General features: G+C 40.2%; 2 protein-coding genes and 3 long non-coding RNA genes across 8 annotated transcripts; 3 read left to right on the top strand and 2 right to left on the bottom strand.

Annotated features, from left to right (window-relative positions):
• Window positions 1–7672: 7672 nt before the first annotated feature.
• Window positions 7673–76248, bottom strand: LOC116251017 (pentatricopeptide repeat-containing protein At1g76280). Of its 2 annotated transcripts, none has more exons than XM_031625065.2 (13): window positions 75718–76248; window positions 75468–75528; window positions 74521–74708; window positions 60584–60691; window positions 59550–59726; window positions 57202–57846; window positions 51391–51486; window positions 50959–51138; window positions 45984–46211; window positions 44438–44581; window positions 44153–44341; window positions 20275–20391; window positions 7673–8646 (listed from the first exon to the last, which is right to left on the bottom strand). In XM_031625065.2, exons 1-13 carry the CDS (start codon window positions 75781–75783, stop codon window positions 8248–8250), a joined length of 2598 nt encoding a protein of 865 aa, XP_031480925.1. In that variant the 5' UTR covers window positions 75784–76248; the 3' UTR covers window positions 7673–8247. The 2 variants fall into 2 exon arrangements, with proteins under 2 accessions (XP_031480925.1, XP_049932880.1); XM_050076923.1 differs by having other exon boundaries at window positions 75468–75523.
• LOC126409928 (uncharacterized) lies at window positions 32934–35726 on the top strand. Its single transcript, XR_007572871.1, has 3 exons — window positions 32934–33640; window positions 34241–34323; window positions 35491–35726. It is a non-coding gene; the product is annotated as an uncharacterized LOC126409928 (long non-coding RNA).
• LOC126409929 (uncharacterized) lies at window positions 40799–43563 on the top strand. Its single transcript, XR_007572872.1, has 3 exons — window positions 40799–41457; window positions 42058–42140; window positions 43308–43563. It is a non-coding gene; the product is annotated as an uncharacterized LOC126409929 (long non-coding RNA).
• Window positions 76249–78241: 1993 nt separating the features above from the next.
• On the bottom strand, window positions 78242–99898 carry LOC116251018 (uncharacterized). 3 transcript variants are annotated; one of them, XM_031625071.2, is made up of 11 exons: window positions 99490–99898; window positions 96318–96518; window positions 95187–95339; window positions 94861–95076; window positions 93501–93683; window positions 92235–92456; window positions 90935–91051; window positions 90700–90843; window positions 89713–89814; window positions 89513–89581; window positions 78242–78766 (listed from the first exon to the last, which is right to left on the bottom strand). In XM_031625071.2, the coding sequence occupies exons 2-11, from the start codon at window positions 96510–96512 to the stop codon at window positions 78557–78559; spliced, it is 1611 nt and encodes a 536-aa protein (XP_031480931.1). In that variant the 5' UTR covers window positions 96513–96518; window positions 99490–99898; the 3' UTR covers window positions 78242–78556. The 3 variants fall into 3 exon arrangements, with proteins under 3 accessions (XP_031480931.1, XP_031480929.1, XP_031480930.1); XM_031625069.2 differs by lacking the exon at window positions 99490–99898 and adding an exon at window positions 98821–98978; XM_031625070.2 differs by lacking the exon at window positions 99490–99898 and adding an exon at window positions 98821–98978 and having other exon boundaries at window positions 94870–95076.
• A 13938-nt stretch (window positions 99899–113836) lies between these two features.
• On the top strand, window positions 113837–114628 carry LOC126409956 (uncharacterized). Its single transcript, XR_007572948.1, has 2 exons — window positions 113837–114091; window positions 114289–114628. It is a non-coding gene; the product is annotated as an uncharacterized LOC126409956 (long non-coding RNA).
• Window positions 114629–115423: the final 795 nt, after the last annotated feature.

Genomic DNA, 115423 nt, shown 5'->3' with positions numbered 1-115423 from the left:
TATGGTGCAAAGATAACTCTTTTGTACACAACGATATCGGAAATATAGGTTACACTTTTTTTTGAAATCTCTGTTGATACTTTCCTTATACTCTAGACTTCCGTACTAAAAAATGTCAAAAGTTCAATAGATGGCAAAAATATTCATCATTTTTTTCTCCTTTATATATATACTCTCTCTCTTTTTCTTGATATATATATATATATATATATATATATATATATATATATATATATATATATATATATATATATATATATATATATATATATATATATATATATATATATATATAATGTCATGAAGATGTGATCTTCAGGTTTGACTGCCTAGTGTAAAAATAAAAGTGCTCTGAATCATAAAATTCTCTCGCTTAATGGTTTTTGCCTGGGGGAGGAAAATCATGTCCACAAGATGAATTCTGATTATGCATGCTGGTGAGTGTTCTTATTCAATCAAACATGCATGAGTTGACTTAGGTGGGGTCATTAACAATGTAATGAGAAAAGTAGGGCCAAATTGAAAGGCTTGGTGGCAACAGAGATAATTTCTCAGGACAAGAATGTGTCTTTATGGTCTTTTTGCTACAACATTGGTTCTAATTAAACATCACAATCATATTGTTGAAAAATTTTGTGGGTTCTTTTCATTGTTGAACTTTTAGACTTTCAGTATTTTTGCTACAACATTGGTACTATTTCAACATCAGAATCATATTTTTTAAAAAAATTTGTTGGTTCTTTTCATTGTTGAAATTTATGTAGCTAACTTATCCTTGTTACTGAGAAGTTACATTTGACTGGGGCCGTAAACAGTTCAGATCAATAGAATGAAGGTTGATTGTTTCAAATATATTGCAGCCATAAGCTCCATAGCATATGTAAGCAACTGCATTCTTATGTTTGATAGAATTACAGGTGAAAATATGTGTGAAATTCCATATTATTGGTAGCCAATTACTAAAACCATCGGTGTCAAACCAATAGTGATTCACAGGTTTACTCTCAAGAGCCACCGTTTTTCACTAAAGCCCAAGGTTAAGGTACGAAGTCAAGTAATTAGAAATACCGAGATGACCTTTTAGCTTGTCCTAAGGTGACTCTCGTTGGAGCTCCCACTTCATTCATACTTCTCCAGTCTAGGTCTTATTCACATTGTTTTCACTTTTGAATTTTAATTAATAAGAGTAACTATTGGTATTTGAAATTAACAAAATAATATTTGGATATTAATATATCCATAAAAATCTCTCTCTTCAAAAATTAGTAATATAAATAATATTACCAGCAAAAACCAGCTCGGCTACAGAAGGTTGTAAGTTAGACCCCTAAGACCGGGCTATTTATCTATTTTTATGTTTTTGTATTGTTTTATGCTTAATAAGAAAGGCCCAACGCCTGCTGGGTTCTTCCCAAAAAAAAAAAGGGCTATTGTTAGGATCCTGAAACGACAAAAATGCCCTTTATATCAAAATAAAAGACTCCCTAATTAATAAGGGAAAAAGTAAAATTTAATAAATGACATCAATGAAGGAGACGGAAATACCCCTCTGGTAAAACAGGTGGAACATGGGCTACCATGTTAGCCACCTCGCTCGTCTGATGACGGAAATTTCTTTCCTTTTTTTTTTCTTTTTTTTTTGTTGTCCTATCTTTTGCTTATAATTACAATTGAAAGAATTATCTCTTCAAATTTTCCTAATAAAGGTCACACTTTTTTTGACAAAACGCTGCTAGATCAATGAGCGAAGTGCATTTTGTTAACAAGACAAGCAAAAAAATCGTCAGCTAGAACTAGAAGCAATAGGGACGTAATTATCGGAGTGTAGCTTGGAAAAGGTTGCCGCTAATTAGTGTTATTTATTTCTCACGTTGACTAAATTTCACCTTACAATGCCAAACATGCACTCATGTCCCGCACATATTTCTGTTATTTTAAAAAAAAGAGAGATATTCGATCATTTTATATAAAAAAAAAACACCTTTTTTTTTTTGAAAAATAAAAATAAGGGTATTTTGGTCATTTTATGACCTAGCAATATTACTTCTCGGTTTCAATTGATTTTAGAATAATAAAATGTGGTTCCGTTTCTTCAAATATAAGCAAAAGACATGCCCAAAAGATGAAAAATTTTGCCCTTTTTGTCATCTACTTGTGCTGAACTGAAACGTAAGCATTTAGTCAGGTGGAGATGTAAGGCCCACAGTAAGGCTCCAACGTAGGGGGCAGTTGTGAATTCTGATATGGATGAGCCTCCCCCTCATGTGATTGGACGGTTTGGGATATGAAAGCAGGAGCCATGATGCTGACAAAGGGAAGCTCAATGGTGGGTGGATTGAAACCATCCAATTATTTTTTTGCTTAACTGTGATAGGTTTTCTTTTCCTAAACAAAATATCATTCAATTCCATTAATGAGATTCAATCTAGGGCTTTGGGAAGCTGAATCATTTGGATAACTAGATCATAGCATTGTGAATTCTTAGTTTTAGTTCTGGTTGGGACGTTCAGATACTTTAGAGAAAGAGGGAAAATGCAGTGCTTTTGAGTTTGGATTCAGACCAAAGATGGTATATCCGATTAAATCCCATGTCTTTATTGTTCATATATGCATGTTAACTTTCATGTATCGGCAGGAAAATAAACCAAACAGCTAGTGGCTGGCATAATTTTAGGTTTTGTGGCATTTCCTTTTTTTCTTTTGGATGATAAACACCTTAAAGATAGGACCACCTATGGGCCTGCTCCCATATATATATATATAGCCCAAGTCCCATGTGTTTATTGTTCATATATGCTTGTGAACTTTCATATATCGGCAGGAAAGAAACCAAACAGCGAGTGGCTGGCAAAATTTTGGGTTTCTGGCTTTTCCTTTTTCTCTTACACCTTAAAAATAGGACCACCTATGGGCATATATATATATATATATATATAGAGAGAGAGAGAGAGAGAGAAGAATGCCCACATGTGGTATAATTTTAAATTTTTACAATGTTGGGATTTGATTTGGAAGTTCATCTCAATTTTATCAACTCCCTTTTGACTGGTAGGGATGTCAAAAGGTTGAATTTTGAATAAGACAAAAATGATGGTAAGAGCAATTTGGACGATAATAATATTTGTTATTAATGGTTTAGAAATACAGAGAATGAAGAAGGGAAGTCACAGATTTAACGTGGAATTCCCTCAAAAAGAGGGAAAAAACCACGTGAGGAAGAAGAACGATGCCCACTAGCGGCGGGCCTCTTTCTCTAAATTTTTTTATTAAACTCAGAATTAAGGTTAAATACTTTCTTAAGGCACAACAATCACCAACCGCTTGAAATATAGATGGGTTGGGTTTGGACCCATGACCCATCCAGATACATGCACGTTAACACTCCCCCTTAAGCATAAGATTAATCATGCCCAACTTGCTTACATTCTTCTTAAATTGAATAGAAGACAAAACTTTTGTCAACACATCTATAACTTAATCAGACTTCATATATGGCAGGACGAGCACCTTAGTGTTAATTCTCTCATGGATGAAATGTCGCTTAATCTCCACATGCTCAAGCCAATCATGCAACATAGGGTTGTTTGCAAGGTTTATTGCAGATTAATTATCACAGTACATCTTTATAGGTCTAGCAATTTTAATCTCAGTATCAACCATAAAAATAATTCAGAAAGTTTCATAGAAACAACATGGTACTCACTCGAGTGGAAATAAACATCTTTCCTTTTACTTTTTCATACCATCAGGTTGCCTCCCAAATAAATACAATAACTTGTCGTAGACCTCCTTGTATCAATGCAGTCTGCCCAACCAACATCAAAGTATCCCTTAATGTTAAGCTGATCTTGTCTCATGTATAGAGGCCCTTTATCAGGAATCTTTTTCACATAGCACATAGCACAAGATCTTCTTAGCAGCCTTTCAGTTAGCATTAGTAAAAGCATACATGAATTGATATATCACATTCAGGACAAAAGTGATGTTGGGTCTAGTGAGTGTGAGATAAATTAACTTTTCAACTAGACACTCATACTTTCTTTTAACTTCGTCATCAAGCGGTTCCCTTCTTTGATGCTGATCTTACTACTAATGTTTATTGAAGCAGGAGATGGTCTGCGGCCAAATTTCCCAATCTCCTTCAACAGGTGAATAATGCATTTCCTTTAATTTAGGACGAGGCCAATGCTTGACCTAGCAATTTCTATACCAAGAAAATATCTTAACTTTTCAAGGTCCTTGAGATCAATCTATGAAACTAACATCTTTTTTAGCATGTAACCTCTTCTTCATCATCTCTTATAACTACCATGTCATCCTTGTAAACTAAGAGAAGAGCAACCTTGCCATCTCTCTGTTTCACTGAGGTCTCCATTACCTTGATGACATTCATGCTTTTTTATCACAAGTATGAGGCAAACCATGCTCGAGAAAATTGTTTAAGACCATACAAAGTTTTCTTCAGTATGTAGCACTTATTTTCTCATAGCTCGAGGGCATACTCGTATAAACTTCTTCTTCCAAATCACTGTTAAGGAATGCATTCTTGACATCAAGTTGATACATCTACCACTCTTTTGAAACTACTAGAGCAAGAATCACCAAGATAGTCTTCATTTTTGCAATTGAAACAAACGTCTCCAGCCATTATATGCTATACTTTTCACTGAAGCCTTTTTCAACCAGCTGAGCTTTGTATCCCCACAGATCTATCAGGTTTATACTTGATTGCAAAAACTCACTTTGATCCCGCAAGATGATCATCCTCAAAAATATCCACAATCTTCCACGTTCTATTCTTGTCAAGGGCTCACATTTCTTCTTGCATGGCAAGAATCCATTTCGGATCCACCTGAGCCTCAGAAACAGTCCTGAAAATAATAGAAGTAGAAAGAGAGGATATGTAGCATTTTTAATCTCTATTAAGCTTCGAATAAAACACAAAGTTATTAATGGGGTGCATATTACATGACTTAGTCCCTTTCTCAAGACAATAGGAAGTTCTTCAGCATCCAAGTTACTTCTAACATCTTCATCATGTTCCTCACACACTGGACTTGACTCGTTTGGGGTTATCTCAAGATTGAGATTAGTGTCTTGATTTTTTCATCTTCAATGGGGTGCCTCCTGAAGTAAACATGTCCAAATAAATCATCATGCTTTGAGTAGACATCTTCAACCGATCAGCCTCAACTTTAGAGTAGACATCTTCAATGTTAGAAAAGGATCTGACTTTGAATGCCCTCAAATTCAACCTTCAAGCCTCCAAGGAATACAACTTCCCAAAACAGCTTCTGGTGGTAATATGCACATTACCAGTGCTGTTCATGAGCGAGTATGAGCTAGCTCGAACTTGGCTCGAGCTTGAGTCGAGAAAACTCGAACTCGATTCGATTAAGCTTGAGCCAAAGATAGGCATGAGCCAAGCCAAACATTTCATTATTTTTTTTTAAGAAAGAGGCAACATATAGATTTGAACATAGAACCTCCCACATGCCAATCATGTGCATGCCCATTTGAGCAATTTACTTTTTTTTGATAATTTTATGAGACGTATTGTATATATTTTCTTTCTCGATCTTAATCGAGTTTAACCAAGTTGAACCCACTTTACTCAAGTTCGACTCGTTTAGGTTGTTGAGTTCATTTCTTAACTCACACTTGACTAGTTTAATAAACGAGTCCATTTCGAGTCAAGTTTATCAAGCGATTTTGAGTCGAACTCGAGTTAGCTCGACTCGTTGCCCTACACATTCCTACTTATCTTCAGAGTGATAATCCAACTCTTCCCATTTCGACTTTAGAGAAGTATGAAATTCAGCCAATCTTATTTTCCTGCCAAAGAGCATATATATCCTTCATCAATTGCTATACACAAACGTCTTTCTTTTTCTACCCATACATCTGTTTGAGGAGAACCCACATATCGTAGACACTCTTTCTTCAGAGAATCAATGACTGAATATCAATAGAAACAGAGTTGACGATCCAGATTATGACCTGACTGTCTTCAATATACCACATTTCCTATTAGGGATTAGTCTCCATAAGCTATTTCTTCTTCCGGTTAATCCAGCCACGACCAGTGATTCTCATCATAATGGCTGCAGACCAGCAAAGGTAATTGTCATTGGTCAAGCAAATCCTCGTGACTTGAACTCGTAGATGATCTGATCTATGTGACATACAATCCATCTTGTCAATGGAGCTATGTCTCTTCTCCTCAGCAGCCATAGAGACAAACAACAAGAGAAAGCCCAACAGCGTGCAACGCAATAGTAGGAATTCTGTTGATTCACGATTAGCACATGCATGCTAGCGAAGCAATCAAGAGTGTGACGGTCGTAGCGACGGCGCACAGGCAACAACTTTAGGCAACAACACCAAGCAACAGCTTCCTTTCAGGCAACAACTCTAGGCAGTGACTTTCAGGCGACGACGCAGTAGAGAATGACTACACACACAAGCGGAGATGCAAAAACTTCTTCATCGATCCTTGGCTCTGATACCATGTAGAAATATGGCGAACAAGAAAAAAGAGAAGACACACAGATTTAACATAGAAAACCCCTCAAAAAGAAAGTAAGAACCACAATTGAGGAAGAAGAATGGTGCCAACTAGCAGCCGTCCCCTCTCCCTAAAATGTTTCATTAAACTCAACATTAGGATTAAACACTCTCATAAGGGCACGGCAATCACCAGCCACTTAAGAGATGGATGGGTCGGGCCTAGACCCAATGATCCGTCCAAATACATGCTTGTTAACAACTGGCTTTATTTTGTTTGGTATAGTTAATGACGATAGTTCCATGCAAGTTGGTTGCCGAAAATCATGTCCTTTTTGAAACAGATGGACGAACATTTAAATATTTTTTGTCTATGTTTGATGGGAGCAATCAAGTCTCAAGGGTATAAATGCAACAAGAAAAAAGAAAGAAAAAATTACAAGTGCAACATATCAAATTTTATCCACATCAACTAGCATGTGTTTTGTGCTGTTAAGATCAAGCAGGCCAACAGCACTCACTATTATCACTTTATAGATAAGCCAGAGCGGTTGGTCTCTTCATTTTTAACATCTGCCATTTATTTTTATAACAATCTTTCTTACATATATAATTGTATACAACCAATATGAAATTAGAGATTTTAAACGTATTGTAATTAAGTTTTATGTGATTTTAAAACTAACAGTTTGAATTGTTTAGCTTCCTATACTCATCTTACATGCACAAAGGAATGAATTTTTTGAATTTTACATTTTTAACATGTAAATTGCAACTTAGAAAAATAAAATGTTCAAATATGAGATTTGTTAAATGCATTTCTCGCACGCATACACACAAGCATGAACAAGCTCCACAGTTCATTTGGACTCATAGGAAAACCTCCCTGCTATTTGAATATCCAGGTGTAAAAAAAATTCAAAAGCAGGGGCAACCTCTGGGGGCTACTACCAGGTCTTCCCCTCATCCGGAAGCTACTTGGGTCGGATAATCATTTATGCTCCAGTAACAATCTCAATGGGCAGAGTTCGGAAAATGTACGACGAACAGACGATTAGCATTACACACGGTACAGTCATGGATTACTCTGGAGCAAAAAATATCCCAAATCCAAGGCCGGCGCACAAAGAAATTGATTGATCCTAACACTCTCGAGACAACACAATGCCCAAGTTTGTCGCTTGTTTATCATTAGGAACGGTTTATTCCATTCACTAGAATTTCATATGTAAGCATCAAATGTGCGAATAAATTACAGAAGAAAAACATAATCAGACAAATGCGAATGGATACACCTCGGCTCCATCCAAAAAATGGTCAAACTGATACAACAGAGGCAGAATGACACAAGCAACATTATTTTCTCTCTGCATATCTAAGAAAGACCGCACCCCAGCAGACGTCATTTATCTGCATGATTTCTTGATGAGAATATATCTACAGCTTGTGCAGATAGGTGTTGTAAACCACTTCTGAAAAATCCTTAATCCTTTATTTGTGATCAAGGGACCTGAATATTTGTGCAAAGTTGCTTTGGAGCCCCTTGGGATGGGAAATCAGGGAGCGTTAGAGGTCAGAACCTTGAATTCCAACAAATCCACCTGGAGAAGATTCCCCGAGCTTCTGATAGGTTGCCATTGAAAAATGTGGCACGTGCTCTTCACAATTTGGTTGGCTGTGCTAAATTTTAGAGTGGGCACCCTTGAACTAGGTGCTGATTTTAGCTAAACCACCTCAATGTTAATATTCAGTTTTGCCACAGGAACCAGCAAGCCTTCTAGCCCAGGGACTTTCAGCAGGTAGCCATGATAGTGAAACCCCCATAAGTGCACACCATCTCAGGTTTAAGAGTGCAACAGCCAAATATTCCTTGGAGTCCTTGAAAATCTCCACTATCTGGTGCTCAACTTCTGGGTCTTCACTCTGCACAAGATCCTCATACTTCGAACGAAATTCCTGCTGCTTATCTTCATCTTGTGATATCATCCAGATGCTTAGTACTTGCAGTGCTTCCACTGCAGTACTATGAAACCCATGATAGATATAAGCACATAATGCATAACGGCAAGTAGTGGGATCAGGTTGAACTTTCTCCAGGTGCATCCGCTCAATAATGAGCTCAAGTATGTCCAGTCGACGCTGCGTTGAGAACAAACTTAAAAATATTAACAGAAGCCATCAGACGAGAAAAATCAAATCAATAATTGTCCACACAATGCCAATTGCTACTCGATGCCAAACTGGAGATAGCCAGCTTGTCCATCAGGATCAGTAGACTTGTCCAGAGCACTGTCTATCGTGATATTTTTCAAAAATATTGTGATAATGTCACCAAAATAGATCAAAACAAAGGATGGCAGAATATTTTGATACTTAACTGTATCACCACAAAAAGATATTTTTTATGATCTTTTTCCTCAGTTTAAAAATTAAAAAACACTACTAATGTATTTTAGACCATTTCTTAATTTTTCCTAAATATTTTAAAAATTATTTTAAGTCCTTATAAATGTTTTCTATAATGGAAACTAGTAAAAAATAATATTTTTTTCCTATTGTAGTTTCTAGAATTTTTAAGCCTTTTCTAAGATTTTTCTCAAAAAAATACACAAAAAAGAACTTGCTGATAAGAACCCAAATCCCTGATGACAATATTTGTGAAAATTGTTCAGACCATAAGTCTTCGCATTTCAAATTTATAGTCCTGTTACAGCTGGCAGCCTTAGAGAGAGAATCGTTAATCCATTCACTAACCCTAATATCCATAATAAAGAGATTAGGGTTGAAGAGAGATTTACAAAGTAAATCAACAGAAAATAGAGAAATGTTTAAAGAGACCCCATAACTATTAAATATTGCAAAGAACCACCTAGAAACATAAACTCTTCTAATTCAACACTCACCCCTCAAGCTAGAGCATCCATATTAATCATGTTCAGCTTATCACAACATCTAGAGAAATCACCAATAGGAAGAGCTTTAGTGAAGACATCTACAATTTGATCTTCTCATGATACATGAATGGTGGTTATGGTTTTTCTTTGAACGAGATTCCGAATGTAATGACAGTCCACTTCAATATGTTTAGTTCTCTCATGGAAAACTGGATTGTTTGCAATGTATGTGGCTGCTCGATTGTCACAATGCATCTTCATGAGAAGCGGAATCGACACACTTAGGCTAGATAGCATGGATTTAGCCCAAGTCATTTCAGCGGCAGTTTGAGTCATAACTCTGTATTCGGATTCTGCACTAGATCTTGACACCACACCTTGCTTTTTGCTTCTCCAATATATAAGGTTGCCTTCCACAAATACACAGAATCCTGTGGTAGATTTCCTGTCTTCGACTGAGCCAGCATAGTCAGCATCACTATAAGCTTCCACTTCTAGGGTCTTGCCTTTTGTGAACAAAAGTCCTTTGCCAGGAGATGATTTCAAATATTTGACCATCATTAAAACAGTATCTCAATGAACTTTCTTGGGTCTTTTCATAAATTGATTTAGTTTCTCCACTACAAAGCTAATGTCTGGTCTGGTCACAGTAACATAGAGGAGCTTTCTAATAAGAGACTTGTATGATCGAGAATCCACTAATTCTGATTGGTCATTATGAAGATGTATGCGTAGATTCATACGTAGATTGGCCGGTTTAGCTCCTAGCATCCCGGTGTCCTGCAATAAATCAAGAACATACTTTCGTTGAGAGAGAACTACACCTTCCCTGTTACGAGCTACCTCTATTCCCAAAAAATATTGTAGTTGACCAAGATCTTTCGTCACAAAGTGTTTTTGAAGAAGCAACTTTGTATCAGAAATTTCTTGATTGGAGTCACCTGTCAGGATAATATCATCAACATAAACCACTAGAACGGTCATACCCTTGGAATTCTTCTTGATAAACAGAGAATGATCAAGAGGGGATCTCGCAAAGCCACACTTTGAGACTACCTCAAAGAACTTGTGAAACCACGCACGAGGACTCTGCTTGAGTCTATAAATAGCTTTCTTCAGTTTGCACACTTTTCCACACTCCTCCTGTTGTTCAAACCCTGGTGGTTGTTGCATATAGACAGTCTATTGAGATCACTATACAAAAATGCATTTTTGACATCAAGCTGATACATGTGCCAGTCATGGTGTACAACTACAGAGATGATAAGACAAATGGTCCCCAACCGAGCAACAGGAGAGAAAGTCTCGAAAAAATCAACACCGTAAGTCTGCGTGTAGTCCTTAGCGACCAACCGAGCTTTGTATCTTTCTATAGAACATTCAGAATTATATTTCACCGTGAATACCCACTTGGAGCCAACAATGTCACAATTCAATCAGGAGGAGGATCAACAAGTTCCCAAGTGTCTCGTTGAACTAATGCATCTATCTCATCTTGCATAGCCTGTCTCCATTGGGTATCTAATAAAGCCTGTTGGTGACAAGTAGGAACTGCATGGGCCGCCAGAGCTTGAATAAACTGTTGCATACTTTTACCAACACCATCAGTAGAAACAAAATGAGATATAGGATGCAGAGTACATTGTCGCTTGCCTTTGCAAAGAGCAATAGGTAAGTCCTGACAGGGATCAGATGGACTAGGTATAATCACTTCAGATGTACTTACCTCCTGAGAAGCGATTGGGGAAGGATTATGAGAAGGGTTATGTCGACGTGTGTAGACCAGCGGAAGATCGCAAAACTTGGACACTACAGCAGGAGAATCCCCAGAAGAAGACTCGTAAGGGAATGACTCCAAAAGAATAGGAGGAATAGGTAGTGGGTCAGATGACAGTGGCATCTCAGTAGATGTAGGTGATGAACTATAATAAGGATTCAAAGAATGTCACATCCGTACTGATATACTCCTTTTGAGTCAAGGGGTCAAAGCATTTGTAACCTTTATGATTCCTGGAGTAGCAAATAAAGATACACTTAATGGCTTGGGCACCCAATTTATCACGTGTGGGTCCAAGTACGTGAACAAAGCATGTGCAACCAAATAATTTGGGAGCCACTAAAAACAAGGGTCGTTGTGGGTGCACAAGTTTAATGGGAACCTTGTTGTCGATGAAGGATGAGAGTAAACAGTTGGTCAAGTAACAGACAGTGAGGATGACATCTCCCCAAAAATATGCAGGTAGACTAGTATGAAGCATTAGAGAGTGTGCCACATTTAAAAGTTGACGATGTTTCCGCTCAGCTACTCTATTTTGCTGGGAGGTATGGGGACAAGTAAACTGAGAAGAAATGACATTATCAGAGTAAAATTTCATTAAGGTAGATCTCTTGAACTCAAGAGCGTTATCAGTGCGAATGCTTTTAACAAGAATACCAAACTGGGTCTTTACTTCAACAATAAGGTTCTTGAGAGTACATATGACTTCAAAACTTTCTTTGAAAAGAAAAACCCAAGTGATTGAGAATAATCATCAACAATGACAAGGAAATAACGAAATCTAAACCTACTAGCAACTCTGCTAGGACCCCACACATCAACATGAAGAAGATCAAATAATCTACAATTGGACGGACTAAGACTCGATGAATAACTGCTATGGGTGTGCTTGCTAAGTTGACAGACCTCACACTGGAACGACTCTGGTACTGATAGATGAGGAAGTAGGTGACGGAGCTTGGAGACAGATGGATGACAAAGTCTGAGATGTCACTGGAAGGAGGAGGACAATGAGGAACTTGAGACGGCTGCAATACCCACAGAATCAGACAGGAAGTAGATGACCCCTTTCTCATAGCCTCCACCAATCGTCTTCCCAGTTTGCAAGTCCTGAAATGAACATATACTAAAGCCAAATGTAACACGACAATGTAAATCATTAATCAATTGTCTAACTGATAAAAGATTAGTGAGAAACTTAGGAGCATATAACACATTAGGAATTGTCATAGACTGAGAAATCTTAATATCTCCATAACCCATAATAGGAGACCATCTACCATCTGCAAGTCTCACATGACGTCTCTGAGGTAATGAGTGTAGCACGATAAATATAGAAGGTCTACTACAAACTCCTGAATCAATAATCCAAGTAGTATATGTATCATGTGGAGCAGTATCAACGGATATAGCATTGTCTATCATAACTGTGGAGGTCGACGGTTGAGTAGATTTGTGTGCTAAGAACTCCTCATACTCTGACCTGTTGATATTCACAGTCACAGTCTCGGGGTTGGAAGAAGATAAAGACCCCTCTACTACTGATGAAGTTGCCTGGATAGATTCAATAGGAGACTGTAATGAATTCTTGCGCTGCTTCGATGCAACACCTCTTCTTAGGGGTATGGCGAAAGGACAACCATGTTTATCCCAACATTTGTCTTCCAAATGCCCTATTTTCCCACAGAAGGTGCACTGAAATCTCCCACGTCCTCCTCTTGATCCTCGGCATATGCCCCTCCCCATGAAGAAATTACGTCCACGGTCTCCTGAAGCTACCAAAGCAGAGGGAGTAGCATCAGTGGAAGGCGGAGAAAGAGTCACAACAAGACGGCTGAGTCTGTTGTAAGCCTCAGCTAGGTCAGGAATTTCTTCTCCAGTCAACATCTGTGTCTTTGTTGCTGCATACTCGAGAGAGAGGCCCTGTAGAAACTTTGCCACCATAGACTGTTCACCATGAGTCTTCTGGCATGTGGGACATGGAAGACGCAAAGCTTTAAGTCTTTCATAGATTGACTTGATGGAAGCGAAGTACTGAGCAAGACTTTGGTCACCCTATGACAAATTAAGTAATTCCTCCACCACCTGCAAGATCTTGCTAACATTCTTTTCATTTGAGTACGTTTGCTTCAAAAAATCCCACATTTGTTTGGCAGAGGTATAATCTGCAATAATAGAGGTAATCTGTGGTTGGACACTATTCATGATCCATGACATGACAATATTATTATCTTCTTTCCATGAACTATATTTTCCACTATTCATCACAGGCTCATCTTCTTCTATAACATGTTCCTTCCGATGTCTAATCACAAACATCATCACAGGCTCATCTTCTTCTATAACATGTTCCTTCCGATGTCTAATCACAAACATCATAAATACACGGGACCAAATCTCATAGTTAGATCCATCTAACTTTACAGTAGAGCCATAAGAAAAGAGATTGTCTGTGTTTTTATGCTCATACTGCATCTCTGTCTTGCCTTCAGCGGCCATAATGCATGACTTGACAATGTGATCTTAATCTGGTTGCACTATGATACAATCAAGAGTATAGCATGCAACAATCAACTTGAGAAAACTTAGGCAGCAGAATATATATATATTTTTTTCGCACCAAAAGTAGTCCTTAAAAAAAAATTCTATGAACTTGCTGCTCAGTAAATCAGTCTACCAATCACAACTGTAGAAACAAGCAACACAAGAAGAGAACGGAGAAGAAACACACGATATACATGGAAAACCTCAGTAGGAGGTGAAAAACCACGGAGAAGCTCTAACCTAGGGGCAAGACCGCAACACTAGGCGAGAGAATGTTATTTCCACTTAATAAAAAATTACACAATAAGTGGGATTATATAAGAGGGAGGCCCACCTAGGGTACCGAGCCACCCTCGGTACCCGCGCCCATGGGACCGGTCCATATCCAGACCCGGTTCCCTATACAAGATCTTCTAACACTCCTACTCAAGCTTGGCATACATGTCAAACATGCCAAGCTTGCTCACATTTTTCTCGAATTGAGATGTACATAAGGCTTTGGTCAAAACATCGGCAATTTGATCTTCAGACTTCATGTACGGCAGGATCAACTCCTTGGAATCTATGCGTTCCCGTATGAAATGGCGATCAATCTCCACATGTTTAGTTCTGTCATGCAGGACGGGATTGTTTGCAAGGTTAATCGCAGACTTGTTGTCACAGTACATCTTCATCTTTTCTTCCGTTTCAACACCAATATCAGCTAGGAGAATCTTTAACCATAGCATTTCTGTAACTCCCATAGCCACAGCCCTGTATTCAGCCTCAGCACTGGATCTAGAGCAAACTTCTTGCCTTTTACTTCTCCATACAACCAGGTTACCCACCCAGAAAGATGCAGTACCTTGTGGTAGACCTCCTAGTATCAGTGCATCCTACCCAATCTGCGTCAGAGTATCCTTCAATATTAAGTTGGTCTTGCTGAGTATAGAGTAATCCTTTCCCTGGGTCATTCTTTAGGTACCCCAACACTCTTTCTGCACTCTTCCAGTGACAATCAGTAGGAGCATGCATAAACTGACTCAACACATTCACAACATACGTAATATCAGGGCGAGTAAGAGTAAGATAGATGAGCTTACCAACCAACCTCTGATACCGCCCTTTTCCTTCCTCATCTAGGATGTTGCCAGTTTTGATGCTTATTTTTGTACCGGACTCCATTGGAGTTAGAAAGGGTCTACATCCAAGTTTGCCTGTCTCCTTTCAAAGATCCAGAGTGTATTTCCTTTGGCTCATAACAAGCCCTGTCTCTGACCGAGCAATCTCGATCCCCAGAAAGTACCTTAGTTTACCCAGATCTTTAAGATCAAATTCGGCAGCTAACCTTTCCTTCATCTTCCTTTTTTCTTCTTCATCGTCACCTGTGACTATCATATCATCAACATACACAAGAAAAAGACTCACCAGGCCATTTCTCTGCTTAATGAATAAGGTGTGATCACCATTTCCCTGTTTGTATCCATTAGTCTTCATCACTATCCCCAGCCTTTCAAACCATGCTCTAGGAGACTGCTTTAATCCATACAAGGCTTTCTTGAGATGACAACATTTTCCGCTTTGAACATATCCAGGAGGCATGCTCATGTAGACCTCTTCTTGTAGATAGCCGTTCAAGAAGGCATTCTTGACATCAAGCAGATCCATGCTCCACTTCTTTTGCACGGCAAGTGCTAAGATGACCCTCACAGTTTTCAGTTTAGCAACAGGGGCAAAGGTTTCAAAGTAATCAATACCATATTTTTGACTGAACCCCCTTCGCAACAAGACGAGCCTTATACCTCTCCACGGTACCATCCGGTTTGTATTTCACATTGAACACCCACTTGGAACCAACTAAATGAGTCCCCTTGGGAATATCAACTACTTCCCAAGTATCATTCTTCGCCAAGGCCTCCATCTCCTCTGTCATGGCATGTAGCCATTTAGGATCCTCTCTAGCATCTTCCACACACCTAGGAATCACAGACTTAGACAAGGATGTAATAAAGCATTTGTAATCCTTACTAAGTTTCGCATAAGAGACAAATCTCTGAATAGGATGAGAAGTACATGACCTGGTGCCCTTGCGCAAGGCTATAGGAAGCTCTTCATTGATTTGACTTGGGTCATTCGGGGAACTCACAGGATTGGGATTGGTTATATCAACATTCTCAACCACATCTGTCTTCTTCCTGGTGTACACCTGGCCAAACAAGTGATCACGAGCTGTGGACTGATTAACAACAAGGCCCCCGTCCATGTGACTGTCTCTACCATCTCTGACTGTGTCTACCACACTGTGACTAACCTTGTAATCCAAGAAGTCCATAAATAAACTGAATCAATTGATTTGAGGAATACTCTTCACTACTGTTCCCTAGACACTCCCCCTGAAGAGGATTCACAGGAAAGCACGCCTCATGCTCATGAAAAGTAACATCCCGGGAGACATAGACTTTAGAAGTGGTAGGATCAACACATTTGTATCCCTTCTGAGTGGAGGAATACCCCAGGAAGACAGCCTTGATAGACCAAGGGTCAAGTTTCTTGAGGGTGGGACTATGATCATGAACAAACAGACACACCCGAACAACCGAGGAGTAAGAGGCTAGGGATTCTGAGTAGGCCAAAGCATAGAATATGGAGAATGACCCTGCAACACACGGGTAGGCATATGATTAATAAGGTGGGCACTAGTGAGAAGTGCATCACCCCAGTAGCGCTTAGGAACCTGTCGATGGAACATAATAGCCCGAGTGACATCTAATAAATGGCGATTCTTTCGTTCAACCACGCCATTTTGGGGAGGTGTGTAACTACAGGACGTTTCATGAACAATACCCTTGCTCTTCAAGAAATCATTTAGAGATTGAGAGACATACTCTCTAGCATTATCTGTGCGGAAAGCCTGAACAGAGGTCTGAAACTGAGTCTCAACAAAAGCCACAAAATTTTTGACAATGACCGGAACGTCACTACGTTCTTTCAATAGGTACACGAACGTACAACGGGAGTAGTCATCGATAAGAGTCATAAAATAATGAAAACCACGACAAGTGGGTACTCCCGAAGGACCCCAAACATCATAATGAACCAAAGCAAACGGACAGATAGTTTTATTGAAAGAAATAGGGTATGAAGCCCTGACATGCTTAGCCAACTGACACACTTCACATGTGAAGGAGTCAATGGAAACAAAAGTAAAAAACCTAGAAAACAACTTCTTGATCAACTGGAATGGGAGATGTCCAAGACGCTCGTGCCATCGCATAATGATAGACCTGTCTTCCACACCTGACAACTGTCCACTAGTGGCTTAAATCAAGGCAGACGCAACTTGCACGGGCAGTCTGTAGAGTCCATCAATAACCGAACCAATCCCAATCTTCTTCCCCGTCACCAAGTCCTGTAGGAAACAATGGTCAGTAGAAAAAATCAGATTACAATTTAGTTCTTTGGTAATACTGCTGACAGATAACAAGTTCACAGGAATATTGGGAACATGAAGAGCATTATGCAGACAATATTTATTTAACAAGGACAAACTCCCTTTTCCAGCCACAGAGATAGAAGACCCATCAGCCATAGACACGCGTTGCTACCCTGAAGACAATTTGTATTCTTGAAACAGCTTAGGATCCCCTGTCATATGATGTGTAGCCCCACTGTCAACAATCCAATCACCAAGGGAGGGATTACCTTGATCACTTTTGGCCACAAGAGCTTGAGCTAACTTAGCTCCCTCGGTCGTGGAAGTTTCCTCTTGTGTAGTAGAAAGCCGGCTGATCTAAGCTTACAATTCCTTGATTTGCTCAGAGGAAAGCTTTGATTTTTCAACATTTGACGAACTAGCCTGACTAGAGTCAGGCACAGAAGACCCTCGCCGACTAGAAGGAGGACGACCACGAACAAGTCTCTTCTCAGGATGAATATCCCAACAGAAATCCACAGAATGCCCCAACTTGTTACAATGACTACAACGCCGAACAGGACGTTGTCCAGTCCCAAAGGCACGGCTAACAAACGCTGAGGGAGAACTCCCCTGGCTGGAGTCAATATGCATGACTTGGCGACGTTGTTCCTCAGATTCTACCCGGGCATACACCTCCTCAATCCCAGGAATCTCGTCACAGTTAAGAATTTGGCTCCTAATGGATTCAAATTCATCACGTAATCCTCCAAGGAAAATAAAAGTCCGGTCCATCCATTCTTTTTCCCAGTACAAGGCATGATCAGAACCACAATGCCAGTCATCATTCACATGATAGTCTAGTTCCTCCCATTTAGTCTTCAGGGCTGCAAAGAAGGATGCCACAGACAAGTCACCCTGTTTAAGGGAGTAGATGCCACGTTTGATTTGGTACGTGGGCAAGACTCTCTTCTTACGGCCATACATCCGTGTAAGCACAGTTCACATGTCATATGCAGTGGACTTACGCAAGATCAGAGGCTGAATATCAGCGGAAACAGAACTAATGATCCAGACTTTAACTTGGCTATCTTCCAACGCCCAATTCGCCCATTGTGGATCCATTTTAGAAGGTGCAGGTTTCTCCCCAGTGATATAGGGAAGGCGACCGCGACTGGTAATCCCTATTTCAAGTGCAGCAGACCAAGAGAGATAGTTGTCTTTGTTCAACCGAATGGAGGTGACTTGAACACGCAAGTTCTCGCTCTTGGTATTACTGCTTGAGTCAAAGGCAGCATCGATCTTGTAAGTCATCTCTTCGGCCATCACAATCCCCAAAGAAAAACAATACCCAACACCAGGAAACTCGGCACCAGCACAAGAGACAATAGGGCAAGAGGCGGTGAAGGCGAAAGAACCACGGCGGAAGAAGACTTAAGGCCTGACGGCGGCGGCAGAAGTAGCCCTGACGGCGGCGGAAGAACGACGGCGCCGCAGGTCACCAGCGGCGGAGGCAGAACAACGGTCACGGCAACAGGTGTACACGCCAGCGGCGGGCGCAAAGAAAGTCCAAGCGGCGGTGGCGGCGGAAACGTCAGCGGCGGCGGGCGGCGGAAAAACAAGGAACTCCAACGGCGGCGGAAATAGGCGGAAACTCCACGATCACACCAAAAAACCCACACGCGCTGGCTCTGATACCATGTAGAAACAAGCAACACATGAAGAGAACGGAGAAGAAACACACGATATACGTGGAAAACCTCAGTAAGAGGTGAAAAACCACGGAGAAGCTCTAACCTAGGGGCAAGACCGCAACCCTAGGAGAGAGAATGTTATTTCCACTTAATCAACAATTACACAATAAGTGGGATTATATAAGAGGGAGGCCTGCCTAGGGTACCGAGCCACCCTCAGTACCCGCGCCCATGGGACCGGGTCCATATCCAGACCCAGTTCCCTATACAAGATATTCTAACAACAAAAATCAATAAATGAACAAGAATATATGAACTTGCTGTTCAAAACAGTCCACCAGGCTTCTACGTATCCACGTATGCATATAAAAAAAACTTTGTTCAAATTAGTCCACGAGATTATAAAACAGACATTCAATCAGAAAAAAAAAATATACCCAACGTGCAACTACTCCACTTGCAGCCACTTTTCCACAGTTAGCAAAAAGTATGATAAGAATATGGTCCACATGCAGCCCAGATCTGAACAAGAAACCACATGCAACTACTTTTCCACGAGCCTAGATCTGAATAATAATGGAGTCCATGTGTTGCTATTCATCCACAAAGCTAGATCTCACTTACAACTTTCCACTGCAACTCCCACGCAGTTGCTTACTCCACAAAGCTAGATCTGACTTACAACTTTCCACTGCAACTCCCACGCAGTTGCTTACGCTCCACTACATGCACGTTGGGGACCTAATCACACATACCTCTCACATGTGATTAGGTTCCCCTTCCACGCTGCTTCAATATCTTTCGATCAGCAGAGAAAAGAGAGAAAGGAAGGACAGAGGAAGAGAAGAAGTGGGAAGAGATGGGAGAGGAAGAGGAGAAGGGGTCGCCAGAAAATCACGACAGCCGCCGGCAGAGAAGGGTAGAGATCGCCGGCTTTGATACCATGTTACAGCCGGCAGCCTTAGAGAGAGAATCGTTAATCCATTCACTAACCCTAATCTCCATAATAAAGAGATTAGGGTTGAAGAGAGATTTACAAAGTACATCAACAGAAAATAGAGGAATCTTTAAAAAGACCTTCTAACTATTAAATATTGCAAAGAACCACCTAGAAACATAAACCCTTCTAATTCAACAAGTCCCTTTATCTTTCAACCGGTGCAGAACACACAAACATTTTGCATCAGATGGATCATGGCAAGGGAAATAATGTTGAGAAGTACAGGTAAGTTCACTGGCTGAATTAACAAATTGACCACCATGTAATCCAGGCTTGTTCACTTGATTGCAAGTGGAATAAGGAACATGCTTAAGACCTATTAATTGGCATAAATAATTGGATAAATGAGGACCACCACTTCTAGTCAATCTGTTAACTTTTGTAGTATTTGTAAGATAGTCCAAAAAACAATGCACAGAGACAAAAACTAACTGAAGAACTGAATAGGAATTTCATGAAGGGATTACCTTAAAATATGCCTTTTCAAGGATCGCATTGTAAAGTACGACATCAGATTTGATTCCTGCAGAGCTTGCTTGATCCAGAAAGTACAATGCTTCAAGAAAATTTTGACCTGCCACTGTCTGGATTAAGAAAACATCACGAGGTTACAAGAAATAAAGTGAAGAATGCAGTCTCAAATTAGTCACTGATCACTATCAACATTTGCACATTTTGGAGAAATTCTGTTAGCCAAACAGTCTCAGACTAGTCATTAACCACACAATAAATATGCACATTACAGGAAAAATACTGTCAGTTAACTAAAGCACCCTATAAATTTTTTTCATATTCTTTCTCAAGTTGTATAGTGCCAAAAGACAAAATTTTGTGTGTTTCATGATATAAACATATAGAATGGTGCACTGACCAAGTCTATGCGAGAGGCTAAAGATATAAGAAAATGAACCTTTCAAAACATAGTAAAGCCTTGAGAACAGAACTGTAAAGCAAAGGATAAAAAGAAGGAAACAGTCAATGGTTAAAAAACATAATGATGAAGGAAAGTGAGATGCTAAAAGAACTAGTTATTTTGATAAAGCCTATAGCCTTAGACTCCCCTAAGCACAACGTGCACAAAACATGTCTATGTAATGCCAACACTGCAGCAAGGACTCCATGATAAAGAGTATGCTCCACAAATGACAAACAACTCGGTCTTAAAGCTACCATAAGTGATGATTAAGAATGTGCTAGTGATGTAGCGATTAGAGTGTTGACTCTAATCCCTGAGGGAAAGGCACCAAAGAAGAACAAAAGTGAAAGAAGGGTGCACAAAAATTGAAGGAAATCAATTGCAATAGGAAAATAGGGTTATTCTTAATCTCCAATTATCCTACAACAAAAGATAATAGCGCATTTTAAGGGTTCTAAACACTTGATCCGAATTGGATCTCAGATCCCCAAGACAATAGGTTCAAACCCGAAGGAATTAATAACACCATAATAAGACTAAATAAAATCTACCATAAGATCCCAAATGGATCCAAATCTAGATGCCAGTCCATTAAGCTATGCTGTGTCAATCTCCCTAGGCTGAAAACTTTGGCTCCTGACAAAGGCGTAATGCAGGAATCAATGCGCGGTCAGCAATGATGGGAAAGACCGCCCTTGACTCACCTTGAGTATACACGTAGAGGCACCTCTCCTTGTTGGGATGAGGCTGCAATAGAATTAGTAGCCTTGAACACACTGCCTGTTTGTGTATCCCATTGTGGTCCCGATACTCTGAAGAATCGCTTTGCATATGATTGGTCTCAACTAGCTGTCTGTTATCTGAAGATTCATTTGCATCACGGTGGGGGTAAAACTCAGCCACTTAGAAAATTGAAAAAATGTTCCAATCTTTGGGAAGCTCCAAAAGGTAGACATTTTCCCCTAAGCATTGAATGATCCGGTAAGGGCCATACTTACAGGGACTCAGCTTGTAATAGGTACCAAGAAGGAAATGTTTTTGGATGGAAATAGACCTAGACAAGCTGACCCACGTCAAAACTGACGTCCCTCCTACCTGGTCAACATATGCTTCATAAAGCTCATAGATATCCTGCAATATCTGTTCAAGCATGTAAGCTATAGCATCTAGGGCTTGAGAGGTCAACAACGACAGGATATGACACAGGAATTAAATCAATCATGTGGTTAGGAGATTGCTCATACACAATCTAGAAGGGAGACTTGCTAGTAGAACGGTTAACCAAACTGTTATATGCAAATTCGACTTGAGGCAACATCAAATCCCATGTCTTGATATAAACACCAACCAAACAGCGAAGTAAATCACCAAGATTATGATTGACCACTCCAGTCTGACCGTTGGTCTATTAAACTAAACCATACTTTTGAGCAATGTCCACAAAGACTTAGAAATGACTCATGAACCTAGTGTCACAATAAGAACTGATGCTTTGTGGGAGACCATAGAAACATGCAACATCCCGAAAGTAGGATGACACCACTAAAGATGCGTCAGTGGTATGCTTACATAGGATAAATGTTGCCAATCTTGGAGAACTGGTGTACAACTACTATAATGGAATCAAATCCATGCACCATCCTAGGGAGCATGTTAGCATCCACCTGCTAACTTCCACCTGCTACAACAAAATACTCAACCACACACACTGCCCTAACCCAGTTAGAGCGACCCTCACCAGAGGAAAATCCCTATTACATCCATATCCCTACTTGCACCTCCAATTCCCTTATTTATAGCCATTTTCTGGTTCAGTCCACTAGACCCAATTCTACAACCAAAACTTAGACACTAACATTACTCCCCCTTCGGAAAACACCTTGTCCTCAAGGTGTGATTAGCTGAAAGAAATATCTGCTGGATGAGAAGTGTCCTCTCCACATGAGTATTGTTCTATACGTTGTGCAATTATCGAGGCACTCTGTGCAAGTTCAGTGGATAACTGTAGATGCAATAGCCAGGAAAATGTTCTTCACAACAGCCTCTGCAAAGGGATGGTAAACGCTATTGATTTGCTTGCCCATCATTAGCTCTGTTTAAGGTTTGGAAGTAAACCCATATTTGCATGTGTTTGGGATTATCAGCATTAAAAGGCCTTCCTGGGTGTTCCTGCTTCCACTTAATCAAGGGAGCATTTTCCGCAGCCTCTTGCCTGCAAACTAAGTGCCATTCCTTCTCGAGGATTTTTCCTGTTAGCCCTTCTTGCTGCCTTGCAATTGGTTTAGAACCTCAATACTGCATCCTTGCTAAGTGTACTCTGTAGCCCATGCATTCGATAAGATCATGTTCCAAGAGGTTCCCCTCTCACCTACCCTCCTTATTTTAATGTGCCACTCTACTGCATATATATCAACCAATGCATTTCTAATGGGAACATATTGCTCAGGACTACACAGCTCTTCAAGGGCATGAATGGATGAATCCTTCTTTGAAGATTCAGGTACCATGCAGGTACTTAAAATGTGTAAATAACAGAAATAGTCCCAGGCTAACACCATTGGGATTTTCTGCAGCTGGGCTTCCTCCAAGAACGAATAGCCTAGAGAAACTAACATCTTCAGTCCAAGGTTTCCTTCATTGAAAAGTATGCATTGTGTGTAACGGGTCAACCATCTTCTTAGGCAATGGAAAGTAGGTTTCAATGGTCGCAAATGATCCACCTTCAATTCCTTCAACTCTAGTTTCATGCAGCTCCCCTCATTAGGCCCAAGAAGCCATAATATCATTCCCATGGGAACCCCAAGTTGTATACATAGCAGTAAGGAGAGGAAATAGGAATGGTCGATTACCTTAAGGTCATTCCCCAAGTCTCCTAGTAGCAGGTCAACAAAAACATTGCATCCATATCTTCCCCTGGCATGTATGACGATAGAGCCCTGGCTAAACTGTTACATTAATCAGGCAGCAACAATACCTGCTGGCAGCAGAGAAATTTGTGCAACTACTGTGAAACCTGATCTTGGGCATTTCCTGCTTGGAACCCAAACTTGAAGGCATCTTATGTTCTCGGTCTCCACATTTCTTTCAAACATGAACCTAGTGTTAAGTTTTGTGCGTATGGAGGCTCGGGTCTATTCAGACCCGATCCACTTGTTTTCTAATCCACACGCCTAAACATACTAGGCGGTGGCACTTCTGTAAATGTTATATAATTTGTGTACATTTTGTTATAACCTGATTAGGTTAATTCTTTAATATAGATTAAGGATCACACGGCTGTTAATGCTGGTGACTCTCTTCCTCCATTTGTCTTCTCTTCTATTTCTTCTTCTCATTCTACCTGATTTCAGACGAAGAGACGTGAATAAGCAAAGATTCTTACCTGGTATCAGAGCAAGGTTACCTCGTCCTCCAGTGAGTGGTTTCAGTTTGACGTGATTATCCCTAATCTGCCCTAAGTACTCATTTCTGGCGTGGATATCCCTCATTTCGGTTTCTGCCTTGAATCTTGTGTGATTTACTCTCATCGTTTGCCCTAAATTGATTTGCCCTAATTTCGGTTCGTTTTTGCCCTAATTCTGTTGCTGCCCCAATTTGCCCAGTTTTCTGCCTCACGTTGTCTGCCCTAATCATCTTTCTTCAGTCATGGATCAGCCGACGCCCTCTCTTCTATCCTCCAGCTTTCTCTCCCAACTTATCTCCCAAAAACTGAATCATAGTAACTATTTGACTTGGAAACGTCAAATTGTTCCATTTATTAAAAGTCATAGACTCTATGGGCATATCGATGGCACTACTCCAGCACCTCCAAAATATATTTACCGTGAAGTGAAGAAGACCGTAGTGGGAGATCAAGCTACTGGGGCTTCGGCTGGAAGTGAAACTAGCATTGAATATGATACTCTTACGGAAAGTAATCCTGAATATGATGTTTGGCTGGCCCACGGCCAGTCACTTGTCGCATATATTACTTCTACCTTGTCAGAGGAGGTATTAGGAGGCATTGATGATGATTTAACAACTTTAGAATTGTGGTCTACCCTTGCCACAACGTACTCTCAAGTATCGGAAGCACGGTTTCTGCAATTAAGAAGACAATTTCAGGATATCAAGCGTGGGACGCGTACAGTTTTGGAATATCTGAATGAAATCAAAAACGTAAGTGATCAACTTACTGCCATTGGACATCCTGTCAGCGATAAAGACAAAGTGCAACAAGCCTTGAGTGGCCTGGGAACAGAGTTTGATATTTTTTGCACAGCCTTGGAGGTTTTACCTGTCCTTCCATCTTTTGAAGATCTGAAAGCCAAGTTATTTCAACACGAAGCTAGTCGTGTGCAGCGACAGAATTTGATTTCTCCCAACAGCCACAATGTATTGATTACAGGGACACATGCATTGCAAGGGAATCGTACTCGCCATTGGACTCCTCAGGCAGGAATGGGAAGAGGGATTCTCCCGACACCACCAGGCATGAATACTACTGCCGCCACATCTAGAAGGGTTCCGACTTGCTTCTATTGTAATAAGAGGGGACATGTGAAATCAGAATGTTGGCACAATCCTCAGAATAAAAATAATCAAGTCAGGCGTGAAAACAAGGCAGCAGTAGGGTCAGTTTCATCCTCATCTAGCTCAAATCCAACATCAAATGTTTCATCGGAGGTGCAACAACTTCTTATGACAGCCTTATCTAAGCTCCACTTGAAGCAAAATGAGCAAGGAGAGTGGTATGTGGACCTGGAGCAGCAGCCCATGTTACTGGTGACACAGGTACTTTATCTAGTGTTTTCCCTTATTTAGATCAAGGCTCAGTTGTCACAGGAGATGGTTCCCATCACACAATATCGCACATTGGAAATGCACAAATATCTATGGGTTCCTCTTCCATTCCATTAAAGAATGTCCTTGTTGTTCCAAGTGTCAAGAAAAATATTATCTCAGTGTCCAAACTGATTGATGATACTCACTCCTCTGTTGAATTCACACCGTCTTCTGTTTATGTCAAGGATGCTCGAACCAAGAGGACGTTCGCTGAGGGCACTCGCAAAGGCGACATGTATGTTCTTGAAGAAGCTCCAAAGTTGTCAAAATCTCACCCTTCAGATCCATCCTTTTTAATTCATAGTGAAATCAATGTCGCAGAATATAATAAGCCATCCATTTGGCATGGTCGGTTAGCTCATTGTAGCCAGTCTTTTGTTCGAAGTCTTGTTGCAGACGGGCTCTTAGATAAGTTCAGTCTGAGTTCAGTCAGTGAGTCCAGCATGTGCTCGAGTTGTCATATCTGTAAGAGCCATGCCCTTCCTTTTCAATTAATAAATAAAAGAGCTTCAAAGGCTTTTGACACTATACATTCCGATGTTTGGGGGCCTGCTCCAATTCCTTCTTCTTCTGGGAGTAGATATTATGTTATTTTTATTGATTCATATTCCCGATATACTTGGATTCATTTCATGAAACACAAATCAGAAGTCTTCCGCCTGTTCACTCAATTTCATGCTTTGGTTCAGAATAAATATTCCAGCAATATTGTGCATTTTCAATGTGATGGTGGTGGTGAATTTATTTCTAGTGAATTTACTGAGTATCTACTAGATAATGGGATCACTAGACAAACTTCATGCCCCCATACACCTCAGCAAAACGGAATTGCTGAAAGGAAACATAAGCATATTGTTGAAAGTGCCCTTAGCATGATGCATGACACAGACTTACCTATGACATTGTGGACCGAGGCTTTTCATACAGCTGTTCATGCTATAAATCGACTGCCATTGGCTTTGCTTGATGGAAAATCTCCATCAAGTTACAGGACTCCAAGGCAACTTCTCTGACACTCAAGGACAAAAATGAGTTTTATGATACTTGGTTACATGCTGAAATCTTAAGACAAGGGGCGGAAAAGTTGAATGAACACAAGAAGCAAGTTGTTAATGAACCCGAAACACCTATAAGTAGCTCCTTGGACAGCGTGCCTCCATTTCCTCATCCCAATGATCCACCTACATATAATCGGTTCTCAGGCCTGGTGTATTCTAGGCGATCAGTTCCTACGGCAGATCCAACCGCAGTTCCACGCCAGTCACAACGCGTGAGACATCCTATTGATAGATGGGTGAGCTATAATAATTTTTCTTTGGATTTTCAGTTGTTTATGACAGAAGTCAACAAAAAGGTGGAACCAAAATCTTATCACCATGCGAGTAAGGAAAAATGTTGGGTTGAAGCTATGAATGAGGAAATGACAGCCTTGCATGAATGTCAAACTTGGCAGATTGTTCCTCGTCCAAATGATAAGAATGTTGTGGGTTCCAAGTGGGTTTACAAGCTGAAATATAAGCCAGATGGTAGCATTGATCGACATAAGGCGCGTCTTGTGGCACGCGGGTTCACTCAGCAATATGGGGAAGATTATGATGAAACATTCAGTCCAGTCATCAAGATGGGAACAATACGCGTGATTATTTCTCTTGCAGTCTCATATGGATGGCCTCTTTATCAGTTAGATGTTAAAAATGCATTCCTTCATGGGATTCTTAAGGAAGAGGTTTACATGAAGCAACCTCCTGGCTATACTACTCATGATCCTCAACAATGGGTTTGTAAATTACAAAAATCTCTATATGGGTTGAAGCAAGCTTCTAGATCATGGTTCGATCGTTTTTCTCATCATATACAACAAGTTGGTTTTCTCCGAAGCTCTCTCGATCACTCTTTGTTTATCTATCATTCCGGAGAAGCTACCACTTGGTTGCTTATATATGTTGATGATATTGTTATCACTGGGAACTCGGCATCACATATATCCTATGTTAAAGATATGTTGAAGCAAGAATTCAAGATGAAGGATCTCGGCGAATTACGATATTTTTTGGGTGTTGAGCTTGACAGGACAAATGATAGATTGACTCTTACGCAACACAAGTATACCCTTGATGTTTTGGACAAGGCACGCATGACTAATTGCAAACCCATAACTACTCCTAGTGTTCTAAACACTAAGTTGACTTCATCTGATGGAACTGCAGCATACTCCGATCCTACATTCTATCGCAGCATTGTTGGTATGTTACAATACCTCACTTTTACTCGCCCAGACATAGTATATGCTGTAAACCAGATTTCTCAGTTCATGCATGCCCCCACAGAAGGACATATGGATGCCGCTAAGCGGATATTGCGGTATCTCAAAGCTTCTCTTGGAGATGGACTAGTCTACACAAAATGCCCCAATGTTTCTCTTGGACATAGCATATATACATATACTGATGCAGACTGGGCAGGCGATCCCGATGATCGACGATCAGTTTCAGGTTTCTGTCTTTTTCTTGATTCTAATCTCATTTGTTGGAGCAGTAAAAAGCAGCGTGCTGTTGCACGATCCAGCACTGAGGCAGAGTACACAGCAATGGCTGCAGGGACAGTTGAAGCATCATGGTTACGACATTTGCTTGGAGAGCTTAATCTTCCTATTGCCCAGTCATCATTACTATGTGACAATCAAAGTGCAATAAAAATTGCCTTCAATCTCATTCTGCATCATCGTACCAAACACATAGAGATTGATCAACACTTCGTCCGTCAGAAGGTTGAAGAAGCCGAGATTTTGCCTACTTATATATCCACCAGTGAACAGATAGCTGATATCTTTACTAAAGGACTCACAGGGCAGCACTTTTGGGAATTGAAGAACAAGTTATGCATGGTCAAATCTCATGCACAACTTGAGGGGGGCTGTTAAGTTTTGTGCGTATGGAGGCTCGGGTCTATTCAGACCCGATCCACTTGTTTTCTAATCCACACGCCTAAACATACTAGGCGGTGGCACTTCTGTAAATGTTATATAATTTGTGTACATTTTGTTATAACCTGATTAGGTTAATTCTTTAATATAGATTAAGGATCACACGGCTGTTAATGCTGGTGACTCTCTTCCTCCATTTGTCTTCTCTTCTATTTCTTCTTCTCATTCTACCTGATTTCAGACGGAGAGACGTGAATAAGCAAAGATTCTTACACCTAGCTCCTCCCAAATGAAAACAGCATTATTCATGCAAGATGGTTTCCACTCAGGCACTAATTTAGAGATCATGAAATCAATGAACTCAGCGATAAACGTAACGTCCTGGTCTGAGATGTCCAATTGCTCCATCACCTTATTTGGCAACTGAAAGTGCAGTATCGCCAAGAAGGTATAACATGAAATGGACATTCTTCCCTCGGCCACAAGGGCCAGCTATACATAGAAGCAATGATACAGACTTAGCGTCACTTTTCTTCCCCTTTGGCTTGAATTCATGGTTACTGTTAGATCCTTCAACTTCCACGCATGGGGACCTTGGAGAAGCAGTGGTGTTCCACGTATTAGCATCCATGGAGGCCTGATTGCATTCATAATCTATATCCATTGACAAATGGCCAGAATTTGCCTGAGCAACTGAAGTTCCATCCGAGAGAAAAGAGACCGACCAAAACTTGATGTTTTGGATGTAACAATGAGTAAGTGTAATGAACTGCGGGCTTGCTTTCTTAGATCAATGCGAGAAAGAGGTCTTTCAATAGTTCTCTTGCAGGAGGCCTTTCAGATGCAAGAACTAAACATTTCTCAATAAGCATCTTCATAAAAGGATCTTTAACCTAAGGCTGCAGGTTTGATTCCCGAAGAAATTTCCTTATAATTTTGAGTAGGATTCCTGCATGCGCTGTAAGGGCACTCAAAAGTGAGGTCTTCTTTCCCAGCATTTACTAGCCGTTTAATCTCATCCTTCACTGGCTGAGGACTACCCATTCCAATTTTCTCATGGAATTGGTTGGTATTGCTTTGCACACAATAAGGCGTGTCACTGTAATTTTTCAAACCATTACTATGGAAATCCTGAAACTGAAACAGGTCGGTTTCTTCCACGCCGGCTACACCAGCTGCCTTTCCGCTTAAGCCTTTTGTTTCTCCATGTTGCGTATCTCTTTGGTCGCTCCATATGATTACTGCCAGATTCTCCAAGACTGTGGGTTTGGCTGTAAAAAACCCACACCCTTAGGGTGTCCCTGGACTGTAGCCAAGGGGGTTTTCCTGGCTGTACCATGTGCCTTCTCCTCTTTCCTCATTGCAAGGATCCTACAGAAACTTCACGAGACTTAAGCATACCTGGATCCTTAGGTACTATTGACATGAAGATGGTGTAGTCCTTGGATGATCGAACCAACACACCAATGTCGCCAATCTTGCTGACAGTTGCTCTGCTGGTCATGGAGAACAATGGAAGGGCTGAAACACCCACCTGAGAGGCGGCATTGTGGAAGACCTTCTTGCTCGCTCTCTTGACTATAATTTCTTTTGCAAGGTGGGTCAACACTGAGAGCGGCTCAGTGGTAGACATGGAGTCGTTCTCCTCATTATTGGAGATTCCAAGAGTCTGTTGGAACATAGATGTTTTGTCGCCAATAACCTGAACTGTAGTTGGTGGTGGCAAGAGGCTTGACCCTACGGCAGTGAATGAACCGGTCTGGGGGTGGTTGCAGCCCCACCCTGTCATCCTGGTGTTCTTTTGGGCTTTGTTGCTGCCAAGTTGTGAAGACATCTTCAAGAGACAATTGGGTGCTCATCTCGTGAGGCCTTTCTTCAAGCAATACCCTCATCTGCTACTGTCTAAGCAGTATCATCTGCAACTTCTTGTCCACTTGGTCCAACTTCCCATTGATCCTTGCGAAGGTACTCTATATTAGAATTTAAGGATTAGCTCTAACGTAAGTATGCATATATGTTTTTATATGTACTGTCATATATCTTAAACTCCTAGTAGTTTGAGATATGATTTGTATATATAAATATATGTATGTATGCATAGGTCTTTATGTATTTATTTCTTTTTATTTTTCTTGTATTTTCTGTACATCTTTTAATATTTCCTTTTTTTACCAAGGGCACTAGCTGTTGGCTGCTTCCAACAGCTAGAAATCTAGCCATTAGAGCTGCCCAATAGCTAGCTCCTTTTCTCCTTCTTCCTTACTTTCTTCTATAAATAAGGGACTTGGGTCCCTTGGTTTGTAGAGGCTTTAAGGCCTGGTTGTGCACCTTATTTGAGATAAATTAGAACTGTTACACCTCTAGTTTGAGGTTTCTCCCTTGTGTGATTTCTTGGAGTGGCAGGTATCTTTGTGTTTCTATTCTCAAGTTGAAGTCTGGTTTACACTCTCCACTTATTCCAACCGACCAGCCCTAATCTATCGACCTGAGCCCCTTCCATCGAGTTGCTCCACGGTGCCATGGCGTCCCGAATGGTAACTCTCTCTACTGCCATCAATCTCTGATACCTCGTTAGCATCCACCTGCTACAAGAAAATACTTACCCATGCGCACTGCCCTAACACAATTAGAGCGACCCTCACCAGAGGAAAATCCCTACTACATCGATATCCCTAATTCCACCTCCAATTCTCTTTTATAGCCTTTTTTTGTTTCAATCGACTAGACCCGATCCAAAACCAATTCCAGAACCAAAACCTGGACACTAATAGAGCCCCACAATAAAGTTCATCAACCTGAACCTAAGGCTAATATGGGATGGGTAAAGGAGTGTACAACCCACTACTTTAACGCTGACCTTTAGCTTCTGATAGACTCGATCGTTAGTCACATATTCGACCACATTTTCAGCATCTTGGGCCAATAAGAACACTCTTTTAGAGAGGCAAGGGCCTTATTATGACCAAAATGACCCAACATACTGCCCCCATGAATTTTAGAAATCAGTTGTAACCTCGAGCGAGTTCGAGTTGAGCCGGAGTTGACTCGGCTCATTAAGCCACCCTATCTACAATATAACTGTCGCAAGCTTCAAGTATCTTTGTAAGCTCAAAGTCGGCTTGTTTATAAACGAGTCGACCACAAGCCGAGTTTTTGGCTCGGCTCGTTGTGCAGCCCTATCTGCAAAGGAACTATAGCAAGCGTCATCTTCAAAGCCACGGATGTCATGTGCCCTGGCCGTCAAATTCTTGGGTTGGGAATCTTTTCCATTAACTAAAATATAAGACAGGATGCAATTGGTGTAAAGTGGTCGAAGACTTGCTAAAGCATTAAATGATCTCTGTACGATTGTACCTATCAGATTTATAGCTTGTAAGGAAAATGAAGCCTGTAAAAGTCTACGACTAGCTGCACATGGTTGCTGCAACTCGCCGAGCCACTCCTGGAAGAATGTACATTGAGGGCCGAAAGGACTCCTTCCCCAGAGGATCCAGGACAACGTCCTTGGGAATTTGGGGGATGTGATGGTACACTTGCACACGTCCAGACTGAAGGACACGCCGATTCAGCATAGTTCCTCAGCATTCTTGGTAAAGTACCAGTTTGCTGCAAGGCTAAGCCATTCGAAGGCCCTCCACTCAGTGGTCGATTCAGGTTTGGCTGGCATCATGTAAAGTTTTGCCTCTAACATCCAAACAGGGCCTAAAAATTCTCACTAAGTTAGCCATTTATGGCAAATTTCTTGGTGACATAATTAGGATTAGCTAACGTTGGATTTGCTTCATTTAATCTTGTTCAGTCGATTTTTGCTCCGATGATTCAGTTCAAAATAAGAAAACGAAAAGCAATGCAGAATCTGGAATTGCTTTCCCTTGGGACGACATTCTAGATCTGTTAATCCCACCCATATGTCTGAACTTTACCAAAGTTTATATATATATATATATGTATGTGTGTGTGTGTGTGTGTGTGTGTGTGTGTGTGTGTTACCCTAAAAAAGAAAATCATTATGAATGGAGAAAAAAGTGTTTCAAGTGTTTGGGCTGACAATAGGGCTGAGCATTGAGCCGGGTACCCGGCCCGAAAAAACCAGCATGGGTCGGCCAGACAGGGCCCGATATAAATTTTATTGTTAAAAATATATTTTATATTAATTTTTTTTTAATTTTATCGAGGCCGACCCTGGGCTCGAGTTTCAGGTGTCTGGCCGGGCCGATGCCCAGGTCTAGTTGACAATACACTCCTCCCAAGGGTTTTGAAAGTCAGGGTCATTCACATATAGCTTGTTACAACCTTCAAATTTAATAACGTTGATTGACATGGTCATAAGGAGGTTATTTTTTCTGCTAAGAGCATCGACAATTTTGTTAAGAGTTCCTAATTGATGATTAATAGAGAAAGTATACTTTTGCAGGAAACTGACCCATTTAGCATGTCGGCTGTAACGCGCGGCGTTTGGGCGGAGCGGGTCGGGTCAGGGTCCAGACCCGGACCCTAGCCCCACGCGAGAGGAGCCCGACGCTGTCCCTCCTCCCTCGCATTCTCTTCTCCTTCGCTTTCCTCTTACCGTCTCTTCCTTACCCACGACCGGAGCTCAGGGAAGAAGGCGACGGCGACGGCGGCGGCGGCGGCGGCGGCGGCGGCGGCGGCGGCGGCGACGACGGCGGCGTTGAGGTGAACCCTGTCGTCCCCTGCCTCTTCCTCTCTTCTCTTTTCTTCTCCTTCCCGTTTTCTTTCCCTTCTCCCTCTCCCACCGTCTCTCGTCTCCCCTCTCCACCGAACGACCCTCCCTCTCCCACTGTCTCTCGTCTCCCCTCTCCACCGAACGACTCTCCCTCTCCCACTGTCACTCGTCTCACTCTCCACCGTCTCTCTCTCTTCTCTCCCGTCCTCTCCCCTCACTGCCTTCTTTTCCCCTTTTGACCGAACCCTCTCCCCATTTTCTGCTCGTTTTCTATTTTTCTCCAATCAAGTACTTTCTCTCACTGATTTTCACTGTGCTATCACTGTTGGATCCGTTTTCAGCTTGGGGATTTGTCTTCCCCCTCGTAACAGCAATTAGAGAAGGCCTTGGTAGTGGCGGCATTGGAGGATTTTAGCCGTTTGGGGACCACTTGGACGCGTGAGGTGGCTGCCGGGAGGATTACAACAGTTTAGACCTTCAATCGGGGTGAGCAAGGCGAAATTGAACCTATTTTATGATATATTTCTCTTTGGAACGCTCATAATTATTGGTTGAGCATGCTAGAGCTTTGAATTGATTATTTGGAACACATGTTAGTGATTTCGTTTTTGGGGAAAAGCTTGCGATTATGTTGGGAAGCGAAGATTCATATTTTGGATGATCATTTAAGCATGATAGATTAATTTTCGAAGCATTAGGGGAGACATGGTAGAGTTTGTGAGGTTGTGGGGAAGATTTAGGACCGTTTTAGTGAGCCTGTAGCACGCGTTTTTGTGAACGGGTGCATCTTGGAGTTAAATAGGGATAACGTACATAAGTTGGAAGTATCTTTGGGGTAGACGCCTTGATTTAAGAAAAAAGGAATTTTGAGAAAGGCGTTAGTGATAGACGGATTGATGGCTTTGAGTTTTGGCATCTATTGGCACGGCTAGGAGTGGGAAGTGACCCTATTGGAGAACTTGTGGGTCGACACTACCCGTCGACACCCTCTTGAGGCGATGACGCGTGCCTCAATGACCTTGTTTTGTTTTTGTTTGAATTGTTGAGGTTTGTAGTAGGAATCTTATCTTGTGTTTGTGTCTGCAGGTTCACCGGGTACGTCCCGTCGACCTTGAGTTACCGGATTCGAAGCTCGAGGCATTTTGAAGATTCTTGTGAACGCGCCACAGGTATGGCGACATTCCAGGCAAATCCCTGCCTGGGCAAGTGAATGAATGTGTGTTCCTAAGATCATGGGATCCTAGGATTTGTGATATGAATTGATTGAGTGTTCCGTGAATGAATATGTGTATACATGTACATAAATTGGTATATGATATGAATTGTTTTGAAAGGCTTATAGTAATTGTTTTGATAATGTTACGCATTGTATGTGCATGCTAGAATTGATAACTGCATAGGACAGCTACGAGCCCACCACAGATTGAGACTACTCTCTGTGGTTTGGCTAAGTTTTCAAAGATATGATTGTTATGATGATGAATGTGAATGTTATGTTTATTGAATACTCATTGCCGCGGGCAATGATGCAAATGTTTGCACAGTGGGTAGTTGTACCCATATTGTTATGACGGCTAGCCAAAACTGTTGTGGTTATGTGTAACCCTCGTGTGGAGGCAATTGGAGGTGTGGGTTCACTCGTGAAGTGAACCAACCTCAGGAGCTAGCCAGTTAAATGTGTTTGTGCAAGTATAAGTATAAGAATGAAAGAATAAGAGATGAGAGGCCAGTGGGATGTGACTATGTATATGGGAGTTGTCCCACTTTCGCCACTGGTCTCGCCTGTTCGGAGCGCAGGCGGTGCAAGGCCCCAGGGTACTGTTGTGTGATGTGCTTGGAGCGTAGGCTCCCGCCTTCCCAACCTGGGTGTCCTAGGGAAGGCTGAGTATCTCTCCTTGGAATTCACACATCCATGGATGAGTGCTCTACCGCTGCAGCGGATAGATGGATCCATACTGTTCTGGGCCACCACGGGGGTTGTCTCTCGGCTGTGGGCCGCCCGCGGTGTGCACGTGCCTGTGTTTGCACCCACAGGAACTGTAAATTCACTGATAGTAATGAAACTGCAATGTATGTGATTGAAATATATAGGATTGTTGTGCATGTGACTGTTGTGCTTATGAATGCAAGTGACATGTTGATGATGCCTTGCATGTGATTGAAATTATGTTATTGTAGCCATTGAGTGGCGTCTGCATGTCGTGTCTTGACACGACATAATGATAGATTGTTCTGATGTTTGTTTGTGTACTGAGCCCGACCTAAGAGGGCTTGGACTTTTCCTGGCTTGTTGCCATACTGCGAAGGCTAAGCCTTCAGTTGTTTCCTTTTTTCAGGTTTTGGTGTACCCGGGGCAGCAGGCTGAGCAGATGGCTACACTCACGTCCTACTGGGGAGGTTTTGGGTTTTGTTTTGTTCTTGTAGTGCCGGCGCGTCGGGTTTTTGGTTTTACTGATGCCTTGTTTTGATGAGGCATCGATGTTGTGATTTTGGGGCATTTTTGTCAAATGTACAATTGAATTGAAATGCTATATAATGGAAAGCTTGCCCCATTGTTTTGAATTGTATGGCTCATTCCTTTTTGAACTATTGTGTAGTCACACCTCGATGTTGGATGTTAGAAAAAAAAAATGTTTGAGTGTCAAAAAGGTCGGGGTGTGACAGTTTTGGTATCAGAGCCATGGCAAACCCCACTATGGATGTGAGTTAAAGCCTATTTGTGAAGCCGTGTTGCCCAGGTACGCATTCATTTGATTAGATTGTTATTGTGGTTATGCTTTTTCACGTATAAGTACGTAATGTGATCTATGTTTTGAACTTCGTGCTACGTTGTGATTTGATTTGTGAGATTAGTCATAGACTGGATTTGAGATTAAGGTTCTTGTTTGTACAGATGGAATATCATCGTAAGGGTAAGAAGCGAGCTGGGCCGTCCACAGAGGCACAGAGAGAGCCTAGTCCGGCCCATTCTGATGCGCATACCCCACGCGACGACAGTACGTCAGGGCACCAGTATGCCCAATTGGGTGGGGGTGCTCAAACCCCACTGAGGCAGACTCCACCTGTGGATCAACAGTCTATTTTGCTGACCACGTTGCAAACACTGACCTCCCTTGTGCAGTCCATGGTCAGTAACCAGAGGAGTAATGCATCTCCTTCCAGAGACACCACTGCGCCACTTAAGGAGAAGGCATCAGCGGTGTCGTTTCAACAGTTCATGGCGATGCAGCCGCCTATCTTTTCAGGAGGGTGCAGTCACGATAAGGCAAAACAGTGGATTGAGGAAGTTGAACGCATCTTTGTGCTTCTGAAGATGCCTGAGGAAGACAAAGTGAACTATGGCACTTACCTGCTGAAAGGTGATGCCATGGATTGGTGGAGATCAACTCTTGAGATCCGGTATGCAGGCCAACCGTCAATTTCTTGGAAGCAGTTTAGAGATTCCTTCCTCAACACCTACTACCCAGTGCATGCTAGAGACAAGAACATGCAAGAGTTTCTTGATCTACAGCAAAATCAAATGAGCTTGGAGGAATATATTACAAGATATCGACACTTGGAGGCATATTGCCCACACTTCTACACTACAGACGGAGCCAGGGCAGGCAAGTTTGTGCGTGGTCTGCGGGAGGGACTGCGAACCAAAGTTTTGACGAGCAGACCTCGTGACTTGGACGAGGCGGTCACTATGGCAAGATGTATAGAAGAAGACTGGGCGAGGACACAGAAGGATCACCAGAAGAAAGCAAGCCAGCATTCACAAGGTGGACGAACCCAGGTGAAGCGCCACCACTTTGCAGGCAGGACAAGGCCTTATGAGAGGCGGGATGATCGAACTTTCAGACGGAACCAGCCAACCCGTAGTGAGGCCACCCAGGGGTCAGTGGCTACTCCGACTTCTCAGAGGTGCCCTACTTGTTCGCGTGTGCACCCTGGAAAGCCGTGCTATCGAGAGATCGGAGCTTGCTTACACTGTGAAAGGATGGGGCACTTTATCAAGGATTGTCCCTTAAGGAAAGAAAGAGAGTTGAAGAAGCCAGAGGCCGGTCCTTCTAGCGCACGACAGACGACTGGACGTGTCTATGCTACTACCGTGGAGGAGCTTCAGGCACACGACCTTGTTGAAGGTACTTTACTTGTTGGTTCTCATATTGCTAGAGTGTTGTTTGATGCTGGGGCGACCCATTCATTTATATCTAGTCGATTTGCTACTTCACTAGAAGTGCCTGCTAGGAAGATGCCGTATGTTCTGAAAGTTGTTAGCCCTATGCATGCTCAAGAGTCGTGTAGTGAGTATCTATCTGATGTGGACGTGGAGATCCATCAACATCACTTACATGCACAGTTGGTGATCATGAGTTTTAACGAATTTGATGTGATTTTGGGCATGGATTGGTTATATGCACATTATGCTAATATAGATTGCAGGAAGAAGCAGATACAGTTGTTGACTGATGAAATGCAACCTGTGGAGTTCCATGCTCGTAAGGCCAGTCGAACTGATAAGATAATGGTGTCTGCATTGAAAGCTAAACGATTGATAGAATATGGAAGTGTTGCCTTCTTGGTCAATGTGTTGACCAATGAGCCGGAACCGGTGAGGTTACCGGATGTGGCAATTGTGAGTGAGTACCCTGATGTGTTTCCGGAGGAACTGTCAAGTTTGCCTCCAACACGAGAAGTGGAGTTCAAGATAGAGTTGTCACCAGGGACAGCTCCTATTTCTAAGGCACCCTATCGTATGGCACCAGCAGAGTTAGAAGAATTGAAGAAGCAATTGCAGGAGCTCTTAGACAAGGGCTTCATCCGACCTAGTGTGTCACCATGGGGAGCACCAGTGTTGTTTGTGAAGAAGAAAGATGGGACAATGCGTTTGTGTATCGACTACCGCATGTTGAATCAAATCACCATCAAGAATAAGTATCCGCTTCCTAGAATTGAAGACTTGTTTGATCAGCTTAAGGATGCAAAGGTTTTCTCCAAGATCGATCTGAGGACAGGTTATCATCAACTCTTGATACGGGAGGAAGATGTTGCTAAGACTGCATTTCGAACCAGATATGGGCACTATGAATTCAGGGTCATGCCTTTTGGGTTGACCAATGCTCCCGCAGCGTTCTTGGACCTCATGAATCGGGTTTTCCAAGAGTTCTTGGACCGATTTGTTATTGTTTTTGTGGATGATATTTTGGTGTACTCAGAGAGTGTGACGGAGCATAGAGATCACTTGAGAAGTGTATTGGGTCTTTTGCGCAAGCATAAGTTGTATGCCAAGTATTCAAAATGTGAATTTTGGCTAGAGAAGGTAAACTTTCTGGGTCATGTAATCTCTAAGGATGGAGTATCCGTCGATCCGGCTAAGGTGTCAGCTGTGCAGGACTGGAGGACGCCATGCAGTGTAACCGAGGTTAGAAGCTTTTTGGGATTGGCAGGATATTATCGCAGGTTCATACAAGACTTTTCGAAAATAGCTACACCAATGACTAAGCTATTGAGAAAAGGAGTGAAGTTTATTTGGAATGAAGAGTGTGAGAGGAGTTTTCAAACTCTGAAGGACAAGCTTACTGCTGCTCCTATTCTGACACTTCCATCAGGTCATTCGGGTTTTGTACTGTACACAGATGCATCAGGAATCGGTTATGGTTGTGTGCTAATGCAAAATGGCCGTGTGGTGGCTTATGCATCAAGGCAGTTGAAGACACACGAACAACACTATCCCACTCACGATTTGGAGTTGGGAGCAGTTGTGTTTGCACTAAAGATTTGGAGGCATTATCTCTATGGGGCAACATTTGAAGTGTTTACAGATCACAAGTCTTTGAAATATATATTCTCCCAAAGTGATCTTAATTTGAGGCAAAGAAGATGGATTGAATACCTAAAAGATTATGATTTCACGATATCATATCATCCAGGTAAGGCGAATGTGGTGGCTGATGCTTTGAGCAGGCAAGCTAAGGCAACGATGTATAGTATGTTAGCATGTTCTTGGAATTTGTTACAAGATGTGATAGCATGGCAACCTTACCTTTGTGGCGAGAACAAAGCAACGATGAGTGCCGTGATACAACACCCTTTGATGGAAGAGCTTGTATTGAAGCAAAAGGAAGATCCTGATTTTGCTAAGAACGTGGAAGAGTGTAAGAAGGTAGATGCTTTCTGGCATCAAGATGAAGAGGGTTCATTGTGGTTTCGACATAGATTGTGGGTCCCTAGAGATGAAGGGGTGAAGCGACGGTTGCTTGATGAAGCTCATAAATCTAAGTTTTCTATACACCCTGGCAGTACAAAGATGTTTCAGGATATGAAGAGAAATTTTTGGTGGCCTGGAATGAAGCGTGAAATTGCAGAATATGTGGCAAAGTGTTTGGTTTGCCAACAAGTAAAAGCAGAGCATCAACGGCCCGGAGGCTTGTTGCAGAGAATCGATATCCCGGTGTGGAAATGGGAAGACATTACAATGGATTTTGTAGTTGGATTGCCTCACACCCGAAGACAGCATGATGCCATATGGGTGATTGTTGATCGACTGACGAAGTCCGCTCATTTTCTGTCTATTAGAATTAATCAGTCTTTGGAAAGTCTCGCAGAGTTATATATTGGCGAGATAGTGAGATTGCATGGTGTGCCAAGGTCTATCATTTCGGATCGAGATCCACGTTTTACCTCTAGATTTTGGGGGCATTTGCAGAAGGCTTTGGGTACCAAGCTTAAGCTAAGCACAGCGTTCCACCCCCAAACTGATGGGCAATCGGAGAGGACCATTCAGACCTTAGAGGACATGTTGCGTGCTTGTGTCTTAGAGTGGAAAGGAGAATAGGACAAACATGTGAAACTGGCAGAATTTGCATATAATAACAGTTACCACTCTAGTATTGGGATGGCACCTTTTGAGGCTTTGTATGGAAGGCCGTGCAGATCGCCAGCTTGTTGGACCGAATTGGGTGATGGAAAAATCGAAAACCCTTTAGTTTTGCAACACTACACCGACCAAGTGCAATTGATAAGGAAAAAGTTGTTGACTGCTCAGAGTAGACAGAAAAGCTATGCCGACATTCGTCGTAGAGAATTGACTTTTGAGGTGGGTGATCATGTGTTTTTGAAGATTTCCCCTACTAGAGGTGTTTTTCGTTTTGGTGTGAAGGGAAAGTTGAGCCCGAGGTTCGTAGGACCTTTTGAGATATTAGAGAAGATTGGTGAGGTGGCCTATAGATTGGCACTACCACCAGACTGGAGTCATGTTCATGACGTTTTTCATGTTTCCATGCTTCGAAAGTACGTACCAGATCCGACACATGTGATTGATTTTCAAGGTATTCAGGTGCAAGATGATCTGACAATGGAAGAAAAACCTATTAGAATTGTGGATCGAAGAGAGCAAGTGCTTCGCACAAAGAGAATCCCTTTAGTGAAGGTGGAATGGCAGTACCATGGATTGAAGGAGAGCACATGGGAACCTGAGGAGGACGTGCGGAAGAGATATCCGCACTTGTTTTTGCATTGAGGTATGATCTAATTTCGAGGACGAAATTTTTTTGTTAGGAGGGTAGAATGTAACGCGCGGCGTTTGGGCGGAGCGGGTCGGGTCAGGGTCCAGACCCGGACCCTAGCCCCACGCGAGAGGAGCCCGACGCTGTCCCTCCTCCCTCGCATTCTCTTCTCCTTCGCTTTCCTCTTACCGTCTCTTCCTTACCCACGACCGGAGCTCAGGGAAGAAGGCGACGGCGGCGGCGGCGGCGGCTTCGGCGGCGGCGGCGGCGGCGGCGGCGGCGGCGGCGGCGGCGGCGGCGACGACGGCGGCGTTGAGGTGAACCCTGTCGTCCCCTGCCTCTTCCTCTCTTCTCTTTTCTTCTCCTTCCCGTTTTCTTTCCCTTCTCCCTCTCCCACCGTCTCTCGTCTCCCCTCTCCACCGAACGACCCTCCCTCTCCCACTGTCTCTCGTCTCCCCTCTCCACCGAACGACTCTCCCTCTCCCACTGTCACTCGTCTCACTCTCCACCGTCTCTCTCTCTTCTCTCCCGTCCTCTCCCCTCACTGCCTTCTTTTCCCCTTTTGACCGAACCCTCTCCCCATTTTCTGCTCGTTTTCTATTTTTCTCCAATCAAGTACTTTCTCTCACTGATTTTCACTGTGCTATCACTGTTGGATCCGTTTTCAGCTTGGGGATTTGTCTTCCCCCTCGTAACAGCAATTAGAGAAGGCCTTGGTAGTGGCGGCATTGGAGGATTTTAGCCGTTTGGGGACCACTTGGACGCGTGAGGTGGCTGCCGGGAGGATTACAACAGTTTAGACCTTCAATCGGGGTGAGCAAGGCGAAATTGAACCTATTTTATGATATATTTCTCTTTGGAACGCTCATAATTATTGGTTGAGCATGCTAGAGCTTTGAATTGATTATTTGGAACACATGTTAGTGATTTCGTTTTTGGGGAAAAGCTTGCGATTATGTTGGGAAGCGAAGATTCATATTTTGGATGATTATTTAAGCATGATAGATTAATTTTCGAAGCATTAGGGGAGACATGGTAGAGTTTGTGAGGTTGTGGGGAAGATTTAGGACCGTTTTAGTGAGCCTGTAGCACGCGTTTTTGTGAACGGGTGCATCTTGGAGTTAAATAGGGATAACGTACATAAGTTGGAAGTATCTTTGGGGTAGACGCCTTGATTTAAGAAAAAAGGAATTTTGAGAAAGGCGTTAGTGATAGACGGATTGATGGCTTTGAGTTTTGGCATCTATTGGCACGGCTAGGAGTGGGAAGTGACCCTATTGGAGAACTTGTGGGTCGACACTACCCGTCGACACCCTCTTGAGGCGATGACGCGTGCCTCAATGACCTTGTTTTGTTTTTGTTTGAATTGTTGAGGTTTGTAGTAGGAATCTTATCTTGTGTTTGTGTCTGCAGGTTCACCGGGTACGTCCCGTCGACCTTGAGTTACCGGATTCGAAGCTCGAGGCATTTTGAAGATTCTTGTGAACGCGCCACAGGTATGGCGACATTCCAGGCAAATCCCTGCCTGGGCAAGTGAATGAATGTGTGTTCCTAAGATCATGGGATCCTAGGATTTGTGATATGAATTGATTGAGTGTTCCGTGAATGAATATGTGTATACATGTACATAAATTGGTATATGATATGAATTGTTTTGAAAGGCTTATAGTAATTGTTTTGATAATGTTACGCATTGTATGTGCATGCTAGAATTGATAACTGCATAGGACAGCTACGAGCCCACCACAGATTGAGACTACTCTCTGTGGTTTGGCTAAGTTTTCAAAGATATGATTGTTATGATGATGAATGTGAATGTTATGTTTATTGAATACTCATTGCCGCGGGCAATGATGCAAATGTTTGCACAGTGGGTAGTTGTACCCATATTGTTATGACGGCTAGCCAAAACTGTTGTGGTTATGTGTAACCCTCGTGTGGAGGCAATTGGAGGTGTGGGTTCACTCGTGAAGTGAACCAACCTCAGGAGCTAGCCAGTTAAATGTGTTTGTGCAAGTATAAGTATAAGAATGAAAGAATAAGAGATGAGAGGCCAGTGGGATGTGACTATGTATATGGGAGTTGTCCCACTTTCGCCACTGGTCTCGCCTGTTCGGAGCGCAGGCGGTGCAAGGCCCCAGGGTACTGTTGTGTGATGTGCTTGGAGCGTAGGCTCCCGCCTTCCCAACCTGGGTGTCCTAGGGAAGGCTGAGTATCTCTCCTTGGAATTCACACATCCATGGATGAGTGCTCTACCGCTGCAGCGGATAGATGGATCCATACTGTTCTGGGCCACCACGGGGGTTGTCTCTCGGCTGTGGGCCGCCCGCGGTGTGCACGTGCCTGTGTTTGCACCCACAGGAACTGTAAATTCACTGATAGTAATGAAACTGCAATGTATGTGATTGAAATATATAGGATTGTTGTGCATGTGACTGTTGTGCTTATGAATGCAAGTGACATGTTGATGATGCCTTGCATGTGATTGAAATTATGTTATTGTAGCCATTGAGTGGCGTCTGCATGTCGTGTCTTGACACGACATAATGATAGATTGTTCTGATGTTTGTTTGTGTACTGAGCCCGACCTAAGAGGGCTTGGACTTTTCCTGGCTTGTTGCCATACTGCGAAGGCTAAGCCTTCAGTTGTTTCCTTTTTTCAGGTTTTGGTGTACCCGGGGCAGCAGGCTGAGCAGATGGCTACACTCACGTCCTACTGGGGAGGTTTTGGGTTTTGTTTTGTTCTTGTAGTGCCGGCGCGTCGGGTTTTTGGTTTTACTGATGCCTTGTTTTGATGAGGCATCGATGTTGTGATTTTGGGGCATTTTTGTCAAATGTACAATTGAATTGAAATGCTATATAATGGAAAGCTTGCCCCATTGTTTTGAATTGCTTGGCTCATCGTCTTTTTGAATTGTTGGGCAGTCACACCTCGATGCTTTATGTTTAGAAAAAAAAATAGTTTGAGGGTCAAAAAGGTCGGGGTGTGACATCGGCTACCAAACTTCTTTTGACTACTTAAAAATTTTAATGCTTTGCGATATGTGTATAAAACAAACTCCTTAGAAATTAAACAATGACACCATAATCCCCATGGAAAAGGCACCAAAGAAGAACAAAAGTGAAAGAAGGTGCACGAAAATCAAAGGAATTCAACTGCAATATGAAAGTAGAGTTTTCGTTAAGTCTTTACCTCCAATTATTCTAAAACAAAAGATAAGAACCCCTTTCAACGGATCCAAATCCTAGATCCGAATTGGATCTCGGGTCCCCAAAACAACGTCCTAACCCAAAGGAATTAGTAACACCATAATAATATTAAATAAAGCCTAGCCTCAGATCCCAAATGGATTCAAATATGGACTCCAGTTTACTAAGCCATGCTGTGTCAGCTAGCCACACGAAGGATAATTATACCATTATTAACTGCAATTAGAAACCCAGAATGACAATAACCATTTTGTATTACAAGCAACAGGCACAATATTTACCAATGTCGTAATGTTACCTCTATAAGAGAAGTAAAAGTTTGAATAACCGGTTGGAGTCCATCACGCAGCATCATAGCCAGGAGGGAACATGCAGAACGATAACATCTAGTCATACTGCAGCAGTGTATCATAATATTGTATGTCATAGTGGTGCAAGGAATCTTAAATAGCTTCATTTTTCTGAAAATTTCAGCCGCCTTGTAACTCTGCCAAATTAAGTACAATTGAACAATGGCATATAATTAAAAATTCTCCTCTGAACTGTATGAGTTGGAAGTTAAATTTCAATAAATGTGACTTACTTCCTTTGTTTCAACTAGCTCATGAAGTACTGTGTTATACATAGCTGTAAATGCTGATGCATCATTTCCAGTGACATAGTGTTCTGCTACATCAAGGTAATGAATCATCTCTCTGATCAAACCTTCAGCTCCAAGGACTCTCATCTGAGAAAGAACCATGAGCTTTGTCAACATTTGTGTGCTTAAAAATTAGCAACATTGAAGCATTTAAGCATTTCAGTGTATTAACAGTCTGGTAACTTGAATTATTTATAAGGCAGTTGAGCATCTCAGTGCATTAGGACAGTTTGGTAACCTCAACCATTTCTAGGCAATTGAATGTTTCAGCATATAAGGGGCAATTGATATTTCACTGACATCAGGTTATGGACCACACAATCTGGTCTAACAGTGCATTTCTAATGTATCAGTTGTGTGATCTAATTTAAAGAGATGACTCATCAATGTCTTTTAAGAGTTAATGTTACATGAGTTTTGACCAGAGGGAGCATGTCTCTATGTATGTGAGTCATTGTCACAAATATTGTTCTCTTGTTTTTAACGACAAGGTTTTTCTTGAGTATTTTCGGCAAAGTTATTTTTCTCGGGAAAATGTTGAGAAAATCTTGGGACAATAAAAAATGTAAAAATTTGGTAAAAATAAAATAAATGAAAAGCTAATAAAAGACATTAGAAAAACTATATAAATGATAAAAAGAATGTTTTGATGATGATAACAATGATGACAATTAACTTCATTTGATTTTAAAATTGATTCATGATGATATTGATGTAAAAAATGAGAAAAAGGAAAAAGGGGAAAAAATAAAAAATAAAAACGGGATAAAATGTGATAAAAAAACGATTAACATATTTCACTTTTTTTTTTTAAACAAATGCGAACTTTTCAGTTCTTTCTTTTTTGTTTTTCTCGGCTTTCTCATAACTATTGTAATATTTCGAGAATACCATGATGTCTATGACAATGATGTGAGATTGTGAGTACATACACATGCATACATGTGCATGTATCAAGAAGATGTTCCTAAACCAGCCTAAGTTCGGTCAACAGAGGCTGCGTGATCAACGTCAGAATCATCTACTGAAGGTCTTCTATAGGTGACACATAGTTGACAATTTCAAAACACTTGAGTGTGGGACAATGTTGTTTACATGAGATTGCCAATTTTCCTACCAAAAAACACAATGCAGAAACTTCTATCAACACCTAGAACTAAAGATTAGGTCAACATTAATCTAATATTAACAAAGGATTTTGAAAAAGACACATAACTTTAGTAAAAGCTGGCTTATGTTTCTAAATTTCCCAATAAACCACTATTTTGTGAGATATATGCAGCTAAACATAAGATATTCAGACATGACTGGCTTTTGTATTCCTTCAAAATTAAGCATATTTTTGTCAAAATCCACCAGATCAAAAATTGTGATGAACACCAATATCATGTAGATAAAGTTAATTCTCAAAACCATGTCATATTTTTTTCATCAGGACAATTATAGTCAACAGACATGAGAGAGAAGACATACAACAAAATGCAAATACCAGATTCTCCAATGATTTTGCGCTATGTTGAATTTCATTTTTTGCCATATCCATCTCAACAGCTTGTATGCGCTTTGAAACATGAATCTGTGACAGCATATTCCCCTTTGTATATGGTGCATTCACCTTTCCAAGTAGAGAAAACAGCAGCTCATACGTCCTAATATTTGGCTTGATGTTCAAATGTTTTATTTTTTCAAAGACACGAATTGCCCGTTCAGGCTCATCCTGCAATGATAGTTTATACATCCATGACAAGAGTACAGCTAAATACAAGTAAAGAGCAGCAGTACAGAAAAAGGTGTTACCAATTTCTTCATACACATAAAAGGTTTCATTATTTGCTGGTGTTTTCAGACTTTGTTCACATATTAGGGGGGCATTTGTCAGGATGAGAAAGAAAACCAGGAATGATATTTTCCTGTGTACAGCAAGTTAAATAGTTCAGGAGAAAAAGTCGGACCTACTTGCAGGACAAAAGCAACAAGAAAAGCCATCCAGAATGTCTACAAAAGTGAAATTTTTCTGAAAAAAATTGTGTTTGTTAACAGAATGTATGGTGGAAATAAAATGAAAAAATATGGAGAAGACAAATAGCAAATTCAGAGAATGATAATGGAAAGCTCCATACGCAATGCTTGAGGCAAAATAAGTTGATGAATTAGACTCCATACATCTATCTTGCATGGACATTGACATGAGTATCAGTCTTGGACACGTGTATATGAGTGTTGAATGCAACAAAGACCAAAAAGTTAGACACCTGGATCTCACCCTCCTCTCTCTCTCTCACTCTCTTTCCGTGAGTGTGTGTGTTTGTCACATGTATGCTCCTAGAAGGGTGCCATACCCATGTCACCATGGCAGGAAACAAGGGTGTGGGTAGATGACATGGCTTGGACACAACACTCGTGCTTCGTATTGTTCGATATATTTTGTTCAGTAATTTATACGTTATATTACGAGTATAAATAATATGTGTTTGTTTGCCTAAATCTTATTTTTGTGATATATATATATATATATATATATATATATATATATATACAGTCACACACACACACACACAAATACATACATATGTATATATGTGTGTGTGTGTATTGAAAATGTTCTGCACCAATGTCTACATCCACACAGTGTCTGCACTTGTACATGCACTCATGTGGCATATAATTACAAGATAAGGAGTCCGTGTGCCCTACTCTTCCTTCTTCCATTTACCACCTAACCAAAAAAAGGAGCAAAGGAGAGGTAGCACCTTAGTGAAAACGTGACTGATAGCAATCACAATACATAGAAAAAGAACAATAATAGGCACTAAGGCCTGAACACAATAGAAGAAACAAAGGGATAATGGTATTATTGAATAACTAAAAGGTTGTTAAAAACAGCTTACATGAGAGAGTGAATAGTGGCCCATATAGGCCTGGGCATCGGGTCGGCTGGCCCGATGCCCGAAACCCGAGCCCGGCCAGTTTAAAATAAAAAAATATTTTTTTAAATAAAAATAAAAACTTTTGAATATAAATACATCTTTATAATAAAATATACATTATTATTAAATAAAAATAAAAAAAATTAATCAGGCCGACCCGGACTGGGTACCGGGTACCCGATGCCCAGACTTAGGCCCATATATACACAAAGAGGAATTAATAAACAAAGGAAAAGAAAAAAGTTAACAAGAGCTAGCCGCTCCTTAAAGGAGCCATTGGAGCTAGCCAACAACTAGTTCCAACAATGCCGAACAGAAAAATTTTAAAAAAATGAATCTGAAAAATAAAAATAAAAAACCTATATGCAAATATACATATAAAAACATATGTATGTACATATATATGAATTTATAATCAAATATTCTCTACACATATATGCGTATAGATAAACATATATACGTATGCGCATATGTATAATATATATATTGTATTTACAAGGTACTTTCTAACACTCCCTCAAATTTATGGTGCTATCACCAAAAGACTGTTTAAAAGAAAATTAAATCTAGCGAGCACAGTGGTTTAGTGAAAAAAAAAATCAGCCAGTTAGAATTCAGAGAAAACGTATGACAGATCAATATTTTTCTTCAGAAATTCTTCACAATGGCAATCCATTTCTATATGTTTGGTACGTCTATAAAATATATGATTTCTAGCAATATATAAAGAATTTTTATTATCACAACATAGCTTGGTAGGTTCTACTATTCTTGTTTGCATATCAAACAACTATTGGCATAACCAAACAATTTCTATTGTTGTAGATGTCATGGCACGATACTCAGCTTCTGTAGAGGAAAGGGTGACCTTTTGTTGCTTGTTGCACTTCCATGACAACAGAGATTCACTAAAGAAAATGCAAAACCCAGAGGTTGAATGCCTATCATTTGGATCTCCTCTCCAATCAGCATCAAAATAAGCAATCAAATTGAAGGAAGAGGATGATGACAGAAATATTCCCTTATTTATTGTCCCTTTAATATATCTGACAATATGAAAAACTTCTTCTAGATGTACTATGGTTGAAGCATGTGAACATTGACTTATTATGTGAACTGCATGAGCTAGATCAATTATCAAGACAAGTGATGCAAAGATTTAATAATCCCACAAGCTATCTGTAAGAAGTAGGACTTTCAAAAGGAACGCCATCATCAATCTTCATTTTACTCCTTACAACTTCAAGAGTTTCCACTACTTTATCATCTGCAATTGTTGATTTAATAAGCAACGTCAATCCCAAGAAAATATGTTAAATAGCCTAAATCTTTCATTTCAAAGGTCTAATGCAACAACTTCTCAGTTTTTTTAATTCTTTCTTTGCCACTACCTGCAATGATCATGTCATCAACATATAATAGGAAGATAATGATACCTACAAAAGTCTTCTTAACAAACAAGGCAATGTCAGTCAAACATGATTTAAAGCCATCGTAGAGATAACAAAATTGAAACAATCTAATCAGGCTTGAAGAGCATGTTTAGGGTCTTACTAGGAATATCTCAAGGGCATGTTCACTCAAAAAACATAACTCGAAAATATTTATTAACTCAAAATGTACAAAATATCAAGCAAGGAAATAAGTGTGTGAGAGATTATTTTATGAAAATTTCTAGCGTTTGGATTCAATTAGACCAACTCACCCCTAAACTTGGAATGAACAAATGTCATAAAATTAGAAGAGATGAAGTTGATGAATTTAAATTCTTCCAATTTCTTCAAGACCTGAACATGAACAACTAAGGCTGACTTTATTGTCTCTAGTTTCTGCTCTACCTATTCATGAACTTCTTACAAAGCTAAGTAGAGAAGACTAAATGAATTTATCAAAAGAAGTGGATAGTGCTCTGGTCTCTAAACAACAAGAAGATAAAGTTCTAACTTCCTCAAGACCTGGAAACAATATTAGAATTTACAAACCCCCTCCTTTTCAAAATCAAAACAAGAGAGAATACAAAGTTACTTGCCATTTTTGTCATGAACCGGGTCCTATAAGGCCTCAATAACCCAAACTTAAGAGTTGAGGGGAATAGCAATGAAGGGCAGTCACAAAATTATGGAGGAAACTTTCATTGAGGAGGATCATGACAATGCTAGACAATTTGATCAAACAAACAAGAAGGTTGCAAGTGTTCAAAATGACCGGTGTGATCTTGCATCAATCTCTTCAACATTGGATCAAATTATGGCAGCTCTTCAACCCATGATAAAAGAGTCCAATTCGGTTGCACTAGCAACAACGACACCTATTTCTATCTCTCCTGCTATAATCTCTTGGTTTCTTGATTCCAATGCATCATTTCGCCTAACATATCTCTTTTGACTAAGTTTGAATAAGCAAAAAAGACATCAAATATGTTTACCGTTGATGGAACAACTTTGAAAGTTTAAGGTGGAAATTCTGAAAAGGAATTTGGGAAAAAACAAAATTTTATATATCAGATATTAGCTATATTTCCAAACTCAATCTTAATTTACTTTCCGTCTCACAAATTTTGGATCTTCGTTTGATGTAATTTTCTCATCAAATAAATGTTGGGTGCAGGATCACCAAACCAAGTGATTGATCGGAGAACGTTTTAAAAAAGAAGATCTTTATTACATGAACAATTAGGTATTCTCAAAGAAGCATTTTGTTATTTTGTCAAAAGTATTGACATCAATGTTTCTACTGCAAAGACAAGAACACCCTAATATTAGGAAATTATCTGTGATGTCACCTACTAAGAAATTTTGTATCAAGAATTTCAAGTGTAATGATTGCATATAAGGAAAAATAAGATCCTTATCTTTCAGACAAATAAGCTTCTTTACAGCTCTGTCCTTTGAGCTTGTTCATTTGGATGTATGGGGACTATCTCCCATTGTGCCAAAAAGTGGATTATCTTACTATATGATATTCATTGATCATTTCACTAGATATTGTTGTATGTTGTCCAAAGAAAAAGAAACAAAATCACGTGACGACAATATCGCAATAATTTCCCTTTTCTAGAAAAAAAATTATTTGCTTTTATGTACTTAGTGTACATCTCCTTTATTATTACTTTAAAAGTCTAACCGCTTTGATTGCTCATCAGTAATTTATAAGAGAAGTAGTAGAAGATACATAATCTCCAAACTTTTCTATGGTTCTTGATATGTTTTGGTTTTTTCTTGAGGAAAGCAAAATTTTAGAAAATTTCTGAGAAACCTTATCGAAAATTGTGAGTATTCTCCGTAGACAGGCAACATGGAATATTTCCTTCCCATTCATCACAAGAATAAGATAAACTCTACACAAGAGACATAAGATGACGTCTGTGGCACATAACTCAGAGTATCTCATCATAGTAAAGTTATTAACTGGTCATCTCAGCTGAATTTAACAAAATTAATGGCAATGAACCAGTTGGTTACATAAGAAAATCTATAGAATGTGAAACTCCTATATCGATAACTGATAGGATATATCTGCATTAAACTATGTGTTTACCTGAATCTCACAAGCAGCAAGCAAGTAGTTAAATGGGTAGATGTACTTTGGTGAATTGTCGTCCAATTGATTCAGCATGCCTTCAGCTAAATCCAATTCCAAACATTTGCTGTAACCCACAGCAACGATTGAAAGCAGTGCATTGTCAAGAGCCAATTTTTTCATTTTCATTGCTTCAACCTGTAAAAAAAAGTAAGATAAAAATAAATTAGAGTCCCCAAACGAAAAAAAATGTGCCATATTTCCTTCAAATTGTTGTTATGCCAAAACACAATTATCTTGTAAAGCTCCACAAAATTTGTTTCCATCCTCTGTCAGTTTCCATTTTTTTTTTAAAAAAAAAAAGCCAAAATAAGAAATGAAAATTCATGGCTATTATGCTAACATATTCTGAAACTTTCAGAGTGCACTTATTTTTAGTTGCAATCTTACCACTTGCATGCCCCAGGTAATGCCTTTAACAGAGACAACAGCTCTAAGCAGACCCCTGTAAGTGTTTTTCGATGGTTTTAATCCAAGGTCTGTCATCTGGCCAATAAATAAAATCTTCAACCGTTAGAAAAGCTTGAATTAAACAATTTCCTCAGCAACTCTGCAATTACATGAGGATGATGCAGTCATTTCTGCGGTCATATCTCATGAAACGGCATTTTAAAAGAAAAATGCATGCCAAAAGAAGATAAACTAATAATTTCAGTCCCATGACTGTAGTAGTGAGATGCAAATTTTGCTAAAAGAAACACAAAATAAACAGTTTCAGTTCAAAAAGGAACAGAAAAATGAAAATAATAACCAAGTATTGTATAAAAAACTGCACCAAGGCAATCTTAAATGGATCAAGCAACTTGTCTGATATATTCAGGAATAGGCATTAGCAAATTAGAACAAAATTTTTGAAAGGAAGAATGCATAAGCCACAGATATGCAGATGTGTGCACCCACATAACTTCAAATTCATTTAAGCCAGGTATGTACCACACAGATTTTCAAGCGGTTAGCAAACGTATGACCAAGTTCTTAGTTTGCCACTCATCCTTGCTGATGCTGGCCTAGTATGACTATTAAACTTCAGCCAGCTAATTAGTCACCAACAAACTGAACGCATATAGAACATTTGCTCAAATAACATGTCTGGTTAAGTGATGGTTAAGATTAGGGTAATCTATTCCCTTAAGTTGGAATTGATTGTAATGTGCTTTTGATAGATGATATAATTTTGCCCATTATCACAACATAATTTTTTATTTTCTAATATGTTCTTAAATCTTTTTGGTTTTTTGTGAATCTTTTGGGATTGACTTTTGTAGGAACAGACACAGTCACTATGCTATGATAACTTCTGACATGTTAAATTTATTTTATGCTTTGCCAATACGAGCTAGATGATATGCATTTCATAATGGTCCTCTCTTCCAAGTATTTAACCTAAAAGGCTAAAATGTGAATATGAGTTGAGGGGCGTCTCTGTTTACCAACAAGGGTATCTCAGTATCACTGGCATATTACATCATATATGGGTGCAGATGCACGGCACCTCTGTTTAACAATAAGGGTATCTCAGTATCACTGCCATGTTATGTCACATGGGTGCAGGTGCAGCTACAGACATAGTGCTGATATATATATATATAGGAGCTGAAATCCTCCAGCCATCCGGAGCTCCATCCATACATCATGGACTGCCAGATGCAATGTAAAGTTATTCTGTTTTTGGGCAGGTCGGGTCGGATCGGGACCCAGACCCGGACCTGAAATCCATGGCGTGAAGGGCCCGACGCGAGAGCCCTTCTCCCTCGCCTTTCCCTCTTCTCCCCCGTCTTTCTCCTGGATGCCTCTCGTGACAGTGCAGAGAAGAAGAAGAAGACGGTGGTGGTGCAGGGTGGCGACGAGGACGGCGGCGGTGGTGCAGGTAAGCCTCTCTATCTCTCTGTGTGACGCTCGTTTTATTTATTAGGACGGGTCGAATCGGGTCCAGATCCAGACCCGAGCTCCACTCGTGGAAAGAAGCCCGACGCGAGGCCCCTTCTCCCTCACCTTTCCCTTTTTCTCCTTCGTCGTTCTCCTGGTGGTCTCCCGTGAAAGCACAGAGAAGAAGAAGTGGCGGTCGGTGTGGTGGTGGCTGGAGCGGCGACGGAGGTGGCAGCGGCGACTGCGACGGCGGCGCTTTGGTAAACCCTCTCCCTCTCTTTTGTGCGATTTACCCTTCTCTGCCTCTCTCTTGCTCCTGCCCTCTCTGCCGCACGTCCTCTCTTCCTCTCCCTCACCACTCTCCTTCCCCTGTCTACTAGCTCTCTCCCACACGATCCCTCTCTTCACTCGCCCTCACTCCCCCACCTGCTTTCTCCCTCTTCTCTCACGCATTTACCCTCATCGCCGTCTTCCCTTTTTCTGCCGAACCCTCTTTCCTTCACCCTCTTTTCTGTCAGTCTCCCTTGGTCAGCGCCGTTCCCCTGTCCTCACGTTCCCTACATGAGCCCTTTTCTCTCCATTTTGCTAATTGTTTTCCCCTTTTCCCCAACTTAGCTCTCGTCTGATTTGATTTTATCTTTGTTGATTGGATTCCAGTTTAGGGGACGTGTTCTTCCCCGCATAACAGTGATTAGAAGGCCTTGGGGTGACGGCATTGAAGGATTTTAGTTGCTTGGGGACCATTTGAACTTGGGCGGGTGGCTGCCGGAAGGATTGCCGCAGCCTAGATTCTTGAGTTGGGGTGAGCAAGGCGTATTTGAACTCATTTTATTGAATATTACCTATTAGAGCATGTATAATTATTGTTTAAGCATGCTACAATTTCGAATTGATGAATTAGGACGCATGTTAGCGATTTTGTTTTTGGGGGAAAGTTTATGATTATGTTGAAAAGCATTGATTAATGCCTATAATGATCATTTAAGCATGATGAGTTGATTTTCGATGCAATAGGGAAGCATGGTAGAGTTAGAGACGTTGGGGAGAAACGTAGGACCGCCTTTGGGGAATGCTTGGAGCACCCTTGATGTCGTGGGTGGTATGTGTAGTACGAAGAGGGCGTGCATGTTGGGAAGACGCTTCAACTAAAGGAAAGTTTATGAGAAATGCGTTAAGGATGGATTGATCGAAGCATTGGGGTTTTGATGTTGGGTGGAAACGGCAAAAAGTTGCACAGTAGCCTATTAGAGGGCTTGTAGGTCGACACTACCCGTCGACACCCTCTTGAGGCGATGACATATGCCTCAATGATTTTGTTTTGTATTTATTTGGAATGTTAAGATAACTAGTAGAAGTCTTACCTTTTGTTTATGTCTGCAGGTGCACCGGGCACGTCCCGTCGACCTTGAGTTCGAAGCTCGAGGAATTTTAAAGAGTTTTGTGAGCGCGCCACAGGTATGGCGACATTCCAGGCAAATCCATGCCTGGGCAAATGTGTGATTGTGTGCTCCTAGGATCATGGGATCCTAGGATTGTGATGTGACTTGATTGATTGTCTTGTGAATGAGTATATGTATGTTTGTCCATGCTTTGATATACGATATGAATTGTTTGAAAGGTTATTAGTAGTTATTTTGAAAAGGTTACGCATTTGCATGTGCATGCTAGAATTGATATCTGTTTAGGACAAATGAGGTGGGGTATCGAGTTGAGTGTCTCCTCGACCCCAATTATGCATTAGAAAGTATCATAGAATGATAACTGCATAGGACAGCTACGAGTCAATCGCAGATCGAGACTACTCTCTATGGTTTGGCTACGTTTTTCAAAGATATGATTGATGTGATAAGTGATATGAATGTTGTATTTTGTTGCATATTCATTGCTGTGGGCAATAATGCAAATGAATGGATTGGAGGGTAACTGTACCCATATTATATGACGGCTAGCTATGACTGTTAGTGTTATGGATAAACCTCGTGTGGAGGCAATTGGAAGTGTGGGTGCACTCGTGAAGTGTACCAACCTCATGAGCTAGCCAGCCAGTTTCTAAATGCATTTTTCTAATGATAATAACAAATGATTAAGAGATGAGAGGCCAGTGGGATGTGGCTATGTGTTTGGGAGACGTCCCGTTTTCGCCACTGGTCTCGCCTGTTCGGAGCGCAGGCGGTGCAAGGCCCCAGGGTAAGTGCTTGGAGCGTGGGCTCCCGCCTTCCCAACCTGGGTGTCCTAGGGAAGGCTAAGTATCTCTCCTTGGAATTCACACATCCAGGGTTGAGTGCTCTATCGCTGCAGCGGATGAAATGGATCCATACTGTATGGGCCACCACGGGGGTTGTCTCTCGGCTGTAAGCCGCCCATGGTGTGCACGTGCCTGTGTTGCACCCACAGGAACTGTTAATTCACTAAAGTTAATGAAAATGTAATGTATATGATTGAATGTATATGACTGATGTGCATCTGAATGATATGAATGCAAGTGTTATGTTTAAGCTGGCCTTGCATGAGATTGAAATTGTGTTAGTGCGGCCATTTAAGTGGCCTTTACGTGTCACACTCTGACCCGACATGATGATAGATGATTTTGATATTTGTTCTCTTATTTGAGCCCTACATGGATGGGTTTGGTATTTTCCTGGCTTGTTGCCATACTGCGAAGGCTGAGCCTTCAGTTGTTTTCTTTTTCAGGTTTTGGCAGACCCTGAGCAGCAGGTTGAGCAGATGGCTTCACTCACGTCCTACTGGGAGGTTTTGGGTTTTGTTTGTATAGTGTCGGCGAGTCTTGCTTCGTTTGTATTGATGTCTTATTTTGTTAGGCATCAATGTTAGGATTTTGGGGCATTTTTGTCATGTATAGGGATGTGATTTTGTATGAAATGACGTTGTTCTATAAATGAAAGTTCGCCCCATTGTTTTGAATTGCTTGGCTCATTTCTTTTGAATTGTTGTGTAGTCACACCTCGATGTTTGATGTTTAGAAAAAAAAAAATGGTTGTGTCAAAAGGTCGGGGTGTGACACTCCGCCTCTTCCTCCTTCCTCGCCCTTCTTCTCTTCCTCCCCCTTGCGTAGACTTTTCCCCTCACCGTCAGCACCCTCTCTCTGGCCGTCTCCCTCTTTTCTCTCGTGCTCCTCACTTGCACCTCCCTCTACGGTCTCTCTTACTCCCTCTGTTCGTTTCTCCCCAACTGTCTGAACCCTCTCTACTTGCCCTCTCTTCTCTCACTGCACTTCCTCTCCATACCGCCAGCCTCCTCCCACTCACAGCTCTCGTGCTCTCTCTCTCAGTCCCAACTTCCCCCTCCCTCGTTGTTCCCTGCCTCCCCCAACAGAATCAATCCCTTAGCCGAACTCCTCCTCTTAAGCATAGTTCTACTTTTCTCACTAGTTGTGGTTGTTGGATTGGAATTGCAGTTTGGGGTTGCCTCTTTCTCTTCATAGCAGCAAATAGAAGGCGTTGTGGTGGCGACATTGCATGATTTTAGCCGTTTGAGGACCTCTCTAACTCGTGAGGTGGCTGCCGGGAGGACTACATCAGTTCGAACTCTTTAATTGGGGTGAGCAAGGCTTAATCGAGTCTATAGTGCTGTAAATTTTCTGTTAGAGCATGTATAATTATTGTTTGAGCATGCTAGAAGTTAGAATTTGATGTTTAGGGAGGCATGTTAGCGACTTGGCTTTTTGGGGAAGGTTTAGGATTATGTTGGAGAAGCGATGATTCATGTATATATTGATCTTTAAGCTTGAGGTGTTGATTTTCAAAGCAATAGGGAAGCATGGTAGAGATTTGATGTGGGTGAGAAGATTTAGAATCGTTTTGATGAGCATGTGGCACAAGCTTTTGTCAACGGGCGTATTGCGGTGTTAGTTGGAGAAGAACATGTAAATTGGGAGTATTTGTGGGGAAGACGCTTTAACTATAGACAAAACAATAGGAGTTTGTCATATCCTGCACCTACACCCATGTCCAGCCCAGCTGACACAGGCATTGTGCCCTTTCAGGTACTGTTTGTGCAACATAGCTTAGATGCAATAACCATAAAGTCAAGCAAAGGTGCAAAGACACACTGGATTAGTGAAGGTGAAGAACAAGCATCGTGGAACCAACTAAAAGTATCTAAATAATGTCGAAAGAATCAAACTCAATCACTAATTCTAGCCAATCTTCATGTACCAGAAACATGTACAAAAAGGCTAACTTAGGCTATTCAATGGATTTTCAGGTTAAGCAGCATACAGTTTATGTATCCCAAATATCATTGTAAGATTAGAGTTAAGTAGCAAGTGCCTAGAGCATCAAGACAGGAAAAAGAAAAAAGTACGTCAAGCAATACCTGTTGCAGTAAGCTCTCAGCCATTTCACAGTCCTCAGACTGTCCACATGCTTGAATTACATTGTTAAAAGACAGTACCAACAACTTCTTAAGCCGCTCTGAGAGCCCCCATTGCACAGGAGATACATTTGTACTTCCACATATGACTGGGTTCATTGAGCCATACTGAACTTCACTGCTAGAATTAAGCACAACATTTTCTCTGCAAAATTGGTTCTCCTGAAGGGATACTTCCTGTGGCATGGTAGGAAAGACACAATCATTTTCACCAAATTTACCATCACAGTTACTCAAAATTGTGTCTGCTTTCAACTCTGCATCAGATACACTACTCCTAGGCACAGACTCAACAGAATCATCACCGGCTACTCCAGAGCCCAATGAAATTGAATGCTGATTGATGGATGGTATTGGAATATCAAGTCTTGATGCATAACGTCGCTGCTTCCATGGCACTTTAACTGCAGCAGCTGGACATGTCGCTTTGATCATATATTGCAAGGTATCATATGCAGATCTTGAGTCCCCTAGTTTTGAAAAAGCACATATAAATTTGTGGATGCAGACAAGTCGTGGTGTGTAGTATTTTCTGTATTCCTCCCAAATTTCATTAACTGCAACGAGATTATGCTGCTGAACAGCGAGCTGCACAATTTTTTAACTTCAGCAACCAATTATCACATATGACCTCATAAAAAATATCCAAAATTTACATAAATCAAAATTGATAGAATAAGGGCTTGTTCATAGCATTTCAAGTGTGGGATTGACTAGGGAAGAGTCTTGCATCTAAGTTTTTGAGAAAGGTTGATACTTACGTACCTAAGTCCCTTACTACCTCGGTTTTTGGTTCATAACTCTTTTTGGATGCAAATAGAAGATAGTTATCAAGTAGGCTATAAACTTCCATATGGGCATTAGGGTCCACACAGGAGCAAGTCATTACATTGTCATATCAATTCTGTAAATGGATGCACTCAAATATATGTTGCTGGCACTGCAGCTTATTAGACCAGGTTACTAAGAATTCAAGTGGCCAAATTGGTGACCCATGGGATTGATGTTCAAAGGTTGATTTTCTGGTCATCCTTAATACAACAGCATACAAGTCAGTACTTCAATCATTTTCTTTTGAAAGTTTTGCAGAACATCACCTAACCATTATTGTCTAGTTTCATTTTCTGATATCCTCTACCATCTCGTTTGGCATATTGCTGGGGCACAGCATATTTAAAGGACATAAATCTGTGTGACCTGGAGGCCCATTTGTTCTCTTTCAAAACAGGATAGGTATCAAAGTTCACAAAATTTCGGGCCAAATGAATTTTGGACACTACTAAAGTCCACTATCTTTGTCGACAAAACTTCATACCTATTGCCACAGAAGAAAGAAACAAAATCTTATATATTTCCAAAATGTAAACATAGGAGAAACACACAGTGCCTTCTTGTGGGAAAAGGGGAAACAGAGAAAACAATTTAAGGTTTCAACAAACTTGTAAGGCTAACACAAATGATTCCTAAATTCTAAAAACAAAAAATCTAAGTCACACGGGTGCGCCAAATATGGTGGCGCACCCACGTCGCCTCGGATGCGGATGCGGCCCAACACGGCACCCGACTCAGTCAAACCGAATCAGGTGTTGTTGACCGCACCCATTCTTCTTTTCTGTTGTTTCTTTTTCATTTTTTTCCTTCTCCAATCTTTCCCTCTTCTTTTTTTCCATCTTCTCTCTCTCCTCCCCTATTTTATTTATTAAAACTTTGAATTTTGTAAATTTTGTATGAGATTAAGGTAACCTTGATAAAAAAAAGTTTAAAAAATATAGCAAATAAAATTACTTATATAATAGATAACATATATATATAATATATACATATATATATATACATATATATATATATGCTCTCGCTGCACCTGCACCCAATTTTTTTGAACTTCCCGCACCCTGCACTGGCACCAGCACCTGCGCCCCGCACCCATGTTACATAGCAAGAAACTTAATTCAAAGATTTTGTGTAACTTTCCACTCACTCTTCAATTAGGCACTGCCTTGCTTTATTGTCAATGTCCATACACTTTTCAATTTCTCCTTCACTGCCAACAAATTCTGAATTAATATATAATTCTTTCTATGCAGTTGGAATAGTGAGGACACGCATAATCTTAGCACAAGAACGCATAAAAGTCCAGGCCTAGGAACTCATATAGAATGAGAGGACTCCCTAATAACTAAAATTAATAAACTTATGTTAAGGAAAAATGTATTTGAAAAGATTTACAACTTAAGACACAAGTTCTAAGATAAAAGTGCATAGTTCAATGAAAGATTCACAGGATAAAAGACCTTAAGAAGCTCTCCATAGGTTTCCTCAGACCTGCCAATAAATTGTTCATCCATCAGTTGCAAACACTCATTTGCAAGGTCTGAATTTTGGTTGCAACTACGCAAGAAGGCATTAAAAATGGACAGATGAGGCTTTGTTTGATGACTCTTCCCAAGCAGCTTCAACCAATTAAGTGCCTGAAAAAGATTAACAAATCATACATCTCCTTCAAAGTATTGACAGAGCAGAGAAAAAAATTAAAGAAATTAAATCCTTACAATCAAGACATGAGAACTTTAAGATAATATGCTATACCACCAATGTGCTAAAAAGAATGCAAAAATTACATATAAGGCACTCATAAGTTGAAATAACTAAACACGAAAGACTAACAGCAATAACAGATAAGCTACTATCCTGGAATTACAATCGGTTCCAAATAAAATTGAACAAATTGCAATTGCTTTTTCTTCAGTCAATTTTTTTCCTCTAAGCTTCTGCTTGTTGACCTTCATACCTTATGAGTTTAGCAACGAAAAGAGAAAATTTTTTGTTAACGACCTGATAAGAATGAGATTCCACTTTGAGGTCAAGTTGAATCTTCAGTAAGAAATATTTGTACACAAATTCAATACGAACACACGCCTTACCATTTACTCACAAAAGACTCGGTCAATTTAACATTACACAATTGGTTACTCAGCCAACTTCTGATGGCCCACATAAAAAAGTTAAGAATCGGCTCATCAAAGGGGCTTTGACATTAACCAAAACCTAGAACATGGACAAGAAAGAATATGTTCAGGTATCCAAACAACAACTGTTTTCATGATTCAGCCAATTTACAAACTATTTGGCACTTCATCATAAAGCTAACACTTAGAATGCCAAGTTCATGTTCAGATAAAGCAGCAGTCACTACCAGTAAACTTGAAAGAGCACAGTTTGAAATAAAGATGCACAGCTAAAGTAGGTTATGCTACTTTATTTTGGAAGCAACAAGTATTATGGGCGGAAAATAGTAAAAACAAAACCAGTAGGGAGTTGAGCATACCTGATCTAGATAGCCACTTTTAATCAAAGAGAGAAGCATAAGCGTTGAGCAATTTTGGTTGACTTTAATGTTTTTTTCATCCATGAATTTCCATACCTCCATCGCAAACTGGATGAAAAGTTCAAATTATTGTAGCAATATATTTGCTCATAGAAACATTTAAGGAAATTTATGCCATGAAATTTCAAGACAATGGAACAATGGAATGGAAAAAGAAAGAAAAACATGCTGATATCCATAGCCAACAGAATCAACAGCAACAAAAGAGAACAGTTAAAGATTGAACCGCCTAGCACATTATACTTCTACAGGCATATATATCCCCGTTGTTCGATGATCATGAGTGGAAAATCCTGTTCGCGCCAGAGCCATAGAGAATCAGATGTTTGACTGTAAACCATCAGCAAGAGCAATTATCCAACCACAGATGAAATGAGATAGGTTCCAGGTGGAAAAGGTCCAGGCAAGGGAGCACCCTTTCCCATAAAGTGAGTCCTGCAACAGGGGGAGAGAGAGAGAGGAAGAGAGAGAGAAAGAGAGCTGACAGGTTGCCAGAGCAGCAGGGCGACTGGAGGAGAGCATATAGCAGAGCTGGGGCCATTCAGCAAAGGCCAGACTAGAACAGGAGGTGCTGCAAAGGAGCTTTGATGGAGGCTGCGAAATGAAAATAAGGACCCACAAGAGCAGAAAAAGAGTTTAGGGATGGCCCTTAAATTTCAGAAAGTATTCTGGAGCTTGATGTGCCTCTTCCATTTTTTGAAAAAAAAAATAGAAAACTTTTCCCAAACCATGTTGTTTCCTGGTGCATCAATGTGCCCTGTAAGCAACAGAGATTAGCTGACAAAACTATCTCTTTCTTGTCTCTGATCTCTCCTTTTCATATTTTTCCCTTCTAGCATTTCACATCTTACTCTCGTGTCAAGCAACACCTTTATTGTCTTCATCTATTTTGCTCATCCTTGCACACAGTAACAATCGATTTATGATTTTTCTGTGGCTCTCAGAACTGTCATTTTAAGTTTCAAGTTGGTTCATTCCTTTCTTCTTTCTCTTGTGAAATTTTGATAGACTTATGTATGTGTGTCCACTTGATTGGTACTTGGTACTTGGTAGATTACAGTGGTATTGTTTCTTTGTGATTATATCTGAACTATTTAAGATGGTCCATTTGCATATGATATTCTTCTCATTGTTGTTGCTTCTGCTCCATTGACGAGGTTGAGTCCTTTGTTGCTTTGTGATTGGATTAGCCACATTTATGGACTTCTTTATAAGATTGTTTCTTTCTAATTTGCATGATATGATTAGACAATAGATAATATCACAGTATTAATACAACATCGTACAATATATGTGAGTTGAATGCAACAAGCAATTAGGACATTCAAGTTTCCAACTCGTGCAGTGGTTTTGTTCATGTTAAGTACTTAGCTTGAAAAGTGAAGCCCGTACTATGAGTATTAAATTTTTTTCGAATTCGTACTACAAATAGGACCATGTTGTTCAGTTCCCTGTAAATGTTATCGGCAGACCTTTTTTTCTGGACTGATGATATACATGTTAATTATTTGCCACATAGATGAATATTTATGGAGAGAAGAATCTAGTATAACTAACAAACCCTCCTGCAAACATGCTATCTACTTTATTAGCTTTCTTTATACCATGCAAATGTCGGTATCCTCAAAACATTTGCTTGGAACTTGTGATAAAACTGTAAAGGCATAACCGTCTTTTCCACCTTTAACTGGAGCAGCCCAACCGTAACATTTTTTAACCCAGGAAACATTTCCCGTTTTCCTTGTTTGATACTTTTGAATTCCTGCTTAGCCATGGGTGTTTTTCTTTATAGTGGTTCGTAAAAGATTTTCTTCTTGTGATATTTTACATGAGATAGATTAGGTAGCAATAACTGATGTTGCTTCAGAGACTTAGATTCTCTTGTTGCTATCATTTCCAAGAAAAAATGAACACAGGTGAATCCTGATGCATTGAGTTTCAAGGGTGATTGTGATTTTTGTTGAAAGTAAAAAGTTTGGCTTTAAGTGTAGTGTGGTAGTTATTTGAATATTTAAAAGTTAGGGTTCTCTTTTGTCCTTTTTAATAATTTAGTTGTCCTTCTTTTGTAAATGATACAGCCGTGCCCTAATCTCTCCTTTAGTAGAGATTAGAGCACGATATTGAAGTGATCTTTTTTACCGCCTCTCTCTCTCTCTCTCTTTCTCTCTCTCGTTCTCCCCTTCCTCATTACGGAACATGGTATCAGAGCCACGACTCAAGCTGCTGGTGTAATTTTTATCGTCTCAAGCTGCTGGCGTCATCGTCTCAAGCTGCTGGCGTGATCCTTTATCGTCTCAAACTGCTGGCATCATCGTTTCTTGCCCATCTTTCTTACGAGAGCATCTCAGGCTGGTGCTGGTGTAATCTCTAACTTATCTCATACTTCTTGCTGCGTGGAGGAGGATCTGATCTCGCCTATGTGGAAGGCGTGACCAGATCCTCACGTGGAGTGTGTGGAATTTTTTTTTATGTGCTGTTCATGGCTGTTTAAAGCGTTGAAGAGAAGTTAATATGCTGCTTGTAGTTGTGGTTTAAGGGATGATCAGAAATTCTGGTGAAGTAGAATAGGTGCACAATTTGTCTACGCAAGATGTGGAATGTTAGTAGCAGCGGCAGACTTCCTTTATAAGGATTTTTCAGCACGTTCATTCCTTGTCTTCTCTTGTGTGCTTTCAGCAGTTTTTTTTTCCAGCAAGGTGTCCCTTTTTTTCTTGTTTTTATCGTGCTGTTTGGGGTTGTTGAAAGAAGCTTGTGCACGTCTCTTTGTTTTGTTCATGAAGTCTGCGTGAAGTCCTTTGTTTTGTTGCTGAAGTTTGCTTGAAGCTGCTGCATATATATATTTTATCTTGGTCTTCTCATTCTTGCTGTGATTTATTATGGCTGAGAACCAAAGATCGGAGGGTGGTAATGATCATAAAGGAGTTGGAAATCCCTTCTCCTATGGATCTACAGTTAAATTAGATGGACACAACTATGAACTATGGTCTAGATCCTTTATGTTGTCAGTAAAAGGACATCGAAAGAGACACATAATTGAAGAGGATGAGCCTATTAACAAGACAGGGAAGTACATAACCTGGGAAGAGGATGACAGCATGGTTATGTCTTGGATTATGAATAGTGTTCAACCTCAAATTGCTTCTACTATTACTTACTATACTACTGCGAAGGAGATGTGGGACTTCCTTAGACAGACATATTCTCAAGATAAGAATGTGAGTAAAATTCTTCAAGTTGAAGAAGAGTTGCACAACCTCCGACAGGGAAATCAAGATTTATCCCAATACTTTGCGACAGTGAAAGCTACTTATTGATAGAAATGTAGCACCAATATCTGTAACCCGAAAACAGCACTCACGCAGGAAGATAGAGAGAGAGAGAGAGAGAGAGAGAGAGAATGAAAACAAGAAGAAACTGAGGAGAAGAAGCCGTAGCCAAAATGGTTTGCACGGCCTCTATTTATAATCTCATTTTCAGAATTCTAAGAGTCTCCAATCGTAGAATCCTAGGAGATTTCACAAGCTCCAAGGACATTAATTACATCATAGAAACCTAAGAGACTTCACATATTACAAGGATATTAACTACAACATAGAATCCTAGGAGACTTCCCATATAACAAGGATATTAACTATAACATAGAATCCTAGAAGACTCTTCACATGTTACAAGGACATTAAATATTTTAACACATTCTACAAGGAGGTGGAATCCTAAGAGACTCCTCTTCAACGTGCTGGTGAAGGATTTATATTTTAACACCCTCCCTCAAGTTGTGCATGGTTTTGCACCATGTACAACTTGCCTTTTAGAAACCAAAATCGTTCCTTTGTTAATCCTTTTGTAAATAAGTCTGCAACTTGTTCATCTGTACGAACATAAATAGGCTGAATTTCCTTGTCTTCCACCTTTTGTCTAACAAAGTGTTGATCAATCTCAATGTGCTTTGTTCGACCATGTTGTACGGGATTAAAGGTAATGTTAATAGCGCTTTGATTATCGCACATTAACATTGATGTTTTAATCTTTTCTCCAATGTCTTCTAGCAAATGTCTAACCCATGTAACTTCAGCAGTACCTGCAGCCATGCATCTGTATTCAGCTTCAGTGCTGGATCTTGCTACTGCCTTTTGCTTTCGACAACTCCAAGACACAAGATTACGTCCAATGAAAATACAAAAACCAGAAATGGACTTTCTTTGATCGGGATCTCCAGCCCAATCTGCATCTGTGAATGTCATAAGTTGATGTCCAGTAGTTATATTTTCACTCTTACCATAAACTAAGCCATCTCCTGCTGTCCCTTTAAGATATCTTAATATTCTTTTGACAGCATCCATGTGAGTATCTCTAGGTGCATGCATAAATTGGGATACTTGATTCACAGCATATATAATATCTGGTCTAGTAAATGTAAGATATTGAAGTGCCCCAACAATACTTCGATATTGCGTAGGATCTTCATATAACTCCCCATCTTGAGCACTTAGTCTTTGATTTAGAACACTAGGAGTTCCAACAGGCTTACAATCAGACATACCTGACTTTTTCAACAAATCCAACGTGTATTTCTGTTGTGTCAATGTGAGGCGATTATTGTGCCTATCAATCTCCACTCCAAGAAAGAATCGTAAATCACCAAGCTCTTTCATTTTGAAGTTTTGCATCATCAAAACTTTAGCTTCTTCTATGTGTTTTTCTGAATTGCCTGTGATAACAATATCATCAACATATATAAGAAGTAAAGTAAATATGTTTTCCTTTCGATAAATGAAAAGAGAGTGATCTAGAGGACATCTCCGAAAACCACATTCTTGAACCTTGCAAGAGAAACTGTCAAACCACGAACGTGAGGCCTGTTTAAGTCCATAAATAGATTTTCTTAGTTTGCAAACCCATGCATGAGAGTCTCCTTTCGTGTATCCTGGAGGTTGTTCCATATATACTTCCTCCCTTAAATCACCATGAAGAAAAGCATTCTTCACGTCCATTTGATGTAGTCTCCATCCATATTCAACTGCCAATGATATAATCACGCGAATTGTTCCCATTTTGATCACAGGGCTGAATGTCTCATCATAATCTTCTCCATATTGTTGTGTAAACCCTTTTGCTACTAACCTTGCTTTGTGTCTTTCTATGCTGCCGTCAGGTTTGTATTTAATTTTGTATACCCATTTGGAGCCCACTACCTTCTTTTCGTGTGGCCTCGGAACGATCTCCCATGTTCCACATTCATGCAAGGCATCCATTTCTTCTTTCATAGCCTTTCTCCAATGATGTGATTTTGATGCTTCATCAAATGAAGTAGGTTCTTCCTCCTTGCCAACTTTTGCCATGAATAACTGAAAATCAAGTGATAAAGAATCATAGCTAACCCACCTGTGAATGGGATGACGAATGCGTTGGGATCTTCTAAGGTGGGGCATGTTGTCTTCTTCACTGTGAGCATCTCTGTCCCTTAGTCGTCGACTGTAGATAAGACCCGAATACCGATGTGCATCGTTGCTCTGTTCATTATTGTTTTCGTGATGACTTAATGACTGTGTTGGATCTTCTTGATTTTCACTTTGAGCCATATCCGACGGTTGTATTGCTCTCTCTGAATCTTCACTTTGAGGCACATCATTTTCTATAACAGGATCTGCATTGAATAACTGTGTACTGGTCCAGGGATCATAAGATTCAATGGTCATAGGCATTTCATTTGTATTATCAAAATTATGTTCATCAAAAATGACATTTCTTGAAGTTTTGATACGTTTAGTTGTTGGATCATAGCATCGAAAACCTTTATATTCATCAGCATATCCAACGAATCTACATTGAATAGCTTTGTCTTGAAACTTGTTCCTCAAGGCAGCATCAACGTGAACATAGCATACACAACCAAAAACCTTCAAGTTCTTGTAATCAGGTTGTTTGCCTAAGAGTGTAAAATATGGCGATTTAGACATCAAGAGTGTCATAGGCAAACAATTTATTATGTATACAGCAGTATGGAAGGCTTCAGTCCACAAAGAAATGGGTACATTAGTATCATGCATCATGCTCATGGCGCTTTCAACTATATGTCGATGTTTCCGCTCAACTACACCATTTTGTTGTGGTGTGTAAGGGCAGGAAATTTGTCTAGTTATCCCTTTTTCACGTAGAAATTCAATAAAATCAAGCGAGGAATATTCTCCCCCTCCATCACATTGAAAATGCACCACATTGGATGAAAATTTAGTTTGAATCATGGCATAGAAGTTTCGAAATATGTGAGGTACTTCTGATTTGTGTTTCATGAAGTAAATCCAGGTGAAACGTGAGTAAGAGTCAATGAATAAAACATAATATCTTGACCCAGACATGGAATCAATAGGGGCTGGCCCCCATACATCAGAAAAAATAGTTTCAAAAGGTTTGGAAGCCCTTTGATTTATATTATGGAAAGGTAAAACATGACTCTTACAAAGTCCACAACTTGAACATTTTTTGACACTTGAAGTAAGAGGTAAACTTGATCTTGGAATGAGACTATCTGTGACAAGTTTTTCAATGAAATGTCGACCACAGTGTCCTAGCCGACTATGCCACAAATCAGACTCCAAAAATTGGTTAGGGCCCCTTACTTTTGATTGAAAATGGCAAGAACTTGGCACTGATGACGCATTATGAGAAAGAGAAAATGTCTTCAATCCTATATCAAAAATGGATGAATCCTTAGGTAGACATTCCTTGAGGACGTACATATTCCCTTGACGCTCCCCTCTAGCGAACATTTTCTTCGTTTGGAGGTCCTTGACATAGACAGAAGAAGGTGTGAATTCAACAGAAGAGCTTGTATCATCAATGAGTTTAGAAATGGATATGATGTTCTTTTTGATATTGGGAGCAAGAACAACATTAGACAGTGATAGAGACGAGGATGACAATGGAATATGTGCATTTCCAATATGTGTAATAGGATGAGATTTTCCATCACCTGTTATAATGCAACTTCTACCGTAATGAGGGGATAAGTTAGTCAATTTACCTGCATTTCCTGTCACATGGGTAGCTGCACCTGAATCCAAGAACCATTCTCCCTGCTCATTTTGCTTTATAGTCATCTTTGAGAATGCGGCCATCAATAGCTGTTGCATATCTTCAGCGGTGGATTTAGAACTTTGTCCTCCTTGTTTATAATCATGTCTTACCTCTTTGTTTTTATTTTGAGGATTAAACCAACATTGTGCCTTCATGTGTCCTTTCTTGTTGCACTGAAAACAAATTGGTATTTTTCTTGAAGTATCCAAAGGAGACATACCTTGGTTATGTGGTGTTGGTAGAATGCCACGACCACCATGGTTGGAGTTCCCATGGCTCTTACCAAACTTTACATTCATAGCCAACACATTTTGGGAGTTCCCTTGATCAGTCCTTTCAATGACTCTTTTCATATTCATTTCATGTTGGAGAAGTTTACCTTGTAGTTCGTTGAAGGAAGGCAGAACAGGAAGGACCTCAAGAGCTGTAATAAAAGCATGATAATCATGCCCAAGTCCATTCAAGGTTTGCTGCACCTTTTCCTTATCAGAAATGTTATTCCCTGAGGCAGCAAGTTGGTCTGCGACGGCCTTAATACGCCCCAAATAATCCATGATAGACGTTGAACCTTTGCTCAAATTCTGAAATTCTTTCTTTAAGTACATAATTCGAGCTTCTGATATTTGGGAAAAGGTATCAGCAAGGGTTTCCCATAATTCTTCTGCAGTACAATCATCAGAAACTGAAAGTAACACTTGTTGAGATAAAGTGGACAAAATATACGCAACCAGACTTTGATCACGTCTCATCCACATAGCATGTTCAGGATTGTTGTCTTCATGAACAGCAATAACTTCTCCTGCCTCATTTTTTATTTCCTGTAAGACGGATATTGGTGGAGCCTTTGTTGAACCATCGAGATGTCCAAAGAGGCCTTGACTTCTTATGAAAGGCATGATTTGCCTTTTCCAGATCAGATAATTCTCATGGTTGAGTTTTTCGGTAATAAGGTGAGGAAGAAAACTTGAGGACATGCCAGAATGCGAAAGGTTTTCCATGACAGCAGAAAGGAATGGTATATAGGTAGAAGATGAGAGGGAAAGAATACATGATATAACAAGATGTGTCCTTGGTAAGCAAGAAGAAAAAGGAACAAGAATTGCGCAAGAGAAAAGTAAATTCAGGATAGAGACAAGATGAGAAAAGAGTTCTAACCAGATCAGACCTGTTTGGGCATTTCGTTTGGTAGAGATAACGTAACCTGGCGCTCTGATACCATGATAGAAATGTAGCACCAATATCTGTAACCCGAAAACAGCACTCACGCAGGAAGATAGAGAGAGAGAGAGAGAGAGAGAGAGAGAGAGAGAGAGAGAGAGAGAGAGAGAGAGAATGAAAACAAGAAGAAACTGAGGAGAAGAAGCCGTAGCCAAAATGGTTTGCACGGCCTCTATTTATAATCTCATTTTCAGAATTCTAAGAGTCTCCAATCGTAGAATCCTAGGAGATTTCACAAGCTCCAAGGACATTAATTACATCATAGAAACCTAAGAGACTTCACATATTACAAGGATATTAACTACAACATAGAATCCTAGGAGACTTCCCATATAACAAGGATATTAACTATAACATAGAATCCTAGGAGACTCTTCACATGTTACAAGGACATTAAATATTTTAACACATTCTACAAGGAGGTGGAATCCTAAGAGACTCCTCTTCAACGTGCTGGTGAAGGATTTATATTTTAACACTTATGAACGTCTAAAATTTTTGCGGCCTCCGTGCAAATCGTGTTATAAGTCTCACTTTGAACCTACTATGGTTGCAAAGTTTCTTGCTGGTCTCTCACTTGAGTATGCTGCTGCTAAGGATCAGATGCTCACTGGAAGTGAAATTCCTGAACTCTCTGATGCATACAACAGACTTAGCCGTCTTGCTATTAGCTTGTCTCAACCAACTGGTGTGACGTCTGCCTCTGCTCTTGCTGTGGGGGGTGGTCGTGGTCATGGCTCCACCTATAGTGCCAGAGGAAGAGGTATAGGTCGTGGAACAGGGGGCCGTGGGAGGTTCCAATGCACCTACTGTGGAAAGATTGGACACTTAGAGGATCGGTGTTGGGATAAACATGGCCGCCCATCCTCTTTGTCGCAGGGAAGAAATACGGTCACCAAACAGGGCAAGAGCCCTACTCACTCATCTATGGGCTCTGCACAGATTGCCACTCCTACAGTGGAGGACGCTTCGTCTAGTACAGTGCCAGAGACAGTTACAGTTAGCATTGATAGAGTTGAGTATGAGCAATTTTTAACACACAAAGCCTCACATGCTTCAGCTTCTACAGCGTTGACCGATCGAGCCTTCTCAGCGGGTCCTTCCACGTCTGACTCAGGTACTTTGTGGATTATTGATTCAGGAGCATCGAGACATTTCTGCAGTAGCCCTGGTTTGTTCACTACATTGCATAGATTCTCTCAGCCACGTCATGTCAAAATTGCAGACGGTAGAATGTCACCTATATTGGGTTATGGAGATGTGAAACTTTCTCAGTCTATGACTATTCCACGTTTTATATGCTCCTGACTTTCCATCTCATTTACTCTCGGTTAAACAGTTGACTGCTGATTTACACTGTCGTGTTGTTTTTGACCCTGGTTCATGCTCATTTCAGGACTTGCAAACTGAGAAGATGATTGGTAGCGGCTATGAGAAAGGGGGCGTCTACATCTTGTCGGCTCCAATGGGTCTTGCTGCTACCTCTTCTACATCAGAGCCTACAGCAGTCTTTCAATGGCATCTCCAGCTTGGTCACCCTTTAGCACCCAAGCTTCGTTCTCTCCTACCTAATCTTTCAGTTCCAGAGTCCTTTCAGTGTGAGGCTTGTCAACTTGGCAAGCACACACGTAGTAGTTTTCCTTCGAGTCTTAGTCCTTCAAGGGTTATTTGATCTTCTTCATGTTGATGTGTGGGGGCCTAGCAGGGTTGCTAGCCGAGATAAGTTTAGGTACTTTCTTGTCGTTGTTGATGATTATTCTCGAGTCAGTTGGGTATTCCTGTTGAAGGAAAGGTCTGAAGTAATTTGTATTCTCAAAAACTTGATTATTGAAATAAAAACTCAATTTAGTTCTGTGGTTAAGTGTATTCGCACTGATAATGCTCTTGAGTTCAAATCATCTATCTTAATGACCTTTTATGCTGAAAATGGTATTTCTCCCCAATTTACATGTCCTTATACCTCACAACAGAATGGAGTCGCCGAACGAAAACATCGGCAAATTCTAACTGTTGCTCGTACCCTAATGCTTCATAATCATGAACCTGCATACATATGGGGTGATGCCATTCTCATGGCTTGTTACCTGACCAATCGTTTGCCATCATCCTCCATTGACAACAAAGTGCCTATCAAACTTGTTTATCCCAATCGAAGCTTGTTTTCTGTTGCACCAAAAGTTTTTTGTTATACCTGTTTTGTTCATATTCTTGGGCCTAAACGTGATAAACTTGCTGCTCAAGCCATTAAGTGTGTGTTCATTGGCCACCCTCGAAACCAAAAAGGGTACAAGTGCTTTGATCCAGTAACTCACAAAGAGTATATCAGTGCGGATGTCACTTTTTTTTTGAGTCTAGGTCTTACTTTAATCCTACCTTTGCATCATCTGAAATGTCATGTCCTATCCCTTTACCTATCCCTCCTATCCCGTTGCAATCATTTCCATCTCCTACTCTGACTATGGATAGGTTTCAAGATCCTCCATTGGTCTACACTCGGCGACAGGACCCCCCCTCTCATGGTCGACCATCAGACTCTTCTCAAGATGTGAGCTCCACTGAAGTAAGTATACGTGATGTTATTCCTTCATATGACTTGCCTATAGCTCTGCGCAAAGGCAAGAGACAGTGTACCATGCATCCTATCTCTCACTTTGTTTCCACTGCCCATCTTGATGATAACTTACAACAGTTTCTTAAGGCTATGGCAGTTCATACTGTCCCAACTTGCCATCAACAGGCCTTACTAGATGGTAAATGGCGAACAGCTATGCAAGATGAGATGGATGCTCTCGTACAGCGTGATACCTGGGAGTTGGTCGATCCACCTGAAGATTGTGACATTGTTGGCTCCAAATGGGTATTTACAGTCAAATATCATTCAGATGGGTCAATAGAGCGATACAAGGCTCGATTAGTGGCTAAAGGTTACACTCAGACATACGGGGTTGACTTCTTTGAGACGTTCTCTCCAGTGGCAAGATTGGGTATTATTCGTCTTATTATTTCAGTTGTGGTACACTCTGATTGGCCTATGTATCAGCTTGATGTGAAGAATGCATTTCTGTATGGTGATCTTGAGGAGATCGTGTATATGCAACAACCTCCAGGGTTCGAGAAACAGGAGGAGTGTAGTAAAGTGTGTCGGTTGAAGAAGGCTATCTATGGACTTAAACAAAGTCCCAGGGCATGGTTCCACAAATTATCAGAGGTAGTTTCACAATGTGGATTTGAACGATCTCCTATAGATCATTCTCTATTTATCAAGAAGACCTCCACAGGTATAGTTGTCATGATAGTATATGTTGAAGACCTCCACAGGTATAGTTGTCATGACCTCAAGCCGGAGCATTATCTCAAAGGAAGTATGTTCTTGATCTACTACAGGACACAGGGATGCTAGGGACCAAGCCGGCTAATCTCCCGATGAATCCTCGGATTCATCTTCATGATGATCAATCAGAACCAGTAGATTCCCGATCTTACAGGTCTCTTATTGGAAAACTACTTTATGTTACTGTAACAAGACCTGACATTAGCTTTGTTGTTGGAAAATTAAGTCAGTTTATGGAAAAGCCTAGAAAAGTTCACTGGGATGCGGCGTTGATGGTGTTGAAATGTCTAAAATCATCCTCAGGCAGAGGTCTCTTCTTTAAGAAAGGTGAATCTCTAGATGTGGTTGCTTACAGTGATGCTGACTATGCAGGGTCTGTTGATGATAGAAGGTCCACAACTGGATTTTGTGTCTTTGTTGGGGGTAATCTCATATCATGGAGAAGCAAGAAACAAAATGTGGTCTCTAGATCTAGTGCAGAATCTGAATATAGAGCAATGGCTCAAACAGCGACTGAGATGACGTGGGTTAAATCTATGCTAACGAATATGAGTATTAATGTTCCTCTCCTTATGAGAATGTACTGTGATAACAAGGTTGCTACTTATATTGCAAACAATCCAGTATTTCATGAAAGAACTAAGCATATTGAGGTGGATTGTCATTATATTCGCGATCTTATAAAAGAAGGTGTGGTGTCTACAGTTCATGTAGCTTCTGAAGACCAAGCAGCAGATATGTTTACGAAAGCACTTCCGATTGGTGATTTCTCTAGATGTTGTAATAAGCTGAGTATGGTTGATATCTATGCTCCAGCTTGAGGGGGAGTGTTGAAAGTAAAAAGTTTGCTTTAAGTGTAGTGTGGTAGTTATTTGAATATTTAAAAGTTAGGGTTCTCTTTTGTCCTTTTTAATAATTTAGTTGTCCTTCTTTTGTAAATGATACAGCCGTGCCCTAATCTCTCCTTTAGTAGAGATTAGAGCACGATATTGAAGTGATCTTTTTACCGCCTCTCTCTCTCTCTCTCTTTCTCTCTCTCGTTCTCCCCTTCCTCATTACGGAACAATTTTATTATGAAAAAACTGCTTCGACATGCTTAATTATACTAGTCACAAAGAGCAGAGAAACAACAAACAGTAAAAAAAAAATTGTGAAACTCTATAGATACAATAGTAAGCAAATAGTCCATGATGTTTGTTAATGGCTGAGAATAATGGTCTTTTGGAAGTAGTATTTAATTATGTTGTGAACCTTAAAGATTTGAAGAGAAGTATAAGAAACGTGAAGGAAAGTGAATAAATTGTAGGGCTGTAGGCCCTTGCAGTTGGAAAAGATCGTCTATTATTATTGTCAAACATGTGATTTTACCTTTTGCAAAATACAGTGAGTTTGATTTTTTAAAGGAACCAACTTGGTATATTGAGAGTTGAGACTCAAGCCTCTAGGTGAGACAAGTTTCATATTTGCAACATCCTTTGATCCTCAAGGCAAAGGCTACCACCATGATAGATAGTTTGCTTCTCGTTTTGATGGTGTTACTATAAAAGCTGTCCAGCATGTCCACTGGGTTTTAAATGAAAGATAGCAGCAAAATAGTCTTGCCTCATGACGTTGTGACCTTCTTTGTGCATGCTTGTGAATTAGACTTCGCATCCGGAAGGAAGATCTGCCTAAATACGAAGAGCATTTGTAATCTAAAACAGCTAAAAGAACAATTGGAGGAGCTGAAGAAGGAAGATCAGTAATTGGAAACTCAGAAGAAAAGGTATATATTTCTTTGTGGCTTGGGACATCCGAACTCCCCCTAACAACATAAAATATATTTAACACCACCTAGTTTATATTAGTGCTAACAGGATATATTAGTCATTAAATTGAAAAATACTGGTGTGAAAAATTAAGCCCAAGGTTTGTGCTTTATTTCTTTACTTAAGTTTGTAAACCTTGTTATTTTGACAGAAATGTAAGATAACACACAGCAGCCCAACAGTAACATTTTAATCCATAATGTTTTTCCTGTTTTATCAAATAGCAAAAACAAAATTCCAGGCCGCAAAACACACAAAAGTTTTTCACCTAAATTATTTTTCTACCCACTTTGAAACCGGAACAATTTTTCTGGAAAAAGATCAATAGAAGGTGGATGTGTGATAAATTTGTGAATGGTAATGAGAAGAATTATATAAAGCTTTAGTCAATATCAGGAAAAATCTTTAGTAATAAGGGGCAAGAATCAGAGAAGTTAATAACCTACCAGTGGCTTAGGGGCCGTTGAACAGTACCCAAGAATGGGGAGAAGATCCTCAGCAGATAACTGTTTGCAATCACTATTCCAAAGCAAACAAGAAGCCTTCCCCTCATCCCCAAAGCGTAATGCATCCACAATCTGAACATTCATCTGCCTTGTTCTTGACTGTTCCAGAAGTGCTAAATGCCCGTAACCTGCATGAAATAAGAAATTCAAGACCTATACTTGCTTGCAAGTATGAAACATAGACATTTAGAGTGTCCAGGTATTCTTGCGCGTAACACACTCATATGAAGTATCACTTTTCAGAGTATTAATTTGTTAAAAAACTATCCAAATAATTATGAAAATCATTGCTTTATTCCTTCAGATTACCTAGCAAAAAAATTAAAATTAGAAAGAAGTTTCTCTTCATCATTCATGTATCGAGATGCACTTTTGGATCAACCAACATTTCGGTTTATGAATCATCTATCATCAGCCAGGACACAGCCCATAGCTTCGCACCTCGGTAAAATATACATTATACATGAGGCTCATATAAAATCTGGTAGCAACTACACGAACTATTCTTAATGGCTCCTATCGCCAAATACAATTTTTTCAAGCCAGGCAATGGAAAAGACCTCGTTCAAAATTCAGGAGTTGATGGAAAAATGTTGCCCCCAGTAATTGAACGGAAAACAACTACCAACCCAGAAAAACATGAAGTCTTCGAGGCATTCGGTGAATAAACTACAGTTCCAACTAACCCTGATTCTTCAAAATTTGTCCAGATTCCACAAAAGTGTGATAATTACGAAATCCTCATGTTGACTGTCCTACTATTCGATGGAGAATCGAGTGGAACAGAAAAAAAAAAATACTGTCACAGCAGAAACGAACTACAACATTACAAAGACAAATAAATGCAATGGAATTGGCCTGAGAATTTGAAAAGAACATCGAAGTACCTCTTAGGTAGGAAGAACGCCATTGTTCAGATTCCACCAACGTGACATTGCTCCTACTTAACTAAAAAAAACAACGGACGAAACAACGAAATATCAGCAAATGCAGCATGGAGAGCCAGATAGTTGAGTAGGGGTAAATTCGCAAAGACCAAAACAAAAACAAAAATAGCCGTTGCGATCTCTTCCCACGAAAAGGATAGTCGCAAGAAACTACGATCAGCAATGAAAAACGAAGGAAAATGGAAATTACGTTGCGAGAGAGGCCCCGGCACGAGCCGGAAAGAAGCCGGAGAGGAAGCCTCAGCAACTTGAACATGAATGAACGACGAGCTGAACGAGCAAAATCGATCGATCAATGAAGAGTGTCAAAATGCCAGTGGAGATGAAGGAGCAAAGGGACTATCGACAAACTCCTTGCGTCGACCTCAGGCTTCATATTGAGGAAAGGAGAGAAAGAAAGAGAGCTCGGCCCGGGCCACTTGCGGGCGGGAGGCGCCGCTCTCAAGGCGGCCGAGGAGGAGGAATACTATGACCGGATTTTATCGAAACATCGGCCCAATTCAGTACCGCTGCTAAGAAACTGGCTCTCTGTTTTCAAATTCGCTTCTCGTCGAAACTGGCCCTCTGTTTTCAAATTCGCTTCTCATCGCTCCGCCCTGCTTCCCGGAATCTCCTTTTATTTCACTTCTAGACTTTCGAGGGGGTACTTTCCAGTGAGGAAGGTTTCCCACCGCCCGGAATGTTTTTCAACTTCACTTTCAGTAGGCAGGGTTTTTTACGTTTCGGTAGAAGGTCGAAGCGATGAGAACCATTGCGCCAACCCTTTTAATTTCTTCTTTTTTTTTTTTTACTTCACTTCACTTTCCATTCTAATAGCAATTTCTTCTTCTTTTTTTTTTTTTACTTCACTTCACGTTCCATTCTAATAGCACACTTCTAAAAGTTTCTATTATCCGGCCTTCTTTACACTTGTAATTTTGAAGAAAAAAAATGACACCCCGTTATCTTTTTATTAAACCCATGCTTTTTTATAAAAGAAACTGTCAAATAGGAGTTCTAAACGAACTCACATTATCTTCAAAAACAAAAAACACTAAGTGCTATTTTTTTACAGTATTACTCTCTATCGCCTGATTATATTCATGCCCTTTTCCTTAGTAAGTTTTGTTTATTTAAGTTAACCGAAACCTGCTTTAATAAGTGTTAACATTATCATTTTTATTGAAATTGAATGTTATTAGAAATGCATTTTCCTTTTCGGTTTTCTATTCATTAAAAATTTTCGCCCTTTTTCGCTTATCGGCAACTGTGATCAGTTGTAGGAAATCCAAAACTGTGATCAAATTTTGTAATGGACACTCCATTTTCGCAATCTATGCGTTGCCCAAGAAGGAACCAATTTAAGAGATGGGCATCTCTTGGCTTCTACTTACATGAATATTGATCATTTGCTTTAATTATTCACAACGTAAAAATGGGAATTGAAGCGAATATCCTGATTCAGTGATTCAGCTGAATCGAATATGAGTCAGCAAAAATATTCTTACATTTATTTTTAAAAATATATATATAGATAAACAATCAAAATACAAACAAAACTTTGAATATATTTAAGAAACAGTAAAAATGAAATGGTTTGTGATAGATAGAGCCCCCAGTAGTAGCCGATGGATCAAACTGATTTGTCATCATTTTTTGCGATGATCGTTTATTCAAAAAAAGAAAAAGATATTTAGCTTGTATCGTGCATCTTGTCATACTAAACTCGATTATGTTTCTATTGGAGAAAAGGAAACTCACGAGAGAGGGAGAGAGAGAGTGTGTGGGGTCACACAAAATCATGAAGTATAATATTATATCGAGTGGCATTTTATACATATAACGCTATTGAGACATTAACAGCATATCATAAAAAAATTGCGGTTTTCCCACAGCAGACTCCGCTTGCCGCTTGTCTCTACAAGCCGAGCTCAAGTTCGACTAGTCTCAAAATGGCTGCAAGGCAAACACCTGGTGCCAAGTCCAAACATCGGTTTCTTCCGCTCGTCTACCAGCCCAGGCTGCAGAGCAAATCCACTTCCTTGTTCGTCACAAAATCAATTTAAGTCTTTAAACAAGCCCAGATTGAGTCAGCGCCTATGTACAGTTTGATGCCTTCTATATACATATATATATATATATAACTTACAAAATCAAAAGAAAAAGAAAATCAATTGTTCAAGCCTAAACATTAGGACATGACATTTTAAACTTTTTTTGCATGCATCCAAAGCAATGCCAGTGAGTTTATTATACGCCAGAAGACCAAACAATTTCAAAGTTTAAAAGGTTTCTGCTCATCGAGATGAGCTTGTTACACCAACAAAACACTGTTAATATCGTCCATACATCGTGGGATCAATACCCCAAGCGCATATTATGCTCCAACTTGACCTCACTTCGCCAATCAAAACAAAACGAACAAAAACAAGTTTCTCACAAGTCATGTATGAATTCCTCATCGAACAAACCAGTATGGCACAGTGGAGTATATATCTACTCATTGCAGTGAATCGTATCTCAGCCATCAACTCAGGATAATATGCTTCAAGGCCCCTGATTAGCAATATCAATAGCTCCCGTGCATCTTTAACAACCATATCAGATGCCAAATGAGATGAATTCGCAACGTAGTAAGACATTGTGTTTCACAAATATGTTAAAGTAAATCATGAAAGAAATAAAATTTCCTACAGTTTGCTTGGGTGATTTTCTATTATATACTGGAGCTCACATGAAGATTTTAAAATCTTCTTTCCAAATATCTTTCAATTATTCAACAATAAATTATGAAGCATTTGGCCCAAATAAGCACGATGTACACAGGGAGAGCTCCTCCACTATGTGCTCATCAATATATGAAACATATGAAAAAAAGTGGCCGCACTAAGGGACAAAACTTCGCCCTTTAAAATTGAGATGGTAGATTTCCCACTAAGTGGAGTTGCACGAGCCGCATTATCATTGATGCATGGATCTGATCGGTTCAACGTAAGAGTAGAGTTTCAAATAGATGGCAACTGTGAACTATCACACCCCAGAATTATTGCTCAATCCATGGCAGTACGAACAGATTTTGCCAACTCCTCTGCTGCACCGATATAAGAGAGAGGAGAAAGATTCAGAAGAATAGACTTGGGTTCATCTGGCAACTCCAGTCCCTTAACAAACTCTTGCATGCTCTCCTGTGTAACAGTCCTCCCTCTTGTCATTTCCTTCAACTTTTCATAAGGCTCAGGAATATTATACCTCCTCATCACCTGAAAACCAGACAACACAATCGAACCTTAGACAGCAACTGTATATGTTTTGCATATTTACAAATAATAATAGAAAAGTCATCAGAATATGTCCGGAACAACATAACAAGTTGATCTGGAACAAAAGCAGTTAAGTTAGATTGGAAAACTTTTGGAAAAATCATAAAAAGCTTGCTTAATAAACAACTCAGGCAGGTCCTTCATGGAGGTTAATTGTTGGAAACATTAGAATGGAGTTGCAAACACTGAGTTACAATTTGTTAGTCGTAGGCAATATTGCAGCTAGACAGGGGGGTTGTTAGAATAGGTTCCGTAATAATGGGTGGGATCACCCATGGACCCAAATCCCATACTTATATATATATATATATATATATATATACACACACACACCTACAATCTTACCCAAAGATTAGGGTTAGGCAAAGTTTAATGACATTAACCTCTTGGTGAGAGGCTTACTGGCCTAACAAGCATTAGGAGGGTGCGTGTGCTTTGCCGTGTGTTTAGACTTCTATTGCAAGAACCAGAAGTAGCTAACATCTGGTACCAAAACCACCATGACGAGCAATGAAGCTATCGCGGCACTGAAGAATATGAGAAAACAAGCGGACGTCGATTGGAAGATGATAATGGGACGTCTGGACGGGGTCGAGAAAAATTACAGCGACCTGGGGCAGAGACTAATGGACATGGATGAGAGGATGCAGATGATGATGGCAGAGATGTCTGGTATGTTGCGTGAGGTTCTCCACAACTTTGATACCAGCAGCTCGCATCAAAACACTCCTGTTCCTCCCCACGAACCAGGCATGAACCCACATGCCCAACCTTCGTATGAATCTTCTCGACGCAGTGGGGAGAACATAGGACTACCCAGACCGCCAAAAATGAACTTCTCTAAATTTTCAGGTGAGGATCCCCTCAGCTGGATTTTCAAGGCAGAACAATACTTTGATTGCCAAGGAATTGCCATGGAGCAGCGCGTTGGGCATGTTGTGGCCCAGCCATACGCTGGTACCATTGGATCACCACTTAGCAAGGAAAACCTAACTGGAACCAATTCGTGGAAGCCATTACCGTCAGATTTGGACCTTTTGTGTATCTTGATTTTAATGTGGAACTCTCGAAAAATTAAACAACGAGGGACCGTGGTGGAATATCAAACAGAATTTGAGGAACTGAGTAATATGGTCAGGGGATGGCCAGTGCAGGCGCTGGTTGGCACATTCATAGGCAGATTGAAAGACCATCTTGGGATATAAGTCCAAGCAGCACGCCTGCAGTCATTACTGAATGTGTTAGAAATGGCTAGAACCGCAGAAGAGAAATATCGCAAGATGAGCTTGTCAATAAGAGAATTGTAGAAACATGCAACACACGAAAGAAGAAGAGAGGAACACACGATATACGTGGAAAAACCTCAGAAAGAGGAAAAAAACCACGGGAAGCTCTGACCTAGGTGCACACCGCAACCCTAGGAGAGAGAAAATTATATTCACTTAATCACACAATTACACTTAAGTGAAGATTATATAGGAGGGAGAGAAGAATGCCGCCTAGGGTACCGAGCCGGCCTCGGTACCCGTGCCCCATGGGACCGGGTCCAGAAATGGACCCGGTTCCCCATTACATCTATTTTAACACTCCCCCTCAAGCTTGGCATACATGTCAAACATGCCAAGCTTGCTAACATTTTTCTCAAATTGAGATGTACATAAAGACTTAGTTAAAACATCAGCAACTTGATCTTCAGACTTCATGTAGGGCAGGATCAACTCCTTAGAATCTATGCGTTCCCGTATGAAATGGCGATCGATCTCCACATGTTTGGTTCTGTCGTGCAAGACTGGATTGTTTGCCAAGTTAATAGCCGACTTGTTGTCACAATACATCCTCATCTTCTCTTCCATTTTCACCCCAATATCTGCTAACAGAATTTTTAGCCATAACATTTCTGTAACCCCCATGGCAACCGCCCTGTATTCAGCCTCAGCACTGGACCTGAAACAAACTTCTTGTCTTTTACTTCTCCATACCACCAGGTTACCTCCAAGAAAGATGCAGTATCCTGTGGTAGACCTTCTAATATCTGTGCAACCTGCCCAGTCGGCGTCAGAGTATCCTTCAATACTGAGTTGACTTTGTCGAGTATAGAGCAGTCCTTTCCCTGGGTCATTCTTTAAGTATCCCAATACTCTTTCAGCACTTTTCCAATGACAATCAGTAGGGGCATGCATAAACTGACTTAACACACCCACAACATACGTAATATCCGGGCGAGTAAGGGTGAGATAAATGAGTTTACCAACCAGCCGCTGATACCTCCCTTTTCCTTCCTCATCCAAGATCGTCCCAGTTTTGATACTTATCCTTGTGCCAGACTCCATTGGAGTAAGAAAGGGCCTGCATCCCAATTTACCTGTCTCTTTTAGAAGGTCCAAAGTGTATTTCCTTTGGCTCATAACAAGACCAGTCTCAGATCTAGCAATCTCAATTCCCAAAAAATACCTCAGTTTACCCAAATCTTTGAGGTCAAATTCAGCAGCTAACGTTTCTTTCATCTTCCTTTTTTCTTCTTCGTCATCACCTGTGACAATCATATCATCAACATATACTAGTAGGAGGCTCACCAGACCATTTCTCTGCTTGATGAAGAGGGTGTGATCACCATTTCCCTGTTTATATCCATTAGTCTTCATCACAACCCTTAGTCTTTCAAACCACGCTCTAGGGGACTGCTTGAGGCCATACAATGCTTTCTTGAGATAACAACACTTTCCTTTCTGCGCTATAGACTTCTTCCTCAAGGTGCCCATTCAAGAAGGCGTTCTTGACATCAAGTTGGTCCATGCTCCACTTCTTTTGTACTGCCAGAGCTAAGATGACCCTTACTGTCTTCAGTTTAGCAACGGGAGCGAACGTCTCAAGATAGTCAATCCCATATTTCTGGCTAAACCCCTTTGCAACAAGACGAGCTTTATAGCGTTCTACAGTGCCATCAGGTTTGTACTTCACAGTAAACACCCACTTGGAACCAACTAAGTGAGTTCCATTAGGAATATCAACAACCTCCCACGTATTGTTCTTTGCCAGGGCGTCCATCTCCTCTGTCATGGCCTGTAGCCATTTGGGATCCTCCCTGGCATCCTCCACTGACCTGGGAATAACAGCCCTAGATAAAGAGGTAATAAAGCACTTGTAGTCTTTACTGAGTTTAGCATACGAGACAAATCTCTGAATAGGGTGAGAAGTACATGACCTGGTGCCTTTGCGTAGGGCTATGGGAAGATCTTCATTCATTGGACTTGGATCATCCGGGGAGCTCACAAGATCGGGATTGGTAACATCAACAACCTCCATCACATCATTCTTCTTCCTGGTGTATACCTGACCAAACAAATGATCACGGGACTGTTCTTCCACAGGGCCCCCTTCCATCTGACTGTCTCTGTCCAAACAACGGGACTGTTCTTCCACAGGGCCCCCTTCCATCTGACTGTCTCTGTCCTCACTGACTGTGTCATCCACACTCACACTCGGAGAACTAGCCGTGTAATCCAAGAAATCTGTGAACTGAATCAACTGATGCGAAGAATACTCGTCCACTCTCTCACCTAAACACTCCCCCTGAAGAGGATTCGCAGGAAAGTAGGCCTCGTGTTCATGAAAGGTAACATCCCTGGAGACATAGACTCTAAAAGTGCTAGGGTCAACACACTTGTATCCCTTCTGAGTGGAGGAATACCCCAAAAAGACCGCTTTGATGGACCGAGGATCAAGTTTCTTGAGAGTGGGATTATGATCATGGACAAAGCAAACACACCCAAACACCCGAGGGGTCAAAGGCCAGGGACTCTGATTAGGCCACAAAACAGAATAAGGGGAATGACCATTCAACACACGAGTAGGCATACGGTTAATGAGATGAGCACTAGTGAGAAGTGCATCACCCCAATACCGCTTAGGGACATGACGTTGAAACATAAGGGCCCGGGTGACATTTAACAAATGACGGTTCTTCCTTTCAGCCACGCCATTCTGAGGAGGTGTGTGGCTACAGGATGTTTCATGTATAATACCTTTGCTTCGCAAGAAGTCATCAAGGGATAAGGAGACATACTCTCGAGCATTGTCAGTACGAAGGGTCTGAAATTGAGTTTCAACAAATGCAACAAAGTTTTTGACAATGCCGGGAACCTCACTACGTTCTTTCAACAAGTACACGAACGTACAACGAGAGTAGTCATCGATAAGAGTCATGAAATAACGAAAACCACGACCGGTGGGCACTCCCGAAGGACCCCAAACATCAGAGTGAACCAAAGCAAAAGGACGGCTGGTTTTATTGAACGAAATAGGGTACGAGGCCCTAACATGCTTAGACAACTGACACACTTCACAGGCGAAGGTGTCCAAAGAAACAGACCGAAACATCTTAGGAAACAATTGTTTAATCAACTGAAAAGGAAGATGACCAAGTCTCTCGTGCCAGCGCATAATAGCGGATCTGTCCTCCACGTCAGATAACTGTCCACTGGTGGCTGAAATCAATGCAGAGGCAACCTGTACTGGCATTCTGTAGAGACCATCAATAGCCGAACCAATCCCAATCTTCTGCCCCGTCCCCAAGTCCTGCAGTAAACAACGATCAGCAGAGAATATTAGATTACAGTTTAGCTCTTTGGTAATACTGCTGACAGATAACAAATTCACGGGAATATTAGGAACATGCAGGGCATTATGAAGACAATATTTGTTCAGTAATGAGAAACTCCCTTTTCCAGCCACAGAAATAGAAGAACCATCAGCCATAGAAACATGCTGCTGCCCAGAAGTCAACTTGTATTCTTGAAACATCTTAGGGTCCCCGGTCATATGATGAGTAGCCCCACTGTCAACAATCCAATCACCAGGAGAGGAATTACCTTGATCACTTGTAGCAACAAGAGCCTGAGCTAATTTAGCTCCATCAGACGTAGATGTGTCCTCTGACGTAGTAGAAAGGCGACTGATGTAAGCTTGTAGTTCCTTGATTTGATCAGGGGAAAGCCTCGATTTTTCACCACTTGAAGAACCACTCTGAGTTGAGTCCTGCACAAGAGGACCTCGCCGACTAGACGGAGGGCGACCACGAACAAGTCTCTTCTCAGGGTGAAGATCCCAACAAAAGTCAACAGAATGTCCTGATTTGTGACAATGTGTACATCGCCTAACAGGGCGTGGTCCAGACACAGAAGAACGGCTAACAAAGGCCGAGGGACCAGTCCCGTGACTGGGGTCAATTTGCATCACTTGACGCCTTTGTTCCTCTGATTCCACTCTGGCATAAACATCTTCTATTCCAGGAATCTCATCACAGTTGAGAATTTGACTCCGAATGGATTCAAACTCATCACGCAAGCCTCCAAGGAAGAGGAACGTCCGGTCCATCCATTCCTTTTCCCAGTACCGAGCATGATCAGAACCACAGTCCCAGTTATCATTCACATGATAATCAAGTTCCTCCCACTTAGTTTTCAGGGCTGCATAGAAGGAGGCAACAGACAGGTCACCCTGTTTCAGAGAATAAATACTGCGTTTAATCTGATACGTACGCAGAACCCTTTTCTTGCGACCATACATCCTTGCAAGCACAGTCCACATATCAAACGAAGTCGGCTTTCGCAGAATAAGAGGCTGAATATCAGCAGACACAGAGCTGATGATCCATACCTTAACCTGACTGTCTTCCAACACCCACGTCGCCCATTGAGGATCAGTTTTGCTGGGCGCCGGTTTGTCGCCTGTGATATAGGAAAGACGACCACGACTCGTTATCCCAATCTCGAGAGCAGCAGACCAAGAAAGATAATTGTCTTTAGTCAGACGAATGGGCGTGACCTGAACCGACAAGATCTCGCTCTTGGGAGCGCTGCCCGCGTCAAAGGCCATATCACTTTTAGGTGCAAGCTCTTCCGTCATCACAAGCAGTCAAGGCAGACACAACCCCAGGCAGCAACAAGACAGCACGGCGGCGGCTGAAACACCAGCACCACACGGAACCTTAGGTGTCGGCGACGGTGCTGGATCGCCCGACGGCGGCGACGCAGAGGCGTGACGGCGCTGGACACCCACGGCAGCGGAAAGATGGGATGGCGCTGGATCGACCGACGGCGGAAAAGGAGACACCCACGGCAGCGGAAGTCACAAGCGGCAACAGGCGGCGGCGCTGGATCGTCTGACGGCGGCGGCGCAGAAGATCCCAATGGTGGCGGCGCGGGAAACCCTAACGGCACAGGCGGCTGCGGTGCAAGGGCGACTACGAAAATACGAGACGAAGCCGAACGATCTCACGGCTCTGATACCATGTAGAAACATGCAACACACGAAAGAAGAAGAGAGGAACACACGATATACGTGGAAAAACCTCAGAAAGAGGAAAAAAACCACGGGAAGCTCTGACCTAGGTGCACACCGCAACCCTAGGAGAGAGAAAATTATATTCACTTAATCACACAATTACACTTAAGTGAAGATTATATAGGAGGGAGAAAAGAATGCCGCCTAGGGTACCGAGCCGGCCTCGGTACCCGTGCCCCATGGGACCGGGTCCAGAAATGGACCCGGTTCCCCATTACATCTATTTTAACAAGAATCATAAGGACCCAAGCAGGCAGCATGGAAGATTGCGTCAGCCGAGGGTGGGACACAGTCATCTCCCTCCCCAAAAAAGCTGGAAGGTAAATCGGTTCTGGTGAAGAGGCTAAGCCCAAACCAGATCAAGGAAAGACGTCGAAGAGGGCTATGTTTTCAATGTGAGGAGAGATGGTCACCAGGCATCTGTGCAAAAAGCTGCACATATATCTGGTAGACGAAACAAATGCAAAGGAGGAAGAGGTGCTGCAGGAAGAAAGAAAATACAGAACAAGGTGAGGAGGACCCTGGTCCTGAAATATCGCACTGGCGAGGGACAACGTACCGTAGGTGATGAGAGTGTAGAGATGGCTAAAGGTACAAAGAGTTAATATCTTAGTGGACACGGGATCCACTCACAATTTCATTTGTGAGAAAACTGTCCGATCTTGTGGCTGTCACATTGAAGAGTAACCTGAATTCAAGGTTTTAGCCAGAGATGGAAATTTCTTTAGATATGGGAGGCGCCTATCTCATATTAGGTATCCAATGGCCGAGGCAGTTGGGGAAGGTTGAATGGGATTTCAAAGAGATGAAGATGACCTTCCAAGGGAGAGAAGGGGAACTTAGCATCCTAACAGGCCTAAGTGATAGTGAGCCCAGAGCTTAAATCAGGGAAGATGAAATGCCAAGAGAGAGACAGGGTAATTTGCACTTCTTGTTTTTATCTCATGTGAAATCAAATCCAGAATCAGACTTCGTGCAACGACAACCAGAGTATCTACAAGCAGTCCTTAGAGAACACAGGCAGGCAGGTTTTCAACAAACCAGCTGATCTACCTCCTGCCTGAAACTCTGACCATCAGATTGAGTTCAAGCCCAATACCTGACCAGTCAATCTGCGACCTTGTCGGTACAACCACAATCATAAAAATAAGATTGAAAAGCTTGTTAAGGAGATGCTAAGGGAGGGACCCATACAAGCCGGTCACAGTCCCCACTCATCCCCAACACTCTTAGTTAAAAAAAGGATGGGTCATGGAGATTTTGTGTGGATTATAGGGCCTTAAATGTTGGTACAATCAAGAATTGCCACCCTATTCCCATGATTGAGGAGCTGCTTCATGAACTCTATGGAGCTAGAGTATTATCGAAGTTGGATTTACAAGCGGGATATCACCAAATCAGGATGGCACAACATGACATCCATAAAACAGCTTTTCAAACTCATAAGGGCCACTATAAATTTATGGTTATGCCTTCCGGCCCAATGCGCCAGCCACCTTCCAAGCTGTTATGAACGAGATTTTCAAGACTTATCTAAGAAGGTTTGTTCTCGTTTTTTTTTTGACATTTTATATACAACTATGATCAAACGCAACATGTGGAACATCTAATGATGGCACTCAGAATGCTAGCATCACATCAGCTATATGCCAAGGCTTCAAAATTGTTCTGTAGTACCCAAGCGACCTATTTACGGCACACGATTTATGAGCAAGGGATGCAAATGAAGAAGGACAAAGTGTCAGCTATAGAAGAATTGGAGCTACCGACAACTGAAAAGGGGCTAAGAGAACTCTTGGGGTTGGCTGGATATTACCGCCACTTTGTAAGGAGTTTTGGCAGCCTTCTTAACAGCCATGCTCAAGAAGGGACGATTCAATTGGGAAGAAGAAGGGACAACAGCCTTCTTACAGCCCCCATATTATCCTTGCCAGATTTCTCCCACCCATTTTCAGTAGAAATAGATGCTTCAGAGGTGGGAATAGGAGTTGTTCTCAGCCAAAAACATCACCCCATTGCCTACTTCAGTAAAGGCTATGGGCAAGAACTTTAAGGGCAGATCTGCATATGAAAGAGAATTAATCATTTTAACCCTGGCAATCCAAAAATGGCACTATTATTTGATTGCGAAGAAGTTTCACGTGTTCAATGACCATCACAGCCTCAAATTTTGTATGCAGTAGAAGATTCATACTGACGTACAACAGAAATGGATAATGAAATTAGTCGGGCATGACTTCGACATACATTATAAGAAAGGGACCCAAAATCTGGTGGCTAATGGTCTGTGTCGCAAGTTTGAAAACATGGAAGAGACACCAGCTGCTCAACTCCACACATTAATCCAACCAGTGGCCAAGTTATGGGCTCAACTAGAGGAAATACAGAAGGACTCAGTTGTGATTCAACAACTGAAACAGTTGATATTGCAGGGCTCCCCTAAGGCCAAGCATTGCAGCTGGCGTGACCCCTTCTTGTACCTCCACGTACGAATATTTATTCCGGCAGATTCCAGAATGATCAAGGAGCTACTGTGACTCCACCATGATGCTTTAGATACAGACCACCAAGGGGTAGAAGGGACTTACCTACGGGTTAAGCGTCTATTAATATGGCCAGGGATGAAAAAACAGACTCACGATTATGTCCAAGCATGTGATGTTTGTCAATGGCAGAAGCATGAAACACTTCGACCAGCTGGACTGTTGCAGCCCTTACCCATTCCAGCACAAGTCTGGGACGACATCTCTCTAGACTTCATAGAGGCTTTGCCCAAATAAAAGGGGAAATCTGTCATACTTGTAGTAGTGGACAGACTTTCCAAGTACGGGCACTTCATTCCCTCATATTGCGAAGGATGTGGCAAAAGCTTTTCAAGAGAACGTGCGGAAACTGCACGACATGCCAAGAACCATTACTTGTGATCGTGACCCATTGTTTTTAAGCCATTTTTGGAAGCACTAGAGCACCCAGTTATGCATGAGCACTACCTATCACCCGCAAATGGATGGGCAAACTGAGGTAGTTAATAGAATATTGGAGACTTGCTTGAGATGTTATGCAAAGTGACAGCCCCCTAACTGGACAGAGTTTTTGTCATGGGCCGAATTTGCATATAACACTACCACCCTCTCGTCCTTGGGCACGTCTCCTTTTCAGTTGATCTATGGCAGACCTCCGCCAGATTTAAAACGATTCCATCCTAGAGGAGAGCACGTAAGTGAAGTTGACATTCAACTACTCAGCAGAGATAAGGTTTTAGAAGTCATCAAGGGCCGCTTGCCTGCAACCCAGAATAGAATGGCTCAGCATCATAACAAACATCGTAGGGATATAGAACACAAGGTGTGAGATTGGGTCTATCTAAAGAAGTTTCCAGTGGGCAGAGTGGCACGCAAGTCAGCAGGAGTTCATAAACTCTCAGCCAAGTATGATGGTCCATTCAAGGTGCTGGAAAGAATAGGGAAGGTTGCTTATAAACTAGCTCTGCCTGAAGGGTTTGGTATCCACCCAGTATTTTATGTTTCTCATCGAAAACCTGGTCATCCACCTCCAGCAAAATTTCCAGTGGGCAGAGTGGCACGCAAGTCAGCATGTGTTCATTAAAAAAAAAAAAAATGGAGTGTCAAGCTTTTCCATTCAATACTCAAGTCAACAGAGAATTTTCCTCCTCACTTCACCTAACACAATGACTGTGAACCTCCCGATCATCCTACTTAGGCATATGGTAAGTGAGGTTAGGTGAAGCAGAGCTTCATTCTAGGACTATAGTCATACTCAACATCAAACCTTCAGTAAGTAAACCCCAAATCTTTAAGGGTTTAAACTTTAAAGAGTAACATTGGCTGTTTGGTCATTATGTGTATGTGTGTGTGTGTGTTTGTGTGTGTGTGTGTGTGTGAGAGAGAGAGAGAGAGAGAAAGATTGTGAATGGATGCATTAAGGGTAGAACCACCATTTTTACCTACTCAAGCCAAACCTGACCTATGTTGACAGTAGTTAACAGAAGAGATGATTTGATAATTAGACATAACCATGAGGCACTATTTGTATTTTTCAAACCATAGGCATGCTACTGACAAATAGCAAAAATCCAGTTTCTGTAAACTTCTCTAGTATTTGTCCTCGTATGTTTACTTCTAATAAGAAGCTCCTTGGAGTGGATGCTTACAGAGGACAGAAAAATTGGATCGACACAGCTTAGGAACAAATCTGTAAATTTTGGTTCCAGTAATGAATTTCTGAAGTGGAAATCTATTATCCCACCACCACCAAAACAAGCTAAACTAAAGATAATTTAATAATGTGGCATTTGCATTAAAGAGATCACAACCAAAATCTTACAGTTTGTATTGGTTCTGCAAGAACCTCATATGTCTGCTCCAAATCCTTGAGTATCTGAGTTTCATTTACCTTCATTGGAAAACTCTGTCAGTATATGGTTCAAGTACATGCCACCAGCAGTATAACATGATATCCAAAAAGTCATATTTGGACAACCGGAGTACAGCAGAGAAACTAAATAGAAGGAAATAAAGAAGTACCTGAAGTTTCCTAATACCCTGGAGAGCGCTCTTATAAGCAAGAAGAGAATACCCTAATCCCACTCCTACATTCCTTAGAACTGTTGAATCAGTTAAATCTCGCTGCCATTCAAAGGCACAGGATAAGAAAATAATACAATCATATCCTTTTGTTTGTGCATGCATATGAGAGAGAGAAAAAGACAGAGAGACACAGATAGGCAATAGACAGTATCAGGTCATAAAATATGGTGATACACTATCTTTTCAATGTTTGAAGACCACAGAAAAGATAGGAAGTATAAATATAAACTCTAGTAGTAACATGACAGTGACATTGCATTAGAGATATAAATCCAGCAAGTATACAGAAAGAGGTTTCAACAAATAAATGTTGTCTGACAGTTAAAACTATAGAATGTGGATGTGGTTAAATGGGATTAACAACAAGAAGAGGGATAAGCATCAGTCTTATAGCTCATATCATAGCTAAGTATCTTGCTGGATGATAATAGAAACATCATTCAGGCTGTATGGGCCTCTACAATCGTAACAGATATAGTTCAACAATTCCTATCTACGAGCGCCTTTTCTTGGGCACTTTCAGAAAATTTTCTTGGAAAAAGTTTCTGGGAATTTAAGAAATTAAAATATATTAGAAAGACAATAGAAAAATTACAAAACCAAGAGTTTTCTATTAATTTTCTTACAAATAAATTGATGAAAATTTTAAAAAATAAACAAGAAGTTGCAAGCATACACTTAAAATACATTAGAAACGATTGGTGCATAAAGGTGGATAATATATCATAACATTAACATGACAAATACATTTCGGAAATATCTTAAGACTATTGTGAGACTCTGCCCTTTAAAAAGGATACGTGCTTTTTTGGTAAAAAACAAGATATTTTTCAAAATATCACCTCGATTTATGACTGTGGTCTGTACCAGATATGCTCATCTATATTACCATCGAAAGGGGCACCAGACAACTAAAAACATTACCTGCCAGCGTGAAATAGGCAGCTTCATGCTCAGATGGTTGAGAACAGCATTAGCTAAACCCAGATTACCTTCACTATTCTCAAAATCAATAGGATTGACCTTGTGAGGCATTGTTGAAGATCCAACTTCACCCGCTTTGGTTATCTACAGAAAATATATCTTAAGAATGAAGAAGAAAATGAAAACATGAATGCACAAACACACACACACACACGTACTCCAAAAGCAAAATCACCTGCTTAAAGTAACCTAATGATATATATCCCCAAATATCTCGGTCAAAATCCACCAAGATATTGTTGAACCTGACAATAGCATGGAAAAGCTCTGCAATATAATCATGTGGTTCAATCTACAAAAAAAAGTATAAATTGCAGTCACTGCCATGTCATTGCAGTCATCACAAATTCTCCTTAGCATGAACTTGAAGGCAATAAGATGCAAAGGCTAACCAACGATATTAAAGGATATAGATGGAATTGGTTTAACAAATCAACTTTTTTCATGTTGATTTGACAAAGCAGTAATATCTACATGAGCATGGTATTTTAGTTTTCACTTCTGCAAGAAACAAGAAAACTAGAAAATATACATAGAGAAACCAGAAACCTAAATTTATTTTTCATCACTTGTAGAATTGACTTCTCAAGCACAGAGCAATGGTGGGTAATCCAAATAACACCAGAAGCAGTTTTCTGCTGGGGTTGGGACGAGATTTGTGGCAATGAATTAGCGTTTGCACTAAGTCACAAGGGTGCACCAACTATGGTGGCCCACCCACACCGGCACAGGTGCTGGTGCGGCCCGACACGGCACCCGACTCGGTCAAACCGAATCGGGTGCTCCTGACTGCTCCCGCTCTTCTTTTCTGTTGTTTTTGTTTTCATTTTTTTCCTTCTCCTATCTTTCCCTCTTCTTTTTTCCTTCTTCTCTCTCTCCCCCCTTATTTTACTTAATAAAACTTTGAATATTATATGAGATTAAGGTAACCTTGATAAAAAAAAAAGTTAAAAATATAGACAAATAAAATTGCTTATGTAACAAATAACATATATGTGTATATATATATGCTCTCGCCGCACCCGCACCTAGTTTTTTTTGGAACTTGTCATATCCCGCACCTGCATCAGCACCGCACCCCGCACCCATGTGACATAGCTTTTGCATCACATGGAAAAGAAACTCCAAAAATGAACAACCCACTGTGCTAGTTGCCTAGCACCAAAAGAATCAAATAGATACATAAGCAATTATGAATCCCTCAACCTGAATCAACCTATTACCACTACAGCCTAAAACAGTAAAATTTTCAACTGCTACTCATTTCAATGCAGGCCAACCGCAGAGCAACCCATGACAAGCACAAGGTATTGATGGATATGGAATATATTTGCCACCAGGTGACAAACCAGAACCAACCAACTTGGATGCTCAAGCAAGTTAACTGCTTCACCATCAATATGGCAATAGCACACTAATAGTTGCTTTGTGTAAATGCAAAAATACAATGCAAATAAGTTGAGCTATATGCTTACTTGTGTAACATATGGGTTGAAGCTTATTCCAAGAGATTCCACAAACTCTTCTGCAATTCTAGGCCAATCAATATTAGGATAAGCAACAAGATGGGCATTATAGTTACCAACAGCACCAGCAAACTTCCCCAGCAATTTTACTTGGGCGATCAACTTCTTCTGATTGTTCAGTCTAAAGCTGAAAACTGCCAATTCCTTCCCCAAAGTAGTTGGCGAAGCTGCCTGCCACAACAAAGTTCAAACAATAGCATGCAGATGCATCAACAAGAGAACCAAAAAAAGGGGACCAAAAATCTGACACAGCAGATACATTCATTTATTTTTTTTCATAAGAAATGTCAAGTAACAGAACTGTTGCTTTAGTATATGGATAATCAGCTTAGCATGGAGTTCTCTGTCAAAGGCATAGCACAAACAAGATACTACAAGGAGCTTCAGTGACCATACTAGGACAGACAATTAGCACACTCTTGTGTATAGGATGCATATTATAATCTTACGCAAAAATAAAAACCTTTAGACTACACTTTTTCAATCCCTGCGCAGAAGCAATATAGTAACATTTTTTGTCAAATTGTATTTCATCAGGTAATTGTATTTCATCAGGTATTCCGATGCTAACATGCTTGACTATAACATTACCATCAAATGGATACAGCTGAGGATATAGGAATGCTGTAAATGAAGTTTCAAAAGACTTCAATAAATAAAGCTTTCACCAATATTGGCAACTCCATCTGGGAGTGATAACAGGGGCCCTAATATAACAACCAAGAATTCAATAGCATATGGTCCAATTTTCTGGAGACACCATCTTCAAACTCAAAAATTTTGAGTTATGCATTTTTTTTCTTCATTTATACATATTAACGTTTTCCAATCTTGTTTCCCACAGTTATGAGGCAACTGTAAGTTGGATAATATGGTGTTTTCAGCTTGAGTGTAAGTTTCCATTTCCAATTCCATAATATTTTCCAATTCCACAATGTTCTACTTGAGTATAAGTTTTGGTTGTTTCATTGATACGTGTTAATATGATGTTCAAATGTAAGTTTGGATAAGCATCAATTGGCACTTGTGGTGTTGATATATAGTTGCTTCCCAACAAAATTTCAAGCATTTCCAGCCACAACTTCTCTTGAGTAGCAAAAACCAGATATCATGTTCATCTAAAATCCAGGAGAAATACATTCAAATTTTCTAGCATATTCTAATAGCATAGACCATTGAAAGCCCAATTTCTTTCACCAGTGGAAGTCCATTTACCTGACCATGGGTGCGGGACAGCATTGAAATATTGGAAGTCTTTGTAGCCATGTCACACATGACATATATTAGCTCATCCATTATAGGCAACATGACAAGATTAACTGCATCCCGTAACATCAACCCATGGGCCAGATTGTTAATATCCTCAGATGTGCATGCAAAATGGAAAAACTCGAGCACCTGCAGCATGAAAGAGCAATTTGTAATATCCAATTTGTCATGAATATATGCAGGTGTCCAACCAAGAAAATATCATTTGTCAAGCACATTGTTTTAAATCTAAAAAGCAAAGGGAAACTACATAGAATTGAAAAAAGAAATTAATTATTTTGAAATGAAAAGGTATTGCAAATTATGTTTGACACATTTACCAATTTCAAGATGTGATAAATAAAGGAACAAGATTGTAGCCACCTACAAGCAGCAATCCTTGAAAGACGGGCTCAACCAGCAACCCTCGACTGACAGGCTCACCTAGCTTGGACAGGGCACAAGGCATAAAATGATAAAACTAGGCAAACTATTCATTATATTGCCAGATATGATAACGATTCAAGGTCATGAGAATAGAAGGTTATTACTTATGAGAAGACTCAGAAGAGAACTCAACAAACCCATAGAAATTTAGTTCCTGATTCAACCAGGAAATTATTCCTATACTGAAGAAATAAAGTGAAAGGGAATTCATTGTACGATGTTTTTTATGTTAAAATGGCTCGACGAAGACCATGAAGCAGTTAAGTCCAGCTCAGAGGATTGGTTCCACTCAACATTTTTAAACTATTTTCTGGTCAATTGTTTCCATTTTATAGAACAACAACATGAACAAACAAAATGCCATATGACTAGCAGTAGAGAATCTAATGATCATTTATACATATAATTTCTGCCCTTTGTTTCAGAAAGCAAAAGACTACAGGCAATAACAACACGAGAAATGGCCTACCTTAGTGCTTGAATAACATTTTGTTTGGCCACTTCTCCAATAAAGGAAATAGGATGATTCTGTAAAATTTCAATGAAACAGGTCTTATAAAAGAGCAGCCTAATCATTCTCAGATATTAAGATGTCACCAACAGCAGTAAAAATGCCACACCAGTCTCACAGTAAATCAAATGAATTACCAAACTGCTGAAAGATTATTCAGATTTTATAGCCCAGCTACATTCCGATTTCATTTGCAAACTATTCTATAAATTCCATGGCAGAATCAAAAAAGGAAAACATTAAACTGTAGGAGATGTCAAATTGTAAACGCATGGTTTTAAAATTTCACACATCAAGTACATATTACTGAATGAAAAATAAAAGCATCATTTTCAAGCCTATATAAACAAAAAGGACATTGATAACGACCTTCCCAACCTCGACGTGAGGTCTGCATTTTTCCTTTAGAAAATACTCTACTGCCTTGACATCATGGTTAGTAACTTTCTCTATCTTCTTCACTTCTGAAGCATCATCTGGACTAAAATTCAAGACCAAGTTTTCCAGAAAAAGTTTAGCCTCATCACTGAAGTTGGGAACCTCTATGACCTCAGGTATTTCAGAAAGTTTCAGCAACCATCGGACCTTCAAAAGATTGTTACAAACATAAAATGTTAGTCCAGTTAGTAATTATATATTGCAATAAATAATATGTATTAGCACAAAAGAAAAATAAAAAAGAACAAGTAGTTTACCTCAACCAACACGCGGTATCGAATGAGGCCATATTCACTGAAAAAGAAGCGCAGCTCCTTAACCTTCTCAGAATACCTCCCATCCAAGGGAGAAACTGCTGTCAAGCTAGATAAACCAAGGTTGTCATTATGCGCAAGCGACACCTTCTTCAACTGGTAGAAAAGGCAAGGAAAAAAAATATGAACATGCATTAATTGAAAAACAAATAAACTATGCAGTTCCAACCAGTTAATAAAAACAGCTTTCTGAATGATTTTGTCAATAACATGATCAACACTTCCTCAAGATAGGATCTACTAAATGGAATTTGTCCTCCTCAGGTAAAAACAAACATAAATTACTTGCAGCTCAATTTCTTAGACTGAAAAAACTTTCTCAAAGAGAGCACAATAAGTGTGTTTTTTATATTACCGCAATGTGGGTCCAATTCAGCTCCAAGAAAGAATGGCAACTTCAATAACTAAATGGACACACACCAAACAGAAAGATCAAACTGATTCATTTCATACCTCAGACATTTTTTGAACATGGACATTCCACTTTTAAAGCAAAAGGAAAAGACAATGAACTTGCTTCAAATAATCTCTGATTACAACATTCAAAGTCCACAGATACAACATGATTAGAGAATTCATTATATACTCCACAGTCTTAAGGAACAATTGTAATTTGGATCTGTTCTCTAATCACGTCACAGTTTTGGAAGGATAAAACCTTTCTCCAATTTTTTTTGTTTTTTGACCTTCTTTTCATATCAGTAAGGTTGATAGCAGGACCCTCTGCACTTGGTGACTAAAGGAAAAAAGCTAAGAACTAGGAAATTTCATATTTCCAAAAATCTCACATAGAAAAAATTTGTATCAGTAACATACACAGGTGCAGTTACTATCCTCAGTCAGATGTCTGCATAAACCATCAAAAGCTTAATGCTTCAGATAACCAGAAAGACCATCGCTAAACCATTAACTTTAGGATATGAATGAGAAAAACAGAGCAATCTGCACAAATCACCAAAAGCTTACTACTTTAGCTACCCAGAAAGCCCATGTCTAAACTACATCTTCAAAATATGAACAAAAATAGAGCAAACACACACAAACACAAGAGGGGAGAGAGAAAGAGAGGCATACCTCTGCTTCAGATATAGATGCATCTTTTGCACAGATTCTGAAACTTTGATGCCTTTGACAGCGCCTTATAGGCTTAAAGAAACCAACCCTTGAGGATGGAAAATGGACCACCTGAAAGCAACTTATTTTGGTGGTGCAATTGCACACTTGAACAGTATTGTTCATCCCTAGAATGGCTCCAGCTCCAAGCTCCATTATGTTCTGCAGGAATATGTTCTCAGTAAGGAAGCTTTAACAATGCTAGGTGATGAGGAGGTACCATTCTCCTCAACTTTCACGGACAAACTTGACTCAGCATTGTGTGAAATCGACATGCTTATCCGATGATTTAAAAATTTGCTATCCGATGACAAAATTCAGTTAAGTGACTTTCATGCAATGTTGTCTCTTTTTATTTTCAAATACTTATAAAATACACAATTTTTAGGTCACATATTTGTAGATCTGCAGGCTTTGCATCTTAGTGGACAAAAATGCACAATCCTATGTAAACAAAATTTGCAATATGTGTATCAACTTCAAGTGGCTGGTGCAGCTGCAAATCTCTTTAGCAGGTTGTTGGAAACATTGCTCGAGTGTTTCTCTCTCTCTTCTCTCTCTCTCTCCTTCTCTCTTTTGTCTTCCCTCCTCACCCCTTCTTTTGCAGCAACCAAAGCACTAATCAATTTAAGATTCAATCATCACAATGTCGAAGCATTTGCGACCTTTCATTGCCTTCTTCATTTTCTGATAAATGCTTTAACTGCAAGCCTTTAAGCAATTCAATTAAAGAACAGAAACGAATCATTAGATGAAACCATCGTGCATTTTACTTTGTCAAGCTAGTTTGCATGAACTTATCCATGAAAATTTAGGAGAATACCTACTCACCACCTAAAATTGCTTAAGCCTCCTTACCCAAAACAAAGTTGTGCAGACATAACGGCATATTTTACATATTTCATATTTGACGCATAGTTTACAGATTTTAGCCATGTATTTGGTTTGCATTGGATAAATACAGCTCTACTGTAAAAACATAACCATTATGCAATTGTAAACCGAGTACATTGCTACTCAAGAAACCAGTCATACATTGCACTACAATGCAAGGTTGCAAATCTGCAAGGTGCATATAACACCAGGTTCAAGCTATGGTGCAGCTAGTGTCCGATCATTTTTGCCTGCTTATCTAGATATGCACTTCGCTAGATACTTGTGCTTGTGCAAGCATAACGTTGTAGATCTTGATTACCTTCTCTCAAACTTGAGTGTCGGACCAAAGAGGTCGACTATGTGATCTTAGATGCCGACATGTGCAATGAATGTTCAATGACTAATTGAAGAAACATCTTGCGCAAAGTCAAGCCAAAGAGAGAAAGTTCATAGGTAGTCTTGATTTACTTTCTAAATACCTCTGCTTCATGGCCACTGACGGTTAATCATGTTTATATGCAACTGTACAACAAAATCGTCCAGTGAAATAAGTTAGTAACAGCAACATCCTCTCATCACATGATTCATTGCCATATTCTTGCTTTATTTACGTTTCCCTTTTCTTCCTTCTGCAGAATTCCGCGTCAACTAGGTTAATGGAAGTGTTTAGACTGGCCATGCCCATAAAAAGGTCAGGTTGCGGCATTCACAACTAAATATCACCGATATCCTCTACATGAACAACCCCACGTCTTTAATATGATGGCAATGTTAGTGTCAATAACAATGATCACACGACCTGATATGAATTTCAATGCAGCATGGCAGTCTCCACAAACACGTAGATTCTTGAATGTCCGAGTAGGCCTTCCTGGAGCTGTGTTTAGGATACCAAAAGCAACAACTATCTTCTCGGTGAGTTGAAGTAAGTACTGTTTCTTTGGTTCCTCTTTTCCCATCATGAAGAACAAAGTTTGTATTTAGTATATATAACACTTATTTAAGTTTTGATTCTCCAGCTTGGTACTTAACAATTTTGTTTGCGGACGAGAAGTGCTGCCAACATAGACACTTGCCAAACCAGCTTAAATGATTCGTGAATGCACTTGCGGGCCAAATTTCAAATGTTCCAGCTTTGTGCAGGCTGAAACAACACTTGTAAAACAAATTTGATATGGTTTAAACCTATCCAACACCATGTCCAAGCACAAGCCTGCTGCCCTCTTTTGAAGACCAAGGTTGAACTCAAAGAGCGATCATCAAAGTCCAGGCAACCCCTTTTTTCGGGCATATCAGCAAACAGTGGGGACGCATTTTTCAACAATGAGGCAGATAAGCTAACGGAGCAGCCCCCTCTCCCTCTCTCTGGCCTACGCACAGACACACAAACAGCCCCTCTATATGTCGGACCATGGCCCAGGCAGCCCCACTGAGGGAAAAGCTGAGCAAGAAAGAGAGAATAGACCGCCAGGAAACCCCTCTCCGCGTCGGCCATGGCCTATGCAGTCCCACAGAGAGAGACAGATAGAGGGGGAGAGAGATAGAAGTGGGGGGGGAGAAAGAGAGAGAGAGAGAGAGAGAGACTCGCCTGGGACATCGCCGGAGGCTGTTCAGGCTGCCGGAGTGCTGCTTCCTACGGCTGACAGGGAAGGGATGGCGGTGCCAGACAGAAAAGGGAGGTGGGAGAGAAAGGAGGGAAAAGAGAAGTGCTCGACTCACAACTTTAAGCAGGGGCAGAACAGGAAAGGCGACTTAAGGAGGGGCAGAACAGGAAAGGCGGCTGGCTGGCTGGCCTTCATGCACAAAAAAATTTTAACCTGACAATGCATCTTAATTTTTTTTATTGTATATATAATTATTCCTTGTATCGAGTGTTAGATTCCTGTTCTGCACGTAAGAATGAAGCCATCTGCCTTGTTCTAAAGAACTAAGATGGGCACAAGCAGAAATCGGACTAAAAAGAGTGGCGTCATTTGGTTCGATCCCTTTCACTTGCATCTCTCTAAACAGACCCACAGCTTCCTAATAACAGTTGGCTTGAACATAGCCTGATATCATCGCACTCCAAGTAACGGCACTTCTCGCAGGTATTTCATCAAACAACTTCTGCGCTTGTGCTACATCCAGAGAATTGATCTACATCCAGAGAATTGATCCACGATGCAACAAAATGGTTGCCAGTAAAAAAACGAGAGAGAGAGAGAGAGTTCTAGTGCTAGACAAGAAGGGCACTTGTCCTCAAAGGCGACCCAGTTACCTTCTCTATCCTTCCAAAGGATTATCTCCCTGCCAAGTAGCTGGAATGGCGTGGGGAGGTGAGCGTCGAGGTCCTCCACCAGCGACACAGGATACCAATGATCCCTCCACAAGAATGCATACTCGGTATCCTCCCTATTGAGAGGAAACTCCACAGTCGAAGAGGACACAGCTCGCGAAACGACGCACTTTCTTCCACCTCCTCTTGTTAATATAGCAGCAGGAGCAGCAGAAGGACTCGCCAAGATGTCGGATGGGCGAGGCACGGTTGCCTGGTGCTGTGCCGAAGGTTGTCAAAATCAGCTCGACTGCGAGGGAGGAGACGGTGAAAAGCGGCGTGAGAGGATAAGCTCTCTTTTATTAAAACAAATGATATGGGCGGATGAAATTTCACCGCCCGTACAGTTTTCTTCCTCCCCACTCGTTTTATCTCTACAATCAAACTCACCCTAAAGAGAACGCCACACGATTTTGGCTGGAAAACGATAAATCCGGTTTTGCAAAGCTAAACTGCTGGGAGTAGAGACTCCCCATCTTTTATTAAAACAAATGATAAAACAGTAACTATGATCTCTGCAACACCACCAAAAAATAGAGAACGGGGGAAAAGCCTGACATACAAAATTGTACACATCAGGAACGGAATCCCATTCTTTAGTAGCAATCCACAAAAGGATTAGACTTTAGCACAGTCTGAAATTTCTCTGACGACTCAAAACCTGTCCAAAACCATTGCCATGAAGTCTACCAACTGCTCTTTGGAAGGCCATCTCTAATTCGCATTCCACCAATTATAGCAATGTCTCCCATTGCAGAAAGCAAACCAACCAATGCACGCTCTAAAATGTGATCAGCTCCTGCTAATAATGGTGTAAATGCATTTTCTTTATGCAATAAAGACAGTTAGAATAACTTTCTCAAAATGGTTAATTTAGTTTAGTATTTACAGAGCAAATGATTCAATTTCGATGGCCAAGGAGCTGGTCTACTGACGAAGTTAAACATCCAGGCAATGATATGTCGGTATTTATCTCCCCATTGAGTCTACAAAAATCATTCAATATACAGATAGCTTATTTGGAATTCCATAGAGCTGCATCACAATGCAAATCCAAATTCCTGTTCTGCCATATCCCCCACATCATCATAGGGAAGGTTAAAATTCAACTCTTATTAAGCAGTTAGCTCTGCATGTTCGAGCTCTACTCCCACCCCAAAAAGTCTGATAATGATTTGAGTCTAAAGATAACATTGATAATGGAGATATCAAATTTTGGTTTCAATAGTTTCCAGACTGCTAAGCACTGGACAGTAGATTAAATGGGGCCTTTACAAGTGGACATTGGTTTGCAAGATAAAAGCCGAGATGTTGGAGTCTTACCACAAACAGAAGTCAACATTAATCGTGAGATACACGGTCCAGATTGCTTGAGGAATAGCTCCACTTTTCTATATGGCATACAATGGTGACTTCCTTTCCCCATGATCGTATATATATATATATATATATATATATATATATATATATATATATATATATATATATATATATATATATATATATATATATATATATATATATATATATATATATATATCCATTATATTCATTTTTCATCACCTCACATGAGTGTATCTTCTTTATTATTCAGCTGTGTACTATAACTATTAATTTTGTCATTATTTTGTATGGTGTATTACATATGCTATCGACCAGAAGTCTTAGATATCCAATGCCCTTCCATTTTGAGAACCAAAATGATATGAGAGAGATTCACTCATTTAACCAACTTTTCGGTCTTGCAATGATCCTTAATATCTGCCAATATATAAATTCTAATTTTCATTATTTTCCATCAAGTTTTAAAGAATTCTACTATAAACCAATCTGGACCTAAGATTCTACCCTTGCTTAAATTAAAAAAGACCTTTATCTCATCTTTACTCAGTAGCTGGTTTTCCACCTGAGTGATTGTCGGCCACTCTTTTAAGAAGTTCAGTATGAAATCATCATCATCTCATCTCTGAAAAAATCAGCTGAGTACTCAATGCATAAATTATGAATAGTTTCAACATCTTTTGCCGGTACTCCATTGACTTTGATAGCAGTCATTGTTCTTTTAATTTCTTTATTTTTTTGCACAAGTATAAAAAAATATAGTATTTTTGCACCCTCATTCAGCCACTTCTTCTTTTTCCAATGATTATTTCAATTCCTTCCTTAGGAGCCAATCATAGAACCACTGCCTCACAATCTCCTTGCAAGGTTCAATATCCGAAGAATTTGAACATACTTCTCCCATAACTTTGCCGAAGAGCTTTGTGAAGGATAATAAGAGGGTTCAGTGGTGATACTGTCACACCCTGACATTTTGACCCTCAAATAATTTTTTTTTTTGTTAAAACACAAAACGTTGAGGTACGATAACACAACGATTCAAAAGGAAATGAGATATGCAATTCAAAACAATGGGGCAAACTTTCAATTTTATAACAATTTTCAGTTCATACAAAAATCACATCATGCTTCTCAATAATAAATATGACAAATGTACCCAAATCACAACATTGACTTCTAATAAAAACAAGACATCAATATGACCAAAACAAGACACGTTGTCAACCTCTTCAGTATGATGTTGGTAGAGTCATCTGATCAATCTGTTACCCTGGGTCCACCAAACCTGAAAAAGAAAAACAACTGAAGGTTTAGTTTTCACAGTATGACAACAAGCCAGATAAATCCCAAACCCTCTAAGATAAGGGTTCAAATATGAGATAACATATATGAAAGCAAATCATTATCATGTCGTGATAGGGCATATATTCGCATGACTTGTTATGGAAGCCCCTCACATATACCACGACATGTAAATGCCACTCAATGACCACAATAGCACATTCATTAGTCACATGCAATTCATGCATGAACACAACATTCACAATCACTTCATTCACAAATACTTCATTCACGTTTTTTTCATTTATATTAGCTTTAGTGAATTGACAGTTCCTGTGGGTGCAAACACAGACACATGCAAACCACGGGCGGCCTATAGCCGGGAAACAACTCCCATGGTGGCCCGAAACAATATAGGCATGATACAAATGAATGAAATTGAAGGGTACCCGTAATGTTATGACGGCTAGCTAAGAATGTTCATTATATGTGTAGCCCTCGCGTAGAGGCATTTAGAGTATGAGTGCACTCGTGGAGTGAAACAACCTCATGAGTTAGCCAGTCATTTTGTAAATGTGCTTCCATAAATTTAAGTAAGAAAGAATAAGAGATGAGAGGCCAGTGGGTTGTGGCAATGTGTTAGGGAGATGTCCCGCCTTCGCCACTGGACTCGTCTGTTCAAAGTGCAGGCGGTGCAAAGCGCCAGGATATCGTTGTGTGATATGCTTGGAGCCTATGTCACCGTGGTACGCCAGATCCACCCACGTACCGGTACGTCGGTATGTGGTGGTACGTTTGGATCTGGTTTCGGGTTGAAACCAGATCCAAACGATATCAAAAGAAAAAAAATAGAAACCTAAAACCCCAAATCGCTCGTCTTCTCCCTGTCCGCCTTTGAGTTTCTTGATTTGGTCACGAACAACCGGTGGATGGCGACGGACGACCAGTGGATGGTGACGGGTGATCGGTGGACGGCGACGGAGGCGACGAATGGATCGGAGGATGGCGACGGAGGCGATGAATCCCTAAGAGTATTCGGTCAATCGGTTGAGATTCTTGTCTGTTTCCATTTGTTTGATGATGATGATTTCTGTTATTTTGGGCGTACTGGAAGCCATGAAGCATGGGTTGGTCTGACTCGAGAGAAGCTGAGTTGTTTTGGGGTTCTTCACTGTTTCGTCTATTTTTCTTGTTGTCTCTTTTGTTAGAAACAAATCGAACTAGTGATGTTGCTGAGGAACTTGGGTTCGAGAGAGTTTTCTTGTGCCCTTCGTACTACTCCGTGAGTGCTTCTCCCAACTCCTTATTGGAGTCTCTTGTTCTTTGCTCTAACAAGGATGTATATAATACGGCTTGGAAAGTGTGCAGTGTAATTGTTAAGTAGTTGTCTTGTTCATTTATAATATGAACATTGGGATTTTGTAAATATAAAACGTTATAGAAGTTGCAGATATATCATATCTGAATTACCTTGAGCGAGTCAGTGTTCTAAAACTAAAACGCTACTGTCTTAATGTGATGGGCAATTTTTACCTTGAATTGGTTTTTCTTTCTTAAAACAGATATCCAATGCACTTTCTAGATGATTGTTGTTGTTATATCTCATGTTATTATGCGTTCTTTACTAGATTGTATGTAGAGAAATATCTTTTTTTTTACAATTTTTTAAATTAAAAAAATAATATTATCACCGTACCGCGTACCAAGATTTGAAAAAATGCCGTACCTGTACCCATTTTCTCATACCCGTACCCGTACCTCGGTGGCATAGCTTGGAGCGTTGGGCCGGAGCCTTCCCAACTTGAGTGTCCTAGGAAAGACTAAGTATCTCTCATTGGAATTCACACATCCATGGACAAGTGCTCTTCCGCTGCAGCGTGAATGGATCCAAAGGTTCATGAAGATGGCAAAATGATCAGACATTGTTCTTGGGCAATCTACAATAGATGGTTGAAATGGAATGATAGATCAAACAGAAGGGCAGATAAAAATATGATATATCTCACATTATAAATTTAAGAAAACTTGTTATTGCACCACAGTAAAGGATCCTCAAAAAACAGAACTTTCTCTTATAGTACCCCACCTATTGTCAAAGAGGTGGAAGTTGTTCATGGAGGCACACATGAGGACAACCAAAGAAAAGCCTCCTACTATCATGACATTCAAATCCTTGAGAACATACTGTGAACCATAGTGTGTCCATTTGCTATCCAGCAATATCAATGAAAAAAATTATTTGAGGTGAGAGGTGTTACGGCTATACACATTGATGATCAAAGTAGTCGGTAAGGCAAAAGATAGGGAAAGAGAAGAACAAAGAGAGAAGTTGCTACATTTGAAAGGTAACCCACATATATCCTTTTGCCCTATGGACTAAAGGGCAACAAGTGCTTGCCATATCCAAAACCGCTATTCATGACTCCATTCATTTTCCTAAACTGTGAGTAAGTCAATGACTACCATAAGTACTTATTGAAGAAATAACGGTAAGAATGGTTTATATTTTATCTTACTATAGCTAGAGTTTTTCGAAAGCATTATCCTTGTAGGGAATGGCGGCTGGGGCTGACTGCACTATCAGAAAAGGAAAAGGTTAAATACGAAACCTGTAGCTTGTAAAAAATAAGAAGCAGGAATAAACAGATTTTAACATGGTTCATAAATTGTCCCTTACTCAATAGATTTTAAACATTTGTTAGGAAAATTCAAATTCAAATTAGGTGTCTCTTTGTTATCCTTATCAGATTCCATCGGTTTACAAAACATGAGATTTGTTTCCTTAAATGTCTCCCTTGCTTTTGAATAGCTTGAGCTGATGTTATCTTGATGCGTGATTTCCTCTAGTCTGATTTTTTCCCTTTAATATAGCCAGATACATTTGCTCCTGATTTTATGGAGTTTGAATTTGAGCTTGAGTGTTACAGTCCCCCTCAAAACTTGAGATTTGTTCCCTTAAGTCTCTTCCTTGCTTTTGAATGGCTTGAGTGGATGCTATTTCTCTTGCCTGATTTTTTTTTCCCTTTAATATCATCAGATCTATTTGCTCCTAATTTTATGAAGTGCTGAATTGGAGCTTGTGTGTTATCATCCCCTCTCAATAGAAGAAAAGGTGGCTGGCGTAATCCAAGGTGCCGAATGAGGAAGTTTAGATGTTGTTGAAGCAATGGTTCAGTAAAGAGATTAGCATGAGGGCCTTTAGTTGCCACAAATTGAGTCTCTAGATTGCCAAATATCACTTGCTCTTGAACAAAATGGTAATCAAGCTCTGAGTATTTCATGTGTGAAAGAAACATAGACTTGGATAGTTGTATGCAATGCAAAGATATTATCACAAAATGAAATAGGAGCTTTGGATAGATAAACCCCAAGATCTTGCATTGAATGAAATCCATTTAGTTTCTATAGCAACCCCGACGAGCGCTTAGTATTTAGCCTCACATGATGATCTAGCAATAGTTGGTTGCTTCTTAGAACTGTAGGATATACAATTAGGGCCAAGGAAGGTGCGACAGCCAAATGATGAGCGTGGGCATCCAGCCTAGTCGGTGTTAGAGAAGTCTCATAAAGTCAAATCTTTGGATTTATAAAATTGAATGCCATATTTAGATATGCCTCAAACATACCTTATAATCCATTTTAAAAGTTGAAAATGCTTTACTGTTGGTGCATGCATGAATTTGCATGCAAACTTGACTGCATAGGAGAGATCAGGCTGTGTGGGAGTAAGATATTGAAAGGGCCTCTACAAAGTTGTGGTATTCTCTAGGGTTTGAATATGGATGATGGATCTCATGAGATTTAATATTAGAAGAAATAGCATGCTCATAGGAGTACATGTATGATTGTGTGCTCTAGAAATAATGTCTTGTGCATATTTGGATTGATGCGTAAATAGTTTAGCAGAATTTCGTTGCACTTGAAGCCCCAAAAATCGTTAAGATCTCCAAATTTGTCATAACAAACTGCTGCTACACAGTTTCTAGAAATGATGCTATGAATGAATGAGAGCTACTTGTGACAATAATATCATCAATGTACAATAACAAAATAGTGATTACTTTTCCTTGTCGTCGAACAAATAGGGGTGGATCTGACATGCCAACAAGAATCAAACAAATTTGTCATACCAGGTCCGATGTGCTTGTTTTAATCCATAAAGTTCTCAATTTAGTCTACAAACATAATGATGCTTGGACAAATCTTAAATCCAAGAAGTTTCTCAATATAAACAGGCTCAGGAAGATAGCCATTAAAAAAGACATTTTTTACATCTAATTGCTTGAGCGGCCAATCAAAAGTAAGCGCAAGGCTAAACACTAACCTTATAATAGCAAATTTTACCATCAGCGAGAAGGTCTCCAAGAAATCCGGTCCTTGAATTCGACTATATTCTTGCGCTACAAGCCGAGCCTTGAGCCTTTCAAGTTGTCCATCTCCTTTTAGTTTAGTTTTGAACACCCAATGGTTACCGATCACGTTCACGTCTGAAGTTCAAGCCCTAAGATCCTAGGTGTAATTAGCTTATAAAGCAGCCATCTCAACCCGGGTGCTTAAGAGCAAGGGAATAATGGGAGTGTTCTTTTGGAATAGATGTGGTGTTAAGGGCATATTTTGGATTAGGTTTGACAATGTTTGATTTAGATCAAGTAGTCATTGAATGATTAGATGTGGTAGAGGATGTTGTTGAGGCTGTTGGTTCAATGGGTTGGGATAGTTCTAAAGGTAATGAGGGGTTTGGTATTTCTCTAGGGAGATCATTAGGTGGGTCTTCAGTATTATGCATTTGTGCTAAACGTTGAGACTCTAGATGGTGGTTATTTAAAGAGTCAGAAAATAATACAAAATCATCATTAGAGGGTATTGCTCTAGGTATGGTGATTTGGTAGGAAAAAATGGTCTCATCAAATGCGATATGCTATGAGATGTATCATCTATCCATTTGAAGGGTAAAGGTAACTATATCCCTTATGATGGTTGATATAGCCATCTAACGCACACGGTAAGACTTGGGTTGATATTTTTGATTTGTATAACCCCGAATCTATGTAGAGATAACATCTAGATCCAAAGACACAAAGACAAGAATAATCGGGGTGCTTTTTTGTAGAATCTCATATGCACTTTGCATGTATAAAACCTGTGATTGAAGCATGTTGATGAGCCATACAATAGTGGGGAAGGCCTCGACCCAATATTGGTTTGGGAGGTTACTATGAAACAACATGGTAAGAAACCAATTCTGCAATAGATCTATGCTTGCGCGGCACCATTCTATTTTGCTTAGGAGTATTGGGCCAAGATTTTTGGTGTTTGATGACGTTCTCCTTTAAATAGTCAATGAAGGCCGAACTACTAAACTCGCATCCTTCATCACTTTGAAAAACAGTTAGCTTTTCATCAAACTGAGATGAATTTAGCAAAAAAAATCAGATTTCCATTCTAGGGGATATATCTAAGAATATGTAGAAAATTGATCCATAAATATGACATAATATTTAATATTCTGACAAGAAGCAATGAGACGTGGTGCCATAAATTGCAATGAACTTTAGCAAATATGAAATCACAATCATCATCAATAGAGATAAATGGAAGTATGCACACCTTTTCCATCTGACAACTAGCACAAATAAAAGGTTTTTGTAAATTATTTGCCACAAAAATCAACTTATTTGCAGTCATGAAATCTAAGACTTTATGATGTGGATGACCAAGTCGTCCATACCAAACTTCAAAAGGAGCTTATTGGAACCTTTTGAAAAGAGCACTGTCTATGTAAGTCGCCTTCTCTAGACTCCATTGCAATCACTTCCTTCATTGTTCTTAGTAGCAAAGAAGTTGGAAAAAATTTCAAATATGTAAGGCAAAGAGAAAGTTAGTTGGTTGACAAAATAAGATTCTTTTTAATGTTAGGCACTACAAGGACATTGTCTAGAGGAATTGGATCATTTCCTACATGAATATTAGCAGCTCTAACATGCACAATATCAACATGTTGACCATTTCCTTACATATTTTTTTATGTTCTAGTATATGGAGTGCAGCTCTTGAGTTTACCTGGAGCATCTGTCACATGAGAACTTGCTTCGGTGTTGAGAAACCAGTCTTGATCATTAGGGTCTACAACTTAACAAAGACTCATGGCATTTCAAGAGGTTGATGGGCATGATCAAACCTGTGATAACATTTGAAGACACTATGATAATTTAATCCACAAATTTGACATAGTACGTTGGGTTTATTGGGAATCTCCATTAGTCGGTTCTTGCTTATTTCGCGTCTGAGTTGCAATAATGAAGCCACACATTGAATAGACTATTATTGTTATTGTTGTTGCATCAATTGTTATTGTAGTGTTTTTTATTATTATGATTGCTGGACTATTACTTGAAAAAAGCCATTTGACTATTCAATCTAGTCTCCCCTGCATGCAAATCTTTGATGGTTTCATGTCCTTGAAGCAATGACATAGCATCAAGGTATGATGGTACCGACGGCATGAGAATAGAAGTCATAAATGACTGATAGTCCAAGTCCATTGACAAGCCAAAATACCTTCTTGTCATTTGTTAGAGGCTTCCTTATGGCAGTGAGTTCATCATATATAGCTCTGAAGCTTGTGACATACTTAGTGACGGGTTTATCTTGTTTGCGGTAAAATTTCAGCTTTCATGTCAACATAATCTTCCTATCTTTTGATTCTTGAGCAAAGGCTTCTGTTAAAGTTTTCCATATTTGTGCAGCAGTCTCATGTCCCATGATTAGTCCTAAAACTTCCTCTGTGAAAGACCTAGTTATCCAACCTTTAAGAGATGGCTTGATTGCTTCCAAGCAGAAAAATCGGGATTTGGCCGTCTCATGGCTTCACCATTATCTATAGATCCTATGGTAGAAGCTGGTGTAGGAATCAACCTATCTACACCAGCTGGTAGAAGCTAGTGTAGATTCTATGAGTCCATGAATTTTGTCTTCCACAACAAGTAGCTATTGTGTGAAAGTTCAATGGAAACAAAGTTCGCTACATTCATAGTAGAGAGATATGGATACTTAGCTGTTGTGGATGTTGCCATGGTAGGAAAAGGTGCAGCAACCAAGATCGACAAATCTGTCTATGAGAGGAATAGTGGGTGGCTTGGTTCTTCACCAATCCAACCTGAGAAATGGACCTTGGTTTGACAGACATTTTCATTACCAAATCCTACCTAATTTATGACTCCAAACAAGAATCGGAGGCCCAAAATCAACTCAGGGAGGTGGCGATTCCAAGTGACCTGATTTTTATAAATCTCAACACATGCTTCCAAACACACTGTCAATTGCATGTAGACTGAAACCAAAAGTTCAACCTCATGATCATCTTACTAATTTCGAAAAATTCCCCAAAATCTCTGGTTTGACTTGGGAAATTGCAGAATTGAGAACGTTAGAAAATGGGTCAATGTTATTGCCACAATAAAGGGCAGTTAATTTCTTCTTGGAAAATCTCAATCTCACTCTCTCGGTTTTGCCGTTCCTTTTTTGTTTTCCCCAACTTTGAAAGCTTCTTAATTGTTATGAGAAAAGCAGACTATTTATTGAACCATTCTCAGTTGACACTATTTTATTCACGCACCAATAACTACTTAATATGCAATCAATTTATACTAATTGGAAACCAGGAGAAAAGGTTTCCAATTGAACACTGCCTAATGAACAAGAAGATGTGCATCAATGAAGTTTATATCTCCCTCTCTCTCTCTCGTTCTCTCTCCTGCCGTATTTTCCTTTGCTTGCTTTTCACCCATAAATGTCTTTGCAATTTCTGAACCGTGTATTAGTTTTTTGCCTAAAAATTACACCAAGTATTATATCATCTAGAAATGTATAATTTCTTATAACAATCATATGTTGAGCATCCGTATATTTAAATTACATGTAAAAAAAAAATGATGCTCATGAAAATCAAATCGTCCTGATATAAAGCAAGAATTAAAGTCCAGCAATGGACCAAAATCATTAGATTTGAACTCAACTAATCAACCTACACATATGATTTTAGCTTAAATCTGAAATGGACTACTGCCTTTTATCACTTACAAAAACGCACAACTTATTCAACTAGACCTTGTAAAATTTTTTACTTTTTACCATCAGAACAAAAAGGACAACTAAACAAAAAATGACCAAGTATCTCTTTAAAATAAATAGTAATATCACACGTAGAAGGTTAAGTTGCGTATATAAAAGGGTAAATTAACTTACAAAATTTGAGCCTGTGTGTGTGTGTCTATATATATATATATATATAAAGAGAGAGAGAGAGAGAGAGAGAGAGAAGCTGGGGGTCGCCCTCAAGGTTCAAAGCTGGATCGCAAGAAGCAAACGAGCGAAATATGGCCTGCCAATTAAAATTCTTGTTGCGAGACTTACATGCATTTGGATATTTGTCTCTAACAAAAAAATAAAATCTATGAGCTCCTCCTCGGGATGCAGATGTATACTACTTCCAAAGAGGCCTTGGTTTGCGTCCAACGATAACTTGGCCTGTCCTATTGGCTCTCATATTAATGGGGAGCAGAACGCGTAGCAAACATGGACCACTTTGTTGTATTTATATATACGAGACCCAACAAATGAATAAATTTCTTGAGTACGTAATTTGTCCAGCTTCCGGACATTAACATTGGGGACATCTACCTGCTTTGAACACAAGCGAGTCGCTGTCCATGTTGCCTCATAAAGAAGACGTCATTCCAGCGTCTTGAATCGCAAGTGCGATCCGCACACACAGAAAAATCTATTATTCCTGCTCTGGAGGAATCAACCTCAGTTCTCAGCAATGGGCGGTTTGTATGAAGAACCAACAAAGTTATCGGTTTAAATTTTTCATAAATACGTTGGATCAAAGAATTGTTGTTGTTTTGAAAACTCGAACTCAGAGAGAGAGAGAGAGAGAGAGTAAATAATCTAAAAAATCCTATATACCTTTTTTATGAATACGTTTCTACATAAGAACGTCACACACTCTTTCATCTTTTCTATAAAGTTTTCAATAAAGAGACATGCACCTAGCTAGCTAAAATACATAAGTATTTAGCATGTAAAATTATGTATGTGTGTGACAGAGATATCCAAATCTATTGATGGAGCTACGGGCCCAGCAGGGGCGTTGACTTCCACTCAATATTTAAAAAAGACACAGAATTTTACATGTAATTTTTTTAAAAATTTCATTTAGGATATGTAAAAATTTTCAAAGATTGTATTTCAGTGGCTGTTAAAACTTTAAAACTATAATTCGGCCTCTCTCATAGAAACTTTCTAGCTCCACCTGAACAAGATGCTAAAAGATAAAATTTCATAGAAAACTATAAACAATATTGCTATCTATTGCTGCACCATGGACGGTTTTTTTTAGTACTAGATGTTTGATGTAGCCATCATCTAATATCTAAATTCGGCAGATTTTAAATCCCCGTATATGTGCGTATTACGTTTGCTAGCCTTGCAAATTAAAGGCACACACGTTAGTTCTTAGACTTTTCCAATGTACATGATGTACAAAACGCATTGAGGTGGATTTTAAATGTTGAACTTTAAAATCGGTTCATCAATGTCCTGCTTGAAATTGACTTTAATTGGTTCATGCACTTGGCTGCATGCGATGTGATATTAAAAGCGATCGATCGTCACTGGTCCTTGAATTTCTCAACCTAAATCATCTATTCCTATCTGAAGATCCAAAGCTTCAAAAGCAAACAAACCTGGTAAGTGGTTTTTCCAGCTTTGTCTTGTCAATTCATGATTTTCATTTCCCATACATATATATATAGAGAGAGATTGAGAGAGAGAGAGAGAGGAGTGGAGAGGGAGGGCCGGATAAACCACATTAAATGTCTCCTTATACCAACATCTCTCAATGTCCTCAGGATAGCTTTTGAAAATCGAACAAAGGACATGTTCATTACACACCACCAGACAGGACCAGTTTGCACTATCCGTCATTTGGGGGAGAGAAAGAGAAAGAGAGCCGAAGTAAACAAAGCTATTATAAATAATTATGATAAAATGGGGTTGACTGGCTAATAAATGAATATCTCTTCGATCAAATTAATTATATATCTTAAGTCCTGCTATTTTTCTAAAGGATTCTTTAAACCATAATTCTTTATTATCTAGATATGTTCTTCTTAACATCGAGATTGGACGGTTTGAAATGGTTATATATATATATATATATATATATATATATATATATATATATATAACTTGAAATATGTGTATGTGTATGGAATATGTATATGTGTATTATTAAATGAACCTTAGGAATAACGATTCTGTAAGATCAACATGCATTGAAAAACAAAAATTATTGAGGAAGAAGAGCTGTCAGATCATCACTAGTTGTGATGTTGCAGCTGCTCCTTCTCCTTTATTATATATATATCCGACATATTTTAGCTGGTTTCAAATCAAAAGAAATTTCTTGGCAATTCGGAGTGCTGTATATACAATAACGCGAAGCATATTTTTATTATTCATGTATGAGAGTTATGTGTGCCACAACCATGTCTTCATTCATTGTTAAATTCCCAGAGGCTTCATGCTCAAGCGTAATCTGTTTGCTAATTAACTTGCACAAAAATTGAAACATCACCTCCCTTCAACTGCTATTATCTTATATCATCATGCCATAATTGAAAATATCAGTTGGTGAACCAAACAACTAGTTGGTGAACTATAAAGGCTTTTAATAATTAAATGGACTATATTGAAATATCACTCCCCCATGACAAACTAAAGCTACATTGTGAGGAGCAATATTGCCCTGATCAATATCAGCATAACATGGAGGCAGCTCCTGAAAGTGGCAGAGACATATATGCGCTCGTGTTTTCAGTTACTCACACCAGCACTTTAATTTTTCTTTATTTTCACATTAACATATTCAAATCTTCGCTCTGTTATATAGATGAGTGCCATTAATTCGGATATGAAAATCTGTGAATGAGGGTCATTCTGGAAAAGTTTTCTGGATTTGCCCTAGCCAACATATTTAATCTGCTTAGTATAAAAACTGCCTCTGACCCAAGAGGAATTTTAATTTTATGCTTAAAAATACAGAATATAAGAAAATTAAGATGCTCAACTTCTGCGTGAGTTCAAAATGATAACTCAGGGCAATAACTAAGATTGTCTACAGTCTAACCGGATTGCTGTAGATTTAAAAGTACCCTCTCAATATGTGATGTATCAGCAATCCTGATTAGTAATTTCTAGTTGGCCACATTCAAGTGTATCTTGGTATCATGTATCTGCATGCATTAGAGTTCTCACTATAATTAATTCCATTATAAAGTCAGCCGCACCAAAAGTCAAAAAGATTATTTAACTAATGGGTTTTGAACGATATATTTTAAAATATTTTTCTGTCCTTTCCTTTAGTTAGTTTGGCCAAAATAAAAATGTGGTTCATTGAAATTTTGAACCTTAACACGCTGCACAAGGGGGAGACTGCTTTGGTAATAATAGTGGCATAAACAGGAGGCTTCCTATGCCACTATTCTGGTGATAATACCTAGAATTGACTTTGATCAGCTGCATTTTGACATTTATTATAAAATGCCCACCTCTCTATGCCTATTTAAAGCTCTCTCTCTCTCTCTCTCTCTCTCTTTGCCTTTTCGCATGGGTCATTGATATAGTCGGTGGATTCACACTAGGAAATTTATATATATGCACAGATAGCTATCGTCTTCTGCAAATTCCTTTCACCTGTATCTCGATTTTCATAGATTGGAAACAAACAGAAATGGCCAAGTACTTCCTCCTTTTCTTGGTTGCCTCTCTACTTTTCATGTCTGCAGCTGCCACCTCGAGCATGACAGAATCTGGCCAGCTTCCTCCGCTGAACTTGTGGAATAGAAAGTTGTTGGCATCTGTAAGTCTTGCTTCGCATGCACGGTCTGTGTTTGTTCTCCTGTTATAGACTTTTCCAGACCTTGATTGGTTGCTTTTCATGTTTGTAATCGCTGCATGCCCTCATGATTCTAATTAATTAAATCTGTGGTCGTTCAGAGTTCTTCATGAGCCTTTTCCAAGACAGTTTGGGTTTCGATGATGTTTCTAATCTTGCAGGAGCGAAAGTTGGATGATAAAGAGTGTAAAGGGCTAAGTGCAGATGAATGTCTTCATACTGATTACATCTACACACAAGAGCGTGGCAAACCTTGAATAGGTTACATGTTGGGGGCTTTCTTCAGTCTTTCCCCTATTGAATATAACTAGAATAGAAGGAAAGAAAGCAAAAAGACTGGGGTGGTTCCTTTTTGTACATCTTGTCTGCTGTATTCTGCTGCTATTTGCGCTTCCCGTAATATGGTAAATGGGGATCAGCTCGGATCGAGTTGATGAATTTTGTGTGAAATCTTTGCATATACTGATCGAAACAGAGAAACTGATCTGCTTGAATAGTCAAGTTCTCTCTCTTTCTCTCTCTCTCTCTCGATATATATATATATATATATATATATATATATTCTCTCTGGCGGGTGTCTTCTCAGTAAATATTCCTGTTCTTTTCTAAACGTCATACTTTTAGGTAAACCCTCCTTGGCTTCCTTTGGCAAATGGTGTTTGCTTACGCGTAGACCAGAGATGAGCAGAGACGGAGCCACAGATGTGCAGCCCTAATTCAATGTTTCTTTATTTTTATATTCAAATATTTGTTCGGTCATATACATAATGCCCTTTTGAAAGTAAAAATCTGTGAATAGGTGCCCCTCAAAAGATTTTCTTCTGGCTCCACCATTGAAGATAAAACTTCTGCAGGTGAGTTTAATTTGCATGCAGGAAATAAAACAAAAGGCAAGTTTCATTAAGGAAAAACGAGAAATCAGGAGAACGATCTCAATAGCAGCAACAAAAAGTTATACAATTTTCTTTTTCATCAGCAAGTTGCCATGACCAAAAATCCAATTTTAGTAAGTTCAAAATCTTAACACCTTGATTATGTTATTTGAGTGCTAGATCTTCATTACCCTCAAATATGGTATTAAGCAGTCATTTCACAATAATAAGTTCAGGAAAGGGGTGTTTTCTTAAAGTTATTTGAAGTTCCTTTTAAATAACTTTTAAACGAAAAGAAGATAAGTTGCAGATATGGGTAAACCCGCATACATCGGCAAAGATGCCGTATGATCAGTCTTGAGCAAACTGTCACGGTTCCACAACCATACGGACACCTTGCACAGAACACTAATTTCCTTCCTGA

The sequence above is a fragment of the Nymphaea colorata genome, chromosome 3, assembly GCF_008831285.2.
Source record: "Nymphaea colorata isolate Beijing-Zhang1983 chromosome 3, ASM883128v2, whole genome shotgun sequence".
Taxonomy (NCBI): domain Eukaryota; kingdom Viridiplantae; phylum Streptophyta; class Magnoliopsida; order Nymphaeales; family Nymphaeaceae; genus Nymphaea; species Nymphaea colorata.
The sequence above is the reverse complement of the archived record's forward strand: the minus strand, read 5'-3'. Positions and strand labels throughout refer to the sequence as shown.

Bases quoted from the DNA above. Each gene is read 5' to 3' on its own strand.
- LOC116251018 (XM_031625069.2), bottom strand. The intron at 89,582-89,712 runs GTACTTCTTTAT...TTTCCAATGAAG, and splicing joins AGGGTATTAGGAAACTTCAG to GTAAATGAAACTCAGATACT. The intron at 78,767-89,512 runs GTAAGATTTTGG...TCTGGTTTTCAG, and splicing joins TTGCAGAACCAATACAAACT to GTGATGAGGAGGTATAATAT.
- LOC116251017 (XM_031625065.2), bottom strand. From the start codon at position 75,783: ATGTTCAAGTTGCTGAGGCTTCCTCTCCGGCTTCTTTCCGGCTCGTGC. The intron at 44,582-45,983 runs GTATTTGCATTT...GTTCTTTCTCAG, and splicing joins CAAAATCATTGGAGAATCTG to ATGAGAGTCCTTGGAGCTGA. The intron at 44,342-44,437 runs GTAAGTCACATT...TTAATTTGGCAG, and splicing joins AGCTAGTTGAAACAAAGGAA to AGTTACAAGGCGGCTGAAAT.